General features: G+C 33.7%; 7 protein-coding genes across 17 annotated transcripts; 4 read left to right on the top strand and 3 right to left on the bottom strand.

Moving 5' to 3' along the window:
- Positions 1-5717: 5717 nt before the first annotated feature.
- LOC148607203 (uncharacterized) lies at positions 5718-11550 on the top strand. 2 transcript variants are annotated; one of them, XM_088544627.1, is made up of 4 exons: positions 5718-5836; positions 8677-8782; positions 9255-9540; positions 9917-11550. In XM_088544627.1, the coding sequence occupies exons 1-4, from the start codon at positions 5810-5812 to the stop codon at positions 11166-11168; spliced, it is 1671 nt and encodes a 556-aa protein (XP_088400753.1). In that variant the 5' UTR covers positions 5718-5809; the 3' UTR covers positions 11169-11550. The 2 variants fall into 2 exon arrangements, with proteins under 2 accessions (XP_088400753.1, XP_088400752.1); XM_088544626.1 differs by having other exon boundaries at positions 8677-8797.
- Positions 11551-13526: 1976 nt separating this feature from the next.
- Positions 13527-23715, top strand: LOC148607202 (uncharacterized). The gene is made up of 6 exons (XM_088544628.1): positions 13527-13569; positions 20644-20660; positions 21739-22308; positions 22529-22697; positions 22913-22980; positions 23630-23715. The coding sequence occupies exons 1-6, from the start codon at positions 13542-13544 to the stop codon at positions 23639-23641; spliced, it is 864 nt and encodes a 287-aa protein (XP_088400754.1). The 5' UTR covers positions 13527-13541; the 3' UTR covers positions 23642-23715.
- A 26887-nt stretch (positions 23716-50602) lies between these two features.
- Positions 50603-88863, bottom strand: LOC148607200 (uncharacterized). 3 transcript variants are annotated; one of them, XM_088546025.1, is made up of 4 exons: positions 88731-88863; positions 56135-56234; positions 54954-55104; positions 50603-53475 (listed from the first exon to the last, which is right to left on the bottom strand). In XM_088546025.1, exons 2-4 carry the CDS (start codon positions 56207-56209, stop codon positions 50711-50713), a joined length of 2991 nt encoding a protein of 996 aa, XP_088402151.1. In that variant the 5' UTR covers positions 56210-56234; positions 88731-88863; the 3' UTR covers positions 50603-50710. The 3 variants fall into 3 exon arrangements, with proteins under 3 accessions (XP_088402151.1, XP_088402150.1, XP_088402152.1); XM_088546024.1 differs by lacking the exon at positions 88731-88863 and adding an exon at positions 58039-58138; XM_088546026.1 differs by lacking the exons at positions 56135-56234; positions 88731-88863 and adding an exon at positions 55826-56043.
- LOC148607201 (uncharacterized) lies at positions 66059-86166 on the top strand. Of its 2 annotated transcripts, none has more exons than XM_088546027.1 (2): positions 66059-66239; positions 82569-86166. In XM_088546027.1, the coding sequence occupies exon 2, from the start codon at positions 82751-82753 to the stop codon at positions 85118-85120; it is 2370 nt and encodes a 789-aa protein (XP_088402153.1). In that variant the 5' UTR covers positions 66059-66239; positions 82569-82750; the 3' UTR covers positions 85121-86166. The 2 variants fall into 2 exon arrangements, with proteins under 2 accessions (XP_088402153.1, XP_088402154.1); XM_088546028.1 differs by lacking the exon at positions 66059-66239 and adding an exon at positions 70357-70519.
- Positions 88727-118035, bottom strand: LOC148607199 (heat shock 70 kDa protein 12A-like). Of its 4 annotated transcripts, none has more exons than XM_088546031.1 (8): positions 117573-118035; positions 96075-96222; positions 95152-95235; positions 94560-94589; positions 91816-92090; positions 91236-91457; positions 90677-90791; positions 88727-90125 (listed from the first exon to the last, which is right to left on the bottom strand). In XM_088546031.1, the coding sequence occupies exons 2-8, from the start codon at positions 96169-96171 to the stop codon at positions 89065-89067; spliced, it is 1884 nt and encodes a 627-aa protein (XP_088402157.1). In that variant the 5' UTR covers positions 96172-96222; positions 117573-118035; the 3' UTR covers positions 88727-89064. The 4 variants fall into 4 exon arrangements, with proteins under 4 accessions (XP_088402157.1, XP_088402155.1, XP_088402156.1 ...); XM_088546029.1 differs by lacking the exon at positions 117573-118035 and adding an exon at positions 100789-101550 and having other exon boundaries at positions 88801-90125; XM_088546030.1 differs by lacking the exon at positions 117573-118035 and adding an exon at positions 100889-101550 and having other exon boundaries at positions 88801-90125.
- Positions 118036-118178: 143 nt separating this feature from the next.
- On the bottom strand, positions 118179-130824 carry LOC148607198 (glycosyltransferase 1 domain-containing protein 1-like). 2 transcript variants are annotated; one of them, XM_088546038.1, is made up of 12 exons: positions 130584-130824; positions 129207-129298; positions 128634-128782; positions 128219-128324; positions 127807-127858; positions 127304-127343; positions 126346-126495; positions 125298-125347; positions 123276-123319; positions 121236-121356; positions 120152-120250; positions 118179-118488 (listed from the first exon to the last, which is right to left on the bottom strand). In XM_088546038.1, the coding sequence occupies exons 2-12, from the start codon at positions 129272-129274 to the stop codon at positions 118342-118344; spliced, it is 1026 nt and encodes a 341-aa protein (XP_088402164.1). In that variant the 5' UTR covers positions 129275-129298; positions 130584-130824; the 3' UTR covers positions 118179-118341. The 2 variants fall into 2 exon arrangements, with proteins under 2 accessions (XP_088402164.1, XP_088402165.1); XM_088546039.1 differs by lacking the exons at positions 129207-129298; positions 130584-130824 and having other exon boundaries at positions 128549-128679.
- A 1714-nt stretch (positions 130825-132538) lies between these two features.
- LOC148607197 (BTB/POZ domain-containing protein KCTD18-like) lies at positions 132539-134500 on the top strand. 3 transcript variants are annotated; one of them, XM_088546042.1, is made up of 2 exons: positions 132539-132660; positions 133456-134285. In XM_088546042.1, exons 1-2 carry the CDS (start codon positions 132640-132642, stop codon positions 134224-134226), a joined length of 792 nt encoding a protein of 263 aa, XP_088402168.1. In that variant the 5' UTR covers positions 132539-132639; the 3' UTR covers positions 134227-134285. The 3 variants fall into 3 exon arrangements, with proteins under 3 accessions (XP_088402168.1, XP_088402170.1, XP_088402169.1); XM_088546044.1 differs by lacking the exon at positions 132539-132660 and adding an exon at positions 132927-133080 and having other exon boundaries at positions 133456-134500; XM_088546043.1 differs by lacking the exon at positions 132539-132660 and adding an exon at positions 133149-133230.
- Positions 134501-144179: the final 9679 nt, after the last annotated feature.

The raw sequence follows: 144179 nt of genomic DNA, 5'->3' as shown, positions 1-144179 counted from the left end.
TCACGATGAACCATCTTAAGTCATTGCTACTTTTAAAAACGTTTTAAGTTTTGTGATCGGTGGATTGATATTTCAAATTTTCAATAAAAGTCAATGTTACAAAAGAAAGGCGTTTTCATGACAGAAAGTTCAAAAGTAAAACTCCGGAATTTATTTTATATGTGATAACAGTGGGATATACACTGCAACATGTATCTTCAAATCATTTAAATAATTACGTTGTGTATCAGATCGGCTCAATATTTTATGTAAACTGTCGTTATTGATAATATATAAAAATTGTCGACATAAACGTTTTTATCTCTTCTATAATACGCCACTCACATAAAAAATGATGATAGCACATGGACTAATAAATAGCGAACGTTTTCATATTATTATATTTCTTTTGAGTATTGTGTGGTTTGGTTTCTTATATATGTTTTGTTTTGTTTCTTTTTATTTGTGTTTTTTTCCTGTTTGCTTTGTTTTGTTATGTTTTGATTTTCAACTTTTTTATTGGTTACCACTTTCTACATAAGCACACATATTTGTTTTGTAGACTCCTCAGGCGCAAAACACATATATAGGTTTGTAAAAAAATCAATTATTGTGTAATCATATAGCTGTTAAATGTTGCTATAAAAACTACATTCTATGAGGAAATACATAAATATTTCTCTTGATGTCGAATAAAGTTTGTTGCAAATATTTTCAATATAATTCATCACTACATTTTAGCAAGGCAATCAGTTTTTATACAACTGTGAAACAATGCATTATTTGAATGCAATTCCTTTCTATGCATAAAAAATGTTTCATATGAAAACAACTTCCACTCACGACATGCCTGTACGTTGGAGATGCGCCTTGAATAATATCAATCGATTTATATTTGTTGGCCTACTATAACAAATATGTATCACTTTAAGTGTTTTTGATACATGCTATTCTTTTTAGTCATTGCAGTTTTTGTCTTCATGAATTATGCCCAAAATAGTAATTATTTTTATACTTTTTTTTTACTTTGATTACCACGTTGATCCTTCACAGTGGTATCCATTTCTGTTGGTGGAATACATAGACCTCGGATTGTAAAAATTACTAAAAAATATTTACCGAATGTCGCAAGTTGTTTAAGTACAATCCATGCAGTACTCTTAAACGTTAAAAGAATCACCTATTTGATTCGTGGCGATAATTTAAACTTCACATCTTATTTTGATGTGTTTTTTTATAGACTATTACAATTACAACATGAATCCATGGGACAGTTGATCAACTGCAATAAGAAGGGAAAAATATTTTCAAAAATCGAAATCTATATAGACTATACATCTTGAACACCTACATGCTAAATAAACACAGTTTTTATGAATCATGGAATTTTCCATAACAATAAGTTGAAATCGACGAAAGCATTGGAAATTGTAAAACTAACGATTTTTTTTTAAATATTATAAATTAGAATCTGTGAAACCAAAAAACAAAATTGAAAGAAGTCAGATTATTAAATTCTTTAACAAATAAAACATCTTTTATTCCTTCCTCATTAGAAAAATAATCCTTTGATATTGTTTTGTCATCTGCTTTCCATGAGTTGACCATATCAAGAAACTGACAACTCAATTCATTACGACGTTTTCAATATACAGTTTATGTGGTGGCAATAGATTGTCTTCAAAATCAATAATCCTTAGAGAAAATAAACAAAAAACAAAACAAAAAATAAATAAACTTGAAGACAGGGTACATTTTCAATTTTATTATAATTTTGTGTAATTTTGCCAGTGAAATAGTCTACAATTATTCTCGCTTGTTCAATATTGTCGCGCATTTTAGCATTTTAGTGCATTTTTAATATAAAAAAAGCATCACATGTCAAACTGTTTTAGGGTATATTGAAATGGCAGAAATTGAGGGATGTATTTGATATTTAACCGGGTCTTACGGATTACTGATTCCTACAGAGATTGACATTTGAACATTTATACAAGTAGATGATATAATAGGACCTGCCTGTTTTTTTTTATTTTATTTTATTTTATTTTATTTTATTTTTTTATTTATTTATTTATTTATTTATTAATTTTTTAATTTTTACACGGGCAATCTCTTTATTTTACTGTGCATGTTATACTTTTTTAAACAACAATGAAAAATTAAATATTTCATCGGATAAAGTAACATCTTAACACAATGCAATTGAATAAACATCAGATGTAACAATACAATATAATGTTGATATTATCAGTAAGAGTAATCAAGGGAACCAAGGTTATAGCGGTAATCAAAAGAATGTAATCTAGGGACAAAAACCACACATGGAAAACAGACAAACACAACAAAGAACATAAAGTAACTAAAATCATACATACAAAGTAACAAAAGTAAATGAGCAACTCGGACTCCACTAAAAATGGGAGCATGGACCAGGTGCACCGGTAGGGTAAGCGTCCTCTGCTTTTCTAGAAACACCCGCCGAGTTGCTCATTAAAAGTCAAGTCCGGGGCAGACAAATGAGGAAAGGAAAACTATGACCCGTTGAATAAATCAGTTATCATGGTGCAGATGGATACACCATAACGATCCACTGGTTCATGATGACGACCATAAGACTTCTGTAGTGATGAATTCAATCTTGTAGCAACATAAACCTGTTCCAGAAGCCTATTTGTTAGAGTTCTAGCGCGATACAAAAAGTCTGCGAAGTTTCGGCAAGCTCATAACGTATGAGTTGTGATATGGCCACTCTATACGCAGGAGCCGAAAGGATGTTGCCACAGATGAAAGGAAAGTTGACAATTCTGAATGAAAAGTCATCACGTTTGTCGTAAAGTTTGGTCAATAGTTTTCCTTTACCATCGATTCATAAGTGTAGGTCAAGATATGAGGCTGACTTGACAGTGTCTGTAGTATCCTTTAACTCAAGTTCTTTTGGGTAGATGCGATGTATCAAATCCCCGAAATTAGGATTGTTTAAAGATAACACGTCATCTATTTAGCGGAAACTGAGAATCTTTCTTTTGGCATGGTTTTGTTTTTATTGTTTTGTTTTGTTTTTGTTGTTTTTTTATGATGTTATCATATAATTTTGAATATGTAAGTGACACTTGTTTCTTTTGATATGATTCAATGCCTGAAATATATTTTGAAATAATTGTGTATGCATCAATTAAAGAACTGTCTTTAAAATCGATAATCGACATCCTAAGGGACAAAAAATAACAAACAGCATACACAGGACAGTGTTGATTTACCAATCATTTAGTGCATGCTGTTTGCCATAGTCTACAGTGATGGTTTGTTGCTTTAATATGGCATTATTATAACTTTTCTTTCTTTTTCTTTATTAAATACATATTTTTATTTTCGTTCTCCAGAACGGTGTATTAAGAAAACGGTAGCTAGTAACTTGTTTATTTTTACTAAAAAATAACCGATTCTACTGTATGCGTAGCCAAACTGCAAACATCATCGACAAACTATAACCTCATTATGAAGATTGTTTCCATGGGCTGCCATCACATATTTGTTACTTTGGAACTATGTAATATGTTTTTTCATTTGGACAAAGATCGAAGGTAGTTTGAGCTTGCTTTCAGTTTTTGTTTATACATGATAATTACGTATATCGAGATATATTATTCATAAGGTATAGAATCGCTTCATTCGAAGCCAAATGCAGTCTCTCCGTGTTAACTACGCTTTTAAATTAAACATACATGGAGAATGTCAACGAATGATATTAGATTTTTTATTATAACTAAAGTTAAAAGGCTTTGATATTGCCAAATCACACAGACTACAAATATGTATGCTATTTACGGGACTGTCTCGAATCACTGGAAACTTTTTTTTCTCTTTTTTTTCTTAACTTAATAATATCCAATCAGAGTTTCGAAGATCGATGGTCAATTAAAGCTTGCTTTGAGTGTTTTCCCAATTGTGTATATATTACAATTACATATATCGAGATATATTATTCATGAGATATACAATAAATTGAGAATGTCAATAAATTATATTGGATGTTGTATAATAGTAAAGGTTAAAAAGGCTTAAATATTGCCCAATCATACAGACTTGAAATGTGTATACTATTAGCGAGACCGTCTAGAATCTTTGGAAAATAAGTGAGTGTTTTTTTTTATTTTTGTTTTGTTTTTTGTTGTTTTTTGTTGTTGTTTTTTTTTTTTGTTTGTTTTGTTTTGTTTTGTTTTGTTTTTTAGGGGGGTTTCATTTTGTTTTGTTTTGTTTTGTTTTGTTTTTTGCGTTTTGTTTATACACTAGAGTTTCATATATCGAAATATATAAGTCATAAGATAAAAAATGGATGCACTTGAAGACAAATGCAGGGTCTTCATGTTAACTAATTTTTGGACTTAACAATGAACGGAATATGTCAATAAATAATATTGGATATCTTATTATAGGTAAGGTTAAAGGCTTACGTATTGCCCGATTATTCAGAGAAATGGTTAAAATAGGTATTCTATTACTGGTGCTTTAAGGAATCACCGGAAACTAATTCAAGTTTTTTTCTTTCTTTTTATATTTCTTTACTTTACGAATGTCCTATCAGAGTCCCAAACATTTGTTTTATTGTGTCATTAAAATGTGCCATATACAAAACAGAATATTATAAACCCATCATCAGCTTTCAAAATTAAGATTTTGAATTGCATCATCATTGATAAGGAGACTTATTTATTGTTATATAATGACATGTGTATGAGTGTTCTATGTTTTTTATGTTCATTTTACATTGTAAGTGCACAATGGGACATGGAATTATATTATAAGTGTAGTTTTGTCAGACAAGAATATCCCAATTTTCTAATAAAATGAGGATATAAAAGAGGGGAAATCATTGAGCAAAAACATATTCTGGAATCAAATACACCACTTGAACAACTAGGTCAGAGGCAAAGATTATAACTATGCCTAAAAGTGTTGTTTTTTTTTATTTTATCAAATAGATAGACAGTTATAATCAAGAACAGGAATAGTAATGCGATACTATTTGTTTTCTACGGTATATTTTATTTTTTATCATCCGAGAACAATCCAATATTTCATCAGATAAAATATCAACTACACGCAATATAAATGAATAAATATAGAATGTAACAATACATAATCAATAGTATCAGTCGACATGTTTTACCCAAGGCCATTACATTACTAAAAGCACTGATTGAGTTCTGTATATTAGAATGCCCATTGTAAACTAATTATCATAATTTTAAGTATCCTTTCCTCTCTTCACAAAATATTATTTTCCACTTATCATTTTGCTAAAAAATGGCATCTACTTTTTAAACTGAATGGTTTATAGGTACATTATTCATTTGGTTTATTTTCTGTTGTTTTTTTTTTTTTTTTTTTTTTGGTTCCCTGTGTTTCTTTCCATTTATACTCGGCGTCACATAAATAACATACGGTTAAAATTTGAATAAAAATATTTTCAACGACTTTATTGACACCTACCGTCGTTTAAATTGTCTCAAATGACTTGCTCATTCGTTTAGCCAAACGGCTTCTCCCTAAACATTGAATCGTTAAATTCATGTCCGATTTTAATTTTCGGTGCCAATATTTACATTGTAAAAAGTCGGCCATGTTTACAGTGATCGGATTGCTAGGAGATGTTGTTTACGTTTAAATGGTTTGTCCAAAAACCGAAGAACCCAGAATACATTTCGGCGTTAGTTCGGAAATTTCGGATTTAGTCTACGCAAACAACGTACAATGCCGAGAAGTTGATCAAGCAGACGAACTCCAGTTTTTATTATCCAAACTGAGAAGAATATCATAGTGTGAGAAAATGGTTAATAGGAGGAGAAATTTTGAGGTAGAGAATCTCCAAATTAATACAATATTGATGATATTCCGGTAACAGAGTGACTGGCAATACAGCGTTTCCAAATCAAGCACAAATCAAAACAATGTCAATGAATCAAAACAGAGAGCCTTATCAGACAACTTGGTCTTAAGAATCACAGGCATTAATATCAAATCAATATGCAAATTCCCCCCTTTTTAAATAAGACTGTTAAATATTGACAATACAAGTACACACATTGCAGAACTTGTCATATTTTAAAAGACAGACCTGTATGAAATCTTTTCAAACAAGTTACAACACATTGTATAGCCTGAAAATGATATTTCATTATCATGTATGTATCATGTCACTAAATCTATAAAGTACAACTTCTAGTACAGTAAGGAGAAAACTATTTTATTCTGAGTTGGGGGGGGTGCAGTTTTTTATTTTATTCTGAGTTTGGGGGGGGGGGTGCAGTTTTTGGAAATGAAAATTATGGCCCTTAGATGGAAATAAATATTCTGGCCTAAAACCTCCTATGCTGAAAATAAATATATTTTATGACCTCAGTCAAGTTAGTTCATATACAGAAAAGGTATTAAATAATTCATTGCACAATATGGCAGAAAATGACCTGCAAAATTTCAAGAATAAATATTCTGTGTCCACAAAATTCGCAAGCGCCCTCAGAAGCAAATGATCACCCCATAACCCATTAAGTAAGTATTGATACATACCTGTAACTCATAATGCTATGCAGTGATTGAATCTTAGCTTGCAAATATCATTCTAATAACTAACCTTTATGTTTTGTCCAATCATCAGATAGATAATAAATTAAGAGCAAGCATAGGTTTAAAAGAGAATCTGATAAGCATGCCCTATATCATAAATGCTGCTCATGTCAAATATTGAGCCAGGCACTTTCTTTTTGTTTGGAATATGAGTTCTTATATTAGTTATTATAACTTTACATACTCCCGTAATGATAGAGTGTAGCCACTCATTTTATGTTTCTTCTTTGCATAATAAAATTTCCAATGGATATTAATATAAACTGTACCTAGTTTCAATTTTAATTCTAATTCTTAAATGTCAGACCCCTTATACTAGAAAAGTCATGTTAACTAAAAATGGTGAAAATCACTCGACTCCCACCCCAGGTCAGCCAACATACACCATTTTTCTTGATCAACCATGGTTAATTTGTAAAGCAACAATCCACAGAAATACAAAAGTCTAAATATAAATTTCTTGCAACGTCATAAACATGTTTGAATTTCTCACTAACAGTCAAATTTCACCACCAAATATCTTCATTATACATGTGTAACATACATAATAAAAACCTCAAACTGTGGGTCTATAATGAACATTTCAATCTTTACTCTATGTGGTGAATATAGAAACAATCATTTCATATTTTAATCAAAGAAACCCATATAAATCCTTGAAGAGAGGTTTCACATAGTGCAGTTTGATTTATCCACATACATGTAGTAACAATTCAATTCAAATTTGGCCAAGATCGAATTTTCTATCTTGTCTTTTTTTTTTTGTAGAAAACTATATGTCTTGCTCTAAAAAATATGAATACAAACATATATACAAGATATAGTAAGACAATGATAGATACTACCTCCTTATTTCTTGCAAACTTAAATTCTGCTTTTTCATTTCAAATTTTATCCTTACTGCCCTCTTTTATAAACTAAGATGTATAAAATGTACTTCTTATTCATACCTTTTTGAAAAGCCAAGGGAAGGCCAGGATTTATAATTATTATTCTTTAATTACTATATCATGTCCTATAGGGGTGGTGAATTGACCTATATTGGGAATAAAAGGCCAGAGAAGATGCTACACCACTAAGGGAACAACAATTTGAAATTTATGGGAGGAGTGGACTTTGAAAACTTTTTCTACTTTTTTTGGTAACTATCTGTTATAAAATCTTGGTGAAAATATGTTGACCCGTATTGGAGTTATTGACTTTTTTTAGACATTTTTGCTGTTGTTTTATATTTTTTTTTGAAAAATCTTTTCCTTAAAAGATACAATACAGAATTCAAAAAAAGTTTGTATTTTTGTTTTTTAGGGTATCCTAAACAAAATTACTATTTGAATTTTTGATTGTTAAAAAACATTCACATAATTACTAAAAAAAGAACAGAAGGGTTGGACAGGCAAAAATTTGGTCAGGTGAGCAATTGATGCTCCTGGGAGCCTGTTGTTTTTCTTGCTACTTCAATCCTGACTTTTTCTTTGAAATCTGTTCCTAGCCCCACCCCCATTAAATACAAATACTTTATTGGCAACAGTCACAAAAGAAATATGGTTATGACCCAGTTACAACATATACATGTATGAAATAAAAACATTAATAACATTTTTTTTTTACAAATGGACATGAAAAAACATGTTAAATCAAATATAAATTGGTATTTCTCTTAAGGATTGATTTCATGTATTCTGTCTCATGAAACAGTTTTAGAATATGGGGTTGAAAGGTGTCATTTTGAATCTGGTCAAATATGTACCTTAAGGGATAAAAAATTGCAATTGCACAGTCGCCTATACCTGCTAGATTTTGAGATGGGTTACCCAATTTTTATGAATTATATTAAGCCTGAATATATAGAATTCATACTTGACTTAATTATTCAATGTTTGAACTTTGTGGTTGTGTCAAGCTGTGCCCTGCAAAGCATTTCAATCCCTACAAAAATGAAGTACATGTACATGTACAATGTATTTATATTTTTTTTAATATAGAAAGAAGTTTTTTTTGAAGTGCAATACTGTACTCAGGTATTTTATGGAGCAAATCGTTATTTAAACTAACGTAAATTATATTTTTCAGGTTTTGGATATTGTGAAAAATATGTTGAAGTTTTTTCAAATGGAAGAAAGATTAAAAAGAGCATGGTGTATTAAAAGCCCTGTTAGTCGTATTTCTAGAGCAACAGGTAATAACGACACAGGTCAATTTCAAATTTAGAAAGTTTATGTGATTCATACATAGTTGGAAATTAATGTTTATATAGTACAATATTGCCTCGATCTAGCAAGGAATATTTAAGTTATTATACCCCCTGCAAATATAGTTATGGGGTATAAAAGAAATCACCCTGACTGCAACGAGAGATAATTAAAATTATGGGTTTTAATTACAAGGAACTCGTAAGCACTATTCACTTCTCTATGAATGATAACATTGAGCACCAAATATAAGAAGAAAGCTGTCACTTGAGTTGATCAAGGAATTCAGCAAAAAAGTGAACAAATACAGAAGAAATTAAATTGGTTGAAAAATTATCTTCGGGAGTCCAAACCTGGAAGTGACTACTTTTTTTCCCAGAAACATTTCCTTAGCTAGGTATACATTAACATATTCATAGTATTTACCAGTCAGGAAGGTAAAATGTTCTTCTTTTTCAGGAATTCATAAGAATACCATTATTGCATGGCTTAAGAAGAATGAGACGAGGAGCGACCCTGTGCAAGATGTGGTGAAGTCTATTCATCTGGCCACTGCCCAAAAACCTGTTCCTGACAGGCAGAAGTTGGATGATTTTGACAAAGGTGTGGTGAGGAGAACAGTTTACGAGATGCACCAGAAGTCACATGCTGTGACCATGCCCGCACTACAGCAAGCCTTGAAAGAGAAAGATATTGTTGTTTCAGTATCTACTGTGGCAAGAACAGTGAAACAACTGGGTTTCCGGTAATTTTATACACTACTTATGTTTACAATAAGACAGTAACATACTGACACATTAGCTGTAAAAAAGTACATGTAGTGCATCTATAAATACAAACCAGATATTTGATTTTAATTCTGATAGGTTTATAAAAATCATATAACCAAGTTTGTCATTTAGTTGATCATAATGCATGATCCAAAGATAAAATCTGTATATGAAATAGTACTTTGCAAGATTTGTAGTTCTTGATCTTTTTTAAAAATAAAAAGGGGGGGTTCAAGGCTTTTATTTTCTCATTCTTTTTTGGGCAAGGTTTTGCACAGATGTAAAAATTTTTCAATGTTTAATCATGGCAAGTTATACATGTACTTATCAAAATTTTATTTTCTTTGTCAGGTTCTACAAGAATGCATCTGAACGGAGATTCATTACAGAGCGTCCTGACATTGTGCAGTGGCGTCATACATACCTTCGCAAGATACGTAAGTTTAGGCAACAAGGCCGCAATATCGTATACTTGGATGAGTCTTGGCTGAATACAAATCATGTGATCAAGGGAGATTGGCTGGATGTTCCCAGTACCTCTATGTCAGTTTTTGAGCCACACTGTAAAGGCAGTTCTCGTAAAATACCTACGGGGAAAGGTACCAGATTGATAATACTTGATGCTGGTTACAAAGGTCAAGGCCTCATCCCTGGGTGTGGTCTGAACTTTGAATCTAAAACCAATAGTCAGGATTATCATGACGAGATGAATAAGGAGCACTTTACAGAGTGGTTCAAAGACACCCTCCTCCCAAGATTGCCCCCTCAGTCTGTGGTCGTAATGGACAATGCTCCGTATCACAGCCACTTGGATCCTGAATTTAGGGTGCCAACAAAAAGTGCCAAAAAGTCAGACATCTCGGCATGGCTGGAAAAGAACAATGTCCGTTACGATAAGAAAATGAACAAGGCTGAGTTAAGTGATCTTGTAAGTCAAAACAAGCCTCGTCCAAAGTATGTGATTGACGGCATTGCATCAGCTCATGGCCATGAGGTTTTAAGATTACCTCCTTATCATTGTGAGCTCAATCCAATCGAAATGGTTTGGTCTAACTTGAAAGGCTTTGTAGCTAGTAGAAATACTACCTGCAAAAAATCAGATTGTATAAAGCTTTTCAAGGAGGCCAAGTCCCATTTTGATGGTCAGACCTGGGACAGATATGAGAGTCACGTGATAAGGGAGTATGAGGAAAAGCTCTGGCAGATGGATGGACTCAGAGATGAGGACGTGCCACGCGTGGCTTTTACTGTTACGGACGATTCTGACACTGATGACAGCCAGAGGACTATTCCTTACTGTGTTTCAGAGGGGGAGGGCGATGACTTAGAAAACGACGATGACCTAGACGATATCTCTGATTTCATTGATCCAGCTGGTGAGGTTTTGTGCAACACCTGTGGCAATGCCGAGCCACCTAAGTCCATTCGGAAGGACAAACACATTGACTGGTTTCATTGTGATATGTGTGATCGGTGGGTGCATAACAGATGTAGCACAAAACCTGCCCTTGCAAGGAATGTATGTCTTCGGTGCTTCTCCATTCTTAACCACCGGGACCTCAGTCAACCACTGATTTTGCCACCAGAAGATATGGAACAATAATATCTTTCTTAAATTCAATAACCATGTTTTGTAAATGTACAAGATTATTTAGATTTAATTTATCAATTGATCAAAATACTTATTTTCATATCTTAAGCAATCTAAAAATAGCAATTTTTTATTCTATTTATTGCTTGAAAATAACAGTAATAATTTGGCACTAAGATAATCATGAATTAAAACTTTTTTTACATGTACATGTATGTATGACATGTGTTATTAAACCTCAAAGGCTCTTGTAGAGTGGACATGCTTGCAACTTTTGATTTGTGTACAACTCAACATGATTTTCCTCAGCACACATTTGTCTAATCTTCGGCTACTGCTTGAAAAGGGAAGATTTTTGGACAGTTGGTTTGATGAATACATTAGCCCATCTTGCACATAAGATTGAATTGTGATAAAAGCAAAATCTGTGATACAATTTCAACATCTGTGATAACTTTTCCTGTTAATAATTGAAATCGTGTTATTTGTTATAATTTAAATTTATTATATATACTATCATGTTTCATTGAATATATTGATAACCCTAATGTTTACAATGTTGTTTGATTCCTTGATAGTTTAAGGTACTACAGTTGATATAGATTTTATATTTACTAGGGGATTAATATATACATTTGTATGATAGCATTGAATTTGATTTGTTTACAATGCACAATTACTTAATATTGTTATTGGAATGAACTTGTACATGAACCTTATCATGCTGATATTGGAATTGTTAAATTATATTATAGTTGTTACATGTTGTGAAACTTATAATATACTATTTTTTTCTCTCCATGTCTTGACTCTTTGATTGAAAATTTGCAAGGTGTCCGCGAATAAAATAATGAATTAGATGTGTACAAAGCTCAGGTGAATTTTAGTAAGCCTCATACTAAAATTGCATGTAAACCCTTTTTCTCAACCTACTTGTTTGTACCCAACAAAATGTCTCTACCCTCCTCTCCAAAGAAAAACAAAACTGATCTTTCTGCAATTGTTTTTGTCTGTTGAACACATATATTTGAAAACTTGAAATTGTGAAATGTGTAATACATATTTCCTATCTAAATAACAACAACAAAATGAGTCAAGGACAGTCACAACCGCACAAGAATAACAAGTATTACTTTGTCAAGGACTGGTATAATTAAATCAAACATTCAGAAATGTTAATTTGTAGACTTAAGCTGACAGAATAATGTGGCCATATTTTACTATTATATGTACTTGTAGAAAATGTGGAGTCAAATATTTGTCAATATTGTGTTTAATGGAGTTGCAAAATTATACATGTATGCATTAACAATGTACCATTTAATACACATCAATTCTCTACAGCACAGAGTAGTGAATTTAGAATTCATACTGACAGAAGTAATTACATACAAGTCCAAGATCTGGTTTCTTACAACACAAAAAGTTCTATTTACCGAATTATCAAAGTACTTAAAAGCATTCTGATTTATCACAATATAGTTAGAAACTTGGTTAAAAAGTACACCAGTGAAAAGAAAATATGGACAGACTGTTGCAGTGAGTTTTGGTATATCTCGACAGTTCTATATTGAATCAAACACATATTAACTAACTTGAATAGAGTTGCTGTTGGGAACACACCTGTGTACCGAGATGGTGTACATTTTGTACTTCTATATAGTCCAATCCAAGGAAGATTACTGTGTAATAAATTTACATTTCCATGACCTTTTCAGTTGTCAATTCATTACACAATACAATACAGTGATAATGACAATAATGCGAGAGATTACTCAACGTCTCCTTAAGATTAAAATCCCTCAAAGTGCCTGTGTCCCTACAAATTCAAAGTGCCCTGATAAGGATTGTTATGAAGTATTCAGGGACTCTATATTGCTATCAGTATTGTACATGTATGTACATGCACATTGTATATACATTTATTGTCCCTGTCACATGTAAACATGTTTTTATATATTTTTTTTTCTATCGTGGAAGCTTTTGCAAGGAATGCCATGTGTCATATACAAATTCCGCACTGTAAACTGTAAACTCTCCGGCTCTCGTGCTTAATGATCGAGTAATAACTCGATCACAATGTTTTAAATCCGACAAAAATACGTTGCATGTGAGTTGGTAACAAAAGAAAAATGTCTGAACCCAGGAGTCCTGGCTGTCTTACTTTAAATCCAGTTTAAAATTGCCTTAAATCGTAAATGATGCACAGAAACAATGTAAACTGACATGTCTAACTACTTAAAACCAGAACAGCATTGTGTAAAAGTGTCCAGCATATCAGCGTTTGTTTACATACAAAATGGCGGGAATTAATACGATTGTCACCGGAGATCTACGGGAACTTACGAACTTCCGTTGTAAACAATTCGTCCCGTAGAAACCAACATGGCGGATATTAGTATAGGATTTCCCCGTAAGGATTTGTTACGCATGATTAAGCTAATAAGCGACTTGTTTAGGGAGAAGCCGTTTGGCTAAACGAATGAGCAAGTCATTTAAGACAATTTAAACGACGGTAGGTGTCAATAAAGTCGTTGAAAATATTTTTATTCAAATTTTAACCGTATATTATTTATGTGACGCCGAGTATAGAATGTAACAATTACAAAAAATTATAAATAATGTTTAAGTTAATTTTAATTTTTTTTTTTTGTTATTGGTACGTCAATCTTTTTTTCAAGTAGGTTAATACGAGAAAGTACGGACTATCTTATTAATGAGTATACGATTCTTAGTATAACTTACATCGTGGGGGAGAGGGGGTAAGGGTTAGCTAGACAAGTAATTTGCTTTCAGTATTTCTAAAGAAGTATTATTCCTACATCAAGTGACAGATTATTCAAACTGACACTAGAAGAAATAGCAAACAAACGTATCTAATAATCATTCTGTGCTTCTAGTACATTAAGTGACAGATTATTCAAACTGACACTAGAAGAAATAGCACACAAACGTATCTAATAATCATTCTGTGCTTCTAGTACATTAAGTAGATTGTCTAATTGCTCCGGAACTTATATGACTTTCATATTGAAAGCATTTAAAGACTGATGTTAAGTTACATAGCACTTAAAAAGTTAGAACACATTTTCTATACTAAGAAAAAAATCACTTGAATCTATAGACATCCAATTTAGTGTTTGAAACAGAAACAATAACGGTGTTCTTATTTCAAAATGTGCGTTCTACGCTATCAAGCTTTGCTTAAATTTGCACAAATTTTGTAAAAGGTACGGGTACAACATCGAATTTCAAATGACATGCGGTAAAATCAAACATTCACCTTGATGAATTATCAATTGTGACAAGATCGCCATTTTTTCCTGACAACTAGCAGTATCTTTGTCCTTTAGACATAAATTAATGTATTATATTCGTTATAGCATAAAACTCATCAGAAATACGAATTTTGATAAGATAAAGTAATCAGACAGAACATCATACTTGTCGAAAAAGGGGTTGGTTGGAACCACCCATGCCCAAATGAACATGCAATACAAAAAGTAATCGACAAGACTTTTGATAGTTACTTGTAATAATGTATGAACGACGTTAAAGTGCGTGCAATACTATAGACAGTTCAGCCTCATTTTCTCTGGGCACAGACAGCATGTTCTCCCTGTAATGTGACAGTAACTCATGCCCTTTTTCCCATTTACATCTAAGTACATGTATGTATGAGCTAAACCAGCCAGTAAACATCATGCATTATACCATTAACGATGTAGTAGTTTAATTAACTTGTAATGGTAAAAGTGGATTAACACATTACAAGTATTAAAACCAATGTATATCATGTAGTTAAAAAAATGAAAATACACATTTTGCTTTGCCATAATCATACACATGTACATCTAAACAGCTGCCATGTTAGTACAAAGGTCTGTAGAACTTATGCACACATAATTTTAAGTAAACAACTTTGGAAGCATTCACTAAAATGTATGTACATGTTAATGATTGAGGAATATGTAATGACCATATGACTTTTGAAAATCATTCATGAACATATGAACTTGATTGACCTGTCATATCTGTAATATTCAATTTTTTAATTCATATCCCTATGAGGATACTGCAATTAATTATTAGAATTCAAGTTAATTATTTTCATTTTCGTCATAATTTCAAGGCACACATTCTGTTCATTTATGTCAATGCAGGTATCTACATGTACATAAACATGTAATGCATGATGTGTAATTGTCTATGAATACATTGAAAGCCACTTTATCTTCTTTACAATTGCCTCTTTCATTCAATTTCTCCTCACATTTTATCTTATTATAAGAGCAAAGATGTTTTCTTGGTGTTCATCAACAAGCAATTCAGTAGACGAAATTCACTTGTCATTCATGTACATGTATATTCACGCACACACATATATATATTCTTTACATCATGTTATTACATGGGTACAAAACAGCTCTCCAGAGTATAAACTAGCTACAATTTTGTTGATTCTGTCATGGTAAATGATTGGTGATATCAACTGGAGCCCAATAAACCCTATGGTGTGACCTAAAGACCTAAAATGTAAAATAAATAATGAATCACTTCCAATGTTTATGCATCTATCAAATGGGGGATCACATTTTATACACATTTTGTTTAGATTTGTTACTTTTTGAAAATATTACAATTTTATAATTTTCTATATGTAATAGTTGTCAAGATATTACATATCAATGGCTTAAAATACCCACAATTAAACATATTTCCTGTTTCTTACTCTGCCTGTTTCATGGTTTAAAACTAAACTTCTAACTCGAGCAAAATGATATAAAACTTGATAATAGTTTGCCAGTTTCAAAACAATTTGGAAGAGAAATACCTAAACTTCATAGGAAATATTATACATAGGGGCAGCCAGGGGTGGAACAGCATACAAGTAGAGGGGTGTATGTGAAATGCACTTCTTTACTCCCATTTGCTTATAATAAAATTACTTCCTGTGTATTCTGTTGGCTATTTTCACTTCAATCTGGATATAAATTTCCCTGTACAATCTGAAGGAATTTTTTTACCTCAGTTTCCAGATTAAAATACAAATGTACTCCCACGTCATATGTAGCATATCTGCTGTTTTATACTGTAGGCTTCATACATCTTATTAATAAAATTATACATGCTTCCATTATAAAATGAATACTGACACTCGGGTGTAGTTTTCACAGTAAAATTTATATTTCGTAATAGTAGAACGCCATGAAACTTAATAGAAACTCTTTCATTGGTATACATTTTATATGTACAAAGTATCAAATAATTCAGATGCACAGTTCAAATTTGATATCCAATCAAGCAGTAGAACAATAAAGCGAATGAATGCAGTTTAGGATTATTATGGTCTTTTTCAGAAGCTGATGTTAAATACCTATTTAACCTTTACCTTATTCATATTTTCAGTGCTAGATTTCTCCAACGTTGAACACATTTGAACCAAAAAAAAAAAAAAAAATGACATCAAATTTAATTTGTCATACAAGTATTCACTATGAAATGAATATCATTCTGACACTCAAGTATAATTTTGACAATAAAACTGACATTTCTTTCCTTTTTTGCAATGAAATTTAATTAAAATGCTTTCAATGTCATACATTTAAAATGTACAAAATATCAAAGAAGTCAGATAAACCGTTTCAGCTAACATCTAAACAGGTAATTTTAATAAATTTATGATTTTTGTTTTCTCATTTTTCAGTAAGTGATGTGAAATACATATTCAATCTTTATTTTGTAAATTAAATGAATTGTAAATATTGTAAGCATATAACATTGGCTAGAATTGTTCCAAATATGCACACATGACATTTGAATTAACAATATAAATTTGATATGGCATAAAATGGAAGTTATACATAAATTCACTATGAAGTGAATACTACCACTCATGTATAGTTTTGACAGTAAAGTCGACAAGTCTCTTGTTTAATGCATTGCAACTTGGCAGAAACACTTCCATTGTTATCCTTTAATTGATAAAAAAAAGGGGGTGAAAATTTTACAACATTTTCAAAAAAGGGGAGGAGTCCAAGTGTAAATTGGAGATAAAATGACTATTTGTAAGTGTCAGTTATTGACATTATAAATATCACTGTTAGATTAAATGAAGTGGCTTCAGTATGCATGTATGTGAATCAGTGAATGGTCACAGAGAACAGATAAGACAACTAGCAATACTTGTAATTACATGTATATGCATGGGCACTATATTTCTTTGACGGAACATATAACGGAATAAGAATAATTGATTCCATAATTTCTAAAATCAGTGTTTTGATTTAGACTTCTTTCATACTTTTTGTTTGGCAAAACCTCGTGTTTTATACCAATTTTGAGCCTCATCCGTATATTGCTTTTGTTTATGTTAATATACTGGTATCCTTATCTTTATGTCAACTTTGCACGAACTTTTTATCTCAAATAAGTGTTTTTTGTAATTTTGTGCGTTTTGTTAAAACAAGATTTATAGCATTTTTAGCAAACAAAAATAGATAGAGCTTTAGAATTCACCCTGTGGGACGTATTAATTTGTCGTTCAAGAATTCTCAGCCGATTAACAGTTTTCTAACCGACAACAAGAAATTTCGTAAAAACCTTTTGAACGGTTATTGGAACACAAAAACTGTAAGTTCAGCAACAGTAAGAAGTATTATTTTCAAATGTTTCGAACAGATTTGTGGTTTCCCTTATCCGCCATTTCATGACTTGAAATGAATCGATTTCAGTTTGTGAATAATAATTTAAACCGGAAGTCGCACAAACCGTAACTATTAATCTTTGATTGATCCTTCTTTAACCAATCTGCGTATATAAGGAAACACTGTTGAACTTTACCAGATCACTGCCTTCCCCCCTCCCCCCCAAAAAAAAATCAGTCATTTTAGATTCGTTTAACAATCAAACATATAATTTTCTTTTGGTGAAACACAACTGTCATATGAATGCAAGGTACAATGTAGTTGAAAATACGACTGTTGAAATTATGAACTAGAATTGGCTTTTATATGAATTATCTATTTTGTATTATCTACCTTTCATTGTTCGATGATACTTTAAACATAACTGAGTATCATTCTTAATTAATTGTTGAAAGGAGTGGATACAGTTCTTAAGTTACTATTCATAAACTGTTTCTTACAAGTATGACTTTAAATAATATTCATAAACATAATCTTATGATATGAGTATGAAATGAGCCAAAACTTCTCAGATAGATATTATTATATGTTCCACCTGCCCTATTACATAGTTGTTGATGTAAATTGGCTTGCATTTAAGTTCATATGTCAAATACTCTTATACACGCATTCCTATGAGGTTAAGGTGGGAAAGATGATTCATTTTTTCTGGAACAATATACCATTTAAAAGTAATTGCTTTCCAGAAAACAAATAGAGAAAAGATAAAAAGGCTTACTTTTAGGTTAAATTTGAAATATGATAAGCCTTTTCAGAGGAAAGTGATTGATACCAATTGCCCATATCAAGATGGCGATACACCATCCACAAAATTTTTATTGAGTTTAAAAACAAATCGGTTAATTTTGATTGTTCATTTCTCTTCTTTGCAAGATAAGGTATTTTCCATAAACTAATTTGGTACTGTGACGTTACAAAGGCCGATCGTTCAGCAGCCCGCAATTTAAATAATTTCAAACTAAACGAGGCTTTCGTGAAAACAAATCTTAAATTTGACTGGAATCGAATGTAAATTAGATTGTAAGGATTTGTTTGTACCTTTGACCACGTTATGCTTTCATAACCAACTTTTGGACCGTTTACAATTGTTTATCAGCCGCTTTGTGGTACTTGAAGCGTAACCACCTCGACTATTTGCATAACTTTGCATAAAAGATGGTACACCTAGATGCAAATATATAGTTCTTGGTAGAGATTCCTCATACTTTGTAAGAAATAATTCCAAATCATCTTTCAAATATACAGAGGAAGATGTTTACTAAATGCTGGAAATTTTAATCGACAACATATTTGTCCAGTGTGGTGGACGTGTTTTTTTACACACGGTCGGAATTCCAATGGGAAGAAATTGTGCTTCTGTCATTGCTGACCTTTTTCTTCACTCTTATGAGGTTGCCTTTATAGCTGATCTGATCCGAAAGAAAGAATATCGTTTAGCTAGATCCTTTAATCTCAGTTTCTACTGTACAGATGACGTATTATTTATCCCAAAGCGCTTGAGATAAAGGCTACTACAAACATTGTGAAGTCAGCCTCATATCTTGACCTACACTTAGAAATAGATGCTAAAGAAAAACTATTGACCAAACTCTACGACTTTGTGATGACTCTTCATTCAAATTGTCAACTTTCCTTTCATTTGTGGCAACACCCCTTCAGCACCTGCATGCGTATGGAGTGTTCATATCACAACTCATACGTTATGCCTGAACTTGCCGAAACTACGCTGACTTTTTGTATCCCACTAAAATTCTAACAAAAAGGCTTCTGGAACATGGTTATGTTGCTACAAGTTTGATGTCATCACTACAAAAGTTTTATGGTCGTCATCGTAAACTCCTGAACCGTTACGGTGTATCCATCTGCGCAATGAAAATTGATTTATTCAACGTGTCATAGTTTTCCTTTCCTCTTTCGTCTACCCCGGACTTGACTTTTTATGAGCAACTTGACGGGTGTTTCTAGAAAAGAAGAGGATGCTTACCCTACCAGTGCACTTGTTCCATGCTCTCAGTTTTTAGTGGAGTCCGAATTGCTCATTTGCTTTTGTTGCTTGGTATGTATGATTTTAGTTACTTTGTGTTCTTTGTTGTGTGTGTCTGTTTTCCATGTCTGGTCTTTGTCCCTGGATTGCATTCTTTTGATTACCGCTATAACCTTGGTTCACCCATTACTCTTAGTTAAAGATTAAAGACAATCTGTAAATAGCATTGACTGCTTTATGAGTACCCGACTCTTTCCAATTGAAAAGCTTGAAATTTTATATAGTAGTATATGTTTTATTCACAGTGTTTGTAAATATTTTTAGTTATACACTTTTACACAACGTTCGAGACCAGAACAAACATGTATTTCAACATTACAATGTTCAAGATATGTGTTTCTATTGATAAATTTATAAAATGTCATGTTCTTACCATTTATTTCCCTACACAGTCAGTTTGTTTAAGACGCTGAGGAAGGTCACTAGTTGAATAAAAATTTTGCATTTGTGTATCTTATAAACTTATAGAAAAGGAATTTGCTTGAATATAATACCGTCAATACCGAACAAATAAAGTCCAAAAAGGGTATGTTTACACAGGTTTACCTGTTTTAACTTATTGATTATTACAAAAACATAATATGCAATAGGCAAAACATGGAATCTGATTAGGGAAGTAAAGTTTATTATCATTGATTGTTGGTCGGCAATGTAGCAATAGGAATACATCAAATTGAAACATGATGCAACTCAATTCCATTTCATATAAATTCTGATACTATTCATTATTTAGCAGGTTTCTTCAAAGTAAAGGTAAGTTATTAGATGCAAAGTTCCATCTTTATATAATCTCAACACAAAGTATGCATTGTAGGTCCATAATCTAAGAAACACTCCATTTATCTTATGCTTTTTTAAATTTCCAAAATTTTGTTTTAATTCATAGTGTTAATGTTAAAAGCTACAAGATCACTAAATTATTTTCTATCAAAGTAACCGTTGTATGTAAACTCATGAACGTTGTCGCCACAAAATAATATTTGCTTTAAATATTGGTTTAATGATATGTTTATGGTAAGATGTAATGATTGACATATTTTTATTCTGAAACAACCAAGAACAACGTAGAAAAACAAAACTATATATTAGCAGGTCATTTTGTGTCGGATTATTTCTTATCGACAAAGGAATGTTTCCTTGCATATGTCAAATGCATAAAATCAAACTATCATATTTGCAAAGTCCAACCATCAACGACCGCATTTTTCAATGTTGTTTTCTATGTTCTGGTTTAATCTGTCGTTACTGTCAAGATGATCTGGTAAGAAAAAACCATCATCCTAATTTGATTGTTTTACATTTTATCTCTGCGCCTCTTGTTGATTTTACCACAATCTAATTATTTCCTTAACCTTTGTCTACGTCTTTTTCAATTGTCAATACGGTGAGCCCTTGTTTAGTGAGGCAGTTTCACAGTGGAGCAAATCGTTGTTGAATTCCTGACGATCTTCCCCGTTTTTTGTAACAAATTAAAAACGTGATGAATATTTCGGGTAGGCAGAAAAGTAGCATTTAAAATGGCAAAATCACAGATAAACCCGACTAAAAGGTGGAGGGTCAAGCCAAGTCTTATGCCTAGTCAATCCTCCTGCTTCCCTAGTTCCAGTTTAAATTTGTGTAATTTTTTTTCTAATAATATTATTGGATATTTTCAATTGCACAGTTTCCCTCAGTTGAATCAGAGATTATTGTTCCATTATTACGAATAATATCCCACACGAACCGGACGTTGAATTTAGTATCGAAAAATGTTCAACGGGCTTTGGTAACTTGTACAGGGGCATTGGTGTTGTAAACTAAATTAAAGATTTGTTTTAAAAATTAATTGTAGATGAGACCAGAATACATAGTTTACCTATTTCTCGCAACTTTCGTACTTTTTAAATCATCAGATGCTTGGGGAGGATTTCGATTTCCAAGGATTCATGTTCCTCGTATTCAAGTCAATATTCCGTCAGTTGCCATTGATCCATTAAAAGAATTAGAAAAAGGGGTGAAACATGTTGTTTCTGAAGTAAACAAGATAGTCAAGGATACTGTAAAAAATACAGAGCATTTGATTAAGGATACAACAAAAATTGTTGAGGAAACAATAGAGAATACTGCAAACGATTTTAAAAAAGTCATTGAGAATCCAAGTAAAATAATAAATGACCCCCTATGCGACGCTGGCCTTTTAATTTTTAAACCTTCTCTGTACGTTACGAAGAAAATATTGGAAAAAACTTTGCTTAAACCGAAATATAAACTCGAGATTGATAATTTAAAACCAGCGACCATCAAACCAATACCACCATGCCTCATACAGTTGTGTGGTCCGTCGTGCAGTGAATCCGGTCATGGTGGGTCAGTGTGTAAGTGGTACTGTAACAACACATGTAATGTTTTTGGACATAATAAGGTATGCTGAAAATATTTTTACCTCCTTTTCTGTTTGTATTGACTTCGATGTATACATAAAAACTCACAGATTGAATTTTAACATGAATTATTCATAGAGTTTATAATCATAAATATATCAATTTAATCTGATTGAAGGACAACAGGTCTTTAAACTTCAATAAAATACATGGCTTTAAACATATTTTGTAAGATTGTAAATATCGCAGCATCCTTTGTAGATCAAACCTGAGTTTAACTGGGTGGGGAAGACATTTTACATGCCATGTACGTTTAAGGCGTATGACAAGAACAATGATGGCATGAAACCATGGGAACTTTCTCCTGTCGTCAATGTCAACCCAAGTGGATCAAATAACATGATGATGTTTAAAAGGCTAGATAAAAACGGTAAGAATTGTATGTTTCAAGATTTGCTACATGTTTGTTTGATATTTTTTGGTTTTATATACAATGAAAGTAAACTAGGACGCTTGTATTTGGAAATGTCATCTGTTCAAACACGCTCATGTGCCTATAAAACCGCAAATTGGGGTGTTGGTTTATACAATATATATGTATGCTACGTAAAAACATATTTCATACACTCCTCACTTCCATTTAAGGCGATGGAACAGTATCCGAAGAGGAATTCAACAAACCGAAAGATCTTATCCTTCTTACAAACTGTAAGGTAGGTATTTTATGAATTAATCGTTCGTATATTTTGCAAATACAAGTTTGTTTTCTTTGTATGCGATACACGCTCAAAATTAGATTTCAGTGGGTTTATCTTCAAACCTAGCAAAGAAAGTTGATAAGCATCCATTTGGTGATTACATATTTACACATGAAAATTTTGATAATTTTTTAACATTTGGATAATAGAAATATGGACGTTTGGCCAAATATTGGTTGTTCGGGTTCGTTTTGGATTAGATACAAAACAATTTATTCTTTGTTTATTGTAAAAATAAGTTTGTTATGATATAAGAAAAACAGTTTCTAATTTAGGGAACACATGGACAAAACAATCCCGGGAACAGCTAACCACAAAAAAATATAAATCAAACGAACAATCATATACACAAAGACAAAAACCACAATAACTCCTATATACAAAAAGGTGACCAAGTGTGGATTTTTTTTTAAAACATCAAAGTTTAACGCAAAGAAAGTTTAAGTCGTCTGACTTACAACATTTGGTTTCTTCTAGTTCTGAGTCTTTAAGTAAGAGAATTTTTATGATCGTGATGACAACAACGATATCGATATACGATATATTGAAATAAATATACTGGGATAATGAATAATGAATATACCAAGAATCATTTCTTTTTCAGAATACAAACTAAACAAAACCAAACCTCTCTTGAATGGAAGTATAACTCAAATACAGATTTCTCCTAATAAAAAAATAATCATAGTTTTTAAAGTTATATTCTATACGTCATTAATATTGAATTTCCATAGTTAACCGTTTTGTATGTATTTGCCACTGTTCTGAAATTTGGTTTCGTTTACAATTTTCATATAGATGCATTATAATGCACCTCGGCAGTCTGTTGTTGTTAATTATTGAGACGGTTACCGGTCCCATACCAATACTAAAATGTAAGATGAGTTCTACTTACTGAATTCTACTATACAGCTTTAGCTGGGACTAGGATAAATAAAAGCTGAAACAAATGAACAATACTTAAAACTTGCTTTTGCAAATAGTTTGAACTTAAAAAAATCTCAGTGAAAAAAAGGAAAGAATCTGGGAAAAAAAGACATACATGTTTCTTTTTTATTTTAATGAATTTCATAGAAAAAAACTCAACAATCAATCAAAAATGTCTTTTACAATTATTGTTTTACTTAAGGTTATTTTCGTTGATTTGAAATGCGAGGGAATGATCGTGAAATTAATAACCTACCAACAAAATATAGCAAACATTTCTGTAATTTCTTGACAGAACGTCTAAAGCTAGGACCTGAAGAAATTGATTGAATTTTCCAGCTTTTAAATGGCGTAATATCTAAATTGCAGACACAAGTAAATTCTGACATTTTTTTTTATCTCGGTGGGGTTGTTGTCTCTTTGATATATTCAACATATCCATTCACGGAATTCTTGGATACAACAAAAAGACAACGGGAGAAGAAAAGTTCGAAATATACACGCACAAAAATGAACGACAGTAAGTACATTATATGAAGACTTGGGATAATTCATGTTATGTAGGAGTAAACAGTTCCTGTCCTGAGGAGATTTTTGGTTGATGGTCAAGTCCGATGAGTGAGAAGGACACCATTGGAGGTTGGTCATATTTGGCACAGACACTGTATATCGGTCAAGCAAATCATTGTGACGACAGTACAACGTTGAAGATACGGACTTTCAACATGATTTAAGCTTTGCTACGCATGGAGGAATAACTACATACGTGAAGTTCATATAAATAAATAGGCAGGGAAACGGGAGGTGACTTCTACATGTATCGCGTAAATATATGCTTTAATTATTTCAATTATTATGATTCAAAAACGGAGAAGGGGACTATATTGTTTTTCTTCAGTCTTTGTTATTTTTTTTCTTTCCCGCTTACTTCGTCCGCGTATATTGTCCAAAAACGACCGAACAGACTGCAACTAAACACAGAAATAGGTCACCAAAAACAAATGTACAATCTATATCTGAAGTTTCAATCAAGGCCGTCATTTAAAACTTGCCGCCGTTTAAATATGAAAAAAAATCATAGGTACAAAATCGTAGAAACTTGATATTTTGATTAAAAATAAGTCACTACTAGGATTTCCGCTGGCCATATTGAAAAATGTTTTTAAAAAATGATTCCAATATAGCAGCCGGTCGGAAAAATAAAAAAAAATAACTAAAAAAATATGTAGCTGTAGTCCATAGGATAGGAGGGTCAACCTTGCATCCCAACTCATCAACTTCAGAGTGAACTATACAGTTACATTAAGGCACTCTGTTTCGCACACCAAGTTACCCCGGTCAAATTTTGTAAAACTTAAATTAAGAGTTGAAATTTGGTGGATATATTGTTTAAATGTAGATAAGCATTTGTACATAGACAGATGTAATATATTTTATGGTAAACATGTGTAATTTACATGAAAAATGGTATCCGGAACGTTTCAGTCACCTGCCGTATTTTGTTCTCTCCTCAGCATCAGAGGGTTGATTTTCAAAATAGCTTATTTCGCACGAACGTTTGAGACTAAAATTGTGAGAGATTGAATCGAAAAGGGTCTTATTATTTTTACCTTTTTTACCACCTACTCCATGCATGCTTTCATCTGTGGTAGTGTCTAAGTGCCTGATATTGTATAAAAGATAGTAGTTAGTTAGTTTTGGAAAGGCAATCCTGATTTGTACTAAATATTTTTTTTCTTCAGTATGTTACCATGGCTACTGGATTTTATAAGAATAATCACTATATTACTTATAAATGATTTGAACCTCCACATACCAAGGATTTAAAAAAAATATATGCACTTTTTGATGACAAAATACTAGAAATTTCTGTGTGGAAAGCCTCAAAACAGCTTTATTTCAACAAAATGAGACCAAATTTTCAGATATGACCTAACTGTACTGTATTCTAACATCGTATAGCCCAATGTCTCAGCTTTACAATATGATTTTCGATTGTTTGTTCAGAAGTCACATAAATTCGACTCTACAAGTTATTGCTCAACTAAACCGTCTTAAATGTGGTATCATTCGACAGATAACTTAATATGCGACATTAATGAACCACCAAAAACTATTTTTAAGAAAGGATTTTTAAAAAATATTAAAAATATTACCCTTCCCCTTAGAAAATTGGTCTCAGTATCAAATAAAATTTTCATTTACAGCATACTGACATTGTAGAACTCATGTTTTAGTCATTCATAATTAAGATAATGATGTACCTAACATATCTGATTAATTTAGGCTCTTAGATTTTCCTTTTGGGGTGACATTACTTTAAGATCGGAAATTTTTAGAATTTTTTTTAGATATTTTTTTCAGAATTCCATAGTTTAAACAAGTTTTGTGTAATATGGTTCATTGCTTAATGTATAAGCTTCAAAATGAGCACAAGTAATAAATATTTGAACTTTACAAAGCCAGGTAGGCTGAAAATTGCCACCCATACCCATGATAAGAACATGCCTCAAAATGAACAAAAATGTTAATGTTTGGCATATTAACAGTGTACAATAGACATGTTGGGTACTGTTGTTTTAATTATCGATGTATTCAACAAATCCTCTCATTTTAGGGGCTTATTTTCTGTTTTTATGTTATAATAATGAGTTTTTCATAAAAAAGCTGAATTTTCAGAATTTTATATTTTCTTCAAATTTACCTATAATTCGCAATTTCTTTCAAAAACAAGCTTTTGTATATTCAGATACAATTATACACTATCTTAGCTTTCTAACGAGCCAAAGTAATTAATATTTTGAACTTTTCCAAGTCCAAATAGGTGGAAAAACGCGACCCCTCCCCATGATAAAAAAATTCCTCAACATGAACTAAACTTGTGGCATATAAACGGTGTACAATAGACATACCCCCCTAAAATGTCTGTGAAAAACCCATAATTCGTATGTGGTAGATATGCATCTTTTAAATGGTGTTGGATACATGTATGCCAATCATTCATCGAAGGTGCTTCTTTGAAACCTTATATGTATAAAAATAATGATAGCAAACAAAATCAAATCATGTAAAAACTGTGATATTTTAAACAAAAATTATACATTTTTCGTGCTAAAATGCGTGATAATCTGTTTTATTCTTAAATTTCCTTTTTTGTAATATTTTGTCGTCTTCGAGACAATAAAAGCATAGTTTTGCTTGAAAATGTGATTGATTCAAGAAGGTCTACAAAATTAATGCCAGACAGACATTGCGTACAGTACGTGTATGCTATAAACGATCATTTTCTTTCACCTTGGGGCAGATTTTAGTGGGTAAGGGTACCATTCTTTCGCCAAAATGGCCTTGAATACGTTTAATTGTGTATTGGCTTGGCTCATAAGAAATGTAAGATGCGACAGAAATGTGTTTGAATATACAAAAGCTTGTTTGAAGTAGGATACTTGAAAAACATTGCTCCAAATAAATAGTGCTCAACATGTATTTTTTAAATCGATTATGTGCTAAAAATTAACATTTTGGTTCATATTTAGGTATTCTTTTGATGGGTGAGGTGGCACTTTTTCACCTAATTGGACTTGGAAAAGTTCAAATATTTGTCACATTGAAACTGAAAAAATACGGCCATGAAATGAGAATATACGTTGAATACATCGATAATTAAAACAATAGTACCCAATTGTCTATTGTACACCGTTTATATATATTAATTATTAACATTTGGGTTCATGTTGAGACATTTTTATACATAGGTTGGAATGGCGATTTTTCACCTAACTTGACTTAGAAAAACTTCAGCTCATTTCGAAGCTAAGACACTGTATTAATGAACTGTATCACACAAAAGCTTGATCGAACTTAGGTATTCTGAAAACAAGGGAATTAATGGGTGATATAGAAGAAATTCTGAAATTCTGAAAATTCCCTTTTTTACGATTTTATAGTAATTATTTACCCAATAAGAAAATTTAAGCGCATGAATTGATCAGATATATTGGGAACACCATTATCTTAATTATGAATACCTAAAATATGAGCTTTACGGTGTCGTTATGATGTGAATGAGAATTCTATTTGATATTGAGACCGGTTTTCTAGGGGTAGGGGTAATATTTTTAATTTTTTTTTTAAATCCTTTCTTCTTGAAAATTAGTTTTTCGTGGCTCACGTATATCAAAAATTTAATTATCTATCGAATGATACCAAATTTGAGACGGTTTGGTTTAGCAATAACTTGTAGAGTCGAATTTATGTGACTTTTGACCGAAACAACGAAAATCCCATTTTTCGCATTTTTTGATAAATTCTGACTATGAAAATCGCCAAAATTCATCAAAAGAACCCCAGAAGTATAAATTGTGATAATACAAAACAGAAAATACCAAATAAGTCATTTTTTACTGAAGCATTAATACTCTTGTGGTTTTGACATTGAAAAATATGTCAATTTAGCGATTTTTCGGCGTTGTAGGGGTACTTTTTTCATTTTATCGCAAAACCCTAAGTGCTACCGCAACTTTTCTGGTACTGTTGTAAAGCTGAGACATTGGCTACATGATGATACATACATATGTCAATTTACTTCGTTCTGTAGAAAGAAGACGTTCGTAAAATAAAAAAAAACTTAAAAATAGATTTTTGCCTCAATGAGGTCTAAAAAGTAGTGGGCGGCATAAGGGTACCTGAAAATCATATGTTTGTTGACGAGTGGGAAGGTGCTGCACGGGGGTTATCTCAGCCCACGTACTACTGTAGACACGTATTTTGGGAGGTCCTGTGATAATGGAAAAGTTTGGGATACATCTGTGTTGGTGTCGTACACAATTAGTACTAGTCCACAGTTCAACGTAGAGGAGCACAATTTGTTCCCATAGGAATGTCGACCGTTTGTTGAAAAACGCGACCAAGACACTGGATATATATGTTTTCGATAAAAAAAATCCAGCATTTTGAAAACATCTCTATATTTGGAAGATGATTTGGAATTAGTTTTTAAAAAGTATGAAGAATCTCTACCAAGAACTATCTATTTGTATCTAGGTGTGCCATTATTTTTGGAGAAACAACGATGCTTAATCTTTTTCAGTCGGAATTTTAACTGAGTAAGGGGAATAGAAACATACAGTGTTGAAAAATCATAGGTTGTTATACTACTATGTTCTGATAATAATCTTGAATTGTGGGTCTATAGAAGATCTTTCGAATTTTCCAGGATCAACATTGAATTTTTCGGTGTAACAGGTGTTGTGTTAGAAGGATTCCCGTGCAGTTTAGGAATCCAGTACATAGACGACAATCACAATCATCGTCTTTGGTAGAGAGACTTCATAGGACAAACATTGCTTATTTTGTTGCCGTACAACACTTAATCAAGCAAACTAAGCGTGTAATGATTTGATCTTGCATTTCTAACACAGTGTTTTTTTTCTCATTCATAAGTAACACCTTGTAAGTTCAGGGTGTCTGATACTGTTGTAATTATATTATATCTTTTTTTACTTGATGCATAGTATTTTTTACTTAATAAGTGTACATTTGTGCGGATGTATGTTTTTAATGAACATTAGAAAATCAAAGTCCGTCCAGTGTTTTAAAAAGAAAAAAAAATAAAGACACATTTTAATCGAATTGCTTTTGAATAATTGTATATAATATCGAAGTGTGATTTTCTGTATTAATACTTTATACTTTTATTCTAGATCTTATTGTGTTAATACATATACAGTAAAATATTTATTGAGCAGTCACCTATAGTGACCTTTATAGAGGGGTGACCTTTGGAATGAGGTTACAAATTGTGATGCAGAAAGACTTTGATGTCAGCATATAATCAAATATTCCTTTAGATTATATTACCTCTGATTGTCATAATACTACATGTATTTATCTTTCATTTTCATAAGTAGATTTGTGTAATTAAACATATTTTCATTCAAAATATCATTAAGATAAATATATATCGTTCTTTTTTTTTTTAATTATTTTTCACCGTCTACGTTATTTTCAATGCCCATGTAATTTCGGCTTTTCTTTTGGCAAGTTTAGTTATTTGTGTTTTTCCGATATCCATTTCCTTTACATCGGCACGGACACATTTTTCACTATTTATTTTTTAAATGCCTCATTTCTTTCCATTTTCCGTTTCTGATACATTTTGTCGCAACTCAAACTTTCATAATTTAACTGAAGACTGACGTTTTTCCGACTTAATCACTGACAAGTGTGTAAATTGTACCCCTTTGGCAACCTAATGATCTATATTTACAAGTTCTTAATATAAATAAAAATCACGTGACACGGTACTGTTATCGATACACGTGATACACCGAATGTTTACAAAATGGCCTGTTTAAGAATTCGGCCGATAAATAGGTGACACTGGCCGAGTTATGGAGGTGACCGCTGATTTGAATTAAAATAAATGGAGCAAACAGTTGGTCGGGTTTTGAAATGACCTAAGTTGACCGGTGATTTGAGGTGAACGGCAGAGCAGGATTGACTGTATATTTTTCATTCACATATCATGAAGTTGTTAATGGCTCATATTTGCTATCTATCGTTCAATTTTGTACTTCCTCATTTTTTTTACGTTTTGTTTCTATTTGAATTTTTTTGTATCATGTTTTGAGTTATATATCACGGTGAAATGTAATTATTCTTTGTGATTTACACAAAATCAAAGTGTAATCAAGGGAACCAAGGTTCTAGCGGGAATAAAAAAAATATAATCCAAGGACAAAGACCAGACATGAAAAACAGACAAACACAACAAAGAACATATAGTAAAAATAATACATACAAAGTAACGAAAGTAAATGAGCAACTCGGACTCCACTAAAATCTGGGAGCAGAAATTTACATATCTGAAATCCTTTCTTCAAAAATAACGACTATGAATGGAATTTAACAAAATAATATTACAAGTGCATTAATTTCAATGTTAGTCGCTAGCATACTCAATTTGAATATCTAATAACATTATTTTGAAAAATTTACTTCTTTAAAACCTTAAACCATGTGAAAAATTATTGTTATATTGATTTTTACTTAAGATCAATCCGCGTCCTACGCTCTGAGATTCAACTAACAGATCATTGCTTGTACTTTTGTCATGACATTTAATTCTTACTACCGTTTTAATCAATGGTCAACTGACGTCCTTGTTTATTACAATCAATTCCTTTATAGTACATGTAATCAGAGATTACGACAGCTGCAACAGTCGAAAATATTGACAATTATATTAAGGCATCCTCTTTAATAAAATAGTAACTGCACATGTGGTAAATAAAGGTTGTGTGTCTATTGGTATTTGTTTTCAACTTTTCATCTGATCTTTACATTCTGTACTGTAGTATTTTTATTTCATACATCACACATCATCTGCGAAATTAAATATTTGTCAATTTACCGTAACCAAGTATTTATTGGGTAAGAAACATACACACGATGAAATTTAGTCACGTTTATCTAAATTATCGAAATGTCTCCACATTGATAACATGCGACTAAAATAAAACTGAATGATTGCATATTCATACACTGCATAATCTAAACAATGAAAATTAGTGTTGTACAAAGACATACAGCGAAACACCAATCTAAACCTTACCACTTTTAAAGTCCAAAAGGATTTTGTTAGACAGGTTTCACTGAGTAAAAATCAAAGTTGTTTCAACATGATTGTAGAAAAGATAGATAGGAAATATTCTTAAATAGTTTCATTTAAATGAAATCTAAGTTTTAGGCTGCTATATATGCGTTCGTCTATTCCGTCATGAGATTACACCCATATATTACTATCCTTTTATTTAAATAAAACACAAACACGAAAGCAAGTTGCACGCGTTTTCACAAACCCCAAATGTACAGTACATGGGCAACAAGGGCAAGCACCTACAACGTTTGCATCATTTATACAAAAGCCCTAATTTCTTTATTATACCATACCTTTTAACTGTAAATACATTTTTAGACGTTTTAACACATTTCTGACTAGTAATCAGCGAGATATTGTGGTATTTGGAGAAACCTATAAAAATCTATCACTTTCATCGGATCAACCTCTCTATGTGTTTAATCAAGATTACCAATCATACGAATATCATTTATTCAATTAGCGATTGATGGTCTGTTTGATAGATAAGTTATCTCAAATATAAGAGAAATAGAATGATGCAACAAGAAAAATAACTAATATCCAAAATATCACCTATGTATAAAACAAATGTAAATGAGCAAACCCGCACTCAACTAAAAAGTAGGAACAAAGACATTGTGTACCGGTAGGGTACATATAATGTAAGTGTCTCCTTTTTTAAAGAAACACTTGCCGAGTTGACCATAAAATGTTACGTCTGCGGCGGACGAGACAGGAAAGAAGACTATAACACGGTGAATAAACTGATTCTTGAAATTTGAAGCATTTATATTTTTGGCATTTTTTATTTCAATGGTGTAGGTAGATACACAATTACGATCCACGTGTTCATGGTGAAAACCATAAAAATATGTAATGATGCCTTTAACTTTGAAGCAACATAACCCTGTTCCAGAAAGCCTAATTTAAGATCGACTGTAAGAGACACAACTTTAACAAATCATTGGAACATTTGTATCCAGCATTTTACGTCAACCTCATGTAAGCATTAAAGTAACTTGGACTGATTTCAGTCTGATTCAAATGAAAGCTTGGTGGGCTTTGGTGAAATTGAATACAAACATGTCACTGATTCAAAGATTTCCCTTACCATAGGTCTACCTCCTTAAGAAAGTCTTGCACGGTATAGAAAATCCTGGTTTTTCGGCAATTTTGGCATGATGCAATGAAATGATATTATGGTCTCGGAACTTTTGTAATTCCACTTTCTCCTATTGACTCTACTGTTGCGCAAGGGCAAGCTAATAACTAATACTATAATACAATAAATAATATTATGTTATGCTTAATTGTCAATTGCTTTGTAACAGTAATATAAAAAAATAAAAAGCTAAAAACGATGTATATCAGATCCTATTCAACAACGTGCGCTCTCTTAAGAATGTTAGTTGAACAGTTATGCAGCGCCTGTGATATAATTCTGATCAAGTATCAACATCCTTTTGTGTATATAGGTGCTTAACCTCATACCTTATAAAGGTGTATGAATTTGTTTATATTACGTAAATGTTCATGTTGCAGACTTTATAAAAATCAGACAGGAGGTGATTCATGTCAAAAACCCAACGACTTCCGAGTTTTATTTCCTGTTTAGAAACACATAACAAGTCTTAGTTTGTACTTCATTCAAAAATAAATGTAGAAAGAGGTATGGGTTACTCGGCTTATATTGTTATATCTTTATCTTTCTTGTTTAAGTAGAAATGGTCTAATCTGATACTAGTGATCCTTTTTGGTTTACTTTCAATTACTGGTTAACAACGAAGATTACCTGCAACTGCATTTTACTCAAAGATCTAGGGCCATTGGTTGCTATTCCTCCACCAACTGCATGGGTGAACATTCAAAATATGTTAAGGATTGTGATTACTGTAACAACACAGTATGTCTTGAATTTTATCACCGCTTATCATAACTACAACTTTAGAACTAAAAACGCATAAGAGAAAAAAAATCTTTTTTCTGTACAATTTTGAAGTTATGTTGATGCATTTACAGGTAATTTGTAATTTTGAGGGGGAAAATCGAACTGTTGATTGAGACTTAAGAGCAAAAAGTCTTTTACGAATTATAAATGGATGGAGAATTATAAATCATTGGCCTATACTTACATATAAGTTAAATCAGAAATATATATGTAAACTTTTTGTGTTCAAAGAGAGATAATCGCTACGTTTTTCATGTAAAATGAATATAGGTATAGGTACCAGTATCGTATTGCATATCCCTGAGCGGGTGTACGTCAAAACATGGATGCTATAAAAATATAGTGCATTTTCTTTTTGCCTCTCTACAAACTAATGATTTGTCAAAAGATATGAACAATAACTTATAAAATAGAGCAAACATCACACTGTAAGATGAAGAACTTTTTTAAAAGAAAATCTAACATAATATCATAAATTGTTCCACTGAAATAGTTGGTTTGATGAGTGCAAAACGAAAGTGAAAGTCGGGAAAATGGCTATTTATAGTTCAAGACTACTTTTCTGTCCGATCTTCGTAGACTCACCCTATTTTCTTTGCGGGAAATTATTTTTTCACATGTCCTTAGAAATGCTACATAAGTGAAAGTTTAATTGAATCAATTTACATATTTTTTTTTAAAAAATCCTAAATATATGCACTTCACTATAGAAGTCTATGGGAAAATTAATACGATACTGAGACATATATGTTACCACTACCATACGTTCAGTACATACATATAAGAACATAGAATGATTAGAGTACTTGTTCTAAGCATAAAGAGTGCAAAGGATCATTCTAACATACAAAGTTATCTACATCTATTTTCCACTAATGTCTTCATTTTCGTTTTGGTTAGCAAGTTGTTTTGTTTTGTTTTGTTTTGTTTTGTTTTTTTTTTTGTTTTTTCGTTGAAGGAACTAAGACAGAAAATTTACGCACATGACATCAACTTATGAATCAACTTATACATTATAATTTTGTGTGATTGTGTGTATATTATTTCCTGCTTTACTTAATTTAATACATGACGTGTTCCTAAATGTACACCTACTTTCAATTTCCCATTATTCTTGAAACGTAATCATTGTGGATCATGTATAGTTTTATACCGCTAGAATTCTAACAAATAGGCTTCTGGAACAGGGTTATGTTGCCACAAGACTGACGTCATCTATGCAGAAGTTTTATGGTCGTTATCATGAACTCGTAGATCGTTATGGTGTATCCATCTGCACCATGAAAACTGATTTATTCAACGGTTCATAGTTTTCCTTTTCTAGTTTGTCCACCCCGGATTTGACTTGTTATGAGCAACTCGGCGCGTGTTTCTAGAATAGCAGAGGACGCTTACCCTATCTACGCTTTCAGTTACTTTGTGTTCTTTGTTGTGTGTCTGTTTTCCATGCCTGGTCTTTGTCCCTTGATTGCATTACCGCTATAACCTTGGTTTCCTTGATTACTCTTTGATGATCGTTTGATCCTTTCATCTTCATTATTAAGTCATCATTTTATCTTTAACATGTTTAAATCGTTAAGACACCTAACAAATATTGTTTTTATTAATTTAATATTGTGTACGCCGTTCAGTTGTATTAATGACCTTGTCGCTTAAGTTGTGAACATTAATTTAGCCTGTGCGTACGTCAGTATGCCAAACATCTAATTACGTTAAGATTAGAAGCTAAATTTAACAATTACTCCCCCCCCAAAAAAAAAAAAACAAAACAAAACAAAATAAGGTAATTGAATATATACAAAAAGTCAGTCGACATTCAACTGGAAATGAAAACGAATCGGTGTTATCTAAGGTACACTGTATTAAATACAGACCCCTTTTTATACAAATGCATTACTCTTTTAATCAACTTTGCTGTCATAACATGACAATTGTTCATAACATCGTAAAATTTTAATGACATCATAACAGTGCAACAAGTTATATACGGCACATAACAAAAACTGCCGGGATCTGAATTTTTTTTTTTTTTTTTTATTTTACTTTTTTTAGGGGTTCGGATGTATTTACACCAGAAAATATTGTCAAGACTCAAAAACTAAGTTGTACATTTTCATATATGATAAACGTAGTGGTACTAAATATATTTGCTAAATACGAAGTTGTTTCCTGGGTGTAGGGACCGTTTCCTTGTTAAATTATGACTGGAAATATGATCTGGATAAAGAGAATATATATGTCTTTTGGTAAACCTCAGGCTATGCTTTTGTCCTTTTTATGCAAGAATTATCAGTAGTAAACTTTAAAAATAATGCTCAATTGTATTTTAGTCTAATTAGGCTAATGGGAACATTTTCCACCCAAATTCTTTGTCATGATCGTTTTCTTGTACATGATGTCATTTGTTCTTTATTGTTTTTACATTGAGTCTATGAGAGAAACAGCCTGACTTTAACGTGCTATTTGAAAAGAAAAATGGCTGTAACAATAAATAAAAAACAATAAAAAAAAACAAATAAAATATAAAAACTAAAAAGAATACCTTTACAATATCTGTTCCAAACAATACCTTCATTTATACAGGCATGTCTTAACATTTTTTCAATAAGTTCTATTTCATTCATAGACTCGTAGTCTCAATGTAAATAATGTAAAATAAAAACAAAAACCTGCGCCAACTTTTTCAAGAGTGTAATAGGGAGTACATGTTTTTGTTCCTCATACCAGGTGTTTTCATGATTGCATTAAGGAACCTACGTCAATACTATTTATGTATCATGTTTCAAATTCAAAACTTGTCAAGAGAAAAATTAAAGTAACAATTGTGTCATCGTGAGATAATCTCCTAGTGAAATAAAAACAAACATATAATTTTTCAATCTTGACGAGGTTGGTATTAAATAAAATCAAAAGCCATTGTTTCTGTTTTCGTCTTCTTGTCAATAGAATTTATGATAAAAACCGTAAAACAAACAATACAATAACGCTGGTCTAATGAAGAGCTGTTTACATTGTATAAGTAAGAAACAATAATGAAGTATTTATCTTATTTTCCATTTTATTGATACTGAAAGAAAAATGTTAAATATATGACAACACAGCTATACCTGGAAATTCATCGCTTGTAAGTAATCAAGACCGTATTGCTGGCGTCTTTTACCTAACATCGAAATGATTCAATTGTTTTCATATTCATATTGTACATAATATATACAACGTCTGTTAGAACTGTCAAATTTGCGAAGCAAATTTTTGTCGTTCCCTCCGCGGGACTCGAACTCGTACCGCTGTGACATCTATGGCCTGCACTTATATATATCGAGTGGTCTAGTGCGCTGGAATTCGTTCAGGCGATGTTGCCATAGATGTTACAGTGGTACGAGTTCGAATCCAACGGAGCGAACGAACAAACATTTGCATCGCAAATTTGACAGTCCTAACATCGTTGGGAGTTTTACAGACCCTTCTATAAGTTTACTTTATATTCCTTGTATCAATTTTGATCCGATGGAGCAGTGTAGCGTCATATTCTGAGACGTTTGTGTATATATAATTCAATAAATATATGTACCTGACATGGTATATGGCAATTGTAACATTGGACACAACAAGATTTCCGAAGTAGATGTTTGTAAGACGCAGCTCTTTAGATGGATATTGAGTTCGGCAAATTAAAAGCGAAAACATTACCATTCATATAAAATATAGTCTATATCTTTATCGCTGCTGTGCATATTTGTATTGGTATGTTTTCCTCATTGAACAACCTGAAAATTAAAAAAACCCAAAAAGATATGTACATATTTTCTGCGGATAAAAATGAATAACATATATACATGTTTCAACACTGCTTATGTACTTGTCTTAAACGACCTGTCGACAAAAGACAGCTGGGTAAACATTACATTTGTCAAATGTTAACAAATGACTGTATCGGATTTAGAGATTCTGAAAAGAAAAGGTGACAATGCGTTGGAGTAAAAAAGGGTTCCAGGTAGTTTTCTGTTAATTACAGTCCCATTTGCAAAGTGGAGGGTACTTAGTCTTCTGTTACATGGGAGAAACCATCTCTTATCCGTGACTTTTCCTACAGTAATGAATGGTATTTTTACAGAATATTTATAACAAGTTCCTTTTACGCACCGTCAATTTGTAATTTTGATCCAATTCAAATCAGGTGTTAAATATAACAAAACATGGACTTCCTGAATGGGGATTAGCCTAAATGTTGATTCGAATCAATTTGAGATTTTAACATAGCAAAACATGGATTTTGCTATTTCTGAATATAGAGACAATAGGGTACTAATCTCTTTTATTTGATACCTCTCCTACATTACTAAATGGAATTACATGACACTTTCTGTAATGTTTAATATATAATTCCATTGTTTTTTGCAAAATATTAACTTTGTCATTTTTTGAATTTTGGGACAAAGGGTATCCGGCTTTTTTCTGCTACTCCTCCTACACCACTGAATAGTATTGCATGAAACTTTCTCTGCATTGTATTATATGTTCCCATTGTTCACATTCTATTTTAGAATTTCATCCGAATCAATATCGGCGTTTCACATAAGAAGACAATGTCTTTATCATTTTTTTTTAAATTTTGGTATAAATAGGAGGGGTCATCTATTATTTGTTACTGTACCATCATCACTAAGCGAAATTAAATGAACAGAATAATTACTGCATATTCTCAATGTGCATATTTAGTTCCAGATTTTTATTATTAGAGTGTTTGTTGCATATTTCCTTTGTGAACTATTTATTTTAGACTTTTTTTATATTTATCCAAATCAATTAGGGGCTTTCACATAACAAAACATGGACTTTATCATTTCTGACAATAGGAAAAAGGGGTAGAGCACATATTATCCATTACTCTTCTTGGACCAATGAAGGGAAATTTTCTTTTGTTGCTTTGCACTTATTATTTTGGTTATTGTATGTTCTTTGTTGTGTGTGTCTGTGTTCCATGTCTGGTTTTTGCCCCGGGATTACATTGTTTCGATTTCCGCTAGAATTTTAATTCCATTGATTACTCTTTCACAAAATGTTGATTATATTGGTGGTTTGAAAACCAAAACCAGTGATTTTGTCATTTCTGACTTTTGGATAAGGGAACCAATCTCTCACCTGTTATTCTTTCTACACCACTCAATGGTTTTTTTTTAAATAGTTTCACTTCATTTGTTTTTGCGCTGTTTAGAGTTTGCTTTATTGTATTGGTTTTGTCCACCATTAAAGACGGTAGGGTGGCATGTAGAGATTTAATTGTTTGTCGCTTGGTATTTGATTTTTTTTATATTTGTAATTTCTGAATATAGGGACAACGGAGGCCAATCTCTTATCTATTACATTTCCTACATGGAATTGTTTATTTCTGAATATAGGGAAATGGATGACTATTTTTTTTTGTTACTCTTCCTACACAACTGAATGGAATTGCATGAAACTTTCGAAGAAAGTTCATTACATGTTCACATTGTTCACCTGATATTAAAAATGTAATCCTATTTTTGGGTGCTTTAAATAGCAAAACATGGATTCCAGAATTTCTGAATACTGGTAAAAGTGGCATCCATATCTTACCCGTTACTCCTCCTGCACCACTGAAATCGAATTGAATGAAACCTTAACAGAATGTTTATCACATCTCCTAATATTGCACCTCTGATTCAATTTTTTTATCCGAATTTTATTTCAGGATTTCACATAGCAAATCATGGCCTTCGTCATTCTTGAATCTTGGGATTAAGGGGTCCTATATCTCATCCGTTACTTCTCCTACACCACAGAATCGTATTTGATTAATCTTTCTCAGAGTGTTTATTACATGTTACTATCGCGCACATTTAATCAATTATTTTGATCCGAATCAATTTGAAGGAGTCACATAGCATACCAGTGACTTTGCAATTTTTGAATTAGGGGATTAGGAATCGAGAGCATCTCCCATCCGTTACTCATCTTAAACAACTGATTAGTACTGGAAAAAACTTTATCAGAGAGGTCATTGCATGTTCATATTGTGTACCTTTTATTTAAGATTTCTATCCGAAACTATCTGGAGGGTTCACACAGAAATACATGGACATTACCATTTCTGAATTTGGGGACCATGGAGTCCACCTCTTATCTGTTACTCCTCCTACACCACTGAATGAGTAATCAAGGGAACCAAGGTTATAGCGGTATTCAAAAGAATGTAATCCAGGGACAAAGACCAGACATGGAAAACAGACATACACAACAAAGAACATACAGTAACTAAAATCATACATACAAAGTAACAAAAGTAAATGAGCAACTCGGACTCCACTAAAAACTGGGAGCATGGACCAGGTGCACCGGTAAGGTAAGCGTCCTAAATAGTATTAAATGAATCTTTCACAGAATGTTCTCATTTCTTACCTTCTTTTTGAATTTTTGATCTGGATCATTCACATAGCAAAACATTGACTTTGACATTTTGGATATAGGGAAAATGGGAATCCATCCCATATCAGTTACTCCTTCTGCACCACTGAATGATTTTGAATGCAATTTTGAAAATTTCATTGAACCTATATAACAAATACCCATATAAACCCCACATTTTAGATTTTATTTCACGGGGGTTGCATAGCAAAACATTGACTCACTCGTTTTGAAATTTGGGTATTAGGGGGTGAGCATCTCTCATCCTTTACTCCTCCTACACCACTGAATAGTATTAAATTAACTTTTCCCAGAGCGTTTATTGCATGTTCTTATTGCGCATCTCCTACATGGTAAATATGATTTAGATCCTAAAATATATAGGTGATTTGCGTAGCAAACCGTTGACTTTTTCATTTTAAACTTTGAGGATCTCTCATCTCTCATCTGTAAGTCATCCTACACCACCGAATGGAATTGAATAAAATTTCACATAATGTATATTCAATGTTCCCTTTTTGTACAATTTATTTTAGATTTTGATCATAATCAACTTTGGGTTCAAAAAGTGCATGATTTCAAAAGGGAGACTGGGGGTATCAAGTCAGTGAGGATTGTTCACAGATTTTTCACCTGAATTTTGTTCATAGATATAAAAAAAATCCTATGTAAGGGAAATTTTTGACACTCGGAACCCTCCCCTGAATCCCCCCGGGTTTTTCTTTTTTTCTTATCTGCCATGTAGTATAGAATACATGTAGGTAATGCCCTTTTCACATTACGTGTTTATATCATAAATTCCACAGAGCAATATAAAATACATCCTGTTATTTAATATAATTAGTAATATTATATACCGGTATATATTTACACCCGAAACCTAACAGTTCAGTTAAAAATTGTATTTATGATTAAATTAATTACATGTATCAGCAAATATTGCCGCTAATGAGACGAAGAACCATTTGAAGTTTATTGTCGAATATTTCAAACATCCGTATCCGATTGTTTTCAGAACTTGACAACAAATTCAAATCGAAGTCAATTGTAATTAAAAAATGGATGAAAACCCGCATTTACTTACCGATTTTAAATGATAAAACATCTTGTCTCTGTGTCTTTCTGATCAACAGCTCTTATATACCCGGGTGCCATGCTTCGCTAAATCAACAGTTTTAAGGTGTTAATAAAATCTGTCAATAAATTGGATGATTTTTTTTTCTTCAGATTTGCAAGAGATGTGTTTAACTTCAATATAAAACTAAAAAATATTAATCAACAAATTCAAGAACGAAGGAATACTCAATTTACTATCGATTTTGACAGGATATATATATACAAAAGTTTCTAATGATAAGACGTTACGCGCGCTGTTCGTACCTACAGTGATAACACAACGTTACGACGTTTTTGAAGAAAATCAGAGGAAATGTTGACGTTTTTTTCGTTTGATAACAAGTTTTCTGATAAATAATCACGAAAAATCACATTTTTCTGTGACTAATGATCAACTGCACCATGCAATTTAGAATAGCTTTGTTGAAGAACTAAGTCTGATGTTTTTAATGTACTTTAAATTATAAAATTGCTTTTATAAAGAAATAAACAAGAGAGCAATACTATTATTAGTAATCTTCTTGAAATAAATATTCATTAAACGCTATTTTATTGTAAGTGCGTTTTGTATTTGTAACATATTCCCATGTCCCTTCTTTTTCTAAAGACATATTTAAAATATCTGTGTCGGTGCCTCATTCAGTAATATTTTTGTTTGATTCTCTCCTGCTGAAAGTTTTCAAGGGGAGGAAACACAAAAAAAAAAATTATACTGCCTTTGTTGATGTGCTGTGTATTTAATATAACATTTCCCCATATTCTTCTCATGAATGACATTTTCGAAACCGCACTGGTGATTTTTTTTCTGAAAAAAATACGACAATATCGCATTTTAATTGTTGTTTTGAATAAAATTCTAACTTACTAATGCGAATTGTAGCTGTTAGGTGTAAATTCATAGGAAAACATCGCCAACCACACTTACAGAACGTCGCTTTTACCGTTATTAAAAACGTGATTTTTATGGCGTCATGACAATTTGTAAGATTTGTAAAATATGCTGTTGTAAGAGAAATACAAATCAAAAATTAAAAGTCTAGGTATTAGTGAACAGCTGAAAAAAATTAACATTCAGAAAACAGTTGTTGTTGGAAAGCGGAATGTAGCAATAACCTAAAAATAAGACGTGAACTTTGCATAAATTGCCATAATGCGAAAAAGAGCATGTTTGACATTTCGTAAGACTCAATAAAAGTTGTCGTACTTCGTAAAACTCTGTTTTTCTTTCAAAATATGTTAAAATTAATGTTTTTAAGTAGAATAATATTACTTAAATGTAAAAAGAATGTACCCCTGTCCATATATGATACTCCTTCTCTTTGTTTGAATTGGTGTACTAGTTCTGTTGTGTTCTGTGGGACAGTTTTGTTCTTGGTATTTCTGAACAATTGCTGGAAAATGAGGTCACCATGACGTCAAAACAAAACAAACAACATATTTGCCAGTTTTTACCCAAAAAAATCGTTTTATTTTAAAAAAAAAAATAAAATTTTCTAGGTAATTTTGAAATTATTCATTCGACTAAAAATGTTACCTGGGACAGCTGAACAATTACAGATTTCAACATTTTTAGGACGTGTATATATGACTACGGCGCTTTTTTTTACATTTATCCAGCTAAATATATTGCTACACCCATATTCTTTAAGAATAATTCATAATTCGATAGATTACTACAGGCTAATTAGTTTTATCGCATTTTTAATGGTCGATTATGCCGCTTTTTTTAAACAAGTACGAACAACGGGTGTTAAGTCTAACGAAAAAAACTCATACATGGGAGGGTGGAAAGGGGCGTTGATAGGGGGATTAAGGCGCGGGAATTAATGGTTGAAAAGGAGGGGAAAATAATTAATGGGACGGGGAACGGTGGTGGAGGGGACCGGGACTGGGGTTGAAAGGGGCGGGAAACGGAAAGTGAAAAATATGAGAAGTAGTGATTATGGTTTTTAAGAGTAAGTGGAAGTAAAATAGAAGGGGGTCGGGAAGGTTGGTCAGGAGTGTTGGAGGCGGTGGAATATGGGGATGTAAGCGGGAGTGAAGTACTCTCCTGTCAACCCCCTCATAAATACATTAACATACAGATATTTAGGTGAAATATAATTGGCATTTACCAGATCGGGTCTGTATAACTCCAAATCTTAGATTGCTTTACTCTGCAGACAAAGAATAAAAAAATGACGTATTCTGCCCGACATTCTGTTGTGCTAACTTGAAACTGAAAGAAATCATGAATGACGAAACTTTAAAAGAATGTGTATTATATTTTCCCTTTTTATATCTCTGATTCAAGTTTTTGATCCAAATCTTTTTGAGGTTTCACAACTACTCATCAGTTACTCCGCCTACACCACTGAATGGGATTGAATGAATTTTCCACTGAACCTTTATAAAATATACCCGTTGCAAACCTCTTTTTAAATATTTTGTCCGAATCAATCAGGGGGTTTCACATAAAAAAAATATGGAATTTGTCATTTATGAATATAATGACATGTGAGCCCATCTCTCATCCGTTACTCCTCTTACGCCACTGTATGGAATTGAATAAAACTTCACAGTATGTTTATTACATGTTCCGTTTTTGCACCCCTTATTTTAGGGGTGCAAACAACGTTTCATAGCTGGCTCTGCAAAATGTACCACCAATCCTCTTTCAAATCTTTTAACTTCTATACTCATAACTGTCAAAGACGGTCTGCAGTCTTACCACAACACTTGTTACTCCCGTAGTGGTATTAATTCAATGTGGATCCTGAAAAATTCGAAAGATCTTTTTGGAGACAATCAGTTCAAGACTATTATCTGAATATAACAGCATTAAAACCTGTGGTTTTTCGACACTGTATACTTCTAGTCTCCATGCTCGGTTGGAGTCCCGGCTTGGGGACGTTATGCATCGTTGTTTTTCCAAAAAAGATGGTACACCTAGATACAGGTATAAAGTTCTTGGTAGAGATTCCTCATACTTTGTAAGAAATAATTCCAAATAGTCTTCCAAATGTACGGAGGAGGATGTTCACAGGGTGCTGGAATTTTTAATCGACAACATATTTGCCCAGTGTGGTGGTCGTGTTTTTCAACAAACGGTCGGCATTCTAATGGGAACAAATTGTGCTCCTTTACTTGCTGACCTATTCCTTCACTCTTATGAGGCTGACTTTATAGCTGATCTGATCAGAAAGAAAGAATGTCGTTTGGCTGGGTCCTTCGGTCTCGGTTTCTGCTTTATAGATGACGAATTATCTTTAAACAGTCCTAATTTCGGGGATTTGATACATCGCATCTACACAAAAGAACTTGAGATAAAGGATACTACAGACACTGTGAAGTCAGCCTCATATCTTGACCTACACTTAGAAATCGATGGTAAAGGAAAACTATTGACCAAACTTTACGACAAACATGATGACTTTTCATTCAGAATTTGTCAACTTTCCTTTCATCTGTGGCAACATCCCTTCGGCACCTGCGTATGGAGTGTTCATATCACAACTCATACGTTATGCCAGAGCTTGCCGAAACTACGCAGACATTTTGTATCGCGCTAGAACTCTAACAAATAGGCTTCTGAAACAGGGTTATGTTGCTACAAGATTGAAGTCATCACTACAGAAGTTTTATGGTCGTCATCATGAACTCGTCGATCGTTATGGTGTATCCATCTGCACCATGAAAACTGATTTATTCAACGGGTCATAGTTTACCTTTCCTCATTTGTCTACCCCGGACTTGACTTTTTATGAGCAACTCGGCGGGTGTTTCTAGAAAAGAAGAGGACGCTTACCCTACCAGTGCACCTGGTCCATGCTCCCAGTTTTTAGTGGAGTCCGAGTTGCTCATTTGCTTTTGTTACTTTGTATGTATGATTTTAGTTACTGTATGTTCTTTGTTGTGTATGTCTGTTTTCCATGTCTAATCTTTGTCCCTAGATTACATTCTTTTGAATACCGCTATAACCTTGATTCCCTTGATTACTCTTTTAGATTTTGATTATAATCAATTTTTGGGTCAAAAGTTGCATGTTATCAAAATGGAGACTGGGGTATCAAGTCAGTGATGGTTGCTCAGTTTTTCTAGTTTTTGTTTCTAGTTTTCGCTTGAATTTTGTTCATAGACATAAAAAAAAAAAGCCAATGAAAGGCAATTTGTTGACACCCAGAACCCTCCCCTGAATCCACCACAGATTCATCTTTTTTTAGGAAATTTGTTGACACCCAGAACCCTCCCCTGAATCCACCACAGATTCATCTTTTTTTGGACAGGGGGCGATGATACAGGGGTTAAGGGGTGGGGATCGGTGGTTGAAGGGTATGGAACGGTGGTGGGGGACAGGGATTGCAAAATACGGAAAGTGCCCATTGTGGTTTCGAATAGTAACCGGGGGCAAAATGAAAGCGATCGGGAAGCAGAGATTAACAGGGTGGAAGGCGGTAGTCTTTGGGGAGGGAAGCGGGGATGAAGTACCCCTGTTCAACCTCTCATAAATACTTTTAAATAACATGTTACATAAAGCAAAGTAACGTTTCATTTCACTGCGTTCTTTCTTTAGTCAATTAAATGAAAATTTGCTATGACATGAAGTACGACAGTCATTGTTTTGTAGTGTAAGGCTTTCCCCGTCGTTAATTGAATAATAATGGGTGACCTTGGGCTGACATTTTCAGCCCTGTGGGTTGTTGTCTCTTTGACATATTCACCATACCTATTCTCATTATATATGTGTACTTTGGAGGGAGTTGAAGGGATATTTGTCGTCAGAATACACAGAGTAGTCGATATTTCTAGGTTAATATATATAAGATGTGAAATTTACAATAAATCATTTTAAACATATTTTTAAGAGGACATAATAAATTACAATTAGATGCAATTTAATTTATACTTTCGAATTTCTCTCCAATTACAAATTGATCAGAAAAAGATAAAATGCGCAGAAAAAAAATAAATCTTACAAGAACAATAAATAAAAACAACACTAAATGTTGTTATTGTGTTATATGACCATAATCATAAGTAATTAAGTAAAATTCTGCCCACTCAGGCAGGGGTGATTCATTATAACTTAAGATAATCTCGATTTGACTTTATTTTAACGCTCAGATACTACACAGTGTAACATGAGCGCATAAAAAAACATTTATACATATAAATAACGAATCAAACAGGTCAAGTATCATGGAACAAGTCGTTATTGAACTACAACAGCTTAGCCATATTTCTAACAAACATACAGAATCTTTATTTAATTCACAGCTGAGTATTACACAGTGGAATAAACCTTACATTTTATATAGCACTTGTGGTTTCAAATAGTAATTTGTTATACTTTTTTTGTCTCAGCTGAACTATACATTCATCAGTGTACTTAAAAAACATATGAAATTCTATACTATGACGACATAAAGTACATATTCTTTGGTATCTGGGCATGCTATTCCATTACCGGATTTCAATTGGAAGCTTTATATTCTAAATACGAAATTTTGTTATAAAAACTCTGTTTTGTTTTGGTAATTTTATTCGATATTCCTTTAGCTTGAATTCTTTTGTACACTTTTGTAGAATTCTCTAGATGAAACATCCAACTCTGAAAACTATATTTTTAATTAGTTTATCACATAATATCCTTTGATCTGCTACTAATCGTGAGATATTTTTGTCTGGTTATAGTGTAAATATTATTTGGGGTGGGGAGGGGTGGATTTTCCTTTTCTGTAGTAAAACATAACCAAAATCTAAGTGTTGATACTATTTTTGAATTCATTTATTACTGAAACACTGAAACTGTATGAATACATTTGTAAGGTCCTAAACACCTCTTCCTATGTTCATGTCCTTGGATCTGCGACTAATCGTGAGATATTTTTGACTGGTTATAGTATAATTATTCTGGGTGAAGTTTTCCTTAATTTTTCTGTCTTAGAACAAACCCAAAATCTAAGTGTTTAAATATCTCCAGTGGGCAATTTCATGTACACTTTAATTTTTGAATACAGTTTATATGATGCCTGCTGAAGGATTTCCAATCAAAAAATATTTGGGATCTCCTATATATCTTGAAATGTTTTTGAGTTTTCCTTACTTTTTCTGTCTTAGAACAAACCCAAAATCTAAGTGTTTAAATATCTTCAGTGGACAAATTCCATTTACACTTTTATATATCTTGTAATGTTTTGACTTGTTATGATAGTTTAAAAAAAATGGCGGCACATTTTCCCGTGCTGTTTCTGTAGTAGAACGTAGTAAAGAAATTTTGAGTTTTAATATCTCCAGAGGCTTCTCTTATTTGCACTTATATTGAAATTGCGGATTACGGAAGTTCCACTGGATTGAAAAAAAAACATGATGTAAGAACAATAGAAAAACGATTAATTGCCGAAAGACAATCGTCTGCTGTCATTATGGAGAGCAATATTGATGTATACACCGAGCTAAGTAAAATGCAAAAAATAATGTACTGAATAAATCACACTTTATCCGCTAGTCTTTAATAATTTTCTTTCCTTTTTTTAAAGGTAATTAACTCTTTACTGGTATAAAGACATGTGATAAACAGTTTAATACGTGTGTATGCCCTTATTATCTTATTAGATCATCTTATTGTACATGACTAAAGCCCTCGGCACGGATATCAATGTTCCTGGGAAAAATTAAAATCTATAATTTCATTTAGAAACTTTATTGAAATAAACTGATTTTGCATATGTAATAAACGCATGCGTTGTTTTCTGTATGTTATGAGCTTCACTAATGTCACTTCCTCACAACTGTTATTAAAACGTTATTCAGTTAAGGGAGCAACCATTTGATTTTATGGGGCTAGGATTGAACTTTTGAAGGCAGGGTGCATATGATAGCATATGAAAAAAAATCCAGGATGACCATTCTAGTAAAAAAGACAGGATGCACCTGTTGAAAAAAAATAAGGATATGTTTTTGTAAACATCATAAAAAAATCCAGGACAGGCTAGAATGAAAAATAAAAAGTCAGGATAGTCTTAACACACAAAATAAACTATCCAGGACGAATGAAAATCAAATGATTGCTTAAGGCCCTAGAGCACCTACAGCTCTATCATCATCACACATGGCCAAATACTAGTAGCCAAATAGAATGATTATTAAAAAAAGCAATATCACAAGACGATAAATTGACACCATCCTCGAGAAATGCATTATCGAAATTCCCATGCCATCGTCTGAGCAAAGTTTGTTTTTCAGTTTTTCATTTCCGCGCAGACTTCCGATGTCACGAGGCGGTAACCGTAATAAAAATTGCTTTATATAAGTTTCTTCATCGGGACCTTGTAAATATTAAGATCCGCCACGGTCTGCATGACAAATCTAGAGACAGCTTTTCCAAATGGTGCTCAGCATTCCTAATAATATTTCATTTCTATGATTGACGACTATTTATAATCTCGTAGAGTTTTCATTTCTAGCTAAAAATAATAGAAATGAACAGGTATTTATAAGATGTAAGAGATCAACTACATGTAGTTTTAATTGGATCGTTGTTAATACAAATCAAATTAATCAGCATATTTAGTTCTCTGTAAAAGTTGTCTATTCAGTTTGTTTATTGGAGTAAATGACTTGGAATTAATTTGATATAGCAAAACTACTTACAAAGTGGACCTAACTATCTGTATTTGAACTTTAATAGGTTATATGCCAATGGAACTATTTTCCTCGGTAGTGTAAGATAATTGCAGATGCTAACAGGCTTTGCAAATCTAAAGGCTCTGGCGACTGCTATATCAATTCTGATATTCGATCTTAATTGATAAAAAAATGAGCAAAGCGAATTTGCATATTAATAGAGGTGAAGTATGTTTGGAATGTAGACAAAAGCGTCCCAATATGGACTCAAACGCTTGATAAAGCTTGGACTTTGATCGTGAGTAATTATATTGACAATAAAAATAAAAGGATCAAAAGAAGCACACACTGTAATATAAAGACCGTGATCGGACAAACAATAGAATATTTGGGCCCAATTTTGTGCAAAATTTTTAAAACAGAATTTCACATGGACAAGATTGACAACTGAAATCCGACCAAAAGTAAGCTTTACCTATCAATTATAACGATAACTTCTATTTTTCCCTTTCACATGTAGCTCATTATTTCCAAAAGGTTTTAAGCAAAAAAAAACTAATAGGGCCCTCCGTCATGTGCCTAGGAACAATCTGTTCATATTTCAAAAATGTGTGATAAGCTTCACTCAAGTTATCTTTAATAAACCAAGTATAACAGACGGCCACGACGACGATTCCAACAAAAACAGGGCGATACCATTAAACAACCGAAAAAAATCCTTTGCAGTCATATTTAAATAGGATTTCCCATGATTTCTAATGATAACTCACGTACAGTGGCGGATTCAGAGGAGGGTGCCAGTCGGGGCTCCTAAAAACAAGATGCTACCAGGAGCTTGAATCGCTCACCTGGTTAAATTTTGTCTTTCAACGGCAATAAATTCAACAAGAAGTAACTATTTTGACTCGAGGACTTTGGTAGGACTTACATTGTATCATAAGGACCATTTCGGCAATTGAAAATTTCGTTCTGCATTTTGTATTTATTATAGTTTTCAAGATTTTGGCTGCAAAATGTAGAAAAAAAGCTATTTTTCACCTTTCAAGGCTTCTAACAAGCAGTCGTATGACAATTTTGATCCTTAGAGACTTTTGTAGGCCTCATCATAAGGATCATTTCAGCAATTGAAAGAATTTGACTAAACAGTTATGGAAAAACAATGTGGAAAAACTACTGTCTGACCCATGTCCTATTTTTAGTAACTGCAGCCATGTCTTTTGACGGATTAAAAATCCCAACAGCATGATTACCCATGAAACGGGAGATAAACCTTACACTACCATCAACCAATTTTAATTTCTCCATTCTTCACATTGAAGTCATGTTCTCCACTGTGACTCCACCATAGTAAAAACTCGCATAAAATTTCCCCATTTCCATACTTTTCAATATTTATTTCAGTCAACAATTAAAATGTTTTAAATAGCTAGAACCATTAAATATACAAACATTTTTTGAAATGTTGACTCCACTGTGGAGAATAGAGACATTGTGACTCCACTCATGATATCTCCATTGTTGAGACTTGAGAAATTACAGGTGTTGACAGTAGTGTACTTTGTGCAATATTTGGTTGCTTTATTAGGAAACTTTAAAATCATTTTATGAACCATCCACGCTACATGTATGTATATGAAACAACTAAGGTACCTTTTAAAAAATGAATGTTCACTTGTACATATACATGAATTTGATTGATTTAAAGAAAAAGAGGAAAAACTGAATCATCACTTTTTTTTTTACATTTTGCTTACTTTTAGCTTCAATTCAGACCAATTTAAAATACAAGCAATCAAAAATAAAAAAAAATTAAAAATTTTTCTGGGAAAGGCTTTTTTTGTTCATTACTTGATTTCTGAATTGAACAGAAAGTAATGGACAAAGCAATTTTTAGGCTTTCAACAGAAACAAGATAGTTTCGCAAAAATTTTTTTTTAATAACTTAAAAACAAACAAGAGGTGAATAAGTAATTTGAACGGTAAATATAATATCCCTGATTCATCTGCGTCACGCAAAGCTTACCCTACTCTGTAAATGACAAAGATTGCACAAAAGCATTTGGGTCCTCCGCCTCTGAAATCACATAAATAGTGGAATCTTTGAAATTAATAAGCGACGAATCTTCCACCTCATACACTTGTTCTGTGACTTCCTGCTTGATGGATGAGTTTGTTTGGGCAATATGGTCCACGTAGATGACCTGAATATTTTCTTTCTCGAACCCTTCAATTTCTTCCATGGATGGCTGCCCCTCTGATTCCCGTTTTATAATGTCTACCTCTTTCCTTTCAATTTGTGCTGATCTTTCTAGACTTGCTGGTATTGTTATCACTTGTGATTTTACAATTCTTTTTTCATACCCAGATTGAACTGCTTCAATAGAATTAGATGTACTTGCAGCTTCCAGCAACTTGTGTAGGTTAGTCTGATAATGTCGTCTTAAATGAGAATGATCGGCAAATCTAGTATCACAAATTTTACAGTGATGTTTTTTCAGGCCTAAATGTTTTCGTTTTACATGACGGTTAAGTGCTGCTGGTATAGGAAACCTTGCACCACATTCAGAACAGACATAAGGTTTTTCACCAGTATGTGTTCTAACATGTCGTATGTGTATCGCCTTCTGGGAGCTACGCTTTCCGCAGAATTCACATTCGTACACCATGAAGTCTAACTTCTCTATGTTGATTTTATCTGCATGATGATCCAAAACGTGGTTATGCAACCCATTGATAGACTTAAATGTCTCTTCGCAGAGTTCACACTTATTTAAATTTTCCTCCCTGTGACACTTGGCATGAGATTTTAGAGTACCCTTTGTTTTGAAAAACTTGCCACATTCATCACATTGGTAATCCCTTGTTTCGCAGTGCACTTGTTCAATATGCTTTTTGAGGTAATTATGATTAAAAAATATTGCATTACAAATTCCACAAGTCACCTTAACCTTAGGGTCATGGACACTTCGCTGATGCTTCTTTAACTCGAGAGTGCAATCAAATTCTTCACCACAAGCATCGCACATATAATAATGATAATTATGGGCATCTTTAGTATGTTGAGTTAATTCCTCTGTTGTTTTAAAACTACTTTTGCACATTCTGCATGTATACATAGGATCAAGTCGATGTTTCCACATATGTTTCTTAAGTTCAGTCTTCGATGTAAAAAACTCGCAACATACTTTGCAAATAACGTCATCACTGCGGTGTGCACTTTTATTATGCGTCTTCAAATACTTCAAATTTTCGAAAGTTTTTCCACACTTAGAGCAGGCATAGTTGTTCAAACGGTCCTTCTTGTGAATGAGCCAATGTTTATTTCTCTCAATTTCTGTTTCAAACAAAATACCACAAATGTAGCAAGCAGGACGATGGTCAGAGTGGTCTTTCTTTGCATGACAAACAAAACTATTTGGATTGAGGAATTCTTTACTGCAATTTTCACATGGGTACTTTTTGTCCTGATGTATTGCTTCATGAATTGCTAACCTTTGTGCAGTAGAACATTGTATTTTGCAAACCTTGCATATCAGCTGTTCATTATGTACCATAGCTCTATGATGATCTAAAGATGCCTTTGAACAAAGAACTTTGAGGCATATATTGCAGATGAAACCATCTTTCTGCTCCTTTTTTAGGTCCTGCTGTTCCCCATCCTCTTTATTCAAAATGTTATTATAATCTTTATTTAATATTTCTCCATTAGCTTCTCTTCCACTATGTAGAACTTTGTGTTTTTTCAATGCAATGTAAGTATTAAACGACCTTGGACATTCATCACAAATAAAAGCATTAAGTTCTTTATGGGTCCTTCTTAAATGGAAAGGGTAAGCTTTTCGCCATACTTTCTTGTGACAAAGCCTACAGTTTATCATATGGGACTGGATGTTTTTTCTACTTTCTTCCTTTTTCAGTAATAATTTCTTGTTTTTTCTTCTTCTTTCTTTTCCATCATTTTTCTCTTCATTGTCAGATTTACTACTTTCATCATCTTCCATTCCTACATTATCTGAAAAATTGTCCTCATCACTGGTATCATTTTTGTCAATATTTTCACCTACATTTCTGGATTCATTATTTTCATCTTCATTTGTTTTGACAGGTTCTTTACTTTTAGTAAAGCTTTCATCACTTTCTAAATTTGCTTCTGTTTCCAAATTATCAACTTGAGTATATCTGTCAGGACCAACTGCAATTTGAAGCAGTGGTGAATTTACAGTTACAACATAATTAGCATCAAAGTTTCCAATTGCACCACTTATTTTCTTATTCTTAATCTCCTTGGGACAGCTTTCTTGACTTTTAGGGGTCTTTTTGTCCACTCCTATTTTTTCTTCAATGAAATACATTTGGCCTCTCTTCTGTTTTGTTTCATCTTGGATCTTTTGGGCATCTTTTGTTACTAATGTTTCCTTTCTATAGGCAGTAGATGAAGTAAAGCTATCCATACTAGCTTTCCTCATCTGAGCTTTTTTCAAAATATCAGCTGAATCTTTAACCCTTGCTGAACGCCTTCTTGATATCAGATTATCATCTACCTTAAGCCTGCACTTTTTAGTACTTTCATCACTTTTTTCACTTTTTTTGTTCCTTTTATCACTTTTTTCATATATTTTGTTTCTTTCATCTTTCATTTTAAGTTTTCTCTTTTTAACATTACTTCTATCATCCATGCCCACAATATACATATGACAATCATCTTCACTTTCATCCACCTCCTCTTTCCTCTGATTTGTATTCTGTAGCTTGTTCCCATCAAAACTGCTCTCACTGTGGCCGTATGTACCTGTAAATTACAAAAAAAATATTCAACTACAAAATATCAAACATGGATTTTAATGAAATAATTAAGACTTCAAACAAAGAAAAAAGTATCAATATCATTATGGCCAACCTGAATAGATGAGGTGTAATTCTATTGATATCAACAATATTTTAGCAAGCATGAATAAATGACGTGTTATACTTGTGATATTATCAGTATTACAGCCAACCTGAATTGATGAGGTGTAATTCTAGTGATATCAACAGTATTACAGCCAGCCTGAATAGATGAGGTGTAATTTTAGTGATGTCAACAGTATTAGAGCCAGCCTGTAACATAACTGATTTTGTCTGCTAGGCCAAAAACAAGAACAGAAAATGTCTGTTTATGGTTGCATTGGATGGAAAAAGGAGTAGGTAGGAAAAATCTTTTTAAAATTTTATTTTATAAATTACATTTATTGACACTTGCATGTATGGGAGAATTTCTTGACTTCAATAGTGCTCACCTAATGAATGACAGTTTAGTGGCATTTCATGGAAAAAACAAGTATGTGTGCTAGTGTTAAGGAAGGCTGAAAAAAAACAGGGTAGGTAAGATAACCTTAAACTTAAAAAGGTCTTTTTTTAGGTCTCAAGACATTCAAACTACTGGTAAGCTTTGTTAACTGATAACATGATATAAGGCAAGAAATGAAATATTTTCTTTGTAAAGTCGCCCCTTTCTGGAAAGTATCTTAAATTGAGAAATTATTTTGATATACTTATTACTGCAATAAATGCAACAGAACTGAAACAGAGACACTTCAGATGGTTGAGCCATGACATACTGCCTACAAAGGTTATATTAGCTCTATTCTGGACACCCCCTGGGAAGAGAAAGCAGGGCTGACCTCATACATTGTACCACCTAGGGCAGAACATTTCTTTCTGAGCTGCAGGAAATGGGATACACCTTGGGACAAGCTCAATATGTGGCAAAAGACAGAGTAAAATGTAGGGAACTTGGTGTAGCTTTAGGTCTCACTTGGGATGAAGAGCATACATGTAGGTCACACAAGGCGAGGTGAATAAATGCAACTGACTTGACACAAAATATATAAAAATCAAAAAGAAGCTTACATTATTATAAAAACCAAAATATACCCCCAAAAAAAAACAATTCAATGTTTTATGAAAATTGATTCAGGCATTTTGAAACCATTGTGCAATAATGGGAAATTTCTACTTTTTTTATGAATTAAGTCCAAAAACTTGAAAATGGAAATTCATAATAATTGCAGAGGGAGCTAATATTGATAAACTATTTTCCAAAGTTTTATTTAAATGGGTGCAACCACTACTTTTTTATAAGCTTAAAACTGTGAAATCCCCACTTTTCTATAAACAAAGTCCCATAACTCTAAAAAGTAAAATCGAAAAATTTACAAAATTTTGCTAACATCAATACAAATAAACAAATAGGGGGTATGATACGATGAACAACTTAACACAATCTACCTCTACAAAATTTGAAGAAATTGTCAACAACATCTGAGTGCATTTCAAGAAACTTCTTTCCTATGGATGAACCTCCATATTTAAACTTGTTGGCAGATAAATTCACTGAGATATACAGGGTTTCATCTGATGTCTTCTCTAATTTTGTGCACTGTAATAGAAGGAATGAATTTTATTTTCCTCTACATTATAAAGTGCATCTGATAAATCTTTTATTTGCAAATATATTGTACATACAAAAAATGTACAATGTGTTTCTATAAAATTATTATAAAGATAGCAGTGTTTTATTGAATGTTCCCAGTGTAATAAATTTCGATAATTCACACTGAGTGAAATAAATTTGGTAATTTCACTCTTGAATTTTCTCTTGTCAAAACATCATAACTTTAATATCAATCCGCCAATCACAGAATTTAAAATTCATGTTGAAAATATTGATAAAGTATGAAGAAAATCTATATAATAAATAGGATAATCAATTGGAAAGAGTGAATAACCAAAATATGATCACTCGTGCCAAGAACACTTAAGGATTGAACTCGTGCACAGATCAAGTTCTGCACACTCATTAAATCTAGGCATTCTTTGGCACTTTTGATAATATTTTCGTTATTCACTTTCCAATTAATTATCCTATTATCATTTAGAAAAAACTGAAATAAATTTGATAATAAAACAAATATTAAAAAGTAATAAATTCAGCCATGTAAGCTTAGCAACAGACCGTATTTGAAAGAGGAAAGATTGAAAGAATAAAAAATCTGTCTTTCAAACTTTATTTGAAAATAAAAAAAAAATCTTTCAAAATGAATATTTCTTAGCTGTTTATAATTGGAAAGAAAAAAGGAGTATAATAAACACAAGCTTACATGTATGTTTCCTGAAGAGTTCAACTTCACTGTCATTTGCATGTACTCAGCTTAAAATGTTCACTCAGAAATACATTTTTGTTTACATGGCCTAATAAGTCCATTTGAATGTAATACCATCTTTTTTGTGTATTGCAGTGTACACTTTTTACAAGGAAATTAACATCAAGACATATTTGTACATTATCATGATTATAATTAACTTTTTAAGTCATGAAAGCTGACAAATCCAAATTTTACAAATTTGGCTTGATTTAGCCTTTTGAAATCTTAAACTAAATCATTCTCATCATATAAAGTGTATCGTACTATACTATCCATATCCCCAAGTTCTAAAGAAGATGACTGGTTGGGATTTTTTGACACCTCCAGTTTTGCATCCATTCTGGAGTTTTAGAAGTGCTTCATTCTGGAAAAAAAATATTGATGTACAAGTAATTTGACAACAATTATATTAAAGCATTTATCAGTAAATAAAAATTGCACAGCTTCACAGAACCACTGAGGTTAAACATTATCAGCTGCGGCAAGTCAGCTCCTATCTGAACCAATCTGAAAGCAATTTGATTTTGATTACTGACTTTGAATATGATCTGCAACTTTTTCTGGTTCGTCGGTGCTAAAAAATTGAGTGTAAGTTTTCATTTCAGTTAGGAATGTATAGGAGAGTTCGTCAATCTCATTAGTGATGTCATATTCACTAATTTGATTATCATCATTAATTTAAGTGTCAAATTGGTTGGCAAATAAACAGCTACACTAGTGTAAATAACAACTGACAATTTTTTTATTTTATATTTAATTTTAATTTGGTAAAATGTTTCATTTATATAAAAAAATAACTCATATTTTTATGTGAATTTATAACATTTTTACTTGAAAAATAAATTTGTAATGATAAATACATGTAAACCTTTATTTTCATATAAAAAAAAGTTATAATCATTTGATGTTGTTGTCCAATGCCAATTCACCGATTTTTTACAAAAAAATCCAGATCACAGGTAAGTGATGCCATAACAAAGAATGTAGAAAAGAAATTGAAATCACAGTCATGGTGAAATTCATCGGACCATCGGACATGACCAGTACGATTTCCAGACAAGATGTCCGGTATATTTTTTTTATTAGACACACATCAACCAGAACTTCTGGTTTAAAGATGGCGTCCGAATCGAGGCCAATTGATATTGGATCAGAGAAATGATTTCGGACCGGCAGATAATTGTTCAGCCCAGCAGATTTTGTTAGGTTGCCAGACCAAATGTCCGACATGTTGAAAAATGATTTTGCCAGGTCTGAAATCATTAAAATAGTTCAAATGAAGAAAAGTTATCTCAGTTTATTTTTTACTTTGGTGGAGAGAATAGTGGAGAAATGGTGAATTAAAAAGCAACTCCACTGTGGAAAGTGGAAAAATTAAAATGTACATGTAGGTTCATATACTGCTAAAAATTTCTGTCTCTAATTTGATCTTCAAAGTACAAACTAGAATCCTCATTGGTTAAAAGACAAAAATATCTGGGCAGTCACCTGGGCACATTTTGCAATTTACAAAATGTAGCATGGTAACAGATGGATCGACATTAATGATGAAATCATAAATGAATACTTCCCAGGAATTAAGGTAGTACATGTACCTTTATCATACTGTTTAAACTATGTGTGTGTGTTTTTTTTTTAAATAAAACAGTAATAGATCTATTATTTAAAAATTCTAGAAGCAATACATGTACATGCACATAAATTTAAAGACTGCATGTATCCTTAACTTTCCATTGATCTTATATTTCAGAAGCTTATGCCTAGTAATGATTTTTTTCCATTTTATATTTACATGTAATTTAGACAAACACGACAAGCAGTGACTATACTTTTAGATAAACGTGTTCTTTTCTAGTCATATTCCAATGGGTCGACAAGACCTACAATGAACCCAAACCTTACAAAACACAAGTTCTAGTTAGGTTGGTGGGGCATTTTTGTTAATCTGATGTCAAGCAACCATGCAAAATAAAAATTTGCCTCCTAAGACTGCATTAATGATTATTATTTTGAGTTTGACCATATGTAAGTGACCCGACGGCGAAGCCGAAGTAGACGAAGATACAAGTTTTTTTCATTCGGATTTGAGGCTTATGCATGTAGACCCGATTTGTGATTGGAATCAATGTCCAGGTGTGAGATGACAATAAATCTAAATTTAGCTTTACCTATATCTTCAACTGACCAAGGCCCAAAGCAATTAAATCAAGAAAAATCACAAACAAGGGGGAATAACTAGAATTACAATGTACTTCCGGTAAGGTGTTGCTAAATTGTATGATATCATTCGAACTCATTGTTTAGGTCTCAGTATCGTATTAATTTTTCCATAGACTTCTATAGTGAAGTGCATGTTTTTAGGATTTTAAAAAAAATATGTAAATGGATTCAATAAAACTTTCACAAATGTAGCATTTCTAATGACACGTGAAAAAATAATTTCCCGCAAAGAAAATAGGGTGAGTCCACGAAGATCGGACAGAAAAGTAGCCTTGAACTATAAATAGCCATTTTCCCTACTTTCACTTACATTTTGCACTCACCAAACCAACCTTTTTAGTGGAACATTTTTATGTTATTATGTTAGATTTTCTTTTTGAAAAGTTCCTCATCTTACAGTGTGATGTTTGCTCTATTTTATAAGTCATTGTTCATATCTTTTGACAAAACATTAGTTTGTAGAGAGGCAAAAAGAAAATGCACTATATTTTTATAGCATCAATGTTTTGACGTACACCTGCTCAGGGATATGCAATACGATACTGGTACCTTTAAATCATTTTTTCGAATTCTTTATTTGGAAACTTACATTGATACACATGTCTATTTCTTAGCTTAGTATATATGGTTGATGCGTATAATTCACTTTCAATCTGAGCCAACTGTTTCTGCAGAAGGATATTTACTTGAAAGTTTATACACAATCTGTTTCCTGTTACCCTACCGACTCATGCCTTGGTGGTCCCAACTGACTTATTTTCAAGTTAAAAAAACAAAAAAAGTACCACCGATCCAGGGGCGGATCCAGACACTTTGAAAAGGGTGGGTGCAGGGCGAGGTTCCTCAGAAAAACTACGACATACATGTACATGTAATTACCATTTTTTGTCAGTTTTAAACATGAAAATGACAAATTTTCCAACCCCCTGCATCCCTATGGATCCGCCAGTGCAAACAGCCAGATATTTGTGATGCAGGAAAATTGTATATGATTCAGCAAAAATTAAAAATAAATAAAATTGCATTTCGGCCTAAGTAAATTGATAATGTCTTGACATATTTGTAAATTTTGCCGAAAGAAAGAAATATGTGTAATATTAAATAATACATAATCTGTGACGATAGACTAAATAGGTTTGAATCCTTTGGTGCTTGCTTAATTGTCTTGCTAATAATTTAGGTAAACAACTGACACTTTATAGAGATTAGCAAAATGTATTTAATTGCTTTAGGTAATAGTTTCCATTGTTTAAGGATAAATAAATTAAAACAGTATCAGACATAAACAAAAAATAAAGTAAATTTGAGTAAACGAAATCTTACAAAACCAAACGTTTCCTATACTAAGGCGTTATGAATATTCATCTTTGGAAATTAAATAAAATTAAGAGATTTCATTGGTAAATAAAGACAGGTCCGACAGCACGTGATACTGAGTTTTTCAGGGAGCTCAACCCAGCCCTGGTATTACTGTGTACGTTCAGGACAATAAAGGGTAAAAACTTAATATCATTATTTACCAGGTACGTGAACGATTTAAATTTGATATTTTATTTCTAACTTTTATAATTAGAATTTTAGAAGTAAAGTTTTTAGTTGAAGTTTTATTTAAAGCAACTATGTAAATAATTAAATTCTTATTTATCAAAATAAATAAACGAAAAAGTATATTAATCAAATAAATAAAAGTATACATAGTATTGAACTTGAATTACAAGAAAAATATATTTTGATCACTGTGTACGCTCAGGACAATAAAGAGTAAAAACTTAATATCTTTATTTACCAGGCCAGCCTCGAAAGCATGTAATGTTCGATGGGCCACGGATACAAAACCAAACTACATGCATGCCAGATATAGCAAGAAAAGACCACGGCTCCACCAAGACTCTACCATGAACTAGTTTTCCCCAACAAACAAAATGTCACTCGAAAAATAGAAATAGTTCATATTAACGCGTCGGACGAGGAGGCAGTCGGCATCTCGAGGAGCCGTGCCATGCTCTCGACCTCTCCGCTCCGACCACACAATTTACGACATAACATATTAAATAATACAGATGCATGTCAATTTTCTGTTTCCACAAAGTCCGGGTGGTTAATGAAGTGTTTTTTAAGTTGTTTTCTACGAAATTTGAGAAAAAATAATTATAAATAAAATAAAATCCCGACCTACCGATTCATTTTTTTTCTGACATGTAACAGGAAACGGAGGTATTATATTTGCCCTTGTTCTATTGAACAATAAATAATCGGAATTACTCGGCCACTTCCTCTACAAACTAGAATGGATAAGATGTTCCGATTGTTAGTTCCTCGTGAAAGGCGTGAACATTTTACACATAATTATCTATGGCGTCGCGCAAACAAATGCACATCAATTATTTTGACGCAACTGTCTCTCTATTTCAAGAATATAATGAATGCCTTTCATATCTTAGAAAAGCTGTATTCGAACAACACGATCAAAGCTATACCTTTTCTAAGGCTGGTAAGGTTCTGGAACAGCCAGTGGAACTGACCCTCGAAGAAGGATATACGTAACGTGTACTTTTAAGCAATATTAAAAATAGACAAGAACTCAAGATTATCTGAAAAGATTAACTTACATTGTATTTTCACTGAGACTTGATTTTTATTTGTTTATAGGATATACAAATGTATTTAAGCAAGGTTGATCGAATGTGAAACATTTCTACGTCGTTTTAGCCGCAGTGTAATAACTTTCTATTTGCCCATACGGGATAACTGGTTTATATATGTAAGAACGTTTTATAGATTGTGTTCTACACTTTTTCTTATTGTAGGATTTATCACAGGGGCGGATCCAAAGTCCAAAAAGGAGGGTTCATGAATATGATTTATATCTATCATACATGTATGCTTAATTTTGCAACAAAGGATGGGTTCGGCTGTATCGTCTAGCCCCAAACTAAATTTTACATACATACAATGTAGTCTATTGTATCGGTTCACAAAACAAAAACTTGCAATAATTAGTATTACAAAATAGAATTACACTGACATGACTTTGCAGCTTGATAATATTTCACCACAAAAGTCATAAAACAACCCAAACACATGCATGTTTGAGAATATCATCCTCGTAATCTAATCTATCGAAATGGTTAACAGTCCTAATACTCTTCTAATAACCAAATAGTTCACAGCAAAAAGGGAAATACTATTTTTGAAATATACTTTATGGTTCTAATGAAAGCAGGAAAATTTATATAATACATGTAATAGTAGAAATTTCAACGCAAAATGTTGTACCAAAATATTCACAGTACATAACTATGTTCATTTGCAAATATTTTAACTGAGTACTTAAATTTTTGAAGTGCTCGACAAATAAAAATGAAATTATGCATGATATATGATATATTAGTTTTAAAATGTGCTTTTAATATATAGCCTTACTGTATTCACTTGACTTCTGTTTAAATGCAGGGCACACCGATTATACCCCTTTAAAACGGTCTATCAATAAAGGTGTCTATTTCATATACCTTTGTTTAATAGGCGATAATGTCCAATTTATAGTGTTTTTATATTGTTTTGTTGCTATTTTGTAACCCTTTTTGTTTAAAGGAACAAGACCTATGTAAAGAGCGAGTTGTAGTGGAATAATATGGATCGGTTTGTGTTTAAGACAGACAACTATAGCTAAACTCAGACGTGGCTTCTTACAACTGGAAAATTATCTATAAGATAGATGATTATCTGACATTATATAGAGCTATACCTATACAGACGTTTATTTTCTAAACCAGGAACTACATGTATGCCAGGTATGCACATTTATTTTAGCTTAGTACATCATGTATTATTTTTAAGTTGTAGTTTTATTTGGAACATGTACAGTATATCCAAACTGCAAAGACATCCCTTTAAAGACATGCAGCATATTAAATTTCAAGCAACTTACATGTATAGCTAGAAAGCAGTATAGATCCGGGGTCTATAAAGGCCCAAATAGTCCGTAATATGAAGATTTAATTCCAGTATACACTTTACTCCATATGTATAATTACTAATTATAAAGTAATAACTAAAATTCATATTAAGTTGCCGATAGCCCAACAAGTCTAGAGGACACCGGATTTATTACTAAATCTATAAATATATATATATAGTATTACATAATGTGATAACATGAAAAGCAATATGAAAAACAGTATATTGTAAATAAATACTATGTATATTAGGTATTCAATGTTCAAATACATTGTACTTATGATACCTATATTTGCTTCGGAAAAAAATAATTTATCAATAAAAAATGAATTAAAAGAATAGAAAACAAAAAATAAATGCTCTATCACTGCCGATCCCGCCGGCCAGTCAAACTTCATCTTTGTGGAGTGAAAAATGTGGAAACCTGTGTCCAAAGCCCAATGCTCGGAAGATCGCCTCAAGAGGTATACTTTGGACAGTATTAAAAAAAAAAGGTTCTGGAAAGAAAAATTAAATAAATAAATAAATACTAAGTAAAATAAAAAATAACGATTGAAATTACAAATATATGGAAAGCAAACAAAAATCTTTTGAATAATAAGCGCCAAAAAAACGTACAATATATGAAAATATATTGTTAGAAATTTGACTTTACTGAAGATGGCTAGAGAGTGATTTAAATGGAAAAAATGTCCCCTTACTATTAAAAACACACGTGATATACAAGTCACACAATATCACGTGACATATGAACCGCTAATACAATAATTTTCCTCTATACTTCGAAACGCGGAAAATTATAATTATTTAGGTTACAGACCACCAATTCAACCAATGAGCATTTGGAACGTACCAATGAGCATTTGGAACGTACGCAAAAATAGTCCTACACAGAAATTACCCCTGTTCCTCATAGTGCTGTAAAAAAAAGTTCTCATCTTATTTGAAAAATTTAAACATTTTTTGAAAGGAAAAACATTTCTGTACATTTTATAGGTGCATTTTGCTTCTTGTTATGTGAAGCCTAATCTCCATAATGATTTCTAAATGTACCCCTATCTTGTGAAAACACTCGGATTTCCCATGCTATTTATAGACCCTTCACTTCCGGTGACCAGTACTGCACTGCAAGTCTGCTAACCCCACATGCCATTCTGAGGAGTGTGAGCTGACATATGTAGAATCATGCTGATATATTGTCCTCTGCAGGTTAAAGTTAAGGTAAAGTCCAGAGAAGCCATTGAATATTGTGAAATTTGCATAGAAGCCTAAGGGAAGTGGAATTAGTGGTTTCTAGCCTTAAATTTATAGTGTCTACCGAACAAGGAGACATGACCTAGGTATGATGGGTTTCCCTCAGTTTAATGGTATACGGATTTTCAAGAGACTATTTAAAGTGCGGGAAGGGGTCAATATTATGCATTAAGCAACCCACCATAAGTACATTTATATTTAGTTTAGAGTCCTAGGGGGAATTCTTGAAATAGAGAGGGCACATTAACGTATAAATGTATGTATAGTCATAACCATGACATACGGGAAATGAAATTACCATATTATCAATGATGTTAATTTTTTCAAGAAACCATTTCAAAAAGATGTTTCATTTGTATATCAAGATGTTCTGAAGGGTGGTAAACAATTAATTGTTATGGGAGGCAGAAGAGGGAGGGGGTAAACATAAGGCAAACGAATGCTGTGCTTCTCTTTATTTGGTTTCCTTACTTGATGCACTTTAGCCAAAAATTTGATACGGCTTGTACATTTACCGAAATAACGGATCTCGAGTGGTTAATTTGCTATATACATCGAACATCCGCTTCACTCGCCAACAAGTATGAATAAATGCAGATGCACAGTATAGATAGGAAGTAACGGCGACTAGTAGTGTAAATTTAAATGTCTGTCAGCGATATGATTCCATGCAAGACCTAGCACCAAATGTATTATTTTAAACTTTAAAGTGCGTTTTTATTTTAACTGTTAAAAGGCAAACTGATCTTATCGCATTTGTAATTAATTATTAAAATTTTAATTATAGCTATGCTTCTGCAAGATAAAATGGTACAATAAAATGCATGTTCTTCTTCTAATTGACTGTATCGATTCTGTTCTAAAATTAAAATTATTCATTTCGGTTTTATTGTATTTGTTCAGAAGTGTGTCTGTGTTCTATATTATGAATATTTGATAAATAAACTCACATGAGATTGACAAATATTGCAACCCGTCCATATTCATTTTAATTGAAAGTTCAGTAAAAGGCTGCATGGACTCCAATTACTGAAATACAGATAAATTGCAAGGAAGTTTCATGTTCCATAAGCTTACTGTTTCCCCACAACCAATTCTATACGTAAGAATACATGCCATTTTATGTATTCCTAAAACCGCCAAAATGTTAGTTAGTAATATTCATTTAAATCAAAACGGATCTTGACTTTGCACATCAGCTAGAAATTTTCTAAAGTGTTAAACCGGTGCACATGTGTATAAAGAGGTGTGACAGAAAGATAACCCGAACATTAGATATATGAAGAAGTAAATATACAGGCAGACATATACAAAACACAGTGCACAGGGGCGGATCCAGAGATCTTTACAAGGGTTTCCAGGCTATCATTTGTTTAATTTCTCCCAAATTTTACAACAAATTAGCATTCCAGAGGTTCTATGAAATGAAAGACGGGCGACGGGGAGACAGAAGGACGGACAAACAAAGAGGCAGACTGTGCTGGTCCGGATGCGGAGATTTTGAAAGGGGTTCCAGGCTGTTGTTTGTTAATATTGCCACAAAATTGTCCAACAAAGAGGGGAGGGAGGGTTCCGACCTCCCATTCTGGACCCGCCATTGAAAGTTAAAATTAAGTTTACCATGCGTCATATAAATATGGTGCTGACAATTTGGTTGGTGTATTATTGCGCTGCTCGAGAAATTATATATTTCATACATCTGAGTAATGCAAAAATATAAATAAGTGGATGCATATTGTGCCTTTCCTTCTTTTTTCTCACGACTTGTAAATTTAAAACGGACTGCAAGACCCTGTATTCGGCAACTCAAAGAATTTCAAATCTTATCCAAGTACATTGTTGTTTCGTTATTTACGAGATAACCATTCTTTTGTCTTCCAGTATTACCACAAGTTTCCAATGAATTAACCTTATTAGGCTAATACGTCTTAAAATCGTGTTTATATGAATCCTAAGCAAAGATCTTTATCTATCAATGTTTAATTCTTTTAAGTTGCGGCGATATAAGTACATGTCAATATTAATATCGGGAAGAAGGCAATCAAATATAGCAATCAATAGGCCTGCGCATTGGGCACATATACTCTATGCAGTATTTACACGGTCAGGCTCACTCCGCAGATTTGATTGGAGTAATGCTGATGCCTTTTTGACTTCGTAATGCAGAGGCTATATATAAACAGCGGATTGATTAGGTAAACCAGAAAGCGGTTGGATATGTATGCGGAAGAATGTATAACCATAGTCATACTTAGTCTGTATATTTGGATAAAAAATGTAAGGAAAGTTGCCGAATAAAAGAATGATCTTAGTATTTCATTTGATCAATTATCAATAAAGTTACTGTTCTGTTCGTTGAAGTCAAAGGTAAACATTTAAGTCAAAGAATTAAAAAAAAAAGATCTTGTCAACTTAAGCAAAAACGTGTGTCCAACTCGTCAAAGCTATACATTTATGGCAAATGCATAGTAATGTACCACAATTTTAGTATCTGAAGCATTGCATGCATTATAATTTTAAATGATTTTGTTCAGCGGTTTTGTCACTCCGAATGTCACAAATTAACGAAAAAAAACAGAACTTAGTCGACCTGATGTCTACACGGGCCTGTATCTTATAAGATATATTATATGTTTCCATATATGATAATTTAAATCTCCTCCTCTTGACTTCACGGTTGACATGACCATTGGTTAAAACAAAAGCTAAACAATACTGAGATGTATCGAAGGTCATTGGCGTTCGTATAGCAACTGTTGTTTTGTTCTAACTATTCGTATTAAACTTTAAAGTCATTTATTAAACTTAGGTTTGAAGAAGCACAATGTGATGAGATAATATTGAAGGGATTTGATTTTTTTACTTCAATCATGGATTTTTTCATAAATAGAAAATGGTTACCAAGACAACGGCGTCGGTCTCGTCTAATAGACTTGTAAGTATGCTAAATTAATTCTGTCTTTGGAATATACGCGTGCATGGTTTTTGTATTTATTAATGGACATCGATTCAACTTTTTTCAAATATAAACTTTGGACTATGTATATGTTTATTCAGAAACAAAAACGCCGAACAAGAATTATTACAAGTAAATTGAAAATATAACTTTTAACGAATTTAGACTGTACCCTAATGTTCTTCTGATTCTATCACGAGAAACCACCATTTAATGCACAATTTAACATCAATATGTCGTCTGCTTTTAGCTGACACATGTACATGTACGAGCGACACTGTCAATTAAAAGTACAAAAAACATCATTTCAATGAAATAACAAAACGAGACAGGATTTGACAATTTAAAATAAAAAAAAAAAAAAACAATGTTGTCCCCAAACATGTAACTAATATATATTCTGGTACTATTTGTATTTTACGTTAATGACAAATTACAATGTCTATGTAGATTCTCATTTAGTCCCGAGGGGATTAAAAGATTTCTCCACGTGCGATATTTAAATTTTATTTTTAACTATCTCGAGTGGAGAAATCTTGTGATCCATGAGAGCATTGCAAAAGAATCTGTTTCTCCCATGAAATCTGTAGAAACTCGAAAATGTAAAATGGTGGCAAAACTCTCGCAGAAATTTAATCATCTTCCGGTGGTTAAAAAGTAACGTGCATTCTTAATCACCGGATTAGAATGCGGGAAAATAATTTTCGGTTTAGGGTATAGAAGGTCGCTCCATTGAAACAAGTAACATATTCCCAGTGCGAAATTTAACTCACCTTATATCGTTAATTCATCTTCATTAGTTACTGAACTTCTGTAAATCTACATCATATATAATTTCATTGTCTCCAACAATTTGAGCATGAAGATATTTGATCGGTTCGCTCATTACGCTTTGATTTATAGTTGCGTAGATGTCGAATTCCTCGAAAACGGACACGCACACCAATACCCCTGTTGCATGTGCTATGAAGGTAGCCTCGATAAAGTCTATAGTTACATTGAGTTAGGCCCAATAATAAATTGTAAATGACGATATTATTTTGATTTTCATTTCGGGGTTTCTAAATAGATTCAATTAATTTTATTTAAATGCAAAGTTTTGATGAAGTCTTTCATTCAATCGCAATTGCATACCAATCGAAGTTTTATACCCAGCATGCAAAGCAAGTCATAATTTAATCAATTTTGGGGGAAGATCATTATCAATTGGTACATTGTAACAATTTCAAGACATTCTTAGACCTTTCACAAATATATATCATTTTGTCTTGTTTATTTGTTTATTCATTTTTGCAAAGGCCAGTAGATAATCAATTGAATACTTGTTACATGTTTTCTTGAATATAAATTTTCGTCTTATAATTTTGATATCTTGGGTTATTTTGGTCTTCTAACTGGTTCTACTATATTCATATTAGGTACAAAATAATACTATTATTTCGATGCACCCGAGTCGTGCTAACTAATTTTTCCTGTTCACACGGGACTGCATCCTTCCAAGTCAAGGTTTTGGGTCTACCTTCGCGAGGGAGCGAAGGTGGCCTTAAAACCCGGACTTGAGATCTAGAGGATGACGGAACTGCAACGTGCATACATGTATTTGTAATTATCAAGAAAAATACTACATATTCAAGCTGCTATTGAAAGTTCGAAATTTTAAACGGGATAAGTCTTATTCCTTCATAAGTTTATAAAACACATAAATTACATTTTCTAAAGTATTGGAACTTCAAACACTTGAAAATGGGTTTTTAAAATATAACTGTAGTTAACGAGACTTTGGTGAACTGTGGATTCCACTTCAATATCGATCTTTAACCTCGATTTAATTTTCAATCAATCAATATTTAAGTAATATAACTGATCAATCTAAGAATCATGATTAAACTGACGGCTGATAAATCATGCATAATATCTTTTACACATAATTATTTTGAATGGAAATTTCCTCAAAATGCCTAAAATACAGTGGCAGTGAAAGGTAAGTTAAACAGATATTAAAAGCTAGATTTTAGTTAGTTCTGCAATATGATAAAGGTCAGATTTCCCCGTCAAAATATTTATTCTGTTTTCAGTGTAACCAATCAAATATTATCCAAATTAAAAATACAGCGTTCCAAAGGAAACACGCATTGTAGTGATTATAAATAAAGGGTCTTTTAAATACACTCAGACTACTTAGGGTTAATAAGCAAATAGGGGACGAATTACTGCCTGCATGACTCTCAGATTGAGCTTTACTTAACATATAAGTTGAAATATGGAACCTCTCAATCTAATTGTTTGCGAATTTCAAATTTGAACTGAGGAGATGTATAATCTTATTCATGACATTTTTAAATGTTTGGTGTAATATTTGTTTTGTGACAATTAGTTGGAATCTATCATATAATTTTGGTTTGATGTGATTGGTAAATATTTGGTTAAAACATTTATATTATAAACTGTAGTCTTGTCTATAGAAAACTGCACGTGTATGGTAAAGAAACTACAAGTACATGCCACAGTATGTATATAAAATTGAAACTGAAAGGTAGGGTAAACTTAAAAGTTGATTTAAGCACGAAGATTAAGTCTAGAGCTATACAATTTAATTTAAAAGATGATTTTGAATATTTAGCTAATTCCTTAGCATTGAAAACCTCGTTGAAAAGAATCCTATATTAATTGCAAACGAATAAAAAAAAAAAAAAACACGGAATCACTGAATTCGATCGTAATATAATCGAAAAAAGCTTATTTATTTAATAAACGGTAATAAACAGTAAACTGAATGAAACATCCTTTCGGCGGAGAAGGAACAAAAAAGGGTCCGTCCCACTTCGTAATATACATTGTACATGTTCACGCACACTTCAAACGTCAAGAGTGCATGTGCATGATAAATGCGTAAAGCATTGCATGTACATGACTTTGTACGAAAGCTCTTTGAAGAACTAATTAACCTGACTCAAACTGTAATATCATGCTTTTGTCGATTCAATGAATTTAAGGGGATATGCATCCATTTGTTCACCAGTTCTTAATCAAGGTGCGGATCCAGACAATTTGAAAAGGAGGGATGCCAGCCGGTGTTCCTCGGAAAAAAGAGATGCTAGGACATTATTTTCCATTTTTGTCAGTTTTACACATGGAAATGACAAATTTTCAATAAAAAGGGAGTTTCAAACCCCTGCATCCTCCCCCTTGATCCACAACTCTGATCGTTCGCCAGTCCTAAATGCATGCATAGATCCAGAATTACAGATAATTCTTCACTTTTCACTGACACAAACTTATATGCAACATAGAAGAAACATTTTTACTACTACCAGATTGCAGCTGTGGTTTCTGATGGAAAACCATTTCTCTGCATTTCACAGAACTGAGCAAGTCAGTGTCAGTGAGTATATAGGAATGAACAGAAATACAAATGTAACTCTGATACAAAATATTAAACGAAGTTGTCTGCTACATGTATGTGTAGAGTCAAATTTTTAGAATAGAAAAAGGGGGAAGACTAAAGGGGAACTAAATCCTTGTCACAAGCACCCGTGATCAATGACGTCTACATTAATATTTGTACCTCTAAACAGCACTTCCGGTTTGAACTTGCAACTGCCATAACAATAACGTTTTTATATGCATGCTTTTATACAAAGTAATCTGAATGACAAGATAACTGGTTGTAGAAATTGCCAAACACTATCATGGGCCCATTAATCAGCTAGAAAAACTACAGACCTAATTTTTCTGGATTTAATACATTTATGTAAAGATGAGAACTGTAACTTATTTTTAACGATTTTTTTTTCAGCAGACTTCAATTGTGTTGTCTATGATCTAATGGTGTTTTATTTCCATTGACTTGACACTATCGTGAAATGCAATCTCCCAGAATTTAATTTTAAAGTCTTTTGATTTACCCAAATCTTGTATTAATTAGTATTTGATATATAATTACATTGCAAATAAAAAAATCAACAGGATCAATTGCCACGGAAAGGGGTATCGATTTCTGGTGACCGATGATTTAAATACTGCCTTATAAATGTGACATTTTAACTTCATTTTATACATTCAAAAATGAAAGATATTCAAATATGAGACGGAGATTTAAATTTTAAAGTTAAAAATATTTACCAATTAGTTGTCATGAAATTAAGTCATACATATTTAATTGCGAATAATTGTTAATGGCTGTTGAAAACGAATACTGTAACTGTATGCTTGTATTTTCCATCACTCCTCAACGGAATTTAACTACGACATTTTAAGCAGTAAGTACATTTTATATTATACATAACATTTTTGATCTCCAGTATTCAATACTGTAACCAGTCTTCTAATTACTTTAAATGTTAAAATGTGGGTTTAACCATGAATGTATCGGCCATTCATGTGTACATTCTTCTGAGCGGAAAATAGGAATCACAAAGTTAATGGGTAAACAAAAGTTGGGCTTTGTCAGCAACCAATTCATAGGCCAGTATACCTCAAAGTCATATCTACTGTAACTTTTGAAAGTGTATCTCACTAATTCTTTATATTGTCTATTTTTACATTTGTTTTCCATACAAAAGATTCTATTCCCCAACAAAGAAGCGAAGGGATATTACATTATAATGGTCACCCACCCGACTATCATTAGTTTCTTCTCTTCCGGAATAACGACGGAATATTAAGGCATAACGGTCATCCGTCGTCTACCATTTTTTTCTTCTTCCCCAGCAAAGTGATACAGGATATTACGGTGTAACGGTCTCCTACCAGTCTACTTATATTTCCTTCTTTTCCCTAAAAAGTAACGATTGAATATATGGTGTTACAGTCTCCTACTCGTCTACCATTCACGTTAATTCTTCTCTTCCCTACCAATGTAGCGATGGGATACAGGATATAACGGTGTAACGGACTCCACCAGGCTACTTTGTTTTTCCCCAACAAAGTAGCGAGGGAATATAACGGTGAAACGGTCTCCTATACCAATTAATTCTTCTCTTCCCCTAACAAAGTAGCGAAGGGATACGGGATATTACGGTGTACCGATCTTCAACCAGTCTACTTTTTCTTTTAATCCCCAACAAAATAGCGAGGGAATATAACGGTGTAACGGTCTCCTATACCCGTCTACCATTCAAGTAAATTCTTCTCTTCCCCTAACAAAGTAGCGAAGGGATACGGGATATTACGGTGTACCGGTCTTCAACCACCAGTCTACTTCTTTCTCTTTTAATCACCAACAAAATAGCGAAGGAATATAACGGTGTAACGGTTTCCTATACCCGTCTATTATTAAAGTTAATTCTTCTCTTCCCCAACAAAGCGGCAAATAAACAGTGAAAAGTTACAGTTGTGCAGTCCTGCCCATCGTTCGTATGTTTTAGATTAATTTGCACAAGCTTAGTATAAAGAAATCTTGAGCTCATTTACCTTTCAAGGTCACAGGTTAAAATTAACATTAGTATTCAAAGACAACTTAGAGAATACTGATCGAGTCAAAGATCAAGGCCACAGGAAATACGTTGTATAAGTATTCAAAAACATGCTGGTTTGAACACACTTCACGTTGACGTACACCCAAATAGTTAGAGTGGGGAAACGCTATTTGACCCACGTGGAGTATGGGAGAAGGCCAGAGCGTCAACAGAGCAGCCCATCCGCTAGTAGGACATACTCGGACTGAATTCTTCGATCGGTATCCTGAAGGTTGGGCTTCGCTACCTCCAACTACGAACAGACATATACTAACGCAATTCCCGTAAGAAGCGGTCGTGCGAGATCCGTAAGGAGAGTCAAGACTGTAAAAACCACCAATCGGATCCGCTGGTTTAAACCCCAAGACAAAGATCAAAACAACAAGTCATATGCTATATTTGTCGACATGCACCTTTGAGTCAAAAACGAAATTAACAAAGTGGACACATGAGCTTACCCTTGGTTCTATACGATTTTAATGAGAAGGATGTTCGCTGCTCTGTTTACAAACTTTTAAGATCGGTCATGCTAGAACAATGTGAATAGAAATACATGATGGATCAGCGTGCTCGGTTTTGAGATATAGGCCGCGGCATTTGAAATTATGGCGGGAAAAGGATTTCTCTGGATTTGCCATATGATTTGCCATGGTAGATTTTATCTATAAAAACCCAAAGGAAATGACAAGAATTTAGTGAAAACTTCTCAAATAACATCTTAAGGTGTGATTAATGAAATTGTGTGTAGAAAAATTGCATGGGTATCGCCAAGAAAAAAATACATGTGCAGTAAAATGGATAAAACCAGAGGAGTCAGAAAATCTGACAATAATGAATGAACATGAACAGCGATCATCCTTTACGATATTTTCTATCGGTAAATGATCATGCCTATGCCCCTACTTTGTTCTGCCTATGGCCACTCTATAGGGTTATTATGCTAGCGTTTCCTAATTTTAAAAAATGCACAGTCATTGACACGCCTCACTAAATACTCGTTTTATAATTACTTATACCATGAGGTTTGAGGTTACTAAATAAGGAATTAATGCTACTGACTAAACAGTTTATATGTATTTTTTTCTACAATTCGAACAGGTTACCTATTAGTTGAAAAAAGGTTTCCCATGTCGTCCTTATCGGTTGCTGATAACACTAATATCAATTAAGAATTTAAAGCAGACGTCTTCCGGTCATTAGATCGCGGGAAAGGGCAATTAACTCCAAGTAAATCAATTACACGCCAAATACAGAATTTAACGACTAAACATAACTTAATCATTGCCATGTAATGACCCTTCAGACCACAAGTGATGTCACATGTATAGGAAAATGTTAAGGGTTTAACGTAAGGTAGATCGTACTTGTACTTTTAGAGAGATTTTCTTAATTTTTCTCAAAAATGACCATGATCAATTTTAAATGTGAAATTTTAAGATAAAAAATATAGACCATCGAACTTAATTTCGAGATACTTGAGCCTACATATAGGCGATTTTTACAACATTTTATACAGATTCTTTAGAGAATTTTCAGTGTTTGGCTTACTCGTTAAAAACTGGTACATGTAGATATAATAGAGAACGCAAATATGACATTAAATTAATTCATATTTCGAAAAGAAAATGGGGGGTGACCGAACTTTTTCGTCTTGCAAATACAAAAAAAAAAATAATAATAATAATAAAATATTCCCATTTCATTTCTATAGAACAATTTCCCCCCAATTATCTCCCCTTTGCAAGACGGTTTATAAAATTAAATGTTTGTAATTTTACAATATATAGGTTTATGCCAAAATCACTTTTTGAATGATCTAAAGACACTTTTTTACATCTTTTCAAATACAATTTTGTTAGTTGAAAATGCATATTTCTGTATGATTTTGCAAGAGTAATCAAGGGAACCAAGGTTATAGCGGTAATCAAAAGAATGCAATCCAGGGGCAAAGACTGAGAGAAAAAAATGTTCTGCTCTGTTAAAAAGGTTTGATCTACCTTAATAGACTTCTGTTGCTTGAACTAATGTTTCACTCTGTCGGTTTAAGACTATAAATAGCAAACAAATACATTTAGCGAAATGACGTTGACGTTTTAATACATTGTAGAGGGTGCCCACGAAAAACAAGGCAGTGGTTGGTACATGAACAATTTTCTTCACACTTTTCATATCACAAATGCTTCCTTGTTGGATTAACTGCAACGGTTATTAATTATAAATGCATTACAAAGAAAGCATTGAAATCCATTGAAAAAGGGAGATAACTCTTTATTATTTGCAAAATTCGGATACTTTAAAATCATTTTCTGAGCCATTTTGTTGATATTAATCAGTCTTTATGCTATTTAACATACACATGGTACAAACATTACAAAAATTTCACTGGGACGAAATGTACTGCGTGTCATCCATATCATAGGAACTGCCTTGGTCTCTAAATACAAATGATGAGATGCCCAATACCTTTATGAGTTTTTAACTTTTCAAAATATACCATCAAAAACTAGAAAGCTACAATAATCAATGAGGTTGATATCGATACTGAAACACACAAAAAGTGCATGCAGTCTGGAGATATTTCTACTAAAGAATTTGAAAAGAGTTTTTATCGATTTACTGACCAATAACTGCAATAAAAGAAGTTTGGAAATACAACAAAGTAAGCACAATGGACAAGTTCAGCAAGAACATAAACCTTAAGGTCAAACCTCTCTGTATTGTGCGTAATATAATGAAAGCTGCGTCCGTCGATAAATTGTCGGAGTTCATCGATTGGCATAGACTATGGCATGTTTGTCAACCTCTCAGCAAGTTCTTCTCATTTCAATCCGTACGGACTAAACATACAATACTTTCAATTGTTTTCTATACTATTACCCCATGGCTTTTATTTATCCGATTTTGAATTAGAAAAATAGTCAAGAACGATGCTTTAAGTCTTGGGGATGTGAGATGTAAAGTTTCCTCTAAAAGTTGCCGGGATGTTTCTTGGAAGTTTAAAAAATTCTTAAAAGGGATAGAGTGCTGGCTGGCCAAAAAATGGGACGCTGCTGTTGTTTTAAGTTTTTTTGCCATATAATCTACAGTAACTGCCCTTTTCGATCCTAAACGGGTGTGAGTGCTGGATCTTTTATATACATGTATGTAATATGCTGCTACATGTAACACCAGAAACTTGAACCACTTAATGGAAGGCAGGACCGAGATTATAAAAACCCTCTGAAAAGGAATTTTACTTTCAAATTAAATCAACTTTTGTTCTTTAAATTGTTATTATATAAAAGATACATATCCACGGAATTGATACAAATCAAATTTAACTCCTGCAGTACAAAGTCCAAAAGGTTGAAAGGGAGCCCGAAAATAAATGATGTTCCACGCTGTTATTTGCTCATTTTGCCTATAAATTTTGCGGAACGAAATTAGCGATTTTCTTAAAAGAAGGGTACCACCTCTCAAACCCCTGTACCAGCTACTGCAATATACATTGAATAAGATTTTTATTCAATTCTAATTGCGTACAAAGATGGTCTTTGTCCATACTACCGCTCGATAAGTCATTGGTTAAAGTGATATTCATGTTCGTCAGTCTGTTATTCCGTCATTTTTTTTGGTATTCGGATGATACATGTACACGTGTACTGAATGATTACTTAGCCAAGACATACCAATTGCTTTACAACACGATACGAAGTAAGTTTGGTCATGACCATCATGGTCACTTTTTCAATAACATAATACATGTACATTAGTCCTGAAATTTGTAGCTTATTGTAAAATGTATCCCCCATTCCCCTCCCACTCCCCCACTAGCAACACAGACACAAAAATAAAACAAGTAAATTTTTATAAACACTTTCCTATTCCTGATGGCCTCATTAAATTCACGACAGCCACTCCGACTCTCATGGTTTACCTTTATTGAATATATAGGCTCTTCGAGGTATCCCTGTAAATGTTCTTTTTTATGCTTTTATATTGGTAATTTAATTGACGAATCAATTGAAATCGATAAAATATTAATGATAAGCAGGGATCCTCGGAGTAGTAACTACATATAAGTGTTAAAGTTCTCATTTTAATGTCCACTTTATGTTCTAAAATGTCATAAGTCACTTTAGGGTTTTCGGTTTAAAAGCTTTTATCCAAACAAAAAGTTGTGGTGTTTGGCAACTTAAGACTTAAACAGTAGATACTACTTTAACATCCAAACAGAGATTAACATAGATACGGACTAAACTTATATTTCTAGTAAGTAAATTGAAAATTTTAGAACATATGTATTAAAGATAATTTATGAGGGAAAAAATAGAAAACTTGTTTACAATATATTTCAGTCTATATTAACAAAGATTGATTTACTAGTATTCATAGAAACAATTATTTTTATTGACAAAAGACCGTTTTGTCAAGAAAATAAGGGGGCGAAAAAAACGACAATTTCAAATTTCAAACCTGTATTTTAGTCGACATCTACGTATGAAGAAACTAAGCTTCCTCTGCATTTCTACTGTTCAAAGGAGATATTTGATTTATAAACAAGTGCCTTCTGGTATGTGCTGTGATATTTTTCTAATGGATGAATCGAACATTTTATGTTAGCGGGCATAGATAAAATTAACGGCCGAGTGTAGCGAGGCAAGAATATTTCTGGCAGAAGAATTTTCTCCTATTCAAGCGGGTGGGGTTGTGTCTACGCACGCTTCGCCCCTAAAAATCCAGTACTGGTTCCAGTTTATAACGAGTGCAATTCTATTGCATAGAAAAAGAACGATAACTGATATGTGAACCTGTCTAAACATAGGGTACATACTGTCTCCGTAAAGAGTAAACCCAAAGAAGAGAATTCGAAAAATTAGCTTAAAAGTATTAGGCATTTGTATTGATCGATCCCGATCGATTTAAACATATCATGCGTCTTTATAAACACTTTACAATTTAAAAATGACTGGTAGGTTCACGGGAAGAATAATGAGAGTCGGAGTATGGTTATATGTATGTCTTGCACACGTCGTTTAAAGCGTCTAACACCACTTGTATAGACTGAAAGTTATTGGATGTACAGTAGAACCTGTCTAAACCGAACCATTTTGTACTGTAAATTTGGTTCAGTTTAGACAAGTGTTTGGTTTAATTAAAACTGATAAAAAATGTCTGGTTCATCTATGTAAAATGTATTTGGATTATTCATGGTTCAGTTTAGACAGGTTTCAATGCATGTCAAGACATTTCAACCTCATCAAAGTGACCTTCATAACGTAATTTTGGTCTTTATGAACTCATCCTGTAACTGTGAAGTATCTGTCACCGAAAATAAGATATCATTAAATAATTGCTATTTGTAATCACTGCACGTAAAGTACAAGATTGAAATTCTCACTTCATCAATGTAAATTTTCTACATGTACATGTAAAATTACAAATTACAAGATCTAAAACATAACCTAACTTTTGCTATTTGTTCCTGTTCCAAGTCAATATACGGTGATATAAATGCGAGAAGTCAGTCACCACGGATTAAGTTTAAATCTTATCCTCAATAGAATTTTAATTAAATGCAATTGAGACTTGTAAAGCTTTTAAGCTTAGTGTCATTACAAGATTTTAGAAGGCCTAAAAGAGTCTCAACTACAGACGCACAGGTGGCATTTGTCTTAAAACAGTTCTAAGAACCTTAAGACAAAGTGTACTGACGCCAAGTCTTGTACATGTCTACATTTAGATGTGGGAAAATGCAAAACCCGAATTCAAATACATGTACATGTATGGAGACAAGTCATTGTTACATGTGTGTACTTTACCTCGAAAGTTAATTCTATCAACTTTTTAAGAAGTGTTTTACATGAGGTTGTCTAAATTACTGTAAACCAACAAATTTTCGCGAGCGATTTATTTTCGCGACTTTTGCTGAGGTAGAATTATCGCGAAAATAAATAGTCCGGAAAAAACATACTTAGACGCTATCTTTATATGTTCAAGTAATTATTTTAGTAAAATAAAAACGCGAAAATAAATCTTCGCGAAATTAGCCAACGACAGCTAAACTCGAAAGAAAGTTATCACGAAATTAAGTTGATTTACAGCATTGTGCAGACGACAGGGTATGAATTAGCCAACGACAGCAAAACTCGAAAGAAAGTAGTCGCGGAAATAAGTTGTTTTACAGAATTGTGCAGACGACAGGGTATAGCCGTTCACTTATCATGTAACTTATCATACTTTCATTAGTCTAGGAAAGAGTTGGCCCAACATGCATAACGAAAAATCATACAATGTATGCATGTAATGAAAAATAGCACAATTCACAATACATCGAAATGGCTTATGATTATCATGTCAATTGGAAAGTAAAATCCGTTACTACAAGCAGCCTTTTCATACATGTAACAGCCGTTTTTAAATTCCCGTATCCGCGTTTGTAAAAAAGTGTAGTTTTAGAATGTTTGATAAATGCACTGGCCAGGAGCGGATGTAGGGTTCGGATTAGGGGGCTTATCTAGAATTAAATGCCCAGCGAAGTGAGGCAAAAAAGTGAGGTAGAATTGTGAAAAATTAAGACTTCATGCAAAAAACCGTCTTTTCACAATTTTAAGGGGGACGCCCTGTACGTCCGTCCTTGGATCTGCGCCTCCTAACATGTACGCACATGTACATGTCATTTGTGGACGTGTAAGAAACTGAAATTGTCAGTACTGCACTTGTTTAAGTACTCATTACATGTGTGTTTTTCCTATTTAAATGTTTAAGCACCTGGTGTATGATTTGCAGTTTAATTAATTTTGCAGTTTAAAAATATGACCTTTACGCTGAATCTACATACATGCACGTCTTTAAAGCAGACTGCATGCCAAACTACTTGTATTAAAGACCTAACTATCAATGTACACATTGAATATTATCTGATTTTAACAAAATTGCTGTAACAATTTAAAAAATGATCAATATTGAACCACGCATGATAGATTTTACAGATAGCCAAATTACGTTGGTTAGGCAATCAATGTTGCAGGTAGATCGTTTAAGATATGACTGCCTAATTATTTTCTAGTTTAAAAGATTTTTAAAACGGTATATTTAAGTGGTATACATTTTAACGATTCCAAAACATGAATGTTAGAAATTTTTGGCTACATTTATAAGTAAATTTAGGCAAAAAGGAAACAGTAGTTGATTAGTTTATACAGTGAATGTATTTGGTGCTTTGTTTACCTTTTATTTACTATGGAACAACCTTTTGATTTCGTTGGGGGGACTAGGATCAAATTTTATGTCGTGGATTTTTTTCAGTACAATTTCTTACCCGACTTTTCTTTTTTTAACTCAAGCCTGTCCCGGCTGGATTTTTTTAACGGAACATCCTTCTCCTTTTTATTTCAAATTTGAAATCCCCATGAAAATCATGCAAATGGGTGCCCCCTTATACTTTTTTTATGAACACTTTTTACCGCTACACGTAATGTACTTGTATCTTTTTACAACTGAGGGCAAATCAAAATCAGTTTTAGCGGGTATACCTTGTTATGAACCCCGACATGTCGAACCGTGGCAGGTTAATGCTTACTTTTCCATTTGTACAACGTAAGAGGTTAGAAATCTGTCCAAACTCCAACCGTATGCCAGAAGCCTGTCAGGCAACCTTAGTTCTTTCTAGTACATTTAAGAAAAGAAATGTTGATTTACAGACTAGCAGTCGGTCTTTATGTTGTAGAAATTATAATGAATATTGGAATAAATCACTTGAGTAAATAAAGACTTCTTTTTAGATTCAAACCGGACAAACGTCATAGATTTGACAAAGGATAGATTCTATTTTCAGCTGTATGGGTTCGGGTTGTTTGATTTCTTTAATAATTTTGGCTGAAACTCATCGAATGCTTGGATAGAATACCCAAAATACTCAATGCACACACGCTTTTAATTATTTAGAAAAACAGTAACATATTATTCAATGTCACCTTCTGTTGTATTTTAAAAATAGCTCAGTCCATAAAGGAACAAATGTGTTGCTATTTATAATTTTTTGGCAACGGAGAAGAAAAGAAAAATTCGATAATTCTGTATATTTTCATACATGGACATGTACGCGTTAGTGTTACATGTACCAATTTACTTAAAGATACATGTACGGTTAACGGAAATAGTGATGGTAATTTTTCCACCTCTTGCTCTGCTGTAGAGAAATCAAAGAGAGACACAGACTCCTTTATATCCATAATTGTAAATTCCACAACAGCCAGTCTATGCACCAAGGCCCCTTAGGTTGTAAATATTGGACCCAATGGAGCGTCTACTTGCAACTATCCCTAATGTATATACATGCACCAGAAAATCTTATGAATAGAAAACATTGTTTGATTATAAAAAATGTATTTTAAATTACTTTAATCGAAGACGAAGAGTGATAACGCAAACAGAAGATTACTATATTTGTTGCCCAGGAAAAAAGGGCGTGGCATCAAGGGGCTCCATTGGGTCATGTCTTCGAGGACCATTGCGGTACTATGTACTTCGTGTAATATCTATTTTGTCAGATTAAATTTGGACTTGACTTGATGATGGATCGGATTAGAGTTCGGTAATTTTGTTGTTACCCTTATTGACAGATTAAATTTGGACTTGTCTTGATAATGGATCGGATTAGAGTTCGGTAATTTTGATGTGACCCGTATTCCAGTAAAAGACACCGCAGAATCAATGGTTTAAGCCGTTGTATTCTTTCCCTGATTAGATCTGTACACGGGTTTGTTTAATACACCCTTTTGCCTTATCTGAAGTCAAGGAATTTCCACGTAACTATCCGGACTTCTATTTTATCGTAATTCATTTTTTTATTTAGCAAATTACGTTCAAAAAATCTTTTTTTTGCAATGAATTTGTGGATACACATAGATGCGTGGGCTATTTCGCTACCCCATTGTATGCAGTGGTGGATTTTTATGTTTTTTTTTTTTTTTTGTTTTTGTTTTTTTTTTTCATACGTGCTAAAGCAACTATTCACAGCTCTTGTTTCCGCCACCATTGTCAGAAAGAAATGCATGTCATTGCGCGTTTTACCCGTAGTCGGTAGTCAATTTGATGGAACAAAGTGTTAACACGAATTTTTGACAGAAATAAAACGTTAAGTACTTGTCATAATAAATCCGAATACAGCTTTACATAACTATTCACCGTCATCAGTACATCAATTACTAAATGATGAGGTCTTTTGAAATGAAACTTTTAAAAATTCTCGAAGCGGAAGAAAAATTCTCAACTCATATCCTGGCATAACGTTGCGTATTAAGACAGTAACTTTTAAATTTACCCACAATAAAAAATCTACCTTTAAATTAACCCACGTATACGATTATTTATGTTGATATAAGGAGTTTCTTTATGTTTGTTTTTTAAGCATTTGAACTCGAGCAATTTTCAAACAATATATTTTTATAATGGATAATATCATTAAAAGTCTAATTTATGGTTCGACACTCAAATCTAAAGTGAAGAAATACGAGCTATTGTAAGTGCTTAAAAATATTACGTACGAGGAAAACACTTGTGCACAAAAGTAGGTAAGGTATTTTCTCTTTTTTTATGGGTGAATCATCGTCAAACTTAATTTTAAAGAAGTTATAGAGAGGTTAAGATATTACCAATGTTTTGAACCTTACTGTGGTGCTTTCTACAAGGTAGAATGCTGTTGAAAAGTTAAAAAAAAATTAAGTTATCTCAATTTGTTAAAACAAAATTGAAATACATAAATACAGTCAAACTGCATTTAAAAAAACAATTCTTTTTATCACGCCTCCATGTACATACGGTATCGATAGTGAAATCAAATTTATATTTAATACACACACAAAAAAAGAATCTCACGATTTTTTTTTTTTTTTTTTGCAATGACACAACTTTTGACATAAAAAGTCACTATTAAAAGATTATTAGCACGTCAATAATAACAAACCCCTTAATTTACCGAAGCATTACACAAATAAAGTAACGTAATGAAATTACGCTTAAGTGACCACTAAGAAATTAGTTCTTTTGACTAATTATTAACCCTTGTTTAACCCATTCTGTTGGAAAATGATAATCTCCAGATTAATCCAGTAATATAATCCCTCTCAACGTCTCCACGAACGAGTTTCCCGTTTCTAAAGGTAAAATACAGATTAAAGTATCCTTGAATGTTTTCGGCACAATTCAAATTTTACGCTAAGAAGTAATATACATCCTTCGTAGCACGCAAAGACCAGGGTTGTAAACATTCTGTTTTGAATACAAATCCGACTCGAGGTAAGAAATGAATTAGCTAACCATGTTTAAGAACATTTTACACTAAACTTCAGTAGAACTTCAATGTTTCAGCAAATAATAAAATTATATGATACATGTAACAAGAAAATGTGGACTATTTTATCGCTGAAATGCAAATAATGTAAGGGTATTTTAGAAATAATCCTTATGCACTTCATACTGCAAACCAACGATGTTGAAATACTGTAAGTTACATGTAAGATGCAGATTGAGTGATTTGATTGGCAAGATATTAAAGAAATATGTCTTATAAAACCATTCAGGTAGTATCTCCTTTTTGTCATTTGTCATGTCGTCTCAACAATTTGTTCGTGCCAGTTTTTTTTTAAAGGACAGTTGAATATTTCAAATTTAAAACAGTGGTGGATCCGGGGTCTGAACAAAGTTTAACCCTAAATTTAGGCAAATATTTGCAAATATTAGCCTGAAGCCATTTTTCTAAAAGAATACGCTATGAAAAATCCATAGTATGTCTTCGCTTGTCTGATATTAATGGATATTAATCCCAAGGAAATGATAATGTCAGCACTAATTGTTTTTATTTCTATTTCAGGTACCGTTCGTAGTATTGTGGCGTCTTGACCATAACCTGGTCTGGAAGTCAAGGAACTTTGTGATTATTGAATTCCGTTTTGAAGAATTCTAGTGGATATTTCTTGCAAAGGAAATACATTCACCTCTTCAATTTTCGGATTAATTATTTGTATTTCATATTGTGTATTTGCATCAGGGATTATGAGAAGAAAAGCCAAAATTCGAAAAACAACCATGTTAGTTTTTGGATTATACGAAGGGGAACGCTGTTCCCTAGATGTCCCTATAGGGGCGACCGTTGGTAACGTTAAAAAACTGTTTCAAGCAAAGTTTAACATTCACATTGATGATATGAGCAAGAAAGATAGAAACATACTAGTGCTCCACTATGGAGGCGCTGACTTAGATGAAGCTTGGTGTTTCACGGATCTAGGTATTGCGGCCGGATCAACAATCCGGGTTATCATTAAGGAGGAAGTAAAGCCCGTTCTATACATATATTGTACGTATAATAGCGAAACCGTTGAAATTATTGATAAAGATTTGAATGTGCCACTGTTAAAAATCGAAGATCTGCGCACTATCTGTTCAAAGAAATCAGGACTTCCTGTATCCGTCTTCCGGTTGGTATTTGGTACGAAGGAGTTGTTTGATGGGCACCAGTTATTTGATTATGGAGTGGAAGCTGGAAACACAATTCGACTGGAAAACTGGGATGGATGGAACGAATTTATCAATCTCTGCATTATGGGGTTCACACCTCAAGTTATGGCTCAGATTCCTTCGGATGAAGTTATGTCCAGGTTTCAGATGAAAGTCGCCTTATATATTGCTGCGCATCACGGAAACGTTGATCTCGCAAGGAGTGTTATAAAACACGGCGTGAGGCCGGACGAGTGGATTGGTGAACATCCGCTCAGACAGTGGGTTAGAATGGAGCCTCACATCGACACAAAGAAAGCTCCCGTTCACGTGGCGACAGAAAGTGGCCAGTTGGGAGTCCTTAGACTGATTGTCAATCACGATATCACTTCATGTATGGCTAAAAATGGATATGACCTCACTGCATTAAACATCGCTTTGCGTCAAAAGGTCAAGCCATGTGCATCGTTTCTTCTGACTAAGCAGTGGTCAAAAGTGTCTGTTGGGAAGTTTGGAGCGTTAACTGTTCAGACGCTTAGCAGAGTCAAGGAATGGGCCCATATCGCAAAGGGAAGGTGCTTCGCTAAATTCGGTTCAACAAGATCTTCTATGAAGAAAAAATCATATTCAAGTGGACCTCTTGTTAGTTACGGTGCACCGGTCGTAAATGGCGTTAACGAAAGTCCAATGACGGGAAAGCAAAAATCTGACAATAAGGAAAGTGCTAGCAGAAGGCAATCAACTGCTGTATTTAACCAAGTCCATGGAATCGACAAAGAGGATCCAGAGAACTATTTTAAGCAAATGACTGCAGTAACAAGCTACAAAAATATTAAACTTCAGAAAAACACAAAATGGGGAAATGTGTTAGATCGAACGGACATGGGAACTAGGTTTTTGTCCGGAATCATGTCAAACATCGAGGAAAAAGACCGTGAATCTCCCAAAAAGACAGGCGGTGGGGTACTAGGAAAACTATTAGGAGGAAAACAGAAAACATCCGATACACAAAGCATCACAAACGAGTCGTCTACAGTTGGAATAACTCGTCAAAGAACTCGTCGTACAAGCGTCAGCATATCAATATCGGAAGACGACACGGAAAAACCAGTGAAAACTGGACTATTGGGGAAGCTCAAAGGTGTGCTTGAAGCCCCAGTCATCGAAGAAAATAACGATCGACCGATTAGAACCCCGGCAAAACCAGCGTTTCGACCAAAGCAGCTTCTCTCGAACAAAGATTCGAACACGGAGCAAACATTAGAAGAACCTTCTAAAAAAGATTCGTCTGAAAATCCGAAGACGGAAGACAAACCAATAGAAACCAAAGGAACCATCTTAAAACTGCCTGTTATTGTAAAACGCAAAGAAAACGTACAAACAAGCGATGATAATGTTTTTGCGGAAAATCCTGCTGATGCTAAGGAAAATAAACAATCTACTAAAACACAGAGAAACTTTTTTCAAACACCACAGAAATCCGTCACAAAATTATCATTAGGTGGAAAACTTGATAAATCGAAGACTTTTATGACCGATCCTCCTCGATCTCCAGCACACACAGAAAAATCTAGCGCAACTGTACAAGAGCGCAAGTCCCGGAAACGGAAGCGACTAACGTCTGCCGCATTGATATCACAAGCAAAAGCTTCCGAAGGTGCAGTACCACTTCCGCTAATTAGCCAAGAAAATATGTCGCGTCCTTTCTTTTATTGGAACGGACTCCGTGAAGACGACTATGTAACGCCTTTCCTTGAGCAAGTTACAAAACACAGAGGTGCCAGTTCTAGAGACAGAGCTATCAAATCGTTGACAATTGCCAATTCCTTTAAGGAAAAGCCATGGTTAGCTCAAGTGCGCATGGCTACAACTCTTTCTACACATTCATTACGAAGGTCCATTTGTGAGGACGATAATCAGACAATATAATTAGGTGTAAGTTTTTTTTATAAGGATCAGGCAAAATTGGAAGAACCAAAAAAATGCATGGCAAAATCCCACCGATCTTTCAATATCAGTTCATTCAAGGATGCTTTCTCTATTCGAAATGGCCATTATTTGATTTCTCACTGTATCACTGGATTTGCTCAGAAAGTTAGAAAAAAATGAGGTTTCTGACAGAGTTATGTGCCTTTGAAATATTCATTTTCAGTGCATTTCAGTGAAATATATAGCTCAATTTACCAAAGTGATACGGGGTATCTTGTCTTTTTCCTTGATTCTGATGGTGCAAATAGTTAAATTGTGATTTTGTTCATATCATGTTTTGCCCACTGCCTGATTCTTAGAGTCTGACACTTAAGTTTCCGAATAGATTGTGTAGTTTTTATGTACTAAGAGTTCATCAGATTCATTTTGTCATAGAAGTGGGCATTCTTATTTCAAGAACATTAGTTTTACTTCAGGAAACAAACAATGGCAAGGCTTATTCAGTAATCTTTGATACCTACTTTATAAGAACCTGGTGCGCATCGTAAATGAATAACCTTTTATATCCAAAATAAGGTAAAAAAAAAAAAAACCTTTGATGAATTAATATACATAATTTATTTTCCATGTATACATGTATACATGTATGACTGAAAATTTCAAACACGATTCGGTTCTGTTGATTCAAACCAGAAGAAGATTTACATCTAATATCTTCTTCGACTTTCGCTTAACTCATATTTTAATTATTTCGCCGGAGTTGTTTATGAAACGTTGCTTTACGTTTTACTTTCATATCCATAAGGCTTGAGCAAACGTCATAGCTTTTCAAATTAGTTGCGCGGGGCGGGGATGGGGTGTAGCATATATTTTTTAAAGTACATATTTTTTTTACATCTTATATAAGTCATGTACATGCAAGAGTGCGGTCTATATATGTTGTTGTTTTATTAACATGTTTAACAAATGCTTTATTATTGTTTAATTAATGTTTTTAAAGAGACTGTGACATTTTAATGTTTAATTCTTAATTTTTGAATACTCAATGTGTTACTAGATCATTTACTGCCTTGTGTTATTGTCAGGAAACAGAGATGTACTCACTACTTCAAAGCATCTACATCTCTGCCACACAGCCTCTTTTTTACAAAATAATACAACTTCTGGGATTTTTAATGAGTACTGCTCATGCCTTGTGAAAATTTTTACATCCTGTTATTGCTGAGAGTGATACAGTTACGTAATAAATCAGGAATCGGTCATTAGGTCTGCGAATGAAATTGGTACTGAATTAGTAGCGAGGGTGTATAAATGCTCCAGAGACCGGTGTCAAGGGAAATATTCAAAGTAAAAGCAAGTGTAACCATGCCAACACCGATATCAACAATATGGAATTCAAGGAACAAATGAAGTCATCAAAACAAAGATCCACAGAAATAATATACATGTACAAGCCCGACAGAAAAAATGCAGTTTTGCACAAACCGGGCTGTAACAAACTAGTGGAGCATGAAGCAGGTACAACGGTTAGGTAAGCGTTCTTTTCTCGTTGAAGCACTCCCTCAGCTGGTCAGACCATTCAAGTTTCTAATACCGTACTTCTGCCAAGAGCATCACGATATCAAACGCAAAATTTACTGATATAATCAAAGAACCAAAAAAATGTACAACTAAAACAAGAGGCCCCCAGGAGCCCGAAACGCTCACCAGGTTAAATTTTTGCCTTTCAAGGGCGATAATAGGGATTTGTCTAACAATTTGACTCGAAGGAGACTTCAATTTTGACTCGAAGGAGACCTTGATAGGATTTATTATAAGGATCATATCAACAATTAAAAGTTTCTCTCCATCTACAACTTACATCTCCACACACACTTTTGAAGGCTTTTTCATAAAAATCATTTCAGCAATTGAAAGTTTCTATCTACCATAGTTTCCAAGCTATTGGCTGAAAACTAAAAAAAAAACATTTTTCACCTTTCAAGGGCAATTTCTTTATCAAGGAGTCATTCGACAACTTTGACCCAATGCAGACTTTTGTAAGCCTTGTAACAAAAATTATTTCGGGTATTGATACAATTTGGCTAAAACTACCAGTTTTGGAGATATATTCTAAAAACTTCTGTCTGAACCCTTTATTCTATTTTTAGTAACGGCAGTCATGTTTTTCAACAGATCAGAAATCCCCACATCAGTTCTATGTAAAACACACTAAAGAACATTCACACCAAGTTTCATTCTAAATGGTCTGGTATTTTCGGAGAAGATTTTTGAATGGAATAACATTAAAAATAGGAAAAAACGTCGAAAAAGGGCAATAACTCCAATATAGCTTACATGTAACAGATTGAAACGAAAACCTGAACGCATACAAATGTAGATCTCTATATCGAACACTTTTACCTTATGTCAGAATTTTGCAAAACCTGACGGTTTTGGAAATATACGCAAAAAACGTCTGTCTGACCAATATTTTTAGTAACGGTCGCCAAGTTTGTCGACAGATCAGAAATACCCACATTAGTTCCTTGCAGAACACCCAAAGGAGCATTCATACTTAGTTTGATTCTAAATGAGCTGGTAGTTCGGAGAAGATTTTTGAAAGATATAATATTAAATATAGTGGAAAATGTCGAATAAGGGCAATAACTCCAATATGGGTTAACAGATTTAAACAAAATTGACCACTGATTGATTTCATCATGCTGAATACCTTTATCTTTGTGTCATAATTTTGCTAAACCTAACGGTTGTGGAGATATAATGCGAAATGCGTCTGTCTAACCCCTGTATGCTATTTTTTATTTGGTCAAGTAGTTTCAGAGGAGAAGATTTTTGAAAAATTGTTAACACAACAGACGACGATGACGAACGCCGACGTTGTACGGCAAGTGATGGCAATATGTCATATGGTATTTGGCTTGGTGAGCTAAAAACAGACCGATATAACTGGCACAATAAATCATGTGCTCTGCATTTACAATGACAAGGCGTTTACAAAAAGACCTAAAACAGATTACTCCCTTTTTCCAAGGTTCTCAGAAAAATGACTCTCCTTAAAATTTAGGCCACTATTTACGTCAACAAAATACTTCTTCCTGTGATAAATCGAACGAGTTTAAAGTTTGGTTTTAAAAGTATAAAAGTAAATGTACCCATGTGACAAAAAACATGTAGACTAAGTGATATATGTGCCCTACTCATCTACACACAACCAATTATGATATGAGGGAATTACATAGATAAGACAATATACAAACATACATATTCATGTAACTTTTAAAGTTATTTTAACAATAACCAACCATGAGACCTGCCAACTCATTTACGTTTTAATTGACAGAAAAAAAGGGCAAAAGCATATGATGATTGTGTGAGCATATCAATGAAGCATTGAGACAGGTCAACTGAATCAAAACTGTCTACGTTCATGTACATGTACTAAGGGGTCAGTCCAGAAATATTGAAATGGGTGGTGTTCCAGAAAAATTGTAATTCAAGGCTATATGTACGAAATTAACATTTATTCTAACAAAATGTGTGCTCGAACCCCCGAAAACTTCTGGGAACACCATTTATACTGTGGTCGACTTGTATTATAAATACTTACAGCACAAGCTCTTTTTTATTATCTATAAACGCTATTGACATATAGGCATAGATCTAATGACTTCCGAAAGCATAATTCTGCTATTTTATATACGTGTATACTAAATCCTCGACATACAGCACTCATACAAAACTACATTACTATAAGGTATGTGCACTTCAGTTGTTAGTAGCAACTTGTCGAGATTTCACAAGACGAAGTTACTTCGATCGACTTAGCATAGTTTCGCAATGCCGTGGATTTCGCTATCTCACGGTGTCGACATGAATTTGGCGGCAGTCATGTTAGACCGCGTCCAGTAGAAGCACAATGTGCACAGTATACATGTTCATTACTAACATAATACTAAATCGAATACTACTGATATTTTCTGTCCTGATATTTTGTCTTCAGCTCTTAGTTCGATTTCTGTATTTCTAATCACAAAGGAAACTTTAACATTTCTTTCCCCTTGAATAATATCAGGAAATTGTAAAACTACTGAACCAAGAGATCGAGACCCGATCTCATCTATATAAGATGGGTTTTCGTTGATTGAGATATACAGTTCAAACTCCATTGATTTTTGGTTCCGCTCTATGGTCAAATATTCACTCTCCACGACAGTTCCGGCCTCCACCATTTGGTTTTTTCTAACAATTACGTCGAAAATATGAATAGCTAATTTAGAACCATCTCTCCTGACAAGACAATGCAATTTATCATGTTTTGAGGGATCAAAGTCATCGCTAATACCGACACCATAGGAATATTTCATAACTCGAGACTGAACTATTGCCGGGTCATGACCATACGCGAAAGATCCATTTATTGCAGATAAAGATGGCTCTTCGGATACTATCAGTGTTTTATCGTTAAACTCCGAACGAATAGCTTCCTGAACGATAGGACTCGATGCAGAACCACCCACCAGAACAATGTTCGAAACTTTTGCTGTTTCCGGGTCATTAAATATTTCTCTCATCGTAGATATTGTTTCTTTAATTGGATCAGTGAACAATCCCTTTAATAATCTGTTTTTAATTATCAATGTATTATCTTGAAGAGAAATGTCTAGAGAAAAACGCGAACTCTGTACTGCAGACAAAAGATTCCTTCCAAGGTACTCCTTGCATTTTGATTCAAGCTCAGCCCGAGGTATCGTTATTCCAGTACCATTTTCGTCATTGCTTATATTCATTTTAGCTTTCTCAAATTCCAAAAGTAGATTCAAATAAGCGACCGGGTAATTTTTCTGGAACTCAGTCATAACTTTGTCACCAACAATGTTCTCTAATAGTTCAAGAAACTTTTGATTTACAGAACATCCACCAAAGTTGCCTCCCCTTGCACGCACTAATTCTTTTACACTGTTGTTTGAAGTCTTCTCGTGGACAATAACATCAGTTGTTCCCCCTAAAACCAGAACAATCATATCAGTCACTGTATTTGAATCGATTTACCATTCATTGTATACAATGTATATTTTAACATGTAAGACATGTAATCCTAAAAGTTCAAACCTAATAATACACGTACCAGTGTATTTGAAATCAGGCAGTGAGTGAATAACTTCAGAAAAGGGCACCCAATGCTTAGGACATATAATTTAACTACTTTTATTAGCAAAATTAATCTGGAATATCAGTTGTCAGAGCAAGCTTTCTAATCAACTGGAAGTGTTTGAGTGTATTTCATCTGTTTTTTCTTCATTTGAACGTTTCTGGGCTTGCTGTGAATTCCGTATAATATCCATTAAAATGATTAAATCTCTTTCATCATTCAAAATTAACGCAAAAAAGGTGCTATTTTTGTGTGTTTTTTTTCTCATGGTTAATTGCGCAAGTGTATGATTTTTTCTTGCGCGCCAAATTGAAAAATATCATAAGAACATACAACTACACATAACTGAACTTCAATTTTATAATTGGTTTATATGAATATGATACAAGCACATGTAAGTGTACCTCCAAGACTGACGACCATGTATTTAGTTCCCAGTTGTATATCTTGAAATTGCCTCGAAATGGACGCAGCTTCCGGTTCTACCGACAGCAAAAGCTGGTCTTCCGGTATATCAACCTAAATAAAACTAGAAATACTGTGAACAAGCTCATGAAGAGAATACCCCCGAAGAGAATGTAGACAGACGGACGAACCGACAGACAGACAGGGTGTTTCCTATATACATCCAAAATTTTGTATAGTTATGTTAAACTATAAAAACTGTAAGCAAAGACCACGTGGTATGTAATATTTCCCGCTCCGCTCCCTAGAACCATACAATAAACCCCAAAGTAAGTCAGATGTTCAGATGAAAAAAAAAACAAAATAGAGGAGCACAGTAGCACAATGTGATAAAGAGTGTGTGGAAGTTTCATCATTCAGCGTTTCGAGAGAAGTTAACCTTGTGGATTACAACTGGAGACGGTGGCAGCTTTATAACCGAAAATGTTTTGTGGATAAGACTCACATTACGAAACTTAAAGTTTTTTTATGCAAACACAAGACGTTTACAAGACCTACAGCAATAACGGCTAATCGCCGGATAAACTGTTTCGCCGCGTCATTCCATGTTGTCGGCACTGGAACCACCCATCTAATTTCATCGAGTGCTACATTTATTCCATCTTGCTTGAGTAACGATAATAGACAGTTTTTCAATTTAATTAAAGTTAAAGTAAACACTTCTTTCGCCTCCATTTCTTTACCAGAAATGTCTTTGATCATCATATCAAATGATATAGTCTGTAAGAAATAAAAAAAAACAGATACTTTGAACTAAAATAGAATCACGAAAAGTCACCCAAAATTTACAAAAAGATTCCCTAAACAATAAAAGACATACCAGTAATATAAGGACATTTACATGTATACAAACAAGTTCAAGAAATTAAAAAAAAAATAAGAAAAATAAAAAAACCTCAATTGAACATTCGACCACGGAATGATTATTATAACCATAAAACCTTCGAATGATCAGGTTTGGGATGCTTTTCATCACTATCAAATTTCTTCTGCTGATCTAATTGCCAATTGCGGCTTTGCAACGTATCAGTTTGTTAGATTATACATTTTATAGTACTAACACATTGTATAAAATCACCTCTCTTTCTGACAAGTCCGTTTTGAATGTCTGGAAGAAGTAGCAATCTAAATGTCTACCGCTCTTTTCCAACTCCCTATATCTGTCAATAGCAGCGAATCCAAAGTACAGTTTTGGTTTTTTTTCATTCTTTATGATCAAAAGGCAAGTCGGAACTTTGGTAATATGTTGATTTTTAGTCGGGTCACTTCTCAATGAGTACCCATAACCAGAGAAACAAGTCCCAATATCCAACACAGCGACAACTTTATAGTCTGCTTTACACGAGTGTATTCCTGTATACAGGTACAATGAAAGAGTGAGATAAAATTTGTTGTGAACTGGATATAAAATAAGAAATACAAATAGGATAATTAAATGGATTAAAGAGTGAATAACCAAAATATGGTCATGAGTGCTGAAGAACACCTTGATTTATGGTTACAGACCACCAATTCAACCAATGAGCATTTGGAACGTACGCAAAAATAGTCCTACGCAGAAATTACCCCTGTTCCTCATAGTGCTGTGAAAAGAGTTCTCATCTTATTTAAAAAATTTAAACAGTTTCTGAAAGGAAAAACATTTCTGTACATTTTATAGGTGCATTTTGCTTCTTGTGATGTGAAGCCTAATCTCCATAATGATTTCTAAATATACCCCTATCTTGTGAAAACACTGGGATTTCCCATGCTATTTAAAGACACTTCACTTCCGGTGACCAGTACTGCACTGCAAGTCTGCTAACCCCACATGCCATTCTGAGGATTGTGAGCTGACATATGTAGAATCATGCTGATATATAGTCCTATGCATGTTAAAGTTAAGGTAAAGTCCAGAGAAGTCACTGAATATTGTGAAATTAGCATAGAAGCCTATGGGAAGTGGAATTAGTGGTTTCTAGTCTTAACGAGTGCGGGGATTTTGTTCCACGCACGAGTTAAATCTAAATGCGTTCTTGGCACGAGTGATCATATGTTGGTTATTCAAGATAACCAATTAATTATTCTATTTATCATATAGATTTCCTTCATTATTCATTTCTATTTTCCACATGAATTGTAAATTTTGTAAAAGGCGGATTGATATTCGTGTTATGACATTTTGGTGGGAGAAAGTCCGATAGTGAAATTGCAGAATTTATTACTTTTGCACACAGTGTGAATTATCGATTTTTTTAACAAAGGAAACATTCGGTATATCACCGCTATCTATATAATAATACAATTGAACCCTAGATGCTTAAAATCTTTGTGGAAATAAAACATTTAATGAAACACATTAATGCATTTAAGTAATTATACATGTATGGTGTATGTTGGAACTATTGATACCTTTGGTAGTAGTATGGTTGCTCATATTTGTTAAATGTTACGCACTTTACTTTTTATTTTAAAGGAACACCGGTTTGAAGTTACCCCCCCCCCCCCCCTCGTGGGTTTGATTAGCTAGCGTCAATGCAACAGTTGAAAGAAATTCACTTTGGGTAGTAGCTACAAATGTAATTTGTAGAACAAATGCAACTGTTTAAAAACTTTCAGATTGAATACATGTAGGTAGCACACAGGCAGCATAAAGGAAACGGTTAAATCAAACCTAATTGAATAATTTCAATGGATAAGAGCACAGTTAATTATACATGTGATGTATAATACAAGTAGCAAGTGAATAAACATACAGAGGGAAGGGTATATAAACATGTAATTTAGAGGAAATTATCAACAATAGCCGTAAAAATGAATGTTAATGTATTCGACTTCAGAAGAGGAGTAGAATTACAAATTCTGAAGTCTGTGCCATTACTTTTTAAAAATATACGAGTAGTTTTGGCTAAAATAATTTCAGCTTGGGAGGCTAACATAAAGACAGTGGTCACAATACTTCAACCTGGATTGCTAACACCAAGGCAACGGCTGAATAATTTCAGCTTCAAGTTGGAAAGCCAGCACGAGTACACAATGGTTAAAAGAACTAGTACTACAACTTGAGTATAGCTAACGCAAAGACAGTAAGCTTGATAGCCAGCTCAAAGGAAAAAAGCTGAAGGAACTTCAGCTTGGATAGCTAACAACAAGGCAACGGTTTAAAAAAAATCAGCTTGGATATCTAGCACCGGTTAAATCAATTTAAGCTTGCATAACTAACACAAAGGCAACGGTTAATATATTTTCAGTTGGGAAGCTAGCTAGCATAAAAACAACGGTTAAAATATTTTCAGTTGAAATGCCAGCACAACAGCAACGATTAAAATTCGCTTGGAAAGCTGTAGCACAAAGATAACGATTCATTGTAAGACGCATTTCAGCTTAGATACATACTGTACATGTAGCACCTAGGCAACGGTGAATTGTAGATTGATCAGACATACACAATAAAAAAGTCATGTTTGAAGCAACTAAAATCCACACACAGTGTAATATTGTATATGTTAATAGTGAGTTATAAATATATTTATTTAAACATCCAGTACATACACTGTTAAGGAGGTAGACCTAGGGTAAGGGACACAACTCTTAAAAGTCATTGGAACGTTTGTATTCATCAATTTACATCTTTCTCATGTAAGCATCAAAGAAACGTGGACTGATTTTATTCTGATTCAAATGAAAGCTTGATAGGCTCTGGTGAATTGAATATCATTGATTTCAATAGTTATGTCCCCTACCATAGGTCTACCTCCTTAAGTTTTGAATGATATGCACTTTCAACACCCACCCAACCCCCAAAATAAAAAAAAAATAAATAGAAACAGTAAACACACTCACGTTGCTCTAACTCGGAATCGTTCGTCTTTGCTGTAAAACAAGATAATGTATGTTATACATTAGCATGATTAGCTTGAGAGTGTGGAAGCCATAATTCAACTACTATAAAAATCATTTTAGTTCATTATTAGTGTTTTACATCAACTCCATCAACAAAGCAAACTCCCCAGTCCTCATAATGTTACAGTATGACTGGAATTTCTAGTCTTAATACTGATTGCCTACTTCACTAAAATGTCAATTTCAGAATGTAGATTCATTGATGAAGAATGCTTTCATCTGTATATGACAACCAAACGAATTCACAGTCTGGGAATATCTCCTACATATTCATTTATAATGCCTTGCTCTAGTTTGCGAAGCAGGAACTGGCCAGCCTATACAATGTAATAAGATTTTAATTCTAAAATATCAAAATGAAGTTGGAGCGTATTAGAAAGATAGACTTTATTACTGTATAAATGTATACAAATTACTATCAATTTGTGATGTCATTTCCGGTATTAAAACACAAGTTACAATTAACCTATAGCCTCAAAGTAACTAAGGATGCTATTTTTAAATATCTGTGAAAGCCACAGAAAAATCATACCAAGCTTCCATCCAAAAGGTCCCGGATGGGTGTACATAGTCTTTTTGTCCTTGATGTATGATGCATTTCTGTGTTCCTTCCTCCCTGAAAAAAGAGGACAGTTCAATATACCACCCCCACTGACGCTATTTTGGCACCGTGTCATTCATGAAGTATTACATTTTTATTGTGTATTCTAACCGAGATATTGTATTTACTATGAATGCGTACAGATATATTGACTTAAAGCAAACACTCACAACATGTACCAGTATGCAGAGTAGCAAATACACGTAATACTTACACATGTATGCATGTGTAACGGGGGAGCACGATTTGCCTCACAAAATTATACTCCACCACCGAGATTCAAACCCTAGACCGCTCGGTGACAAGCCAGCGACAAACCGGCACGGCTAAAGAATTAATCCTTTAGCCTAGTCAATTAACTGGCTATTTAAATCTCACTACCTACTACAACGCAGATAGGCCGTCCTGCCACATTTCCCACACCTTAAGCTCCTGAAACTACTTGACCAATTAGAAATAAAATTAGTATGAATGTTCTTTAGGGTATTCTGCATAGAATTAGCGTTGGGATTTTTGATCTGTCGAAAACATGGCAGCTGCTACTAAAAATAGTGTAACGGGAGAGCATGATTTGACTCACAAAATTATACTCCGCCACCGAGGATCGAACCCTACAAACTCGGTGACAAGCCAGCGACAAACCGATTCGGCTAAAGAATTCATCCTTTAACCAAGTGAATTAACTGGCTCTTTACATTTCACTACCTACTACAACGCACGTAGGCTCTCCTGCCACACATGTATAACAGACATTAACTGTTTTAGCTTGGGGAGTAAAATTTCTAAAGGTAAGTCACAGTGAAATGACGAACATACTAATTTAAGAAATTAATTAAACTACACACAGCAATTACCTTTTGGCACTTCCTCATCTGGCTTTCTGGCTTGACAGTTAGCACATTGTTCGACTAAACCGTCGTTGGATTGGTAACATTGAGGACAAACCCACATTCTTGTCTTACTAGATTCTGGATAGCTCACTATGTACAATAGGCAGTGTCACTACAGGTGATATATGAAACAATGTAAGAAAATCATTATATGCAAACTAAAATATATAGCTGTTCATGGACCAACTGTTTGACTTTTATGGGCAGGATCAGATTTAAAGTAAAAAGGCAGGACGATGAAGTTTGGTTAAACAAAAATCCAGGATGAATAATTGGGTAAAATAAAAAGGCAAGGGTGCAAATGGAAGAACAAAAATCAGGATCTTGTTTGAACAAAAATCAAGGATAGGCTAGAGTAAAAATTGATTTATAATGAAAAAAAAAAACACAAAAAAAAAACAGGACATAAAATTTTGTCCTAGCCCCCACCGCACCCCGAAATCAAATAGTTGCTCCAAATTGACCGACTCCATAAAGATGAATGAATTACAAACTTTTTTTTTACTCAGGTTTATTCAAAAAGAGTCTCATTTGTCATGCGTTTTCTGCTTAAAATATATCATTAAACAGTAACTTACAAGTACATAGTATTCCTCATAATCAAGAGACCATTTAATTATTTCTGAATATACATTCGCTTTACCAAAATCTGTTCACTCACCATTTGCTCAATCAGAGACTAGAAAATGAGTATTTTGATCACTTGATCAGTTTTAAGAACAATATGGTATTGCGATATTTCTATATCCTAGGGCAAACATCATCTTAACCAAGCAATGATTGCAACTGAAACGAGGAAGGATTCTTTAACATATACAATAATTAACAAAGGTACAACCTAAACGCGGACATGTACATGTATGACCCATAAGAGAGTACTTCACACGAGGATTAATTGATTGATTGATTAAGTGATTCATTGGTTGTAAATATAGTTGAACATCATATGACAGATATTTTATGCATTTCAGCACTAGCACGTTTGATCACTCGAACAGATCCTATGTAATAGTCCGACATGATGAGTCGGATTTGTCTCTGTCAGCCCACAGAAGCAATAGCGTGTCACCGCCTTCAAACACATTATTCTGAATTTGAACCAACCAGTCGTCATTCTCACTTGATCAATAATGTGCACATGTGCTTTGCCGTGAAGTGTGTAGTCGTCGATATGACTCGGTCGGAGATTGAACCAACGACCTTCCACACTCGAAGCAGCGAGAAATTTTCCACTTGACCACCGAGGTGGTCCGAACCACACGGAAATGTACCTTTTAAACAGGCTGATACACAAGTCAGCTATAATCTCATAATATGATGATTCAGAAGTTATACTTCCACACTGAATGTTGAAATCATATGTCCATGTATATACATGTATGTACTTTTTGAGAGAACTTTTTGAAGATAAAAAGTTCGGATTACAGTTTCTTACATGTAGCTCACTAGGTTATGACAACATAAAAAAATAACGCTTATAAAGTCATGGGCGATTGAGACAAGGACTGAAATTTTAGCTGATTAAAAGGTGTTGATCAGACGTAAACGAACCAATGGCGACACTATCTTCATAAAAAATAATGCACTCGATGCCAAAAGGTAAAGGGCATAGAAAAAATAGAAAAGATCTAAGTACCCTCCTACGGCGTATGTATGAACCAAAACACTCGAAACAGGACTACTCCTGAAACACCTTTAATTTGTGCCTGAGACACATATGATGCTTACATATGAGACGCGTCTACCTTTGTGCCTGAGTTATTGTGCGAAAGCTGGAACCCCTTTTTAAAACAAATTATGTAACTCAAAATCGAAAAATTGAATTTTTTCAAAAAACTAGAGAGAGCTTTCCACTGGATATTATTATACACTTTCCCCAACTTAATTGGTGTAGGGTTTGTGAGTTATTGTGCAAAAACTGGAAAGCATCAGAAACTTTTCACTATGGATATAATACGCTTTCTCAAAGTTTCAGTTCAATTTGAGCAAGTAATTTTGAAAAAAAAACTTGTTGAACGAACGGATGGACAGACGGACGGAAGAGGATTTTAAAATGCCCCAATTTTTTCCTTTTTTCCGTTTCCTATGGATTTTCCTGGATCGCCACTTACTATAAAGTTTAGCAAATGAAATGGTTAAGTATGTTCGGTGCTCGTGTTCAATCTTTTTGTCAAGATTTTTTGGACTCCTCTGGTTTTATTAATATCATTACATAATCAATCATTGCCCAGTGACCCCCACTTTTCTCTTTCCAATTTCATTAAACACACCTTAAGGCGGTAGACCTAGGGTAAGGGACACAACTCTTAAAAGTGACTCAAACGTTTGTATTTACCATTTTACATCAATCTTATGTAAGCATCTAATTAACTTGGATTCATTTTATTCTGCTTCAAACAAAAGCTTGAGGGGCTTTGGTGAAATTGAATATAATACAAACATATCTTTGATTTCCTGAGTTACGTCCCTTACCCTAAGTCTACCACCTTAAAATTTTATTTGAGAAGTGTTTAGGAAATACTTTTTTTTTAAAGTTTTCTATACAATGTAGATAAAACCTACTATAAAGACAAAACTTTCGGAAAATCCATAGAAATCCCTTTCCCGCCAAAATTTCAAATGCTAATTTCTCAAAAACGAGTACGCTCACCTATCATTTTTCTCTAATCATATTAATTGTTCTAGCATGAATGATCTTACAATATTTGATAACCCTCCAAAATCTTTGTATAGTTTCCAAACGGAGCAGCAAACATCCTTAACAACCACACCCTAATATGCAGATAGTTTCCTTGTGAAAATCTTAATTTCAGAAGCATTTTTATGCTTCGATTGTTTAAATCGTTTTTGTTTGTGTGTTTATCCATGAGCTGGTACCTGAAAACAAACAGCCGTCAGAAAGGAAAACTCTTCGTTTGGAAATTACTGCAATTGTGATGGCGAACTTCCTAATTAAAATTCACTATCGAAAAGTGGTGTATACATATACAATGTATAAACTCTCAATGTGTTAAAACGTTATTACTATTATCTATGTCACCTACACATACAAACATACACATTCGAATAAAACGAACCTTATGGTTACAATTATAGACACCCCACGACACATAACCGGACAGGGTGATTCATTTTTCCGCGGTATATACATAAGCAACAGAAATTACACTTAACCGTCAGAGGTAGAAAGCTGACTTAATTTCTGTTACAGTATGATTGATTGATTGTTGGGGTTTAACGTCCGAGCAGCAATATTCCAGCTATATTCAGACGATGAACATGAAATGGATGATAAAATGAACATGAAATGATGATGAAATGAAAAAAAGGGATGGGACACAAGGATAATAGGGTCGAAAAATTTTGATTGCCTCTAGAAAAAGGAAGGGATGGGTAAGGTCGGGCAATTTAGCCTCCTGTGGCGGAATGCAAAGGTTCCTACTCCTATCGAATACCACGGCAGGGTTCTTTAACGTGCGAGGAACGTGACATCTTTCCCAACACGGTGCACCACTATGGTTTGCAGTCAGGTTTTCCGTATTATAGCCTGACAACCCAGCATGTAACACGCCATGGGTACCCCATTCCACCACCTGGGGCACACATCCCAGTTGCTCTGTGGGCAGAGCGCCTAGCCCCGGCTAGGTTTATGAGCACTATTTAGTCGCCTTAGCTCTGCTGCAGGCCTATTCTTTTGACACCCAGACCTGCACGGGGTCTCTGTTACAGTATAAAAAGTTCAAACTTAAAAAGAAAATGCAGAAGCAGAGGAGCACGTTTTGTCAGCCGAAATGTTTGTTCCAAGTTTTCCCATCCTAGAATGCTAGTAAGATTTAGTTGTTGCCAAACACACATAGATGTAAGTTGATTATTTGAACATCTATCAATGTCAATTTCATACATGCCAACGCTCAGCTTCATCCTGACCTTCTGGGATTTTAGCCCTCTTTCAGGGTTCAGGGTTGAGAAAAAAGTTCTCAAGATTTCCAGAAATTGTCAGGGAAAATATTCACATCCCTTTTACCAATAAGAGACTAAAAGAATAATTTTGAAACAAACCGTCCCCCCTGTCCCCACCAGGGCTTCGCCTTGGACCCACTGGAGATCTTGAGCGGTCACCAATTTTATCAGGGTTTTCATCATTTATGCCTTTTAACTTTTGATGATATTGTAACTACGCTTATCATGCACTTTTATACGTTTGCTCAAGACCTTGTAAAAATATCAATCGCATCCCCCGCAAGTAGAAAGGGTCATAATAACATATTGGCGTACTCAGTATTTGAAGAAAGTGAAAATACACCTCCCTCTTTTTCGAGAATTTTGTTAACTACATGCATTACATAGGACATTTAAGGATAAATGTTATTGATGTATTTTAATTTATTGCAAAACTAGTTTCATGTTTGTGTTACATTTTTATATGTGTATACATCCCCCTTTTTACGAAAAATTCCCGAGTCGAGTTATAGGGCGGTAATAATTTTACAATGATGACTATTAGTTATTGAAATGTAATGAGCAATTTTATTGTAATTGATTACCCTGATCAGTCTGACACCACTGTTTACAATTAGTAATAAACAACACGTAAAAAAATAACACAATAAAAACATTAATGTCACTTTAAGAGTTCATGTATGTGGAAACATGTACATGTATTATATAAGATTCTTACCTAAAAACTAATGATAAACATGTATATGGAAATCCCTTTCAATTTCGAATTTACGCACTTTTGATCAAAAATATAATCTTGATACGAGTATAAACCTTACCGGATACAGAGCTAAAATGTTATGACCATGAATGTGTACACTTCTCCTAAGATGATAAATGGTACATAAATAAAATCTAAAAATAGCCGTTAGCGTATACTTGTAAATTTACAAATGTTTAAAAATCCTGTCATAACATGCACGTATTATCTAGTCTCGGTAAATTTCACATGAGATTTCACTTTACTTTCACTTTCACTTTTTTTTCACTTTAAAAAATTGCACTACAGAAGCATTCATTATCACAGGCCAATCCTAAAATTTAATTAGTAGACTAAAAGATTTAGGAGATCTAGAGGTTAAAGTAGGACTAAAATATAGTTTTTTGGTCGCTGTTCATTTTAAATATTTGAATTAATTCATCGGGAGTTGCCGGCCTTGTATATATATTATAAATTAAAATTTGACCCTATTCTCCATTAAAAACACGGGCATTTGGGGCACGGATGGTTTCGATCACCCCCTTTTTTCTCGAGAACCAATATCCCTCTGATTCGTTAATTCGATTAAAAATCGTAGTTTGGTCTGTTTCTGTGGACAGAAGAAAAAAGGGCATGGAATGGCAGAGACAATTAAGGATTGGTCCTCCAAAATACAGTAATAAATTATGTAACTCAAAAACAAAAAATTGAATTTTTTCAAAAAAAAATCCGATTATACATTTTTAAAGAATACATATGGAATAAAACGAACCTTATGGTTACAATTATAGACACCCCACGACAGATAACCGGACAGGGTGATTCATTTTTCCGCGGTATATACATAAGCAACAGAAATTACACTTAACCGTCAGAGGTAGAAAGCTGACTTAATTTCTGTTACAGTATGATTGATTGATTGTTGGGGTTTAACGTCCGAGCAGCAATATTTCAGCTATATTCAGACGATGAACATGAAATGGATGATAAAATGAACATGAAAGATGATGAAATGAAAAAAAGGGATGGGACACAAGGATAATAGGATCGAAAAATTTTGATTGCCACTGGAAAAAGGGAGGGATGGGTAAGTTCGGGCAATTTAGCCTCCTGTGGCGGAATGCAAAGGTTCCTACTCCTATCGAATACCACGGCAGGGTTCTTTAACGTGCGAGGAACGTGACATCTTTCCCAACACGGTGCACCACTATGGTTTGCAGTCAGGTTTTCCGTATTATAGCCTGACAACCCAGCATGTAACACGCCATGGGTACCCCATTCCACCACCTGGGGCACACATCCCAGTTGCTCTGTGGGCAGAGCGCCTAGCCCCGGCTAGGTTTATGAGCACTATTATGTCGCCTTAGCTCTGCTGCAGGCCTATTCTTTTGACACCCAGACCTGCACGGGGTCTCTGTTACAGTATAAAAAGTTCAAACTTAAAAAGAAAATGCAGAAGCAGAGGAGCACGTTTTGTCAGCCGAAATGTTTGTTCCAAGTTTTCCCATCCTAGCTAGTATGCTAGTAAGATTTAGTTGTTGCCAAACACACATAGATGTAAGTTGATTATTTGAACATCTATCAATGTCAATTTCATACATGCCAACGCTCAGTTTCATCCTGACCTTCTGGGATTTTAGCCCTCTTTCAGGGTTCAGGGTTGAGAAAAAAGTTCTAAAGATTTCCAGAAATTGTCAGGGAAAATATTCACATCCCTTTTCCCAATAAGAGACTAAAAGAATAATTTTGAAACAAACCGTCCCCCCTGTCCCCACCAGGGCTTCGCCTTGGACCCACTGGAGATCTTGAGCGGTCACCAATTTTATCAGGGTTTTCATCATTTATGCCTTTTAACTTTTGATGATATTGTAACTACGCTTATCATGCACTTATATACGTTTGCTCAAGACCTTGTAAAAATATCAATCGCATCCCCCGCAAGTAGAAAGGGTCACAATAACATATTGGCGTACTCAGTATTTGAAGAAAGTGAAAATACACCTCCCTCTTTTTCGAGAATTTTGTTAACTACATGCATTACATAGGACATTTAAGGATAAATGTTATTGATGTATTTTAATTTATTGCAAAACTAGTTTCATGTTTGTGTTACATTTTTATATGTGTATACATCCCCCTTTTTACGAAAAATTCCCGAGTCGAGTTATAGGGCGGTAATAATTTTACAATGATGACTATTAGTTATTGAAATGTAATGAGCAATTTTATTGTAATTGACTACCCTGATCAGTCTGACACCACTGTTTACAATTAGTAATAAACAACACGTAAAAAAATAACACAATAAAAACATTAATGTTACTTTAAGAGTTCATGTATGTGGAAACATGTACATGTATTATATAAGATTCTTACCTAAAAACTAATGATAAACATGTATATGGAAATCCCTTTCAATTTCGAATTTACGCACTTTTGATCAAAAATATAATCTTGATACGAGTATAAACCTTACCGGATACAGAGCTAAAATGTTATGACCATGAATGTGTACACTTCTCCTAAGATGATAAATGGTACATAAATAAAATCTAAAAATAGCCGTTAGCGTATACTTGTAAATTTACAAATGTTTAAAAATCCTGTCATAACATGCACGTATTATCTAGTCTCGGTAAATTTCACATGAGATTTCACTTTACTTTCACTTTCACTTTTTTTTCACTTTAAAAAATTGCACTACAGAAGCATTCATTATCACAGGCCAATCCTAAAATTTAATTAGTAGACTAAAAGATTTAGGAGATCTAGAGGTTAAAGTAGGACTAAAATATAGTGTTTTGGTCGCTGTTCATTTTAAATATTTGAATTAATTCATCGGGAGTTGCCGGCCTTGTATATATATTATAAATTAAAATTTGACCCTATTCTCCATTAAAAACACGGGCATTTGGGGCACGGATGGTTTCGATCACCCCCTTTTTTCTCGAGAACCAATATCCCTCTGATTCGTTAATTCGATTAAAAATCGTAGTTTGGTCTGTTTCTGTGGACAGAAGAAAAAAGGGCATGGAATGGCAGAGACAATTAAGGACTGGTCCTCCAAAATACAGTAATAAATTATGTAACTCAAAAACAAAAAATTGAATTTTTTCAAAAAAAAATCCGATTATACATTTTTAAAGAATACAAATGGAATAAAACGAACCTTATGGTTACAATTATAGACACCCCACGACAGATAACCGGACAGGGTGATTCATTTTTCCGCGGTATATACATAAGCAACAGAAATTACACTTAACCGTCAGAGGTAGAAAGCTGACTTAATTTCTGTTACAGTATGATTGATTGATTGTTGGGGTTTAACGTCCGAGCAGCAATATTTCAGCTATATTCAGACGATGAACATGAAATGGATGATAAAATGAACATGAAATGATGATGAAATGAAAAAAAGGGATGGGACACAAGGATAATAGGATCGAAAAATTTTGATTGCCACTAGAAAAAGGGAGGGATGGGTAAGGTCGGGCAATTTAGCCTCCTGTGGCGGAATGCAAAGGTTCCTACTCCTATCGAATACCACGGCAGGGTTCTTTAACGTGCGAGGAACGTGACATCTTTCCCAACACGGTGCACCACTATGGTTTGCAGTCAGGTTTTCCGTATTATAGCCTGACAACCCAGCATGTAACACGCCATGGGTACCCCATTCCACCACCTGGGGCACACATCCCAGTTGCTCTGTGGGCAGAGCGCCTAGCCCCGGCTAGGTTTATGAGCACTATTATGTCGCCTTAGCTCTGCTGCAGGCCTATTCTTTTGACACCCAGACCTGCACGGGGTCTCTGTTACAGTATAAAAAGTTCAAACTTAAAAAGAAAATGCAGAAGCAGAGGAGCACGTTTTGTCAGCCGAAATGTTTGTTCCAAGTTTTCCCATCCTAGCTAGTATGCTAGTAAGATTTAGTTGTTGCCAAACACACATAGATGTAAGTTGATTATTTGAACATCTATCAATGTCAATTTCATACATGCCAACGCTCAGTTTTATCCTGACCTTCTGGGATTTTAGCCCTCTTTCAGGGTTCAGGGTTGAGAAAAAAGTTCTAAAGATTTCCAGAAATTGTCAGGGAAAATATTCACATCCCTTTTACCAATAAGAGACTAAAAGAATAATTTTGAAACAAACCGTCCCCCCTGTCCCCACCAGGGCTTCGCCTTGGACCCACTGGAGATCTTGAGCGGTCACCAATTTTATCAGGGTTTTCATCATTTATGCCTTTTAACTTTTGATGATATTGTAACTACGCTTATCATGCACTTATATACGTTTGCTCAAGACCTTGTAAAAATATCAATCGCATCCCCCGCAAGTAGAAAGGGTCATAATAACATATTGGCGTACTCAGTATTTGAAGAAAGTGAAAATACACCTCCCTCTTTTTCGAGAATTTTATTAACTACATGCATTACATAGGACATTTAAGGATAAATGTTATTGATGTATTTTAATTTATTGCAAAACTAGTTTCATGTTTGTGTTACATTTTTATATGTGTATACATCCCCCTTTTTACGAAAAATTCCCGAGTCGAGTTATAGGGCGGTAATAATTTTACAATGATGACTATTAGTTATTGAAATGTAATGAGCAATTTTATTGTAATTGACTACCCTGATCAGTCTGACACCACTGTTTACAATTAGTAATAAACAACACGTAAAAAAATAACACAATAAAAACATTAATGTTACTTTAAGAGTTCATGTATGTGGAAACATGTACATGTATTATATAAGATTCTTACCTAAAAACTAATGATAAACATGTATATGGAAATCCCTTTCAATTTCGAATTTACGCACTTTTGATCAAAAATATAATCTTGATACGAGTATAAACCTTACCGGATACAGAGCTAAAATGTTATGACCATGAATGTGTACACTTCTCCTAAGATGATAAATGGTACATAAATAAAATCTAAAAATAGCCGTTAGCGTATACTTGTAAATTTACAAATGTTTAAAAATCCTGTCATAACATGCACGTATTATCTAGTCTCGGTAAATTTCACATGAGATTTCACTTTACTTTCACTTTCACTTTTTTTTCACTTTAAAAAATTGCACTACAGAAGCATTCATTATCACAGGCCAATCCTAAAATTTAATTAGTAGACTAAAAGATTTAGGAGATCTAGAGGTTAAAGTAGGACTAAAATATAGTTTTTTGGTCGCTGTTCATTTTAAATATTTGAATTATTTCATCGGGAGTTGCCGGCCTTGTATATATATTATAAATTAAAATTTGACCCTATTCTCCATTAAAAACACGGGCATTTGGGGCACGGATGGTTTCGATCACCCCCTTTTTTTCGAGAACCAATATCCCTCTGATTCGTTAATTCGATTAAAAATCGTATTTTGGTCTGTTTCTGTGGACAGAAGAAAAAAGGGCATGGAATGGCAGAGACAATTAAGGATTGGTCCTCCAAAATACAGTAATAAATTATGTAACTCAAAAACAAAAAATTGACTTTTTCAAAAAAAAATCCGATTATACATTTTTAAAGAATACAAATGGAATAAAACGAACCTTATGGTTACAATTATAGACACCCCACGACACATAAACGGACAGGGTGATTCATTTTTCCGCGGTATATACATAAGCAACAGAAATTACACTTAACCGTCAGAGGTAGAAAGCTGACTTAATTTCTGTTACAGTATGATTGATTGATTGTTGGGGTTTAACGTCCGAGCAGCAATATTTCAGCTATATTCAGACGATGAACATGAAATGGATGATAAAATGAACATGAAATGATGATGAAATGAAAAAAAGGGATGGGACACAAGGATAATAGGATCGAAAAATTTTGATTGCCACTAGAAAAAGGGAGGGATGGGTAAGGTCGGGCAATTTAGCCTCCTGTGGCGGAATGCAAAGGTTCCTACTCCTATCGAATACCACGGCAGGGTTCTTTAACGTGCGAGGAACGTGACATCTTTCCCAACACGGTGCACCACTATGGTTTGCAGTCAGGTTTTCCGTATTATAGCCTGACAACCCAGCATGTAACACGCCATGGGTACCCCATTCCACCACCTGGGGCACACATCCCAGTTGCTCTGTGGGCAGAGCGCCTAGCCCCGGCTAGGTTTATGAGCACTATTATGTCGCCTTAGCTCTGCTGCAGGCCTATTCTTTTGACACCCAGACCTGCACGGGGTCTCTGTTACAGTATAAAAAGTTCAAACTTAAAAAGTAAATGCAGAAGCAGAGGAGCACGTTTTGTCAGCCGAAATGTTTGTTCCAAGTTTTCCCATCCTAGCTAGTATGCTAGTAAGATTTAGTTGTTGCCAAACACACATAGATGTAAGTTGATTATTTGAACATCTATCAATGTCAATTTCATACATGCCAACGCTCAGTTTCATCCTGACCTTCTGGGATTTTAGCCCTCTTTCAGGGTTCAGGGTTGATAAAAAAGTTCTAAAGATTTCCAGAAATTGTCAGGGAAAATATTCACATACCTTTTACCAATAAGAGACTAAAAGAATAATTTTGAAACAAACCGTCCCCCCTGTCCCCACCAGGGCTTCGCCTTGGACCCACTGGAGATCTTGAGCGGTCACCAATTTTATCAGGGTTTTCATCATTTATGCCTTTTAACTTTTGATGATATTGTAACTACGCTTATCATGCACTTATATACGTTTGCTCAAGACCTTGTAAAAATATCAATCGCATCCCCCGCAAGTAGAAAGGGTCATAATAACATATTGGCGTACTCAGTATTTGAAGAAAGTGAAAATACACCTCCCTCTTTTTCCAGAATTTTATTAACTACATGCATTACATAGGACATTTAAGGATAAATGTTATTGATGTATTTTAATTTATTGCAAAACTAGTTTCATGTTTGTGTTACATTTTTATATGTGTATACATCCCCCTTTTTACGAAAAATTCCCGAGTCGAGTTATAGGGCGGTAATAATTTTACAATGATGACTATTAGTTATTGAAATGTAATGAGCAATTTTATTGTAATTGACTACCCTGATCAGTCTGACACCACTGTTTACAATTAGTAATAAACAACACGTAAAAAAATAACACAATAAAAACATTAATGTTACTTTAAGAGTTCATGTATGTGGAAACATGTACATGTATTATATAAGATTCTTACCTAAAAACTAATGATAAACATGTATATGGAAATCCCTTTCAATTTCGAATTTACGCACTTTTGATCAAAAATATAATCTTGATACGAGTATAAACCTTACCGGATACAGAGCTAAAATGTTATGACCATGAATGTGTACACTTCTCCTAAGATGATAAATGGTACATAAATAAAATCTAAAAATAGCCGTTAGCGTATACTTGTAAATTTACAAATGTTTAAAAATCCTGTCATAACATGCACGTATTATCTAGTCTCGGTAAATTTCACATGAGATTTCACTTTACTTTCACTTTCACTTTTTTTTCACTTTAAAAAATTGCACTACAGAAGCATTCATTATCACAGGCCAATCCTAAAATTTAATTAGTAGACTAAAAGATTTAGGAGATCTAGAGGTTAAAGTAGGACTAAAATATAGTTTTTTGGTCGATGTTCATTTTAAATATTTGAATTATTTCATCGGGAGTTGCCGGCCTTGTATATATATTATAAATTAAAATTTGACCCTATTCTCCATTAAAAACACGGGCATTTGGGGCACGGATGGTTTCGATCACCCCCTTTTTTCTCGAGAACCAATATCCCTCTGATTCGTTAATTCGATTAAAAATCGTATTTTGGTCTGTTTCTGTGGACAGAAGAAAAAAGGGCATGGAATGGCAGAGACAATTAAGGATTGGTCCTCCAAAATACAGTAATAAATTATGTAACTCAAAAACAAAAAATTGACTTTTTCAAAAAAAAATCCGATTATACATTTTTAAAGAATACAAATGGAATAAAACGAACATTATGGTTACAATTATAGACACCCCACGACACATAAACGGACAGGGTGATTCATTTTTCCGCGGTATATACATAAGCAACAGAAATTACACTTAACCGTCAGAGGTAGAAAGCTGACTTAATTTCTGTTACAGTATGATTGATTGATTGTTGGGGTTTAACGTCCGAGCAGCAATATTTCAGCTATATTCAGACGATGAACATGAAATGGATGATAAAATGAACATGAAATGATGATGAAATGAAAAAAAGGGATGGGACACAAGGATAATAGGATCGAAAAATTTTGATTGCCACTAGAAAAAGGGAGGGATGGGTAAGGTCGGGCAATTTAGCCTCCTGTGGCGGAATGCAAAGGTTCCTACTCCTATCGAATACCACGGCAGGGTTCTTTAACGTGCGAGGAACGTGACATCTTTCCCAACACGGTGCACCACTATGGTTTGCAGTCAGGTTTTCCGTATTATAGCCTGACAACCCAGCATGTAACACGCCATGGGTACCCCATTCCACCATCTGGGGCACACATCCCAGTTGCTCTGTGGGCAGAGCGCCTAGCCCCGGCTAGGTTTATGAGCACTATTATGTCGCCTTAGCTCTGCTGTAGGCCTATTCTTTTGACACCCAGACCTGCACGGGGTCTCTGTTACAGTATAAAAAGTTCAAACTTAAAAAGAAAATGCAGAAGCAGAGGAGCACGTTTTGTCAGCCGAAATGTTTGTTCCAAGTTTTCCCATCCTAGCTAGTATGCTAGTAAGATTTAGTTGTTGCCAAACACACATAGATGTAAGTTGATTATTTGAACATCTATCAATGTCAATTTCATACATGCCAACGCTCAGTTTCATCCTGACCTTCTGGGATTTTAGCCCTCTTTCAGGGTTCAGGGTTGAGAAAAAAGTTCTCAGGATTTCAGAAATTGTCAGGGAAAATATTCACATCCCTTTTCCCAATAAGAGACTAAAAGAATAATTTTGAAACAAACCGTCCCCCCTGTCCCCACCAGGGCTTCGCCTTGGACCCACTGGAGATCTTGAGCGGTCACCAATTTTATCAGGGTTTTCATCATTTATGCCTTTTAACTTTTGATGATATTGTAACTACGCTTATCATGCACTTATATACGTTTGCTCAAGACCTTGTAAAAATATCAATCGCATCCCCCGCAAGTAGAAAGGGTCATAATAACATATTGGCGTACTCAGTATTTGAAGAAAGTGAAAATACACCTCCCTCTTTTTCGAGAATTTTATTAACTACATGCATTACATAGGACATTTAAGGATAAATGTTATTGATGTATTTTAATTTATTGCAAAACTAGTTTCATGTTTGTGTTACATTTTTATATGTGTATACATCCCCCTTTTTACGAAAAATTCCCGAGTCGAGTTATAGGGCGGTAATAATTTTACAATGATGACTATTAGTTATTGAAATGTAATGAGCAATTTTATTGTAATTGACTACCCTGATCAGTCTGACACCACTGTTTACAATTAGTAATAAACAACACGTAAAAAAATAACACAATAAAAACATTAATGTTACTTTAAGAGTTCATGTATGTGGAAACATGTACATGTATTATATAAGATTCTTACCTAAAAACTAATGATAAACATGTATATGGAAATCCCTTTCAATTTCGAATTTACGCACTTTTGATCAAAAATATAATCTTGATACGAGTATAAACCTTACCGGATACAGAGCTAAAATGTTATGACCATGAATGTGTACACTTCTCCTAAGATGATAAATGGTACATAAATAAAATCTAAAAATAGCCGTTAGCGTATACTTGTAAATTTACAAATGTTTAAAAATCCTGTCATAACATGCACGTATTATCTAGTCTCGGTAAATTTCACATGAGATTTCACTTTACTTTCACTTTCACTTTTTTTTCACTTTAAAAAATTGCACTACAGAAGCATTCATTATCACAGGCCAATCCTAAAATTTAATTAGTAGACTAAAAGATTTAGGAGATCTAGAGGTTAAAGTAGGACTAAAATATAGTTTTTTGGTCGCTGTTCATTTTAAATATTTGAATTATTTCATCGGGAGTTGCCGGCCTTGTATATATATTATAAATTATAATTCGATTAAAAATCGTATTTTGGTCTGTTTCTGTGGACAGAAGAAAAAAGGGCATGGAATGGCAGAGACAATTAAGGATTGGTCCTCCAAAATACAGTAATAAATTATGTAACTCAAAAACAAAAAATTGAATTTTTTCAAAAAAAAATCCGATTATACATTTTTAAAGAATACAAATGGAATAAAACGAACCTTATGGTTACAATTATAGACACCCCACGACACATAACCGGACAGGATGATTCATTTTTCCGCGGTATATACATAAGCAACAGAAATTACACTTAACCGTCAGAGGTAGAAAGCTGACTTAATTTCTGTTACAGTATGATTGATTGATTGTTGGGGTTTAACGTCCGAGCAGCAATATTTCAGCTATATTCAGACGATGAACATGAAATGGATGATAAAATGAACATGAAATGATGATGAAATGAAAAAAAGGGATGGGGCACAAGGATAATAGGATCGAAAAATTTTGATTGCCACTAGAAAAAGGGAGGGATGGGTAAGGTCGGGCAATTTAGCCTCCTGTGGCGGAATGCAAAGGTTCCTACTCCTATCGAATACCACGGCAGGGTTCTTTAACGTGCAAGGAACGTGACATCTTTCCCAACACGGTGCACCACTATGGTTTGCAGTCAGGTTTTCCGTATTATAGCCTGACAACCCAGCATGTAACACGCCATGGGTACCCCATTCCACCACCTGGGGCACACATCCCAGTTGCTCTGTGGGCAGAGCGCCTAGCCCCGGCTAGGTTTATGAGCACTATTATGTCGCCTTAGCTCTGCTGCAGGCCTATTCTTTTGACACCCAGACCTGCACGGGGTCTCTGTTACAGTATAAAAAGTTCAAACTTAAAAAGAAAATGCAGAAGCAGAGGAGCACGTTTTGTCAGCCGAAATGTTTGTTCCAAGTTTTCCCATCCTAGCTAGTATGCTAGTAAGATTTAGTTGTTGCCAAACACAAATAGATGTAAGTTGATTATTTGAACATCTATCAATGTCAATTTCATACGTGCCAACGCTCAGTTTCATCCTGACCTTCTGGGATTTTAGCCCTCTTTCAGGGTTCAGGGTTGAGAAAAAAGTTCTCAGGATTTCCAGAAATTGTCAGGGAAAATATTCACATCCCTTTTCCCAATAAGAGACTAAAAGAATAATTTTGAAACAAACCGTCCCCCCTGTCCCCACCAGGGCTTCGCCTTGGACCCACTGGAGATCTTGAGCGGTCACCAATTTTATCAGGGTTTTCATCATTTATGCCTTTTAACTTTTGATGATATTGTAACTACGCTTATCATGCACTTATATACGTTTGCTCAAGACCTTGTAAAAATATCAATCGCATCCCCCGCAAGTAGAAAGGGCCATAATAACATATTGGCGTACTCAGTATTTGAAGAAAGTGAAAATACACCTCCCTCTTTTTCGAGAATTTTATTAACTACATGCATTACATAGGACATTTAAGGATAAATGTTATTGATGTATTTTAATTTATTGCAAAACTAGTTTCATGTTTGTGTTACATTTTTATATGTGTATACATCCCCCTTTTTACGAAAAATTCCCGAGTCGAGTTATAGGGCGGTAATAATTTTACAATGATGACTATTAGTTATTGAAATGTAATGAGCAATTTTATTGTAATTGACTACCCTGATCAGTCTGACACCACTGTTTACAATTAGTAATAAACAACACGTAAAAAAATAACACAATAAAAACATTAATGTTACTTTAAGAGTTCATGTATGTGGAAACATGTACATGTATTATATAAGATTCTTACCTAAAAACTAATGATAAACATGTATATGGAAATCCCTTTCAATTTCGAATTTACGCACTTTTGATCAAAAATATAATCTTGATACGAGTATAAACCTTACCGGATACAGAGCTAAAATGTTATGACCATGAATGTGTACACTTCTCCTAAGATGATAAATGGTACATAAATAAAATCTAAAAATAGCCGTTAGCGTATACTTGTAAATTTACAAATGTTTAAAAATCCTGTCATAACATGCACGTATTATCTAGTCTCGGTAAATTTCACATGAGATTTCACTTTACTTTCACTTTCACTTTTTTTTCACTTTAAAAAATTGCACTACAGAAGCATTCATTATCACAGGCCAATCCTAAAATTTAATTAGTAGACTAAAAGATTTAGGAGATCTAGAGGTTAAAGTAGGACTAAAATATAGTTTTTTGGTCGATGTTCATTTTAAATATTTGAATTATTTCATCGGGAGTTGCCGGCCTTGTATATATATTATAAATTAAAATTTGACCCTATTCTCCATTAAAAACACGGGCATTTGGGGCACGGATGGTTTCGATCACCCCCTTTTTTCTCGAGAACCAATATCCCTCTGATTCGTTAATTCGATTAAAAATCGTATTTTGGTCTGTTTCTGTGGACAGAAGAAAAAAGGGCATGGAATGGCAGAGACAATTAAGGATTGGTCCTCCAAAATACAGTAATAAATTATGTAACTCAAAAACAAAAAATTGAATTTTTTCAAAAAAAAATCCGATTATACATTTTTAAAGAATACAAATGGAATAAAACGAACCTTATGGTTACAATTATAGACACCCCACGACAGATAACCGGACAGGGTGATTCATTTTTCCGCGGTATATACATAAGCAACAGAAATTACACTTAACCGTCAGAGGTAGAAAGCTGACTTAATTTCTGTTACAGTATGATTGATTGATTGTTGGGGTTTAACGTCCCAGCAGCAATATTTCAGCTATATTCAGACGATGAACATGAAATGGATGATAAAATGAACATGAAATGATGATGAAATGAAAAAAATGGATGGGACACAAGGATAATAGGATCGAAAAATTTTGATTGCCACTAGAAAAAGGGAGGGATGGGTAAGGTCGGGCAATTTAGCCTCCTGTGGCGGAATGCAAAGGTTCCTACTCCTATCGAATACCACGGCAGGGTTCTTTAACGTGCGAGGAACGTGACATCTTTCCCAACACGGTGCACCACTATGGTTTGCAGTCAGGTTTTCCGTATTATAGCCTGACAACCCAGCATGTAACACGCCATGGGTACCCCATTCCACCACCTGGGGCACACATCCCAGTTGCTCTGTGGGCAGAGCGCCTAGCCCCGGCTAGGTTTATGAGCACTATTATGTCGCCTTAGCTCTGCTGCAGGCCTATTCTTTTGACACCCAGACCTGCACGGGGTCTCTGTTACAGTATAAAAAGTTCAAACTTAAAAAGTAAATGCAGAAGCAGAGGAGCACGTTTTGTCAGCCGAAATGTTTGTTCCAAGTTTTCCCATCCTAGCTAGTATGCTAGTAAGATTTAGTTGTTGCCAAACACACATAGATGTAAGTTGATTATTTGAACATCTATCAATGTCAATTTCATACATGCCAACGCTCAGTTTCATCCTGACCTTCTGGGATTTTAGCCCTCTTTCAGGGTTCAGGGTTGAGAAAAAAGTTCTAAAGATTTCCAGAAATTGTCAGGGAAAATATTCACATCCCTTTTCCCAATAAGAGACTAAAAGAATAATTTTGAAACAAACCGTCCCCCCTGTCCCCACCAGGGCTTCGCCTTGGACCCACTGGAGATCTTGAGCGGTTACCAATTTTATCAGGGTTTTCATCATTTATGCCTTTTAACTTTTGATGATATTGTAACTACGCTTATCATGCACTTATATACGTTTGCTCAAGACCTTGTAAAAATATCAATCGCATCCCCCGCAAGTAGAAAGGGTCATAATAACATATTGGCGTACTCAGTATTTGAAGAAAGTGAAAATACACCTCCCTCTTTTTCGAGAATTTTATTAACTACATGCATTACATAGGACATTTAAGGATAAATGTTATTGATGTATTTTAATTTATTGCAAAACTAGTTTCATGTTTGTGTTACATTTTTATATGTGTATACATCCCCCTTTTTACGAAAAATTCCCGAGTCGAGTTATAGGGCGGTAATAATTTTACAATGATGACTATTAGTTATTGAAATGTAATGAGCAATTTTATTGTAATTGATTACCCTGATCAGTCTCACACCACTGTTTACAATTAGTAATAAACAACACGTAAAAAAATAACACAATAAAAACATTAATGTTACTTTAAGAGTTCATGTATGTGGAAACATGTACATGTATTATATAAGATTCTTACCTAAAAACTAATGATAAACATGTATATGGAAATCCCTTTCAATTTCGAATTTACGCACTTTTGATCAAAAATATAATCTTGATACGAGTATAAACCTTACCGGATACAGAGCTAAAATGTTATGACCATGAATGTGTACACTTCTCCTAAGATGATAAATGGTACATAAATAAAATCTAAAAATAGCCGTTAGCGTATACTTGTAAATTTACAAATATTTAAAAATCCTGTCATAACATGCACGTATTATCTAGTCTCGGTAAATTTCACATGAGATTTCACTTTACTTTCACTTTCACTTTTTTTTCACTTTAAAAAATTGCACTACAGAAGCATTCATTATCACAGGCCAATCCTAAAATTTAATTAGTAGACTAAAAGATTTAGGAGATCTAGAGGTTAAAGTAGGACTAAAATATAGTTTTTTGGTCGCTGTTCATTTTAAATATTTGAATTAATTCATCGGGAGTTGCCGGCCTTGTATATATATATTATAAATTAAAATTTGACCCTATTCTCCATTAAAAACACGGGCATTTGGGGCACGGATGGTTTCGATCACCCCCTTTTTTCTCGAGAACTAATATCCCTCTGATTCGTTAATTCGATTAAAAATCGTATTTTGGTCTGTTTCTGTGGACAGAAGAAAAAAGGGCATGGAATGGCAGAGACAATTAAGGATTGGTCCTCCAAAATACAGTAATAAATTATGTAACTCAAAAACAAAAAATTGAATTTTTTCAAAAAAAAATCCGATTATACATTTTTAAAGAATACAAATGGAATAAAACGAACCTTATGGTTACAATTATAGACACCCCACGACACATAACCGGACAGGGTGATTCATTTTTCCGCGGTATATACATAAGCAACAGAAATTACACTTAACCGTCAGAGGTAGAAAGCTGACTTAATTTCTGTTACAGTATGATTGATTGATTGTTGGGGTTTAACGTCCGAGCAGCAATATTTCAGCTATATTCAGACGATGAACATGAAATGGATGATAAAATGAACATGAAATGATGATGAAATGAAAAAAAGGGATGGGACACAAGGATAATAGGATCGAAAAATTTTGATTGCCACTAGAAAAAGGGAGGGATGGGTAAGGTCGGGCAATTTAGCCTCCTGTGGCGGAATGCAAAGGTTCCTACTCCTATCGAATACCACGGCAGGGTTCTTTAACGTGCGAGGAACGTGACATCTTTCCCAACACGGTGCACCACTATGGTTTGCAGTCAGGTTTTCCGTATTATAGCCTGACAACCCAGCATGTAACACGCCATGGGTACCCCATTCCACCACCTGGGGCACACATCCCAGTTGCTCTGTGGGCAGAGCGCCTAGCCCCGGCTAGGTTTATGAGCACTATTATGTCGCCTTAGCTCTGCTGCAGGCCTATTCTTTTGACACCCAGACCTGCACGGGGTCTCTGTTACAGTATAAAAAGTTCAAACTTAAAAAGAAAATGCAGAAGCAGAGGAGCACGTTTTGTCAGCCGAAATGTTTGTTCCAAGTTTTCCCATCCTAGCTAGTATGCTAGTAAGATTTAGTTGTTGCCAAACACACATAGATGTAAGTTGATTATTTGAACATCTATCAATGTCAATTTCATACATGCCAACGCTCAGTTTCATCCTGACCTTCTGGGATTTTAGCCCTCTTTCAGGGTTCAGGGTTGAGAAAAAAGTTCTAAAGATTTCCAGAAATTGTCAGGGAAAATATTCACATCCCTTTTCCCAATAAGAGACTAAAAGAATAATTTTGAAACAAACAGTCCCCCCTGTCCCCACCAGGGCTTCGCCTTGGACCCACTGGAGATCTTGAGCGGTCACCAATTTTATCAGGGTTTTCATCATTTATGCCTTTTAACTTTTGATGATATTGTAACTACGCTTATCATGCACTTATATACGTTTGCTCAAGACCTTGTAAAAATATCAATCGCATCCCCCGCAAGTAGAAAGGGTCATAATAACATATTGGCGTACTCAGTATTTGAAGAAAGTGAAAATACACCTCCCTCTTTTTCGAGAATTTTATTAACTACATGCATTACATAGGACATTTAAGGATAAATGTTATTGATGTATTTTAATTTATTGCAAAACTAGTTTCATGTTTGTGTTACATTTTTATATGTGTATACATCCCCCTTTTTACGAAAAATTCCCGAGTCGAGTTATAGGGCGGTAATAATTTTACAATGATGACTATTAGTTATTGAAATGTAATGAGCAATTTTATTGTAATTGATTACCCTGATCAGTCTCACACCACTGTTTACAATTAGTAATAAACAACACGTAAAAAAATAACACAATAAAAACATTAATGTTACTTTAAGAGTTCATGTATGTGGAAACATGTACATGTATTATATAAGATTCTTACCTAAAAACTAATGATAAACATGTATATGGAAATCCCTTTCAATTTCGAATTTACGCACTTTTGATCAAAAATATAATCTTGATACGAGTATAAACCTTACCGGATACAGAGCTAAAATGTTATGACCATGAATGTGTACACTTCCCCTAAGATGATAAATGGTACATAGATAAAATCTAAAAATAGCCGTTAGCGTATACTTGTAAATTTACAAATATTTAAAAATCCTGTCATAACATGCACGTATTATCTAGTCTCGGTAAATTTCACGAGATTTCACTTTACTTTCACTTTTCTTTCACTTTAAAAAACTGCACTACAGAAGCATTCATTATCACAGGCCAATCCTAAAATTTAATTAGTAGACTAAAAGATTTAGGAGATCTAGAGGTTAAAGTAGGACTAAAATGTAGTTTTTTGGTCGCTGTTCATTTTAAATATTTGGATTAATTCATCGGGAGTTGCCGGCCTTGTATATATATTATAAATTAAAATTTGACCCTATTCTCCATTAAAAACACGGGCATTTGGGGCACGGATGGTTTCGATCACCCCCTTTTTTCTCGAGAACCAATATCCCTCTGATTCGTTAATTCGATTAAAAATCGTATTTTGGTCTGTTTCTGTGGACAGAAGAAAAAAGGGCATGGAATGGCAGAGACAATTAAGGATTGGTCCTCCAAAATACAGTAATAAAATAATAAAATCTTATCTGCGTATTTATATTATTAAAAATATCATGACAGAAAAAAATCACAAAATATCACTTCAAAATTCATTAAATGAAATATGAATACTGATTAAAGATCAATATCCGACAGAGCCTCGGAGGTAAACGTGTAACTAGTTAATACTATTGACAGAATTCATTATAAACATGACTTCACAGTTTCAATATAGCGCCTTTTTTCGTCCTGAAGTCCATGTTCCCGCTGTACATATGTTGCCGCCGATTGAAGAAGTCTGTTGCGATCTTCATCGCTCGTTAAAAGTTTCTCCACACACGACATACACTCCTTAAAGTAAAAAAAAATCGTCTTAGTATAGTTCCTATCATCGCACATGCTTGCAGTTTCGTACGGTAGCACAATGGGACAAAAACGATGCACCGAAGCCAAAAATACACGCCCGTCGTACCCACTTTTGTTTCCGGTCTCCCTACTGACCCTCCTTTAGAACCCCTACCCAAAAGATTTTATTTGTTATTTTGAAAAAAAAAAAACAGAAAAAGTCTGCTGACTTTCTTACGGAATAAAGTAAAATATATATTTTCTATCCTAGATGGAAACAAAGAGTTAGAAATATAGGTTGTTTCTATTTAGGATCGATTGCAAACTTACATATGAGTGTGTTCTAGGCAATGGTCTAAGTGCATTACATGTATATCACTGCATATTTGGTTTTTATTGTATTCTGAGTTTGGTGTCACACTTATTTCATTTCAAAATTTAAAAAAAAAAGAAAAAAGAAAAAGAATCCCTACCGACCGACCCTACAAAGTTTTAGAGGGGTGATCAGAAATTAACACAACATTATTATTTTTTCGGACTAATGAGGTAGGAAGAGGTTAAAACAATAACATGAAATGCACATTGGAAAACAACCAAAATCGACCAGGAGCTTTCCTCCATTAGGAAAAACGTACTTCCAAAATGTTAAGAATTACTGTTATTTATGGCAAGCCAAAGTGGACAAAATTGAGCATTTTCTAATATTAAAAAATAATTTTTTTAATATTACATATCCATTTTCTAATATTACAAATTACATTTCTTATATCACGAAACACTTTTTTAATATTAAAAATTCAACTGAATTTTTAATACTAAAAAACTATTTTTTCAAATTTGACAGATTTTGCAATATTGCAAAGTGATTTTTTTAATATCACAAATTCGTTTTCTAACATTACAAATTCATTTTCTAATATTACAAATTCAATTTGTAATATCACAAAATGTGTGATATTTTATAATATTACTAAATCAGGAATTTGTAATATTAGAAAATGAATTTTTAATATTACAAGATGAATTTCTAATATTAAAAAAAAATATTTTGTAATATTAAAAATTTTCATTTTCTAATATTACAAAATATTGATTTTTGTCCACTTTGGCTTGCCATAGTTATCATTATTAAGAATTATTAAAACTTTTTTAATACCGTACGACATGTAAACGAACGGACAGACAACGGTTTATCGTAAAAAGTATAAAGTTACGGCTATTCTCCCTGTATGATACTAGGAAGTAGTCACTTCCTTGTGTGCCTACGAAGAAAAAAATGACTCTCAATTACCGGTAGTCGGTGTATTGTACCATCAGTTCAAGAAAAAACTGAACTTCAATGTACGGGAACAGGGAACAAGCAAGGAAGCTTTGATCCATTTAGTCTTTCTTGGTGTGACTCGGCCGCATGGATCGAACCTACGACCTTCAGCTTTCGATGCGAGCATGCTACGATGACAAATCTCAAATCGAAATTCGGTCTAGGTGAGCTACAAGTATTCGGATTCCATTATCTGTGGTCACGCAAACACTATACTGTGGTTCATGCATGACATGGTCCTAACTGAAGCTGTTACTTCCATATCTCAAATTACCCTTTAACAAAACAAACAAACAAAACAAAAAGACTAAAACTTAACTACATTTAATTGCATTTGTTCTTTCTTACCTCCGGATTCGAATATACAAGCCCAGTTTTGTCATGTGTCACAATATCCAAGTTGCCAGGAATGTTCCGAACTATCACAGGTACTTTTAACTGCATTGCCTATTTAAAAAGTTGTTCTGTGAGATGTTTCGTTTCATAAGAAAACGATTAAATATGTGAAGATTAAAAACAATTCTGCTCACATAAATCAACATTCTAAAGCTGTATATCCTGCGAATATATCATTTACAAACTTAAACTGACGACATATCAGAAAACCTGGATTAGTTCAGACGTTCGTTAAAAAAGAAGTTGAGATCTGACAAAAACGAATGTTAGGAGTCACCATTCAACCAATTTTGATGAAGCTTTATACTATAGCGCAAGTTCTTCTTACGAAGATTTTAGCAAGAACAAATAATTGGACCGGAGGAGACATTGGACAGCAATATTAATCTCATTGCACACAATAACATGTACTGTCTTAGGGCGGGCGAATAAAAACGTTCAGTCTAGTAACTTCACCTTATTTGTCGTGCATTCTGAGAAATATTTCAACAGACTTAAAGAACTATAATTATACTCTAATCTACTGTAATCTACATATAAAACACAATATATGTAGAAATCTTCTGTTTCATACAGACAGTTAATTGAAAACTGTAACCCATGTGCTGTAACGCTCTAGCTGTCTCCTGGCAGAGTACACCAAGCCGAATACGTTTGACTAAGTCTTTTCTTCCCTAAGAGTGAGATATTTAAAGAGACCACCGTTACCCGCCCCGTCCTAAATCCGCCAATAAATTGTCTTATTTTATAGATTACTTGGAGGCTCGATGGAGTAACAGCATTAAAATGCAAAAACAGCAGAGAATCCACGGTGTCTGGAATGGAATCCTCCCACTTCAGTAGGACAGTTTTTTTCTAAATTTGTGCGAATTCTGATCAAATTTGAGCAAATAATAGTCTGTCACCCGCCTTGCTATGAATATCTGGTTCTGCTATTAAAAATCTCCATCGAGGTCGTGAAATTTGGTTTTTTTTTTAATATAAAGCAATATATATGTAAAACACGCGTAACAGGGCATCAGTTGTCTGTACTCACTTCTAATACAGCAAGTGACATTCCTTCACTGTCAGAGCAATTAATATAAGCAAAGCTTTGTTGTATAGCAGCATGAGTATCGGCTAGAGGTAGTCCCGGAATATAAATTATACCTGAAAGTCTATATATAAATTATACAAAAAAATGATGCTCTAAAAAACTATGGTTTTCAGGAAATGACGTTAACTGACTGCGGTTGTTTTGCCATTAGTCATTGTTCTAATAAAAATATTGTAAAAAATCGGGGAAAAAAAACAAGAGGCTCCCAGGAGCCTGAATCGCTCACCTGGTTAAAGTTTCTCTTTCAAGGGCAATAAATTTAACAAGGAGTTGTCCAACAATTTTGACTCAAGAAGACTTTGGTAGGACAATCATAATGATCATTTCAGCAATAAAAAGTTTCTTTATAGTTTTCAAGATATTGGCAGAAAAATGTAAAAAAAAGTCATTTTTCATCTTTCAAGGGCAAAAACTCTTACAAGAAGTCACCTGACAACTTTGATCCCTGAAGAGTTTTGAAGGCCTAATAATAAGGGTCATTTCAGCTACAGAAAATTTTACCACAGATAGATCACATCGAACTGAACACTTATACTCCGTCAGAATTTGGCTAAACCTAATAGTTTTGGAGATATATATGCAAAAAATTACTGTCTGACCCCTATGTTCTATTTTTAGTAACGGCGGCCATGTTTGTGGACGAATCAAAAATCCCCACATCAGGAACATTCATACCAAGTTTGCTTCCAATTGGTCAAGTAGTGTCGGAGGAGATGAGTTTTGAAAAATGTCGACGGACGACGACGACGACGGACGTCAAGTGATGGCAATGGCTCACATGGCCTTCAGCAGATTTCACTGTATGAAGTTTCCCGCCAAAATCAGTGAATATTTTGATACAGCCCTAATTGCAGCAGACTCATTTTCCTCTATAGTGTTTCATGACCTTCAGTCATTATTTAGGGCTTACAAGTAATGTTGCGCTGATCGCATTTCTTACACTATGTCTTTTTGAACCTAGAAAAAAGATATGCCCTCGCAAGTCTTCTTTGAAGCATGCCATTTACATAAAATAACAGTTTAATGTGGTATTTAGACTGGCTTTTTATATCTTGGAAACAGAATGATGCCCCTGCACATATAACATGTGCATGTGCTTGTAATACATCGTTCTTTTAACTGTCGAAAAAGGGCATGTATTTGATATGAAATGATATCCGAAAAACAAGCCATGTTACCCTATGGAATATCAAAATAGATGACTAAGTTCAACTATCCTTAACTTTAGAAACCTTTATGAAAAAAAAAATTCTATAATTTTGGTAATATTTTACGGAAATCAAAGTCTTTTGGTCGTGCTCATCTCCATTATATTTATAAACATCCTATACAATTTTAAAGCTGTGGCTCAAAAACTGTGGGAGACAATACATGTACCTAAAAAACATGCATTCTATATTACCTGTATGAAATATCAAAATTGTTATTAATAAGTTCAACTATCTATAGTTTTGGTAAAAGTCGACAAAAATCAAAATTCTCTGACCTTGTACATACCACAGGGAGTGACCGTGTAACAATAGGATGGATCATAAAGGGGGTCAAATTTAATGAGCTGTGAGAGGAAATCAAAATGCATGAAAGAAATTACAATAAAACAAGAAAAACACTAAACAACTTTCTAGATACGTGTAACATGATTTAAGCCTCCCTCTGTTTACTGAATACAATGATTGCTCCCTTTACATGCAAATGTCATACAGTGATATTCGTTTCAACCAAACCTCTACTGAACTGAAGTTTTTGTTTGGTTGAAACAGATTTTCAGATTAAACAGGTAAAAAATATATTGAAACTTATATATACAGGAATTTTGTTGGAAGTCATCTGATCTCCACAAGCTTCCAGTATATCCAGGATTCTGTTGAACAGGTTTCACTGTCGCAGTAATGATTGTAATATTCTCTGTTTATAGAATGTATTAATACCTGATAATACAAGACTATGAGGTAAAGTCATAAGCAAATTAAAAATATTTACCTGTTAACATGGCTTAGAAACAGTTCTCCATATTTTTCATCTACCTAATAAAACAAAGTCATGATAAAATTAGACTGATTTTTTTTTACAAATCAAACAATCCTGTTTGTTAAATTATTAACATATGGTTGTACTAACTAAGTTTTAAAAACAGATCGGTCAGCGAACTCATTGCACCCCTCCCCTTTTTGCTTTCAAAATATAAAAAAAAAAAACCTTCAATAGGATTGTCTCCCTTTCATAAGATTCACAGTTACAATTGTCACGAAGCAAGCATTTGTATCTTACTTATTATGAAGTTGTTGTTTCTAGATTGTTTACCATTATATACGATTTTGTGTTGTGTTGCCCACTCGTGATTGGATTAAATCGTTCGTCCAAATAACCTAAGCAGCAATATGCAAATTAAGAAAAATCCAACCGCCAATGATGAAAATAGTCGAATGAAATAGGCAAATGACCATAAAAGGAAAATCCATCCAACAATGATAACAATAGTTGCAGAATGACGCTGAGACGGATATAGCTCCATCAATGAAACGACGCACGTTTGAAACAATTTTACCTGAATAGTTCAATCACGCCACCGGTCAAAGTGTATATCTGAGCTGGACGCCAAGTCAAAAATAGTACCTAGTAACCACTGAATAGTTTTCAATATAATTACGAAGAAATATAGTTCGATACGAAGATTAATTTATTTCCCCATAGATAAGCAAAATCGTACAAAAATGTGATAAACTTCGGTGACCGTCTATAATTATTTAGAAAGTCAGTAGATCTGTTGGGAGGATTCAGCTAAATCTACTGACTGTCTAAATAATCATAGACGGTCACCTGGGAGTTTCTAACATTCTTATATAGTTCATCCGTATCATTTATGTACACATTTTATATAGTATAACAAAGTATAGAAAGGTGTGACTGTCAAATGTTGACCATCTTCATACAAGGTTTCCTTAAGTTCTATTCAACAGTGCTTACGTTACACAGGTACGTAAAATAATTTTAATTAGAATTATCTCCCTTTCACATTATGCAGCAATAATGATGTTGCTTCATGTGCACCTATTTTAGGACTATACATAATTAAGATGTTCAATCTTGACTATACATAATTATGATGTTCAATCTTCAGTTTAAGTTTCATCAAGTTCCATCCAATCGTTGAGGATTAGGTTGCATTTACAAAAGTTCGAAATATGTGGGGTAATAACAAACAACATGTACATGTATGATTCATTACATATGCACATACATGTATACAGACATAAAATAAGATTATTTCATATGTATTTACAAATTACAAAGATGTCAAATGAACAGACTGGCGAACGGTCGTGTAAGTTGATTCCTGTATGCCATAAAACTTTGTGCAATTTTAATGATAATTGTATAGTAAAGTACATGTAACTACAGTAACCGAATGTTATGGCGTTACTATAAAGCAGTTTAGGCAATGTAAGAAATACATTCAAGTACCAAACCCAGTGCCCTCCAATCAAATGTAAAAGTTTGGTTTAAGCACAGCCAGCTAAAACTTGCATGCATGATGTTCATGACCATGGGTACTACGGATATTAAACATCTTCTGTTTTAAGTCGCTAATATTGTAAGCGACTTCTTGCACTCATAATTTCAGTACTTCATATTCGCATATATTTTGCATAATTATATATTTATACTCCACGTTATATTGCAGATATGTGCCGTGTTTACTGCCATAGTGTCACTGTTCTAGCTTCATATGAGATATCATACATGTGTGTTCTACGTGTGTTTCTTCCTTGTTTTATATAGAAATACAGGACAATAGCAGATTTTCTACAGCCCGTCTGGTCATCTATCATCTGACAGAAACTGGTACCCTAATAATACACCTGTGCTCACTGTGGACCCGGGTAGTAGATAAAGTGAACACTTTATCACCAGTCTGATACATTCTTGAAGTTGATACTTTAATTGTGAGAGAGAAATAAAAAAATATGAGGCCAACAACTTATAGTTACAAGTTAGACTTACAATGTGGCCTATTAAGACATATACAATTCTATTGTCTTTCCTGTGGATTTCTGAAAGAAAATAATATAGATAGAATATATATGGTTCAATTTTTCAGGGTCAAGGAGGAACCATTTAATTTTGACCTTTAAGGGGACTTAAATGAAACATTTTTGCATTTTAAGTAGTAATCTCTGACCTAAACTTTTTCACTGTATCCGGAACTGTTTTCTTTTAAATTTTATATTTGCATTTTTATATTTTCATTCTGTCTTGTTAGCCTTGTTTGCTGATCCTTTGCTGCCCCCATTACATCATGAAAATTGCCCAAAACATTATGATTCAGAGTTTTTGCCAGCGTTTGTTTGCCTTCGCTTTCTTGAACCTACGGTGGCACAATAGGAATCGCATCATTCAGCTCATCAAAAACCAGTGAATAAAATTGAAGGCCTACACTGGCACAACTACCCTAAAATTGTATCTTTTTAATCCAAAACAAGCTGATCAGAACCAAAGACTATTCAAATTTTCGTATGCATTTTAAAACTTAACCTTTTATAAACGGTGGTTCAGAACGGTCGGAGGTACAGGGTGAATCACCCACTTATCAAATAGGTGTATTAAAATCTCTTTAACTCAGTTGTGGTCTTAAATATTTAAGAAGGACTCCAGCTAAGAATCATGCAAAATGTGATTCATGGGTAAAAAGCCTACATGCTTTTAATTTTTGATATTTTGTTTGAATTGGCATAGTAAACAGAAATTAATATTCAGTGTTTCATATAACCCATATTCTTAGGAGATAAAAATTACCTAGAATGCACTGTAGAATTCAAAATTAAGGGAGATAATTCTGTAAATGACACTCAAGTACAATAGAATATATTGGATTTTCAATGTTGATTATCTCCTAAGAGCAGGCAGATTTGACTGAACAATTACACTTTTCATAATATAGACCCATAAAACAACTTAATTACAAAACTGAAAATATGTAGCCTTTTTTGGGGTGTGTCACATTTTTCAGATTTTGCATGATTCTTACAAAGACAGCTACTTAATAAGTTACCTGAGAAGCCATCCAATAGATACAGAGGATTTTTTACAGGTCTTATACTTCCTACACATATACAAACAGCTAAGTCATCCCTGTAGATGTTGGAGTGATGTTCCCTGATATATTCAAACAGTGAAAAGCTGGAAGGCGAAGTCTGTACTCCTTATGACAGAAACCAAAAACAAAATTATTCATAGTTTTCGATTTAAAATGCAGTCGTTCACGAAATACAGGTTCATTGGTGATTTCGTATATCTAAAGTCCATGATTAATCCGGATGGATTGTATATTGAAATAAACTAGGAGCTCATACAAAGAAAAACATAGTAAATATGTATATTGCGCTAGAATAGTTACTAGTTTATTGTGCTCTCAAAATAATGATATTGTGTGCACAATATATTTTTTTCTTTGTACATGTATATCCCTAACGGAACTCCCTACATATAAAACATGGTATAATTCTATGAAGTACATTGTATTACTTACGTTACAAAATGATGTGAAGAGAAATGTGAAACCGACCTTAAATAATCATATATAATATTTTCACAGGTCGAATATGCAGGTTAATAGCCTAATCAATAATAACAATATAAATTATGCATAAGATTTCAAATTAATAATCTAGATAGCATCTATATTGTGAAATTAGTAACTTATTTAATTCGCAGTGCGCAGCTTGACATGACCACACAGGTCAAACCCTGAACAGCTTTTATATTTGGCTAAAGGCATGCGACCAGAATCGGAGTGGCCCTTTTTGGCCCCATGATTCCTAAATCGTTCTAATCACAACTAATAAAATCAACCCATATCTTTCTATCGTTATAATTCAAAACGATGCATTCTGTTTTACTCAAGTTATCCCCCAAACAGGGAAAGTGCTGCTTTTTAAGGAAAATTTTTATTAGCCTCTTCCCCTCAAAATCATTTTTTTTCTAAACTTGTTTAAAGATATTCAACTCACCTTGAGTGACAATTGCTATCTTGTCTGTTGACAATTGAGGCTGTAAATGCAAAAAATAAAAGTATAATAAAATTAGTTGTGTAATACAATAGAGCACAAGACTTATTAATAATAAAAATTCAAAGAAGTACCTCGACACCTGAATCACGCTCTAACGCAGCTACAGGATTTTCAATAACAACAGGTACATTTTGCATAAGTCTTGCACAGAAGGTAGAATTTTTTTTACCCAGTCGCTATTTCAACGCTTTACACCTCCGCACACTCAGTAATTAACCCCGCCCCTTTAAGCAAATTTTTTACAGTACAATGGAAATGGCTTTGCAGAATTGTATTGAGAAGTGTTCACACCTTAGGAACTATATGAAAAAATGTTGTCGTGGTAATATAATTTAAGGGAACAGAAAGAAACTCAGGAACTGAGAAAAGCACTACATGCATGTACATCATCACTCATTTCTAATGAAATTAGGGTCAGTGTAAAACTCGAAAGACATACTTACCCAAAGTTCTAGAACTCTTTGGCGATTTCCTTTGCTAAAAGCTATAATTTTTCTGTAACATATAATTATCATTTTCAACATTTTGAACAGCGATATTGTCCAAACTAAAACAATCAGAAATCATTCCAAACTAAATATTTATTCATTTTTACTGGTGTTTTAAGTGTAACAGTTGCTTGTACACTGTACATTTTGTAAAATCTCCATCATGCTCACGATGCAGAGAGGATGTAGAATCATTTAATGAATGTCCTACATTGTTATGATGTAACACAATTGCTTTTTGTCTGTGTAAGTTTTGATAGTAATGTAACACAATTCCTTTTTGTCTGTGTAAGTTTTGATAAAGTTTTTCCATAGACTAGTTCTATAGTATTAGTATCCTCTCCTGTTTATGTGCATATACATGTACCTTGCAGTGGTGACGGAATTGGTCATCACGGTGAAGTTCTCTGGATTTGATGAACATTGATTGACATCAGTACCTCCAATGATGATAATATGGGGAATAGTATCGACTACAAGATAAAGACATTCGGTGGGAGAAAGAGAGAATGAAAAAATCCGAAAATAAAAATTGAAAAAATCGTAAACTATACATGTTAATAATGCACAAAAATTTAATTATAAAAAGGAGATAGTTTGCATTCAGTGCGCTTGGTTTCTTTTATATATTTGTTTATTTTTTTTTTTTGTTCATGTAAATCGCAACATCATTTAGTAGGCATTACAATGTATTTACTGTACAATCCAATGATGTTATAGAAACACTGTACATGTACACGTCTTCTATAGACTACCATGTCAACATCGTCTTTAAACTGTACCTTGCAACAGTTTCCCAGACTTAAGTGCATGAAGACCAACAACAAGATCTATACTATTTTGCAGGAGATGCTGTTGTAACCCTTCTTCATCGCAAAATTGGTCTGGCGCAAAAAGCTCACAGTTATGACCAGCATCTGTGAGATAATCCCTGGAAACAGTAGTACACTTAATTTAATGAAATAAGAAACGACTTTTGGATCATACTAAAATTTCAGGAATGAGTCACAAAACATTGTTTTGTATTTCTATTGCAGCATATGGCTAAATTTCTTCCAAGAACACTATGAACAAAATTACCATGAAACTAAATAAATCAAATTATCCTTGCAATATCACCAAAAACTATATGACAGCTTCATATTGATTTCCCAATTGATAACAAAAAAAAACTCTGTTTAAGCATATACATGATATACTTCTAGGTTTGTGACTCCCTGTTTATTAGGTTTTAGATCCAAAACCCCCTAGCCAACAGAAAAAAGGGTTGAGGAAAAAGGGGCACAAAATTATGTTTAAAAAGCACGTCCATCAAACACGAGCATTCAAGGTATACAATGTTCATGTAAACAGACCTTATCCTTTCAATGGTATGAAGATTTCCCGTGCCAATTTTCAGCTGTGAGATCAACAAGATTTTCATCACTACATCATATTAAAAACACACCTGAAAGTATGACATCAAAAATATTGTCCATGGAAGGTAGGGACAAATATCTATTGAAGTAAAATAATCGGTTCTTTTTCTGCAGTTACAAAGTCAATGTATAGAAAATATCTGCTATGTCATTTGAATAATTATTTGTTTTGTTTTTGTTTTTGTTTTGTTTTGTTTTGTTTTGTTTTGTTTTGTGGGTAATTTTTAAGACTTATATTCAATATTTGATTAAAGTTATACCACTTGTTTACTAAACGTTAAGTCTGAACCAAATAAAATATGCCCATGTCTATACGAAATCTAAGTGAATTCTATACATTAAAAGATGTAGAGACTAGCTTAAAATACAATTTTACACATCAGTAAAAAAATTTACATGGGTACAGTCTGTACAGAGATATAATCACGAGTATACAAGCTATTCCTTCTGCTCAGGATAACAATTGTTCCAACAGGTTTGCCATATATTTCTTTTTTTTTTCTCTTTCGAAAACTAGTACCAGTCCAAGCTATGTTTAAACACTCATACATGTAGCAGACACTATTAGTTTCTATATCTGATTATTCCGAAAACTTTTTTTAAACATGACACTGTTTTAAAGTCCCTTTATATCAACTTAAATGTATTTTGAACCCTGGTAAATTGAACACCTGCCTAAACAGAACCATGAAGTTATAAAGTTCAAAAGTGGTATGGTTTCACAGTATTTCTCTTTATTAAGTTGTGTATTTATACACAGAGGGTTTGAATAGGCTTCACACACAGTATCTATTGAATATATAACTTTAAAATAGTGAGGATCAAATTGAAAAGACAAAAATATTAAGCTGCCTTTCAAGGTTATGTGTGGCATTGTTCACTTGAAAACGCTTTTACACAAGTCATGCATAATCACCTAAAAGGATTTCATATCCTGACAATAGAAAATGAAAAATGGTATGTTGCTATAGCCTACAGGTATAGATGCTGTTGTGTTGTTGTTTTTGTTTTTTTTTTTCTATTCTGATGTTTATGTCTCATTAAACAGGGAAAAAATAGGTACAGTATATTCGTATTGACTGATAACTGACGTATTTCATTTGAAGGTTCGTTCGTTTAGTTAGGCATATTCATAATATTACAACACAGTATAATAAATCAGACAGGTCTCAAAATAGACAGACATGGTTTGTGAGAGTGAAAGACATACAGTATAACTATCGATTGATAATGATATTAATTGTAACTAAAATCTGATTAACTGAGGTTTGGAATAGTCAATACTACAAGCAGTATTAACATTATCTTACTTACCGTTACAATGTGTACAAATTATCGTGTTATCTTTGACCAATCCGCCACTGGCACTGCGGTACAGACGATATAGTTCATACATGTAGGTTTATATCAGAGTTTTCTGATGTGTGGGCGAGTAGTTGAAGAAAAATTACGTCTTATCCTAATGTCTTAGCAAAAAAATATGTAAAGCGCTCTTCAAATTACTATTTAATCCTGGTTACGGAACAAAACAATCGACGTTTAAACCAAAAGTGAAAGTACGAATTTGAATTATCTCCCTCTACCCATCTAGTTTTGAAGTCCTAAGCGGACTCATTTTCCGAATTGGACGGACATTATGAAAAAGGAGGGAGGTTTTTTTTAAGGTAGACTAGCTAAAAATGGAAATAAAGAAAGCAAAACCGAAAACAAAAACAAACTGAAGGATGATTTTTAAAATAAAGTAGAAAAAAAACTTAGTTTATACAATCTACAGGGCTGGCAATTAATGGCTCGAGGAAAAAAGATGATTCGAGCACAACATGCGGCCCAGTGAGTCTGTGTAGAAATACATCCTAAATCCCAAATATCTTTGATTGTTATAATTATAAGAAAAACTTCAGTAATGTCAGAAATACAAACTCCCATTTCGTCGAAATGGTAAAATTTAAGGTCGAACACACTTTTAAGATCGTTTAAAAAATGCTCCCATCATTGACAAGGAGTAAAGGCAAAGCAAAGAAACTTAGACTCGTAATTTAATGATTGATTGTTGGTGTTTAAAGCCCAAGCAGCAATATTCCAGCTATACACATGTAATCAGGCGATGAATATGAAATGGATGATAAAATGAACATGAAATGATGATTAAATGAAAATGGTATGGGACACATAGATAATGGGGTCGTCAAATTTCGATTGCCACTGGATATTGGGAGAGGTGGTAGGGTCGGGCAATTTATCCTCCTGTGGTGGTGCCCTATGGTTCCTTCACTGCGAGAATACAACAGAAGGGTTTTTTAACGTGCGAGGAACGTGGCATCTTGCCTGACACGTTGCACCACCCACTATTGTTTCCGGTCAGATTTTCCGTATATATCATGGCCTGACCCCCGCATGAAACATGCCAGGGGTATCCCATTGCACCACCTGTGGCACACAACCTAGTTGCTCTGTGGGCAGAGCGCCCTAGCCCCCGGAAAGGGTTCTGAGTACTACATGTATATTTTTAGTCGCCTTTTACGACAAGCCCAGCGCTGCTGCGGGCCTATTCTTTTGACACCCAGACACGCATGGGGCCTCGAAATTTAAACTCGAAGGTAAATTTATTTGAACAAAGAACAAATTGAATATATATATATATTAATCCCCAAACCCGAGACTGCTCCGGAAGACTATCCAGAATACCTGCTTTTCTATGCACCCGTCTTGGTGTTCATTTAGGCAGTAACCTTTTGGAGGGGGCTACGGATTTTTTGGGGGAAAGTTTCTTTCTTGAAAATGTAGAAAGAGATAATTTGCCTTATCACTAGTGAGAAAAAGGTTTGTTGTTAATAAATGATAAAAAAAGAATAAATAAATAAATTGTTGCCTCCACCAACCTACAGTAAGATCCAGCTACAGCTATGCTGTCTGTATGAAAGATATTATACAGAAGAGAGATGACAAAATTAAGATTGTTTTCAATAGATGGTGAAAAAAATTATTTGTTTTTGATTGGCCCTGGAAAAAATACAATTTATATTTGTTCAAGGTAAAAAATGTTAGCCTCTGAAAAAAAAACATAGCCCATCCCCATTCCCGAAAATCAAATGGTTGCTGCCTCAATTATGCCTGTTAACAGTTGCAAGCTATTATCTAATACTATGTGAGTTACTGTACATAACGTAATGAAAAAATAGAACGAACAATCAATTACATTTGTACCAATGGTTATAAATCATGAAGGCATGTAGCGGAAAACAATTATTATAGAACAAAAGACATAAGAAAGTTCCCCCTATATACCTATCAAGAAATTCAGGTAGTGTTACGATTTGTTTGTAAATATGAATGAGAATCCTCGTACTTTGATTTGAGAATCAAAACGAACATGGACAGAAATAATGAGCAGGTATGATTGTGCGGGGTGGATCTAAGAATTGAGGTTAAGGGAGGCCGCCGCGAAAATAAAAAAAAATATTATTATTTTGTTGGGTATTTCGTGAAAAAATATACAGTTCGTATTTCACAACATAAACCGTTTAACATATAATTCCGTCTTTTAAAACTTAATGTGTAAATATACGTGCACACCTAATCGTGTGTATGATTCAGATGATTATTCATATGATTTGAAGTCATGGTTCTGTATCATTTAAAAGACGAGAAACTATAAAAATTACCTGGGATCTTGTTACAGATTCACGTTAAATAAACGGACTCCATGTATACATTGTTTCTCGTACATTTACAATTACTAGAAATCTGAAGATACTAGAACAATGTGTAAAGAAGGTGTAAACGATTTTGTTAAGCTTCTAGACTGTAGAGAGTAAGTGTAATTTTGTATTTTGTGTCGATTGCATTAAAGATGTATTAATTTAAGTGGTACATGTAATTCTAGGATTCGCACATGTTTAAATTTCCATAAACATACCTGTAAGTTGACGCCTAAAGAAGCGAACATCACCAACTACACATGGTAATTTCACCTAACTTAGTAAAGGGGGGGGGAAACTAACTGGATTTTTTGCAAAGGCAAGTGTGAGCTAATGTACATTGTATGTTCCAGTTAAAATGCTTAAAGTGGGAAAGCAAGGAGAGAAATAATATACGCATTGAAAAAAAAACTAGAATAAAATTTTGGTCGGTCCCCTCTAGATCAAATGGTTACTTTTTTCATGTAAACTTGCCTCTTTCGTTGTAGCAAACAACGCTTCCTTCCATCATCAACCTTAATGTTGGAGGATATTTCTTCACAACCAGACTATCAACTCTTAGAAAGTATGAGGACTCAATGTTAGCGGCCATGTTTAGTGAACGGTATAAAGTAGACCGAGACAGGGATGGAAACTATTTTATTGACATGGATGGCACTCATTTCAAACATATTCTTAATTACCTCCGAAACGACCAGCACCTTCCGCCAAGAAACATAGCACAAGAGATTTTGGTGGATGCCATGTATCTTGGTATCAATTCTTTGGTTGATAGACTTAGAGCGCTTGATAATAACTGGGAAGAAATAAGAAATTCGGTTCCATCTTACTCCGAAATGAAAGAGAAAATAATTCGACTCGGAGAATCGGTGGATGTGTCTCCGGATATCCCGCCATCTTGGAAGTTTCATCCACATATTATTCTTGACTTCGTTATTGAAAATGGTTTAAAAATTAACGAGAAACATTACGAGGCATGTAGAAAGATTTCACAACCTGGTGTAATTGAGATCAACTGTGCGGCGTATGAAGATGCGGCTGCTCTTGCTGCATGTTTATATAAAGATCTTTTGAACGACGGTTATAATGTGAAAATTGAAGAACTACATCCTTGTATTTTAGATATAAGTCCAAGACCTGTCTCTGGTAGTAGTGCTAACACAGTGTCAGTTGGCATTAAATCATCTGATAACGATTTTTATAATAATTTTCGTTTTATGTTCATTTTTGATTGGAGAAAAGTGGAATACACTGATTAACATACCAAATAATTCAACTATACTAAAAAAGTCGAACTATTATAATGCGAAGTTGTAAATGTGTGTCATTTTTTTGTGGGAGGGGGGATGAATGGTCCTTCTACATTTAGTGGAAAAATTACTTTTGTGCAAAATATGGTCGCACATTATCAAATGAGAGTCTTTGAACCCCTTGTTAATTGGTTCTGGAACGACCCCTGATTGCATGATTTTAAATTTGCCTTTGATTTGTATTGTAGATAAGGGGTATTATAGCTACTATTTATGCCTTTGTGCTTATGCTTTTTTATTTTATTCATTTTTTAGCTCGCTTGGCGTCCGTCGTCGTCCGTCGTCGTTATCAATTTTTCAAAACTCATCTCTGATACTACTCGACTAATTAAAACACAACTTGGTGTGAATGTTTCTTAGGGTGTTTTGCACAGAACTGATTTGGAGATTTTTTATTTCTTAAAAAAACTTGGCCGCCGTTACTAAAAGTATAACATAGGGGTTAGACAGAAGTTGTTCCCATATATTTCCAAAACCGTTAGGTTAAGCCATCTTCTGACAAGGTAAAAGTGATTAGAAGGATTAGATCTATCGGTGACCAAATTTTCGTTTTAATTTGTTAAGTTATTTTGGAGTTATTGCCCCTTTTCGACGTGTTTTTTTTTCTATTTTTAATGTTACTTCTTTTAAAAATCTTCTCTGAAACTACTAAACCGATTAGAACCAAACTTGGTGTGAATGTTTCTTAGGGTGTTCTGCATAGAACTGATGCGGGTGTTTTGATCCGTCGAAAAGCATTGCCACCGTTACTAAAAGAGTAATCAAGGAAACCAAGTTTATAGCGGTAATCAAAAGAATGTAATCCAGGGACAAATACCAGACATGGAAAACAGACAAACACAACAAAGAACACAAAGCAACTAAAACCATACAAAGTAACAAAAGCATATGAGCAACTCGGACTCCACTAAAACTGGGAGCATGGACCAGGTGCACCGGTAGGGTAAGCGTCTAAAAAAGTAAATCGGGGTCATACAAAAGTTTTTCGCATATATTTCCAAACGTTTCAGCCAAATTCTGACAAGGTAAAAGTGTTCAGAAGTATTTATTGGCGGTAAGGCTTACAAAAGTCTGAATTGGGTCAAAGTTGTCGAATGTTTCCTTGTTAAAGTTACTGCCCTTGAAAGGTGAACATTTTTGATTTTTTACTGTTTTCAGCCAATAACTTCAAAAATATAATAGATAGAAAGGAACTTTCAATTGCTGAAATGATCATTAAGATAAGGCCTACAAAAGTACATGTATGTGGAGATTTTTAAGTTGTCGGACGACTTCTTGTTAGAGTAATTGCCCTTGCAAGAAAATGTGAAGTTTTTAGCAGTTTTCAGCCAATATCTTGAAAACTATATTAGATAGAAAGAACCGTTCAATTGATGATATGATCCTTACGATAAGTCCTACCAAAGTCTTCCCTGAGTAATAATTGTCGGACAACTCCTTGTTAGCATTATTGCTCTTGAAATGCAAAAAACAAAATAACCAGATGAGCGATTCAGGCTCCTGTGAACCTCTTGTTTATCATGAGATGAGATTTTCTTCACTTTTACTTGGAAATGGCTAAAAACAATTTTTTTCTGTTTCTTAAAAAAATTTGTATAAAACAAGTGTGGACACCGACTGGTATTGCCCGAGGATCAAGTATGGACGCAGACTTGTATTGACAAAAGAGCAAATTTGAACATACATACGTTTTGTCTTGAAAGAGTAACCAATGGAATCAAGATTCTAGCGGAAACCAAAGGAATGTATTTCAGGGACAAAGACCAGACATGGAAAACAGACAAACACAACGATGAACATAAAATAACTAAAATAATACATACAAAGTAACAAAAGTGAATGAAAAACTCGGACTCCACTTAAAACTGGGAGCATGGCCCAGGTGCACCGGTAGGGTGAACGTGTTTGCATCGTTCAGAAAACTCTTCCATTTACTGAGATCAATAATTGAATCATGCACAAGTTTATAATTATATATTAACGTGTTACTAAATATCTACTGATATCAATAAATGTGCTGAACTTGCTATGTCATGTTAATAAGGATTAGGCATTTCACTTTATTTAGGTTAACTTGGTAAAATTCTGGGCTCTCAGTTTTTTTGTTTGTTTTCTTTTCCATTAACGGAAACCGACAGTGTAGTATCTGTCAGTTACATGAATGGCCCTAATTTTAAAATCGTAGGGGCCAAAAACTACAAAATTAGATAGGAGCAATCATTAATTAGTTAGTGAAATCATATCAAAATTTCATAACAACTGATCAACCATAACCATAAAATCATCGCACGAAAATCAAGTGAATATGGACAACAACGACACGGACGCCGCCGATGATGACGTCGCTGTCAGCACCATTTTTCGGTGACACTATTATATAAAATACACACACACTCATTTGTATACAAGTAATTTCGGGATTTTGGACATGCTCAATTTCCTAAAAGCTTGTCAATTACTCTGCCTTAGGACCAAATTAGTAGTGTATGATTTGCTAAGAATTTGTTTTTTTCAGCAGTCATAGTTAAACAGTTCTCTAGCAAAGGAGAATAAAACTGCGTAATGGAAAAATTTCCCAATTACAGTCATGTACTGAAAGCAAATCATTCGAAATTCTTATGAAACAAAAATACAATACCGGACAATCTCTAGCACTATTGGAGTAATAAAATGGACCATCTGTCTAGGCATAAAAAAAAAATGTTTCCGGTCACCCTCCTGACCCTCCTCCAGACACCCTGAACATACTAAGGTTTTATTTGAAATTATGAAGAAATAAAAATAAGTAAAAATTCTGCCGATTGTCTTTCAGAAAAAAAGAAGAAAAAAAACACATGCCACGAGTGTGCTCTTGGTTGTGGATAGTCCATTTTTGGAGACTTTTTTTTCTTGAGATATTCTCTGTAAATTACCACCTCCGTCAAAATAAAAATTACTCATGTGCCGAATCCCAAAAGCGATTATGCTGCGGACGAAGTCTATTGTTTAGTTTTTGCATATTTGGTTTTCATCGTATCTTTATGACTTATTTCATTTCAAAATATCAATGAAAATAGAGATACCTACACATGTACCTACCGACCCTACAAAATTTTAGAATAGTGCTCGGAAACATAACATTATTTTTTTTGGCCTTGAGAATTTCTCATCAATTGACTGGCATGCACCAATATCTGTCTCACATGCTTGTGTTGATTTTATCCCAAAAAGTTTTGATTTTATCCAAAAAAGTATTTTGCTGGGTAAAAGATTCAGCAAATGCTATTGTAGGCTATACAACGCTGTATATATAGCGTGCATATTACAAACTGAATCAGGCACGAGACCACAATTAATTTTCAAGTGCATTTCAATATACACATTTGAGCAGATTAAAAAAATCCCACCGACGCAAACTGAATAAAACTTATCTGGCCTAAAGATATGTACAAACATGATTATATATATAAAGTGTAGAAAATTTTACCATCATTTTCTAAAATTAATACATATAATTCGGAGATGGGGTTAACATAACAAATGAACTGAGTTAAAAGTCCTAAATTCTAACCTTATTCCACTGAACCAAATCACAACTTTTAGTCAGAATTGATTAATGAAAAAAATTTCATGTAATTTTAACCTATTTTCTACCAATTAGAGGCAAAACTTCAGCAAATAAGTTTCCAGTAAAAATATGAAAATATGTGGAAGGTACCTACTACCAAAGTTGGAACTATATTCGAAAACCAAGGGGAATTAATTGTGTCCTCGTACCATCACTAGGTCACCGATCGACATTAAATCACGTGATAAAGCATTAGTTTTAATGAATTTAATGAATGAACGTGGTCACAGGACAACTAATTTCCCCGAATACACAATGACCCACATTCACGGGTTTGAATGTGCCCGGGGACCGTGTAAACGATTTGATGATTTACATCGTCCGTGAGAGACCTAAAACGATAGCAAAGGAGATAAGAAACACCTCAGTCCGTCATGTATTATTCATATGAGTGGAAACCGGGTCTATCAGTACTGAGTATATTATGTTAGCACGAAAACGAAAATTAAACCAAGTATAGGAACAGTCAGCTGATTGTCAGCGTCACACATATCGTGCAAACGATTGGCTAACACTGTGTTACGAAAGCTTTTTTGGGGACTTTGGTGGTTTATATCCACAAAGACAGTCGAATTATCTTCTAGAAGGAACGATGTTCTAGCTTTATAATGCACGAAATGAATGATGTAACCGATATACTGAAAGTGCTATAATTTCAACTTCATTGTTATAGTGTTATTTAATGAATACTTCTTATTAAACACGATAGAAACAAGCGCACATGCATTTGGAACAACATATGCCGTGTTACGATCACAAAATTGTTGATCAAAGTGATCTCACCGTAGTTTTAGTTTCTAAAATCTTGGTTCCCTTCATTGCCCCGTAGCTGTGATAATTGAACATGTAATAAATTAAGATTGAGCATACTTCTTGAGTGTCGACAACAAATAGGTACATCGTTCAATATACAAGATAAAAAACCCTGAACATTTTATAGTTACATGTATTGAATGGTATAAATATCCCACTTACACCATATACACTGTACCATCCCCATTCCGCATTGAAAATCCCCATTCCCCATAGAAAAATCACCCCATCGAATTACCATTGCATTTTGTTCTTATCGAATATTTACACGATCAAATTGAATAAATTTGGTATTTGTAAATTGTTGAAGTAATAAAAATGAGGGAGCAACCATTTGATTATTTAGGCTAAAAGGGGGTGCGTTGGTCAGGATTACTTTTTATCTTCAGGAAATATAGGTCCTGCATTTTTTTCTTCAGCGCAAAGCGCCAGGGAGAATTTTAAAAAAATGTAAACAAAAAGTTTTGGTACAATAATAGATTCTGCCTTTTTTATTTTTCTTTTGGACTCTCCTACCGTTTTCTTTCAAATTTGATCATAGGCCTCTTTAAGTCTCTAATGCGAAATTAACCGATCTTACTCTGAGAACTTATGAAGTCGCCGACCACGAAGTGGCGGAGACTTATTGTTTTTACTGTTACCTAGTAGTTGATCATTTATTGCCTGATATTTGCAGGAAATCAACAAGCAGTTGGGTTATTCCAATTGTAAATACAAAGTAGTCAGACATACGGATGTAGTCCTCTAGTCACTTCCAACAGAATCTTTCTTTCCTATCTGTCTTTACTTTTTAAGAAGAAAATTTGATTATAATATAAAGTGACGATCATTTACTTGACTACTATGATATTTTCATGAAGAAAGAAAATGTCCTGCTTGATACCTACGACATTTAAAGGAAAAAAAATGTCAAAATATTCAGGGCTTTGCCTTGCTTGGCGTATCTGATATATAATGACAGTAAGCTTTCATCTGTCATATATATTATAAACATATAATTTTCGCGGATTTGTCATGTAGACAATATTTGCAGGGTATGTATTTTTGTAGACAATGTTTGCAATGTGTCTATTTTCGGGGTTACGAAAATTCAAATTCTATTAGTGCGATACAGTGTCGAAAATCAATTTCGCGTGAACTATTTTTCCCGCTGATCTGTCCACAGCGTCATTTTTGTTAATTCTAACATTTCACTTTTTATTATATATTTCAAGTTTCCATAGATATACAATCATGTGCCTTGCATAAATCAGTAATTAAATAATTTTCTTTTAAATAAATAAATAAACACTGAAATATCATTTACTGCATAACAGAGTATTTATTCTTTAAAAAAAACACTATACATGTTAAACTTTGCTTACTCTAAACCAGCAATAACTTTACGGGCTGTTCTAATGGTCTACCCCGCGGGATTTTTTTCATATTACTACTATTTTAAAGTCAATGATTCTACATACGAGTCTTACAGTTTGTATGAATACAAATCGTTAAAACTATTTACTTGAAACTGTATATATCTACGAAGGTTACTTGGAAAATAATAAGTCTCTTGCGTAAATGAAAAGAAATCTTGTGGCACAAACGAAATATTGAAATTAAAAAAATGGTACCAAATATAACGAGAATATGTATGGTGAATATGTCTTACTTAGAGACAATAACACACACCGTGATGAACATTTGTCAGCACAAGAACTACTCGTGGGTCTTCAAAACATTATACCCACCACATAATTATCCCATATCAACTGCTTCTTCAAGCAACTGTTTGACAATTGAAAGCATCTGAACCAAGAATTGATATACAAAGTATATACTTGGGTAATCTCATGTATCACAGTCATTTTTTACACTAAAAGTGCCTTGGCAAATCAAATCATCACACTTCAAAAGCACGGTCAAAGTTCAATTTATTTTTGAAAGAAAAGTTTGGAATTTTCACTTTAATTTGTCTCTGATGTTGTCCCTCCATTGTTTATATACTTCTATTAAAGGAGAAAATATTTATCCTTATAATTAATAGCATATTTTGGAACTAGGGACACTGTTAAAGCGCGGTGGTTCACTACCTACCGTAAACAAATTTACAATTGTTCAATACAGTCGGAACTACTTGGTCTTTCTCGTTACACGAGATATTGTTTTAGTGTAGTGGAAATGGCCGAGTAGTTTCAATTGATGTTCAATACACCAACTAGAACATCCCGGAATTCAAAGGAACGTAGATATCACAAGGAGTTGGTTCCACTATAAATACATTTGGATGAAAATATGCTAAAAACGATTGATGGTAACACACATCCTAAAGTTCAAAGTTTCATCACCAAAGAAAAAGCTGATAAACATAATTTGGACAATTTTATTTCTATGGTATATTTACTTTTAACACTTTTGGAAATGAATTTTTGTCAAAATTCAAAATATTAAAAAAAAACAACAAAAAAACAAAAGACAAACAAAACCGGCTATAACAACTCTAATACAATACACACTCTTAAAGCATTTACCTGATATATTATCTAATTTTTTAAAATCCCTAATAGAAGAATAACAAGGTCTACAAATAAGTTTAATGTACCGAAAAATTATATTTGGTTTCATTTTTAAGTTAATCATTCTACTTTTAAATTAGAATTGTACAAATATGGTGTGGTTACGATTGTTAACTATTGCGTTTTGTAAGGGCGCCCTGTTTTGTTCACAAATACGTGCTATTATTAAGATCAATTCTGTTATGAAAATATAAATATATTTGTGTCTTTCAAAGGAAGTATCAAAGATAATCGTCAAGCAGGAAATATACATGCAGTTTGGCAGACGGAGTATGTATGCAAGTTTTAGCCAATTAACATCAGTTGTATGAAATCGACAACATTGAGTTTAAATGTAAAGATTTTGTAACCAGGTACCTTCTAAATGAACTCTAAATAGTATTCATATAAGAAGTATTTTGTTTTTATTCAGTAAAAATAAGATCAATGTTACTAGCGCAAGCTACCTCATTATAATGCCGAATTGGACGTGCTCCGTACCTAACGCATATTGTGGCCAGTCAATAATTTGTGCACTTATTAAAAATTAAACTCTTGTATTGCGTTTTCCTAATAAAATGAGTGTGTAGTATTTGTTCTGTTGTGTATTTTAGTTTAGTTTGCAAAATTACTCCGGTTAGAATTTGGTATTTTTTTTTTTTTATCATTGTTTTAGTGCTGTTTGATAGACCCGGGCCAAATATGTTCTTCAAAACATTTCAAGAGCTAAATGCATAATTATGCTTAACAAACAATAATATATGTGATGTATTAGAATGCATATTGAAAGTCTGGGAGTAACATTAAATGTATAGACCCGATAAAAAAAACGGCAATGACCCCAACATTTTAATAAAATCCACAAACAGAAATTCAAAATAAGGCAAATTTGCAGAAAGCTTTATCCTTGATTATGCATATGCCCATCACAATTAGTGTTTCAAGTTTTATGCATAACCGTAATTAATTCGGAATGGTGATCCATACCATAGGTCCATGTTTGATGCTATGTTAAAACTTGATGGTATTTTCATAATATTCTCGACTCGTTTCTTTTGGGAAACCCTCCTTCGCCAATAGATTATGGTGAACGGGGAATCAATGTTAAATTAGGGATATGATTATGTACAAAATGTTATTTGCAATATGATATACCTTAATTCTGAATATTAAAAGATCATAAAATATCAATATTCTGAAGTTCTTGATTGTCCTTGGATTCTTAAAATTAAAAGGTACACGTTAACACTGGTTAAAATGAAACTTTTTGCCAATAAAACTAGTATAGTTCATCGTCGCTTCCCTCCAGAATAAGATGTGTTTAAAACCAGGTGTTTTGCCTATTGCAAAAATGTACAGGTTATACATGTTGTTACCGATTGTAATACTACAATGTACCTCATCATTTGGGCATAATGGAAAGAACGCTTTAAAAATACGAACCATACTAATGATTTTATGATCTATGTCAGCCTTAAGTATAGACCTAGGGTAGGGACATAACTCATGAAATCAGTGACATGTTTGTATTATATTCAATTTCACCAAAGCCTCTCAAGCTTTCGGTTGAAGCAAAATAAAATGTTAACTAGTTGCTTACATAAGATTGATGTTAAATGCTGAATACAAACGTTCCAATGATTTTTAGAGTTGTGTCCCTTACCCTAGGTCTAAATTCTTAAATCCTCCTATTATTGTGGCAGTCTCAGTTGCATGAAGAAGACATGATAATAAAACTGAAAACTCAGAACCTAACGAACTAAGAGTAAAATTAACAAAATCAAGATAAACATGTCTTTTATGTTAATTCACATCGAAACAACAACTGTTTATATCTATTTAACAAACTTATGTTTGGATGTCTATACGCACCCTAGCCTCTCCGAATTCTCAAAATTTGTCGAGTTCAATTGAAACCAATTGAAACAGAAAATCAAAATATATTTTTCATATTTAAAAAAATAGGTCATCTTATGGACATCAAATGATTACCTTCCAGGTTGCAAAAGAAGTGCAGTTAACGATTTAAATGGCCATACGTTTTGTGTAAATTATTTTATCAAACTGAAATAATTCAAACTTTAATTTTCGGATTTTATCGCATAATGCCTCGCTACTGATCATGAGTGTGATGGGGTACAATACCTAAGAAAAAGGGCTGGTTGGTATACGAAAATGTAGAACAAAGTCGCTACTATATGCGATTCCACAAAAGGTCAGGGCAATAAATCGAAATATCCTCCACTTTTCGTCTATTTTAAGCATGGTCTTAAATAAAGCTATACCTTTGATTGAATACATACATTAATTCCACGAAATCTGATAATACAAGACAAAAACAAAAACATTTACTTGAACCCTCCTTCCCCCAATAATAAAGGCAGTAATATAAGTAGGAAAGTTTAAATAGGGGTATTTGGAATTTTTAAAATTATTATTCACTTGAGGATTTATGGTTTACCTTACCCAAACATTTAATAATTATGTTGAAAATCAATATACTATCATGAACCCAGATGATATCTACTATCATGGCAAAATACACATTGTTTTGAAGTTGAATTTTTTTCAGAGCCAACCTGCAAGGATAAATAAAATGCTCCGTAAGATGTAGCCTAATAAACTGCAGAGAAAGTACCCTGAACGATTAGCGCAGGCATGGACACACCACTAAATGTCATGGCTTTGAAAAATGATTGCGAATAGAAATGTGGCACATGTTTTAATTTGGATTCGAGGTGATTCTTCTTTTACCTTAATTCCAAAACTATTCCAATCATAAGCAAAGGAATTCCGTATTGCAGGGTATTTAGCAAGGTGCTAATTTTGGCATATTTCAATAGCGGTCTGTCTAAAAACGCAAAAAAAAAAAGAAATCAGAACAAATGCTGAATTCTGGTCCCTATTCGTTTATAATTCTTACCCGGCTCAAAATACAACCCTCAAAA

Source organism: Perna viridis, chromosome 9, assembly GCF_037379345.1.
Source record: "Perna viridis isolate PV_CMFRI_1.1 ecotype Kerala chromosome 9, ASM3737934v1, whole genome shotgun sequence".
Lineage (NCBI taxonomy): Eukaryota > Metazoa > Mollusca > Bivalvia > Mytilida > Mytilidae > Perna > Perna viridis.
This window is presented reverse-complemented; position numbering and strand designations above follow the sequence as displayed.

What these genes read in the sequence shown, in the direction of transcription:
- LOC148607201 (XM_088546027.1), top strand. Translation starts at nt 82,751, where the DNA reads ATGAGAAGAAAAGCCAAAATTCGAAAAACAACCATGTTAGTTTTTGGA.
- LOC148607200 (XM_088546025.1), bottom strand. Translation starts at nt 56,209, where the DNA reads ATGGATGCAAAACTGGAGGTGTCAAAAAATCCCAACCAGTCATCTTCT. An exon ending in TTGGGGATATGGATAGTATA is followed by an intron (nt 55,105 to 56,134) that starts GTACGATACACT and finishes CTTCTATTACAG; the next exon opens with TGCACAAAATTAGAGAAGAC. An exon ending in TTTCTTCAAATTTTGTAGAG is followed by an intron (nt 53,476 to 54,953) that starts GTAGATTGTGTT and finishes TGTAATTTACAG; the next exon opens with GTACATACGGCCACAGTGAG.
- LOC148607197 (XM_088546042.1), top strand. Translation starts at nt 132,640, where the DNA reads ATGGACAGAAATAATGAGCAG. An exon ending in TGGACAGAAATAATGAGCAG is followed by an intron (nt 132,661 to 133,455) that starts GTATGATTGTGC and finishes CTTTCGTTGTAG; the next exon opens with CAAACAACGCTTCCTTCCAT.
- LOC148607203 (XM_088544626.1), top strand. Translation starts at nt 5,810, where the DNA reads ATGGTTAATAGGAGGAGAAATTTTGAG. An exon ending in AACAGGTAATAACGACACAG is followed by an intron (nt 8,798 to 9,254) that starts GTCAATTTCAAA and finishes CTTCTTTTTCAG; the next exon opens with GAATTCATAAGAATACCATT. An exon ending in GTGAAACAACTGGGTTTCCG is followed by an intron (nt 9,541 to 9,916) that starts GTAATTTTATAC and finishes TTTCTTTGTCAG; the next exon opens with GTTCTACAAGAATGCATCTG.
- LOC148607202 (XM_088544628.1), top strand. Translation starts at nt 13,542, where the DNA reads ATGGCGGATATTAGTATAGGATTTCCCC. An exon ending in ATGTTTTTGGACATAATAAG is followed by an intron (nt 22,309 to 22,528) that starts GTATGCTGAAAA and finishes CATCCTTTGTAG; the next exon opens with ATCAAACCTGAGTTTAACTG. An exon ending in TAAAAGGCTAGATAAAAACG is followed by an intron (nt 22,698 to 22,912) that starts GTAAGAATTGTA and finishes CTTCCATTTAAG; the next exon opens with GCGATGGAACAGTATCCGAA.
- LOC148607198 (XM_088546038.1), bottom strand. Translation starts at nt 129,274, where the DNA reads ATGAAAATCTTGTTGATCTCACAGCTGAAAATTGGCACGGGAAATCTT. An exon ending in GTCTGGGAAACTGTTGCAAG is followed by an intron (nt 128,325 to 128,633) that starts GTACAGTTTAAA and finishes TTTATCTTGTAG; the next exon opens with TCGATACTATTCCCCATATT. An exon ending in AAAGAGTTCTAGAACTTTGG is followed by an intron (nt 127,344 to 127,806) that starts GTAAGTATGTCT and finishes TTGCATTTACAG; the next exon opens with CCTCAATTGTCAACAGACAA.
- LOC148607199 (XM_088546031.1), bottom strand. Translation starts at nt 96,171, where the DNA reads ATGTGGGTTTGTCCTCAATGTTACCAATCCAACGACGGTTTAGTCGAA. An exon ending in ACCTTTTGGATGGAAGCTTG is followed by an intron (nt 94,590 to 95,151) that starts GTATGATTTTTC and finishes CTTGTTTTACAG; the next exon opens with CAAAGACGAACGATTCCGAG. An exon ending in CGGACTTGTCAGAAAGAGAG is followed by an intron (nt 91,458 to 91,815) that starts GTGATTTTATAC and finishes TATTTCTTACAG; the next exon opens with ACTATATCATTTGATATGAT.